General features: G+C 35.8%; 1 protein-coding gene and 2 long non-coding RNA genes across 4 annotated transcripts; 1 reads left to right on the top strand and 2 right to left on the bottom strand.

Annotated features, from left to right (window-relative positions):
* Positions 1 to 2390: 2390 nt before the first annotated feature.
* Positions 2391 to 24303, bottom strand: LOC122223166. Its single transcript, XR_006204104.1, has 3 exons — positions 22946 to 24303; positions 6020 to 6143; positions 2391 to 3596 (listed from the first exon to the last, which is right to left on the bottom strand). It is a non-coding gene; the product is annotated as an uncharacterized LOC122223166 (long non-coding RNA).
* Positions 24304 to 24874: 571 nt separating this feature from the next.
* CHD1 (chromodomain helicase DNA binding protein 1) lies at positions 24875 to 101015 on the top strand. Of its 2 annotated transcripts, XM_042944370.1 has the most exons (37): positions 24875 to 25463; positions 27547 to 27742; positions 50317 to 50518; positions 51477 to 51587; positions 52635 to 52699; positions 55359 to 55508; positions 55638 to 55906; positions 57600 to 57825; positions 58283 to 58383; positions 58609 to 58787; positions 59666 to 59793; positions 60556 to 60772; positions 61462 to 61551; positions 62593 to 62783; positions 63499 to 63687; positions 65440 to 65602; positions 66674 to 66826; positions 69674 to 69745; positions 70222 to 70371; positions 76356 to 76504; positions 76898 to 76994; positions 77178 to 77273; positions 79271 to 79447; positions 80372 to 80532; positions 81830 to 81871; positions 82995 to 83125; positions 83829 to 83967; positions 84189 to 84339; positions 85327 to 85449; positions 86278 to 86406; positions 86859 to 87122; positions 87474 to 87614; positions 92702 to 92880; positions 94564 to 94660; positions 95649 to 95700; positions 96209 to 96419; positions 98188 to 101015. In XM_042944370.1, the coding sequence occupies exons 2-37, from the start codon at positions 27690 to 27692 to the stop codon at positions 98531 to 98533; spliced, it is 5394 nt and encodes a 1797-aa protein (XP_042800304.1). In that variant the 5' UTR covers positions 24875 to 25463; positions 27547 to 27689; the 3' UTR covers positions 98534 to 101015. The 2 variants fall into 2 exon arrangements, with proteins under 2 accessions (XP_042800304.1, XP_042800312.1); XM_042944378.1 differs by lacking the exon at positions 86859 to 87122.
* Positions 40406 to 55507, bottom strand: LOC122223170. The gene is made up of 2 exons (XR_006204105.1): positions 55339 to 55507; positions 40406 to 40669 (listed from the first exon to the last, which is right to left on the bottom strand). It is a non-coding gene; the product is annotated as an uncharacterized LOC122223170 (long non-coding RNA).
* Positions 101016 to 123089: the final 22074 nt, after the last annotated feature.

Raw genomic sequence — 123089 nt, 5'->3', positions numbered from 1 at the left:
TAGAAGGAGATCATAGAATTTAAGGGCTGAGAAGTGCCTTAGAGATCACCTATATCCTATATCTCCACTGAGAAAATCAGGGAACCTAAGACCAGAGAAGGTTAATGACCAGCTCAAAATCACAAACTCAGAGCATAGCTTTCAAATTCTTACCTAGTGCTTATTTCTCTGTAACAGTTTCCCAGCTGCATTTCTTAGGGGCCCAGGATTCTTAAAGGAGCCAACAGGACTTCCAGGACGACAGAGAGGTAGCTGAGTGGAAGAACCTCTGCAGCCCTCCCTTACCTTCAATTCTACCATCTTTACTTTTACTTCCTTGATTGCCTATGATTCTAAACAAGTTTTTGTTTAAAGATAGCTTCCCTGCTAAAAAATAAATACATTTAAAATTTTGGAAATGCTTAACACCCAAAAAATAAATAATCTAATTTAAAAATGGGCACAAGACATTAATAACATTTTTCTTTTTTTAAAAAATGTTTATTTGTTTATTGAGAAAGAGAGAGAGAGAAAGAGAATGAGAGGGGGAGGGGGAGGGGCAGATAAGGAGGGAGAGAGAATCCCAAGCAGGCTCCATGCTGTCAGTGCAGAGCCTGACATGGGGCTCAATCTCATAAACTGTGAGATCATGACCTGAGCCAAAATTAAGAATCGGAGGCTTAACCAACTGAGCCACCCAGGCGCCGCATGAGTAACATTTTTCTAAGGAAGATGCACAGATGACCAACAGACACATGAAAAGAAGCTCAACATCACTCACCATCAGAGAAATGCAAATCAAAACTATAGTGAGATATTACCTCATACCTGTCAGAATCACTAAAATCAACAACATAAGAAACAACAGGCTCTTATGGCAAGGATGTGGAGAAAGGGGAACCTTCTTATACTGTTGGTGGGAATGCAAACTGGTGCAGCCACTGTGGAAAATAGAATGGAGGTTCCTGAAAAAGTTAAAAATAGAACTACCCTACAATCTAGGAATTGCACTAGTAGGTATTTACCCAAATAACACAAAAATACTAATTCAAAGGGATACATGCACCCCAATGTTTACAGCAGTATTATCTACAACAGGCAAACTATGGAAATAGCCCAGGTGTCCATCGACTAATGAATGTATACAGAAGATGGGGTATATATACACAATGGAAAATTACACAACCATGAAAAAGAATAAAATCTTGCTATTTGCAACAACATGGTTGGAGCTAGGGAGTATTATACTAAGTCAAATGAGAAAGTCAAATACCATATGATTTCACTCATATGTGGAGTTGAAGAAACAAAACAAATCAGCAAAGGGAAAGAGAGAGAGAGAGAGAGAGAGAGAGAGAGAGAGAGAGAATGAAGGCAAACCAAGAAACAGATTCTTAACTATAGAGAACCGATGGTTACCAGAGGGGAGATGGATGGGGGGGGATGGGTTAAATAGGTAACAGGGATTAGGAATGCAATTGTGATAAGCACAAAGTGACGTATGGAAGTATTAAATTATTATATTGTATACCTGAAACTGATACAACACTATATGTTACTTAAGTGGAATTAAAATAAAAACTTTAAAAAAATAAAATAAATTTTGGAAATGACTGAAGTACTCCATATTGTCCAGAGGAGGTATGCACCTTATTACTGCACACAGTGTAAATATTCTGCCTAGAAAACTGCTCAACACCACCCAAACACTTAAGAGGTTTCTTACTAAATGATATGTTTTACAAATTGCTCCTTTTTCATGCTAGCAGGATTTTAAAAATATATTGTGCATATTTGAAAGTCTAAAAAGGAAAGCATTTTTTCATTTACTGACCTCATGTTCAGGTACTGAAACTACAGAAAACAAATACACATGGGGAGATGATTGTATTCATTAACTGAATGTAAATATACATGAAAAAAAACCCAGATTCCTGACTATAGTTTCCATAGTATTAATTAATCCGAATTGAAAATAGATTAGCATCTTCCCAAGAACACTTGATTTTTAAAAGAATTTATAAAGGCTTTAAAGTCTAATTATGCCTAAAGGAGCAATATAGACACTTTGCCAAAGAGTTTACTCCAATATATACTCAGTACTAGTATCGTACTTCTATTAATATAGTATTTATTTCCTAGGGGAACCAGTTTTCAAGGAGTACAAAAGGCTGATCTGACACTTAGCGTGACCAGCTGAACTAGGGGGTAAAAAGAGGGGGGTGAACACAATAGATTACCAAAACTCTGAAAATCATGTCAATAAATTGTCTTCTGTACACTTTGATACTTTCTAGGTCACTTAGTATATTAGTTTTCCCCAAGAAAGTACCACAGATTGGGTTTCTCAGAAAACAGAAATTTATTTTGAGTTCTGTGATGCCAGAAGCTCAAGATCAAGGTGTCGGCAGGGTTGATTTCTTCTGGAGCCTCTCTCCTTGGCTTGTTGGCCATTTTCCCCCGAGTCCTCACACGGTCTTCCCTTCGTACCCATTTTCAAATTTCCTTTTTATGAAGACACCAGTCTTTTTGATTAACTTAATTCCCTCTTTTAAAACTTTATCCCCAAATGCAGCCGCATTCTGAGGTACGGGGAGTTGGGACTTCAACGTATGTATTTTGGGAAGGCACAATTTAGTTCACAATGCTTACCATGAAGCAATAAATGCTGCTGGTAAATGTTTAACAAGCAGCTCTCCAAAAAGGAAAGGTCCTGCATGGTAGCATTTGTTAGTTTCTATGATAAAAATTCTCCCACCACAGCCTATTTCAAGCTACCAATGTGATTTCTCTGAATACAGATTTGGGAAGGGATATGCCACAACACAACATTTTTAAAATTATTTCTGCCATAGAAATATATAGACATAACTAACCTTGAGAGAGAAGGAGTCAACAAAAACTTTTCCGTATAGTGCTAGGTAGTAAATATTTTCGATTTGCTCACCTCTTGTGTTGTAGGAAGAAAGCAGCCATAGGCAGTATGTAAACAGAAGGTCATAGCTGTGTTCCAGTAAAACTCCACTTTCCCGTTGGCCTTTGCCTGGTGATACGGACTTGGAGAGATCTAGTGTTGTAATTGCTTCTTCAGTAGCTTTCAATCAGCCCTCCTATTTCAGCCTTCCTTCCCATCCCCTGGATCAAGTTCTTTGGCTACTCGTTGCTGGCACACCTGAGCCTTCTCAGACTAGATCAGTAGGACAGACATGGAAGTGCACTACTTCGATCTCCCTTCAAGATAGAACTTGCAGTTCAGCTGCAATTAATGCCATTAAAGTAATTGCCTCTACCTGCAGCATTTTTGAGTTTTGATACAGCATTCCAGTGGAGACAACCTCTTCTCTGGTAGCCCTCAGCCAATGACTGAGCATGGGAATCACACTAGGGCACAGCCATTTCTCCCAATGTAGGATTTCCCCAACAGGCAATATTTGTTCCAGAGCTCCATGTCGTGTTGCGTGAGCTTTTGTCAGATTTGTACCATAATCTGAGAGCTTTGTTTCCCAATGCTGCTGTCTTTCCCTTTACCTTTCTTCCAATAGACTTCCTGTACAACTAACTTCATGTCATCTTTTTCTTGGAACACTGAAGGCGGCACAGTTGATAAAAGGTGTCGTCTGAGAAAGCAGTAGATGGGGTTTGGGAAACTAAATCAGAACTGTCCCACTGTCAATGAACCTCGCCACACATGGTATCTGGGGCACGGAGAGGCCCTAGGAGAAATGTGGTGGCCCAGTTATGCCAGTTGGCGCTAAGGCAATTATTCTGAAGCAGAGGAATGCTATGGCTGGGGCAAAAATTTCAGGCAATTCAAAAGTGTGTGTACATGTAGGAACAATACATACAAGGTCTTATTAAGTTGCACAAAGGCCTACAAAAGGTTAATGAAAACCAGAGCGCAGTTAACCAAGTGAAAACTCACTACTTCACTAGTAGCTTCCAAAGTCACTCTTATCCCCTACCCTGGGAAAACAGAAAAAGCTTGAACAGCAAACTCAAAACTTAATTAATCAAGAAAGTTTTAAAACAATTGAAGCCAAGGATAGGTAACTTGTTGGACAACTTGGGACCCTGACACGTGGGATATGGACAGCTGTGCGGATGCCCCCAGAGATTCTGGCTGCTGAGACTCATCTGAACACTCAGAGCCTACGTATGCTCCCCACTTTTCTGATTAAAAGTTAGCACTCCCTTCAGGCAGAAAGTTACTATAGTGAGTGGTTCTGAACAAAACAAAAGGAGGCTCTCTCAGAAACTTACCTCACCTTCTCTCATGGCTGCCATACCAATAACTAGGGTTAAGTCATAGCATAATCCACATGGGAATAAGCTACCCCTGATTTATATCCCAAAGAAGAGCAAGAACTAGTCAGCATATACTGATAGCAAACAGAGGAGTATTTGGGACTGGATTTTCAGAGTGCTTCATCAAGAGAGCTAGAACATAAACTAGACAAGGCTGAGCTTATTGACTTGGAAGCATTCTTGGAATATGGGATTTAACACCCTGGCAGGGGCCCAGGGGGTGGTGCAAACCTCCTGTTAGGATGGTTCCTAGAAGTCTGGACAAAGTACTGGTATGCTGAGAGATGTTGAAATACCTGAATTGCCATGGCAAGCAATGGAGGACGAGATTTAAAAAATCAGAAAAGTAGATACATTATTGAGGCCAGGAGCCCACAGGGAAGATTATGTTCCATGAGAGAGGTCAGAGGATACACCATTCACCAAGACATTGGGCATGCCCAGGTAAGAGAGGCATTACCCTTACAAAGAAGTTCAGTGACAGCTTGCCTTTAAAGGCCAGAGTTCATAATAGGTGATATTATCATAGAACTCGGCTTATTAACAGCAACAGGAATGTTGGGACCCAAATGCACAATAGATCCAGAAGACAAAACTTAATGCTAGAAGTCAGGGTATTCACAATTATCCTAATAACTGTCAAAACCAGCATTATAGCCAAAGGAGTTAACCTGGAAAGAGTTGTAGAGATGTTTTCTAGAACTCAGTGTTCCTAGGGGGAGAAATTGATGGGCAGTCAACAAGGATACTGCCTAATATATGTAATCAAAGAAAGCAAGAGTGGATGAAGATACTTGGTCATAATAGAAAAAAAAGTCATGATCCCTTGCCCAGTTCCCAGATCTCAGCTCATTTTCAGGCCCAGAACCTGTTGATTATGGAGGCAGCCAGGTCCTGGAGGAAAGGACTCCACAATACTATGGAAAATAGATATTATACTGATTCTTCTAGTTAGTCCTTCTCCCAAAGGAACCTCGGCCATTTTCTCAGGTGACTGAACATTAAGGAAAAGGAAATATCCAGACATTTCAGGGAAAATTGGACATAGGGTATGAGTTGACATTGATACTTGGAGACCAAGAGTGTTATCCTGGTCTCCCCATTAAAAATAGGAACATATAAAGGCCAGGTAATAAATGTAGTCTGGGACAAACCTGGGCTCGCAGTGAGTACAGCGGGTCTGTGGAAACAGCTAGCGCTCTCATTTCTTCAGTCCCTAAATGTTATGAGTATGATTGACATATTCGGCAGTTGGAGTAATCCCCACATTGGGTTTTAGCTCCTAAAGCAAGAGCTGTTACAGTGGGGAAGGCTAAATAGGAGTCTTGGAAACTAATACCCCGTTCACTTCTGACTAAACTACAACAAAAACAAAGCAATATATCATATTTTGGGTACAGATGGTAAAGATGAGTGCCACTCCTAAGGATCACAAGGATGCCTGGGTGGTCGTCTGTAACGGTTAATTTTACGTGTCAACTTGACTGGGCCACAAGGTGCCCAGATATTTGGTTAAACATTCTGGGTGTGTCTGTAAGAGTGCATCTGGATCCAAATTTCCATTTGAATAGGTGGACTGACTAGATTGTCCTCCCCAATGTGAGTGGCCCTCATCTGGATTTATTAAAGACCGGAATAAAACAAAAAAGGCTGAATAATGGAGAATTTTCTCTGTCTGTCTTAGAGCTGGGAATCAGTCTTCTGCCTTTGGACTCAGACTCAGACTTGAACTTACAATATCAACTCTCCTGGGTCTCAGGGCTTTGGACTAGGACCAGAACAATACCATCAGCTCTCCTGGGTCTCCAGCTTGCCAAATGCAGATCTTGGGAATTAGTCTCTAAAGCATGAGCCAATTCCTTAAAAAAAAAAAAAAAAAATTTAAAGATATATATATTTATCTATCTCCTATTATTCCATTCCTCTGGAGAACCCTAATACATGGTCCCTATCATATCTCCATTTAATTCACTTGTCTGCCCCCTGCAAAAACTGGGTGAATCCTGGAGAATTATCATATACCACCATAAGCCCAAACAAGTAGTAGCCTTGACTGCAGCCCAGGCTTGGCCTGTCCCTTTAATAGAGCATATTAATATGGCTTCAGTTACAAAGTATATGGTAAAGCAAACTGAGCACAAAATCTTCTGGAAGTTTATGCTATTTTACTTTTTTTTTTTTTAATAGTTGCCTCACACACACACCTCATTTATCTGAATATTCTTGGCCAGTTGTCTTTCAGGTTTTCAAAATCATTCCCAAAATTTTTGTAGAAACTAGTTTCCCTTCTTAGTTCACCAGTTTATGTAATTTTTTTCAATGACTTAACTACAATAACAAGTACAACTAGCATTAACAGGCTTCAAAGAACAAACACATAATTTAAAATATGCAATTCAACTTATAGGAGCAGAAATGTATATTGCACTAGAGTAGTTTACCACCTATAAGCCTTTAGAAGTTCAGCGTGCTGATGACAGCAGTCAGTGTGTTTTACAGAGGGAATGGAAAGGGTGGGTTCTTCATTCCAAGGAGGTGTAGTGGATTTAAGATTAAGTGGCCCTCAGTTGTGATTATGTTTATACTCAGAAAGGACATGATTCTCCTCTCCTTCCTAGAGCCATGTATGTGTATATGGTGGGGGCGCAGATGAAATGAAAGGCAGTGGTACAGAAATGTACTTTTGGTCTTTCCAACCCTAAACATATCTGATCTTATCCTTTGCCTGCCCCAGACCATTGCTAGTTCTCATTGCTCTCAAGACAAATAAAAACTCCTTTAAAGTGCTGTGTAAATCCCTTCACCAGCTCGGAGTCCCTGTGTTTTCAATCATATTTGTACCTTTTTCCACTTCCCCCACCGACCCTCCTGCCCTGCCAAAGCAGAGGGGATCATGCTTTTCCACTTGCTTATGACTTTGCCACTCAGTCTAGAATGAAATTTTCTTTCTTCTTCAGGGTGACTATATCATTTACTGTCCAAACTGGCACATACTTGAGAGCAAAAGGGGACACGAACCAGGTGGGACAATGGGAGAAAATACAAAAACTGGGGTAGTCAATATTCATTATGGGCCCACTGATTTCCTCACTTCTGTGATCTCAGTGCCTAACACTCAGAGGATGCTCCAAAAATTTTGGTTAAAAATTGATTATATATTCTATGATCTTCTCCTACTGCTGTTTTTTGTTTTCCTCTAACACATATAGAAACTGTGTGAATTATCGAATGTGCCCTTTCTTCATGGCAGCAAATTCCAGACTACATAGCAAGAGGACACAGGCTGGATTTCAGCCACTACTTTCCTCTCACGCGGGCATTTTTCTGTAGTGAAAAAAAAATTAGATGTGTCTCCAATTATTTATCCTATAGAAAAATTAAGTGGTTGTGGGAGATACTGAAACACTCCACTAAAATATATGTTAGACAACATTTGAAATCTGGATGAGAAAAGATGCAAAGTGAATTTGTAGTAAGAGGAGGAAAGTATCAAATTATCCATCTAGAATTTTATGCAGAGTGAACAAGAGAGCACTGTGAAAATCTATAGGGGAACGATAAATTTGCTTCACATTGAAACAGGAAAATATTTTACAAGAGGAGCATGGGGCCATAATATTACTTAGAGAAAGCATACTGTCAGTATCAAACTAAAAAAAAAGAAAAACTGATACTCTTATTGCTCAGAAACAGGTTATAACAACTGTATACATAAAATGCTCATTTTGTTCTAAGAAATCTTAACAAACAAGAATTCAGTATTGTTTGGGTTGTTCAATACTTCTGCAGCATAGTACATACATTTAGAGATATTATCCACTGGGCACTTTAAAAACAGACAAACCTGCTAACTTTTTATCTTTTAAGAGCCTGCCTTTTTTTCTATGTGCACTCTCTATACCCCACTCTTTTATTACCATTCTCTACATCTAGGATGTCAGATACTTTGGTTAAAAAGTAATTAAAAATCATTTTTTTAATGGACTCAGTTTAAAATTCTACACTTTAGGGTGCCTGGGTGGCTCAGTTGGTTGAATGTCCGACTCTTCAGCTCAGGTCATGATCCCAGGGTTGTGGGATCCAACCCCGAGTCAGGCTCTGTGCTGAGTATGGAGTCTGCTTGGGATTCTCTCACTCTCTTTCTCTCCCCCTACCCTCTACCCCTCTTTCCTACTCATGTTCTCTAAAATAAAATAAAAAATTCTGAACTCCTTTGGTTCTTTTTGAAAAAGTCTAAAAAATTAAAGTACATGGTTAAAAAAATGAAATAGTTTTGATGGACTAACAACTAAAAGAATAACCGATGCCTCCTTTCTCTTCTCTTCATCTCTAGGCCCTGAGGCAAACACTTTTCAGGTATTTAAAGCTGTTTCTTCTGTTAACAAGCCCCATTTCCTAAATAATAGATATTAAAAGCTATTTTATTTCTTTATTTACATATTTTAGACAATGTCTCTTCACTTGTTAAGAGACTTATTAAGACAAACCTGATAGGGCAAAGGACACCTGCGTGGTTCAGTTGGTTAAGTGCCCAACTTTGGGTCAGGTCATGATCTCCAGTCCTGACACGGTTTTGTCAGGTAGGATGCCTCAACTTCTAGTAATAGCAATCCACCTCATTTAAGAAATAAGAACTGCACTGATTTCCACAATTGGAAGCCCAGAGTTTATTGTGAACCCAAGTCCACTTCCAGTGGCACTGGCTCCATTTTTCTGTGGTTCCCTCAGTTCTATTATCCTCGGTATGATGTCCCCATCCTTAGACTGCCTCTCCTGTGGAGGTAAATGGGTTGTAGGAATTCCTGGTTTCACATTAACACAGCTGACATTCAAAAGAAGAAAGAAGTCATTCTCCGATTTTTCACATTAAAACAAAGAAATCTCTTTTTCTGAATACCTAGACAAACCCCCGATAGACCTCTACTACAAATTGGGTCATATGTTCATTCCTGAACCACTCCCTGTAATCTAGGGGATGCCATGAATTTATTGGTTTCAAACTGCCCATCCACAAATTTATTAGAGTAGCAAGGGGAATTGGATTACAATAATTGATTTCATCAGGATGAGCTCTAAAGGGACTACATGGCCACTATGCAATGGGGAAGGGTGGAATGGATGTTGGATCAGCAATGCCAACTTCCACCATAGGCATTTAGCACTCACTTACTACATCCACCCCCTACCACTTCAGGAGGATTACATCGCCGTATGTATTAAAATCCCTAATAGTGTCAACTTCATGATAGCCATGAAAAAGATGGCAAGAGGGTACTACAATTTTATTTCCTTTCTGTAGAATGTTTGTTTTACCTGTAGTTTTTAATTGCTTTTAAAAATCCTACCAAAAAAAGTTACTTTTAACATATCCTCAAACTTTTCCAAATGTTTCATCGTATCAACTGATCAGGAAGATTATCCTGTAGTAGGGGAGAAAACAATAGGCCAGTAACACAAGTAAAATGAGGTAACTGTAAATCCTAATCACTATTTGTATGAGGAAAATAAAGAAGAGAACTAGCAAAAGTAACTGAGGAAAGCCTCTTTAGAGAATGCTGTTTAGAGGGCCTCTCTGAGGAAGTGACATCTGACCGGAGACCTACAGGATGACGGATAGCCTGCAGGAGAAGAGCTGAGAGAAGCATTCCAGGCCTAGAAAGGACAAGAGCAAAAGCCTGCAAGTGGAGAAGAATTTGGCAGGCTTGCGGATAGAAAGGAGGCCAAGTGGCTGGGACATAATGAGTAGGGGGGAGAATGATGGGGTAAGACTCTGCAGAGCTAGACTGAAGTGAGGTCATGCAGGCTCTTGGAAGACCATGGAAAAAGGTTGGATTTTTCTGAAAGGGTGTCAAACAGTGGAGCAATAGGATTTACTTTACGTTTTTAAAGACGCTCTACGGATTCTTTGTTAAGAGTAGATTCAGAGGGTGGGTGGGATAAGAGCTGAAATGGAAGTATGAGAATAGGCACGATACTGGCTGCCACTTCCTTCCTCATAGCAATTCTACAGACTGTACTCTTTATACTATGTTATTTATTTATTTATTTATTTAATTTTTGTTTATTTAATTTTGAGAGAGAGAGACAGACAGAGCATGAGCAGGGGAGGGGCAGAAACAGAGGGAGACATAAAACTCAAAGCAGGCTCCAGACTCTAAGCTGTCAGCACAGAGCCCAACGTGGGGCTTGAACTCACGAACCGCAAAACCATGACCTGAGCCAAAGCTGACTGAGCCACCCAGGTGCCCCCATCCTATGTTTTTTTTTTTAAAAAAAGTTTGAATAGTGTTGAAAATGTTTAATCAGCTTTATTTATTAATGACTAGATGTTAATTTAACTATGAAGACAGAAAGAACATCAAATTTAAAGTACTTGTACTTGTTTGTCTTATTCATTTATTTCAGATGAATCAGGTAGGCTCAGCTACCATCTTCTCTGGAAGTTTTGTTAGTGACATAAATAAAAGGATAGTGTCATGTAATTTTTACTTACATTTCTCTAATGAAAGTGATCTTAACTAGTCAGAGTAAAAAATAGGTGATCCACCATATTAAATAATATTAAGAAAGCATAAAATCAAATTGATTTTTAGTTTTTCTTTTTAAGTAAAGCATTTATGCCTTAATATGCTATACCAAATCTCTAAATATTTCACATTTCAGGGTGAAAAATTAACATCTATGGAGAATTTAAAATGTGAAATGTGTGCCTGGATGGCTCAGTTGGTTGAGTGTCCGACTTTGGCCCAGGTCATGATCTCATGGTTTGTGGGTTCAAGCCCCACGTCGGGCTCTGGGCTGACAGCTCAGAGCCTGAAGCCTGTTTCAGAATCTGTGTCTCCCTCTCTCTTCCCCTCCTCTGCTCATACTCTGTCTCTCTCTCTCTCTCTCTCTCTCAAAAATAAATAAACTTAAAAAAAATTTTTTTAAATAAAATGTGAAAAGATAGAGAAGCTTCTGGCTAAATGAGCACTTTTACTTCCTCAATGTTAATACAAAAATTAGTATAAACAAACAAATAATTTGAATGTGAGTGCTCACTCTATTGAACTCAAATTAGATTCCTTGTTTATTATTATGTACCCTCTGGCCTTATGGCTTTGTCCTCTCTCTTCCTTCTGCATGGAATGCCCCTGCCCCCGCCAAATATCTGCACGACTCTCTGCTTTACTTTATTCAGTTTTTGGCTTACATATCTATGACCTTATCAGAAAAGCTCTCTGTGACCTTGTTTAAAATACCATCTCCATCACCCTCTATCCCTCAAAATACGTATTTTTTTTCTTCGCAGCCCTTACCACTACCAGATATAAGGTATGTGTAATTTCTGGCTCCCCACACAGGAATACAAGTTTCAAAAAAATGCAGAGACTTGGATTTTTTGTTGATTGCTGTATGTCAAACACCTAAAACAAAAAGCACAATATGTATCTGTTTCACATATAGCTGTTGAATAGAATGTGTCCCTATCAAAATAGGACCTACATTCTTAGTATTAAATGAGTCTCTGCTGTATTAAATTAATAATGACTCAACTATATTCTTTTCAATGGAAGACTTTCTTTGCCCCTATATAGTGAATCCCAGGGACAGGCTCTGGGGCATGTCCTCCTTGTCTCCAAGAATATAAGGTCCTCTGAAGCTAATGTCACAGCTCTATCACTGGTCAGCCCTCCACAGCTGTCCACTTCTAGTCATTCTGTTATTTATTGACTGCTTTATTTCCTGGTTTATTATCCTATTTCCCCTTTCCAACACTATACGTAGTCATTCTCAGTGACTTTCAAGTATATTTAGATGATCCATCCAATGGCATAGTCTCTTAGTTCTTTTGTTACGTTTTTGTTTTTTAACCTCTATCATTCCTTTTTGTTTCTTTCTTAGGATTTCCAACTCTCTCCGTACATTGCCCATCTGCTCTTTTATGCTGCCTACTTTGTTCATTATTGTTCTTTGTATGTTAATCATAGTTGTTCTAAATTCCTCATCTGATAATTCCCAACAACTCTGCCATGTCTGGTTCTGATGCTTACACTGTCCAAGTTGTGTTTTTTTTGCCTTTTGGTATACCTGGAAATTTTTTCTTCATAGTTGGACATAATGTACTGAATAAAAGGAATTGCAGTAAATAGACTTAGTGATACAGTGTTGAGGTGTTGGTGGAGGAGAAACATTCTACAATCAGGTGATTAGATCTTAGTCTTTTAGTGTCCCTAGGTCTGTGAACTGTGAACTGGGTTTCTCGGTTTTTTTCTGTCCTCCTGAGGTGGGACAGGATGACTAGAGTGGGTAGGAATTGGGTGTTTCCCTTCCCCTAGGTCAGTTAGGCTTTGATAATAGCCTAGCAAGTTAGGTAGGTGCTGGTTAACTAGTTTCTCCTGAGGGCAAGCCTGTTTTAAAAGAAGAATGATCTGAAGTATGTTCAAATGGTTCTTTCCCCCTCCCCCTGTAGAAAGCACAAGGGAATTCTTGTCAGATATTTACTGTGGGAACCTAGTCAAGCTCTTGGAGGTAAATCTCACAATATTTGGGTAGGCCCCTCTATGACTGGGTCCCCTGATTTTGTAGCTCTCAGAGTTGTCTACACGAAGCCTCCAGCAATTCATCAATTACAGTTCAGACTTTTCTAATCTGTGTATTTGTCTCGCCAATCTTGGTGGCAGAGGTTTGTCCTGTGTTGTCCCTTCTCTTCCTGATCCAAGAAGAGTTGCTGATTGTATAGTTTGCTAGCATAGAGTGGAGACTTCCAAGCTCCTTACACATGGAACCTTCATCACTTCCAAAGACCATTGCCAACCTCAGTTTATATCCTGGACTAATCCTGGACTGTGTAAACACTGATAACTGTACTCTGTGAAATATCAATTTTGAACATCCTTTTTGGTCCACTACTTCCTATATGTCCAGCTCACTTTAGCTTGGCTGTAAGTCTTTAGCTTCTTACAGACCTCCAGTTCATTGACAGCCTCCTTCACTCCCACTGCTTTTTAATTATCTATATTCACTCTTACATTTATCCAGCTTGGATTTCATGTTTTCATCATACAACCATTCCTTTTGAAGTGAAATCAACTGCCTTGGTTCCCATCTCTCTGTTGAGCTCATTTCACAAAATCTGAAATCTGCTTGATTTCAATTATTTGTTTCTTTGTACAGAGACCCAAGCAATTTCATAAATAATACAATCAGCTAACTCATTTCTCTTTAAACTCATAACCACAGACTGCAAACAAACATCCAAGATAATCTGGCAGTCCTACTATGCTTCCCTAGGAAATTCGTCTTTACATCCTATAAGGGGAAAATGCCATATATATATATATATATTTTTCCTATCATGTCAGACTCCTTCACTTTTACTCATTTTCAGCTGATGATCTATTTCCATAAGTCATGGTGAGTACAGAAACCATCAGACAGGATTTACTTCATTTTCATTACAACAAATATTCAAACCTCTCTGCATCTGCACTCACCTTCTCAGCCTTCTTTCCTGTTAAAATGGAAATAGTGTCATTTTCCCAATCATGGGCGACTGTAACTCTTGACACCTATATTTTCTCTTCTTCTCAGTGTTGCTTCTTCAGTTATTCTGTCTACAGCACATCATCAAACTTTCATTCTCTGCTTATTATTCATGCCAGTGTACCAACATATATCAGTATTTTCAACTAAAAAAAATGCTTTGTTGACTTATACCATCCATTACCACACACCTTTTCACAACAAAGGTTTTATGTACACACACATACACACACACTTTTTTAGTAAACAGTGATATTGAATGTTTATGGGAAAAAAATAGCATCTCCCTCTCCCAGTCGTCTCCACTCTGAAATACCTTCAACATTTCTAGCGCTTTGATATTTATCTCCACATTCCCCTCCAAAAATACTTGTTTGCTATTTACTGATATACTTAGATTCTACTGTATAGCAAACAAGGTCCTCAACTCAAATGTTGTTACTCTTCCATCCCAAATTAATCTTGATTCCACCTTTTCTACATTTCAAAGATACTCTTCTAATCCTCACAGCTATTGTATACTAGAATAGCTTTATAAGTGGAGAGTTAGAGCCATTTTCACTTTTGCTACTATTATCCATTTTCTACATAGCAGCTACAATTTTGTAGAAAGTAAATCAGATTATGCTATTCTTTGGTGTAAAGCCTTTCAATAGCATCTTCTTGTGTTTGGAATTAAACCCAAATGCTTTCCAGAGACGACAAGGCTCTGGATCAAAGGAGGTTCCTTGAAAGTCTTTTGAGTCCATTAGCAACTTAACTTCTCACACACTATGCTACAGCTATACTTGCCTCCTTTGGTTCTTCACATAGAAGAAACCCCTTCTTACCTTACGGTCTTTGCACCTGTTCTTCTTCCTGCTTTTCCCATGGTTCTTCATACAATAGGCACTACCTCATCTTACCAGTAACAGCTCAAAGAAGCCTTCCCTGACCACTCTACTTCTCTTTCCATTTAAGTGTTTTTACTTTCTCTGGCGTTACCTCACCTTTCCCCTACAAAGCCCATCCCAATTTGTAAACTTGTTTCCTTAATGATCTCTCTTCTTTCCCTCCCCAAAAGTAGAATATCAACTCCAAGTGAGAAAAAAACCCATGTCCATCTTAACACTGCTTTCCATATACCTACCACAAGGGTAGGCATAGAAAGCGAACTTAAGAGGGATGCCTGGGCGGTTCAGTCTTTTAGGCCTCCGAGTTTGGCTCGGTCATGATCTCACGGTTCCTGAATTTGAGCTCTGCGTCGGGCTCTGTGCTGACAGCTCAAAGCCTGGGGCCTGCTTCGGATTCTGTGTCTCCTTCTCTCTCTGCCCCTCTCTTGCTCACACTCTGTTTCTCTCTCTCTCTAATAAACATTAAAAAATTAAAAAAAAAAAAAAGAGCACCTAAGAAATACTTGAATAGGGGCACCTGGAAGGCTGTCGGTTGGGCGTTCAACTTCGGCTTAGGTCATGATCTCATGGTTTGTGAGTTCCAGCCCTGTGTGGGGCTCTGGACTGACAGAGCCTGGAGCCTGCTTCAGACTCTGTGTCCCCTTCTCTCTCTGCCCCTTCCCCTGCTCACACTCTGTCTCTCTCTGTCTCAAAATAAATAAATGTTAAAAAAAAAAAAAGAAAAAGAAAAAAGAAATACTTGAATTCTGCAATATGGGGACTAAATGTAAATTCAACTAGTTCAACTAAATTATATATTATATCCAGCAGGAATGGGATAGTAAATAGGCCCTTGAAATCTTATCAGGCATGAGCTAATAGACACACTTCCTAGTAAGTTATTAGGAAATCTGGCTGCAACCAATTTGTATTCTCATTTACAGAGTCTTCCAGGGCCACCCCTGACAAGGGACACTAAGGTTCTTCATTTGGGTCAAGGGTGCCCACTTCTGGCTGGTGCAGATTCTTTTGTGCTGGAGAATGAGAGGTGTTTGAGGGGTTGAGGTAGTCTGTGGTCTGAGTCTACTATGGGGTTTATGGCATGCAACCTGCCAATTTTCTTTCAGGGAGATTTGTTTTGTATTTAGCTAATGCTGAAGACCTTAGTGGGTCAGGTTTCTCCTAAAGTTGTCAATTCTTCTGGACTTCTGTTTCTTAGCAACAGCTGTGATTCTGCCCATCCTCATTGTTCTGAGTTAGCCTCAAAGCAAACAAGAGGAAACGTGTGCATGACAGCTTGCAGTTTGCCATTTAGTAACATTCCCAGACACATAGTGCATTCCAATCTTAGCAGCTACTGATAGACAATCTAAAGGATCATCACACTTTTGTGAGGCATGGAAGGGGATGGGCAGTGAAAAATGTTTTGAAGGAAACTGAAAAACTGGAGTTCCTTAACATCATTTGCTTCTTCTTGAGTGTTCCATTGCTATTAATAAAATTTCACTTTCTGGAATTCAATGTAAAAACTTCAGTGTTAGAAACAAGGTGGCAAAAAAAAAAAAAAATGTTGCAATTCAATAAACCCCTTAATTTCTGGAGCTGTTTATACGCTTTCAGACCAAAGGCAAATTGGCTTCCAATAATTGTCCAACGTGCTAAATTTGGCATAAATAGCCAAATTTGGTGCAACTGACTTTCTTCTGAGAACTTTTAGAATTTCTCTTTCCTAATCGACTTTTAAAAACTCAAGTGCATATAGTAACCAATGCACTTGACTTTTTTTTTTTTTAATGTAGCTACAAAATTCTCTAATGCCTTGTTGCCTCAGTGTATATATACTTTGAGTTCTAAGAGACTATTGGAGAAAGCCTAGGTAAAAGATTCAGAATTGTGTAACACAAGCTAACAAGTCCGCATGTTAGGGGAGGAAGTATTGTCTAGGATTCCACCTTGATTCAGTCAGTTTCAGTTTCTCTGAGCTTTGTTATTTTCAATCCCATTCACAAACTGGAGACTCTTATAGTTGCAACTGGCAGAAATTCAGTCAAGCTAGTTTAAGGAACGGCAAGAAATTTTATTGTAAGGATAAATTATGATGAAAAATTCAGAGATAGGAAGCAAACTCAATCTTTTCAAGGCAATGAGATCAAGAAATGGAAACCTATCTGGAGCCAAGGCAACTCTTACAGCTGTGTCTGATCTGTCAGCATGGCTTCATGGAAAGCACAGTCTCTGGAGTCAAACTGCCTGAGTTTTATTTTAGCTTCCTCTCATGTTTACTTTGGTCAAGATTCTGAATTTCCTCACCTGTAAGGTAGGGATAATAGTACCAACCTCACATAGAACACTGAATGACATTATAATCTGAGATCATTCTTAGTCTGCAACACAACTCAGATTGAGTTTGTACTGGAGAAAGAGAGGTGCTTGAGAGGTTGAGGTATCTGTGGTCTGACTTGCTGCTCCCAAGTAAGGTAGCCTTGACCTAACTTCCTTTCTCAGAACAGATCAACTGATAAACTTTCTCAACCCCAATTTTATTGTTTTTAATTTTTTGAGAAAGAGAGAGAGAGAGAGAGAGAGAGAATATGAACAGGTGAGAAGTGCAGAAGGAGAGGGAGAGAGACTCCTAAGCAGGCTCCATGCTCAGCACAGAGTCCAACGCAGGGCTCCATCCCATGACCTGAACCAAAATTAAGAGACAAACACACTTAACTGACTGAGCCACCAGGTGCCCCTCTCAATCCCAATTTCAAATTCTCAAGAGAATCTGACTGGTCCAGATGGGATGCAGTTGTCCATCCCAGCTAAAGATGGAGGCATTAAGTTACTTAATACACATATATTTGCTGAAGCTCACCCCTGGATGTCTGTAAATATTTCTCAGTGGTGGAGGATAATGAAATAAGACTAAAATTAAAACAAAACAAATGGTGGATTTTTCTATACTTTTAACTCACTGATCTTCTGTTCTTCCACAGTCACAAAAAAGTCCCAATATCAGTGACTTGCCCAATGTCACATAGCTAATAATGAAGCTGTGGTTCAAAACTAGATATAACTCCAAATTTGAAATTTATTTTCACTAAAGCAATGCATTAGAGTTGTTTGCATTGTGAACCTATTAGATAATAACACTGTATTTAACCAAGCACTTGAGATACAAGACTTCAAATAGTTCAAAATTAGGTTTCCTAGTTTCCTTCCTCAATTTTTTAAAAAAAAATTTAGTATTTATTTTGGAGGGGGGCAGAGAGAGAGGGAGACAAAGGATCTGAAGCAGGTTTCAGGCTCTGAGCTGTTAGCACAGGGCCCTACAGCAGCAGGGCTCGAACCCGTGTACCATGAAATCATGACCTGAGCCAAAGGTAGATGCTTAACTGACTGAGCCACCTAGGCACCCCTCTTTCCCCAGTTTTTAAGAAATGGGGATATATTATATACACAGTAACAAAACTGAAATGTTCAGCTCAAACTTTTTCATGTTTACACTCATAGAATCAGCCAGATCAAGATATAGAAAGAACATTTCCATCATTTCATTTATGCCTCTTCTAATATCCATGCCCTGAGAGGTTACTATCCTTTTATCATCATAGTTTTTTTTTTATTTTGTATAAATAAAATTATATAGTATGAGTTCTTTTATATCTATTTCACTGAACACAATTCTTGTGAGATCCATCCTTATTGTAGGTCTTCTTTTTGACTGCTGGGTAGTATTTCATTGCATAGATATACTTCACTTTGTTCCAGTTTGATGCCATAATGAATCAAACTGCCACGAACATTTGTATACAAAACTTTTAGCAGACACCTACATTAATTTCTCTCGGAAATACACGGGGTAGAAACTGCTGATATAGGGCAGGCATAAGTTCAGCTATAATGGATACTGCCATCAATTTTCCAAAGTGGCTGTGACCAATTTACACTCCCATCAGCAATAAGAGTTTCAGGTATGCTGTATTTTCTTTTAAACAAGGAAAACAACAGTCTATTAATGCTAGTTACATTTCTTTGTTCCGCAAATGTATTTGCGGGTTGTTTTGTTGTTAGCTACAAGCAAGGCTGAGTTTAGGCTGTCAGAGTAAATCCTCCTTCATTAGCACCCTTACCAAACCACAACTCCACCCGTTTTCACTAAAAATACTACCTTGCTTGTCATCCTTTATAGGAGGGTTTCTCAACAATGGTACTATTGTCTTTTGGGGCGAGATGACTCCTTGTTGTTGGGGCTGTCCAGTGCATTGTAGGATCTGTAGCAGTATTTCTGGCCTCTACCCACTATATGTCAGCAGCACCTGCCATTCATCGTGACAACCAAAAATGTTTCCAGATATTGCTAAATGTCACCTGTGGGCCAAAATTTCTCCTTGCCCCATTAATAACCACTATTGTCAAACTAAGTGTCCTGGCCTCTCCACAGTTTATCTAAACTGTCATGAGTCAATGCAGTGTTAATACAATGATGTCCACAGTTTTCCAGTACTAATAGCACACTGGAATCATCTTTAAAAAAAGGTAAGCTTTTGGGGTGCCTGGGTGACTCAGTCAGTTAAGCGTCTGACTCTTGATTTCAGTTCAGGTCATGGTCTCACGGTTATGAGATGGATCCCTGCACTGGGCTCTATGCTGACAGCACGGATCCTGCTTGGGATTCTCTCTCTCTCCTCCTCTCTCTGCCCCTCCCCTGCTGGTGCTACATCGCACAGATGCACTCTCTCTTAAATAAATGTTAAAAAAAAAAAAAAGAGGTGAGCTTTTAAAGAATGCATAGGCCAAGGCTTCACCTCAAAACAATGGGATATAATCTCTTGAGGTAGGGCTTGAGCATTTTTCTTGCAAAGCCACCCAAAATTTCTTTTTACACAGTTGAGAACTTACTTTATAGCATATTACTCTTCCCAGCAATATATGCTTTAAAATAGATTTGTACCAACAATTTTTCAAACATTAGTAGAGTATGAGGCATAAATATATTTGGGGACTAGAAGGCTGCCAGAAATTCTCAAATCACATTAACCACCTATAGCCCCTAAGTATAAATAGTGGTATCTTGCGTTTAGTTCCTGATTGAAAAAAAATATATTTTTTTCTCAGATCAGACTTTTAATGTATTTCCTTTTTTGAATGATGAATATGTTAATCCTTCCAGCTAATTCTTATCCCTCTTTTCTAATCAGCCTGTCTCAAAAGGGCATTTCTCACTGTCTTTGAAACATGTTAAGTCTCTCACCTAAACTAATAAAAATCCACAGCCCTTCCCCCATCATAAGCAAACAGAGCAGTTCATATTTCCTCCCAAGTCAAAGTCAAACCATCTGAAAGAGAATTTTAGACTCAATGATCCAATTTCTTCATTTGTCACATTCCACTCCAGTCTGGCTTCTAGCCCTATTATTCCAACAAAATAGTTCTAAGGCAACAGATGCTTATCGTGTTACTAAGTTCAATGGATATTTTGACTTTATTTCATGATTCTCAATAGTACTATACACTATTTACCTACCACTCTTTCCTTGAAGTACTTGTCTTTGTTCTCCATTGCACAACACCCTTGACATCTGCAACTGCTTATCCAGCTCATCTTCCTCTACTGGCCAAAAATTAATTTAAGTTCTTGACTGCATACTCCTAGGCTGTCTTCCAAGTTAATTTCATGTATACTTAAGACTTTAACTTCTCCACACACACTTAACAGCTTTTATTCAGTCCAGATCTCTCTTCTAAGTTCTGGACTCCTATCTCAAAGACTTAGATGGCTCAGAGGCATCAGAAAGTCAGTTAAATCCCAAATTTATGATCTCCACACCTACCCATCTCCAAACATTTTACAACTGAAGTGAATGCCATTACCATTTTTTCCATTCCATTATGTGTACAGCTTCCCTCCTCCTCCTAACCCTGATTCTAGTTGCATTGGCAAATCCTGTGGACACTTACAAATCTGCTCTCTTCTACCATTAACACTATCAAGTTATTTTTTAGCCTAATTCACTTGTCTTCCTTGACATGCCACTAATCTTTTTTTTAAGGCTAAACTTTCCAAATTGCAAAATAAACTCCACAATTTAAACTCCTCCAAAAGTTTCCTTTTGTTCCAAGAACCCACTTCTTTACCTAGCTTTGGGCCCTGAATAGCCTGGCTCCTACACAGCTTCATCTCCCTCAGTACTGTCTGTTCTAGCAGTACCAGGTTCCATACCAGTCCAAACCAGAGCATTTCTAAAAGTGAAAAATGCCCACCCTCGGCAAACTGGGAGAGAAGTTGACCTCATTTCTCTGGCCCCAGAATTTTTGCCCATGTTATTTCTTTTACCTGTAAAGCTCTTTACATTTCTTTTGCTTACCTACTTCATATTAATTCTTCAGTTTTCAGAATGTCACTCCTTTGGGGAGACTTTTCTGACCAGGATTCTCCATTATGAATTCTCTTATGATTGATTCTTCATACCATTTTTCTGTTATGATTTCACACTAGGATTGTTTCCTGTACTAGACTTTAACTCTTTAAAGTATCTGTCTTTATTATGATCCCCTCACAACTCTCCCCCTCCCCCCGCAGAATGGCTGGTATGCAATTTATTGAATAAATATCAACATAATGCACTGGGGACAGACAGCCTGTACTCAAGGAGCTCACGATGTAGTATGAAAACAAATGCTTTATTACAAAGACACGGCTGCACTTAGGATACACAATTTGATGACCTAAAAGGGAGGTGTCGCATAAGGCGTCAGTACAACTGCATGAGGACACTCAACAATCCTTCATGACTTACTTAAACTTGTAAGAGGCTAATTCATAAGATAAACTATATCCATTTACAATGAAAGGTACCTTTAGGATGACCTGAAGAAATGTATGGCTAGTGTCATGTGCCTCTTAGGAATGACGGGAGGCAATGCTGGGGTCAGATTGTGAAAAGACTAAATAAAATATGTAGGCAGATTTGTGGTATATTTAAATATGTGTACTTAAATCAGGGGAGCAATTTCATTGGATTTCAAGTCTGAAAGGAAGCCTACAGGGTGAGCTAGAGGAAAAGAAGTAGAGAAATTGAGGCCTAAATAAACATAGTGAGGATTAAGAGAAAGGCTGAAGACAACATACATGAGGTAAAATGGACAATAAAGAATCTGCAGGTGAGGAATGATACAGCATCAATGTACCAATTTGATATTAGTAGCTAAACTTTTTACCATCTGTACACTTCACTTTGAAATTAGAGGAGGTAGAATCTTCATATATACTCCAATGGTTAGACTTTATGTATTGTTGCCCCTTAGTATCACCTCTTAAAACTTTCATTTGAAATTTAACTTGTGATTCAAGAATTTATCAGTAAAAATAACCCAAATGCAATGGCCATAAACATGGCAAATGAGATGTTGGTGGATGTCAGAAAAAATTTCTAAACACTATCCAGAACCTAGAAATTTCTGTGCATCAGAGAAGGGAAGGGAGTGCCCAATATGTATCTTTAGGAAAAAAACTTCCTAGGTACAGACTCCTGCCCCTTGCCCAACGCTGGGAACCACAGCTCCTGTTCTAGAATTTTAATGATTAAGAAAATAGAAAATGTAAATATTCACTATAAGGTGACTTAGAATTTCCTGGGTTCTATTTATAGAGGGCTCTGTAAATTTAAGTATCATATTTGGAAAGCTATTCCTCTGTTTGGCAAGGATCTGGGGGATGATGACATAGGTTTAGATTCTAAGCTATTTTAATACTATTCTGATGGTTTTAGCAGCTTCTCAAACACAAATTCTCTAGGCAACAAGAACATAATTATGGAATTAAAATCCTATCTTGGCATCCAAAACATTTATGAGAAAAACAAGAGTTACCATTGTCTTTATGTTGAACATCTTGCAATTCTGGATGTTTCTCAATCTACCTTCACCTACGGATACCCATCAGTAACTAGTCCCAGTAGAGCATATCAGAATCAAGGACCCACAAAGGGCTACTCTAGATTTTGTAAAAGTAATATGCTTTCCAAAGAATATGGAATTTCTCAAACAGGAAATAATAAAGACTTCCTGGTTGACATTAATTTTCAGGATTTTGCTAGTCATGTGCTGAGATTATCAACTGTCTTTTTAGTACCAATAAAGACAAAGTTTGTTCAAACAAAGTGAACCTAAAAATTTAACTGTGCAGATAATAAATATCAAAAAAATACACTTGCTTTATTTATCAAATAACTTAAAAAACTTAACTGGCAAGAGTGTTCCCATTTTCCACTTACCTTGTTATTTCTTCACATTCTCAACAGTCATTCTAAAATTCTGTGGAGTCATAAAGTATATTATGATTTTACCAGAAATATAAATCTCCAAGGTTCAATATTTTCTTATAAATTTATTAAGTTTTTTTTGCAAAAAAATCCAAAGTGTCTAGTGTTTATATGTAGTATATCACACCCGAATAGCAATCAGTAGTTTAAAAACATTTGCTATATGCTTTCAAAAAAAAAAAGAGTAAGTTCATACAATTGTTTTTGTAAGATAATAACAAATTACAGTACAGTTATAACTCAAGACTTCATTATCTGAATCATACTTCTGATGATTCAGAATGGTTACTGCAATGGTTACTGCAATGGTTACTGTTTTTCTGGGCCTTTTTCTTTTTACTTACCATTCTAGTAATCCAAGAGAGATTAGAGGCACAAGAAGCCCTTATCAATAAGGCATCTTTATATTTTCAAAGCATAATATTAAAAACTAGCAGTTCCTACTTTTAGGGACTTCAGAAATGGATATTTGTTATGATCCTATCATTCTTCACAATCCAGCATTAGAACTATTTAACAACTAGGAAAAAAGAAAAATAAAGAGACTGAGGCATACATCATTTTGCAAATTATGGTAGTGTTACATTTTGTTTTACTAGTCATTAATATTTTTTTGAGTAGACCATGTGCACCTGTTTGTCCTTCCCTACTCCCAAAGGGTGAATGAATATACTCTTCCATATAATGAACAGGTATTTGGAGATACGTTTTGAGATCTTTTTGAAGGCTTTAAACCAAACTATTTCAACAGCTGGTAGACTAAAACATCAATATTTCCCACAGGAGAAAAGCATTATTTTGGGGATGGAGCTACCGCATTCAAACTCATTTGGCTTGGAAGGGAGGCCTTTGCACCAAATCCAATCACTGGAGAATAGGATTAGAGAGTTTTATCATTAACCTCGATTGATTCAAGACTGATCAATGGACTGGAAATAAAGTATAAAACAATTCGGATTTTAAAAATTCTTTCAAACAGAGTGAAACGGGACACCACCAGGCTTGAAAAGTGTTTCCGTCGACATTTCTAAAGGTTTGTAACAGGCCCGCAGTTACAGTTATGAAAGAAACCGTCAACTAAATTGCAGCAGGTTAAACTGACACAGTTACCAACGTCCCTTGAGTTGTTTTTCTGTTGCGAGTTGGCACCGCACCCTCCACCCCGCCCTCCAGGGACTTACAAAGGTAGTAAAAGCTTTTTACTGAACCAGGCAAGGGATACCCACAAATGAAGAAGAGTTATAGGAGGTCAATAACCCGGTCTCCATTTTTCTCCGTCTCCTCAGGTGCCCCGCCCGTTCGGATCAACAGCCACCCCCCACCCCCCCCACCCCGAAGGAGCCTGTGTCGCAGGTCGCCTAAGCGTAGTAGGCGGCGGGAGGTGACCACAGTTGCCCAACAGTTGGGTTCCCAGGCTGCCTGGTGTGACGCACAGCCACTCCACACCCCTCCGGACAGGCGCTCTGTCTGGTCCGGGAACCCGAGGGAGATGCGATTCGAGGCTTGGGCAACCGGACCCCACGCAAGACCCTGCTCCCTCCGCGTATCCACCTCGGCCCTCCCGCTGCACCCCCAGGCCCAATGTGGTTTTTAGCATTTCCCTAGCCCCCCTTCCCCCGGGCCGCTTCCCCGATAGCTTCTCAGTCTCTTCGCCGCGAGGTCCTTGCGCAACGTTCCCAGTGACAGCAGCGTCCATACCCGCACGGAGCGGGCCTGCAGCTCCCACTTCCCGGAATTCAATTCCGGGCCTCTAAGGGAGGGCGCCGGAGCAAGGATCAACAGCCCACGGCCGTGGCCAGAGTCCTGCGGCCTCCGCGCGGCCGGCGTGCGCGCCCCCAACCGTGAGCGTGCGCGCCTCACTCTCCGCCCGCCTCAGCACCAATAGCTTTCCTTCTACACCCCGCGGCTCCAAAACGTAGCCCCTCCCACCGTCCGCGCGCCAGCCGGAGGTGTTCGGCGTGCGCGCGCCCGTTCGCCCGCCGGCCCGCCTCGCGCCGAGTGGGGAAGGGGAGTGAGCAGAGGCGCTTACGTCGCGCGGGAGGCGGAGGCGACGACGACCTCGGTGGTGGTGGCGGCGGAGGCGGCTACGACGGAGACGGTTGCGCTCGCTCTCTCGGCGTCATGGCGGCTGCCGGGAGCCGATAAGCGGCGGGAGCGGGAGCGCGCGCGTGGCCGCGGCGACGACGACGGCTCGTTACTTCTCGCTTTTGCTGCCTTCGCCGTTGGTGCTTCAATAATGAATTGATTGTTGGATCCGCTCCGCAGGGGATCGCGCGTTGGTGCCGCGGCCCGGGGCTTCCCCTTCCCCTCCGCGTCTTTCCCCTTCCCCTCCCCCTCACGGACTCCGGCTTACCCCGAGACGCCCGGAGCCCGAGGACTCACTCGGCGGCGGAGACCGCGGGCCCGGGCGCGGGGGAGGCCGCTGATCCGAGTGGGCTCTCTCCGCCCCGCGAAGCCTGCACGCCCGCCGGTAAGAAAGGGGGTGGCGGGCGGGTCAGGATGTGGCGGGGAGGACGGGAGCCGGCCAGGCGGAGGGCGGGGGCGGCGCGGTGCCCGGGCGGCGGCCCAGCGGCCGGGCGCCGGGCGAAGGCCGGGCCGCTCTGCGAGGGCCGGCAGTGGCTGACGGGCTCGGAGCACAGGGGGCGTGTGAGTGGTGAGCGCAGGCCGGCGCCGAGGAGCGCATCCTCGCGCAGGACGGGCGGGCAGCTGGGCAGTCGAGCCCGGGCCTCCTCGGCTTGGGGCTGGCCGGGCCGCGAGGGGAGAGCTGCAAGGCTCGAGCGGCAAGCACTTGCCCGGTGCGTTGGTCCCGCCGCGACCCGGGCTCCCAGCACGTGGGGAGCGGCGGGGAGGGGGAGGGGGCGGCGGCCCGGGCGAGCCCGGGAGGGCGCGGGGCGGGTCTGCGGGAAGTTTGAGGCGGGAAGAGAGACTCTGGGACCGGGATGAAGGCCCAGAGAAGGACGGGGCTGGAGTGGGGTCGTGTGCGTCTGGTTGGGAGGCTGCTTGAAGCGAAGCTGCGAAGTATAGATGAGGGAGGGGGAAGGTTTCCAACCTCCTTTCGAGTACCGCTTTGAAAACTTAGCAGGAGTGAAGCAACTGTGAAAAGACGGGGCGCAGAGAAGGAAGATTGAAGAGGTTTAGCCACTTAGGGAAGAGTCATTGTTAAGACGCGTGAAAGGCACCAGAGAGCTGCGTGCGCTTGGAGCTTCACAACTTAAGGTTGTGAGAAGGGTCTCAGAAAGAGGACTTACTCCGACACGGAAGATGGGGGGGGGGGGGGGGGACAATGTACGGAGAAAGCCATTTTGAGGGGCGAAAGGAAGGTGAAAAGGAAATAACGAAAAGATGAGTGAACTTTCTCGATGAAGAGAGACTTTAGAGAAAGAGAGGCAGTTTATTAAGTAGCTAGATTTTTAAGACCTAATTGTTTTATGGTGTAAAGCTCTTTGACTAGTTGGAATTAATATTTAGTGTTAAGAATAAATGTTGCGTGGAATGGTTACTTTTTGGATGACCAATTCTTGCAAAGAGTCTACTGGACTGTAGTCTCTGGAGAATTACAGTCCCAGTGAAGATGCAGAGTTTGCTCTGATTGAGTTGGCAACAGCATATTTTCCCCCTCTTTTTTGTGGAGTGGAAATAATCGTAGGAGTAAATTCTCTTTGCTGAGGTCGGCGGACAGCTCTGCTTTCAGTCGCCTGTCTCGGTACTTTCTGGCTGGGGAAGGATCTGACGTCTCCTTCCCCCGCTTCTTCCTCTCCCTCCCCTGCCAGAGATCTCCTTTGTTTATTCGTGGATGGCTTGTAGGTGACTCTCCACTGTTGTGCTGAAATCTTGAAAGGTGGAAATGCTGTGTCTTGGCTCATGATTTCTACCCCAAGCCCCTTTTTTTAAATAATCCTAGTGTATATTACCTTTTTTGTTGTTGTTTTTGAATGGAACCTCTGCAAGCCCAAACTGGATAAATATTATTTAAATTTTATCACTCCACTCTCGGTTTACCTGTGAAAGAACACATTTGTTTTGACCTACACATTTTTCGCTAAGATTATGTGATACACTTTTATTCTGTTCTTAATGTGAGCATTTTCAAAACTTTTTCTCACTCAAGTACAAGAAGTTCTTGATAATAGGAATTAGTGCTTGATTAAGTTTTTCCCCCTTCATTTGTTTGACCACGTATCCATTAAGACTTCATTTTCGGTTCTTGGGAAACATATACATGTATGTATATGTTATGTACTACCACTTTGCTTTAGTTATCTGTTTATAATGTGTATGTATGTGTATTGACACACAGTTTTAGTCTAAAAGTTTTGTCATTCCACAAATATTTTAATTTCGTCTGTCAAAAATAAGCAATAGTGTGCTAAATTCTAGTAAGTAGGCAGGAGTGTAGTTAGTAGAAGCCTAAGCATTTTGAGTGAAAGACTCCTACTCCTTCCTTACCATCTCTAATTTAATTGGCCTAGGTAGATTTGTATAAGTTCTAAATAGATGGATTTATCTTTTTTCTACAGGATATTTTCTTAGCTTTCTTAATATTTTTTTTTTAGGTGAATCAAAAGGGCCCCAGGAAGCCTGTGAATGTTGGAAAGAATTCATCTGTGAATTTTTGATGTTTAAGGAGTTCATATTTGTATTCATCTTTTTAACTGGGAAGATTTGTGTTTTATTTTAAAACTTCTTGATATTTACAATGAATGGACACAGCGATGAAGAAAGTGTTAGAAACAGTAGTGGAGAATCAAGGTAAGCACTTTATTATCAAGTATGTATTATGAAGAGAATGTAAAACTTGTGTGACTCTTTAGTTTTCCTAATAGGTGGCAGAGTTTTCAGATCAAATTCTTCCTCTTAGTTATCCAAACACTTAAAAGTTTCTCATACGCTTTGTCGATAATACAGGTTTTCATTTTTTTTTTTTTCATTGAGATGTACAAAGAAGCATTTAAATACAGAAAGTTTAGGTGACTTAAATCTCTTTGGTGGTTTATATTGTTTGGGTCAATGAACTAGAGCAAGTAAAAAGAAACATTTAAATTGATTTGCCTATTAGTGCACTCTCCAAATAAAGGCAGCAAGAAGTTCTTTACTTACTTTTCTCTAGGATTTTGTTTTCTATACCTGTCCTGTCCAGTATAGGAGCCACTAGCCACATATTGCTATTTAAAGTTAAACTATTTAAAATTACAGAATATTCAAAATTCATTTATACAGTCATGCTCAACACAATTCAAGTGCTCAAAGCCATATGTGGTTAATGGCTACCATGGTGTATTATGCACATAGAAAACCTTTCCCTTACTGCAAAAGTTCTTTTGGGCAACACCGTTCTGGACATCTGTTAAAGTATTGTTGCAACTCTTTTTCTCCTCTATTTTCTTTTTAAATTTGAGTTTTAATTATATACGAATGAGTAACTTGGGCCATGTCTTTGCAAAGAAGATATAGTTAATGGGAATAACCCATACTAAGCTGTTTGAATGTGTTAGAAACCTCTTAAATACAAGGACTCTTTAAATTCTTCTGTAGCCCCCTAATTTTGAGTTATCTGCACATTGATACAGTCCACATAGTTATGTGTACTTATCAGTAGAGATCAGGAATGTGAGCATTAGAGTCAGACTACCTGATTACTTTTCCCAGTTCTCCTTATTAGCAGTGTCAGGGAAAATTATGTTACCTCTGAGGTTTTGATTTTTCACTTACAGATGGGTATTACAATATTGTTTATTTTATTTAAAATTGAGAATAAGTGAGGTGTTCTATGTACAGGTCTTAAGAGAGTTCCTGATATAATGAGCACTCAATATTTGCTTATTATAATTAGCATCATGTTTTATGTACCATAGGATACTACATAACTGGAACGTTAAATTACAGTAGTGGAGAAAGGTGAAGGACAAGAAACAGGAAAGTTTTGGCAGTTGGGAGGGTTTCAGAAAAGATGTTGGATAGAAAATGAGAAAATGAAGCAGTGGTATAAGTATTTGACTTGAAACTTGGTATTTTCTGGTCATGTTAGGTAGGGTTTATCAGCTTTCACAGGCAGACTATTTAGATAACAAGAACATCATAGAGAAAAAGGAGCAGTTATGGAAAGCAGCATTATTTAGTTGAATAGGTATGGTATCAACATTACAAAACCTGAGTTGACAACTCTGTGTTAACTTATTTCTCAACTGTAAAAAAAAGACTTAAACCAAATGATTTTGAAGTTTCGTCTTACCACTTAATTTACAAAGTATAATAACGTATCAGACAACGGAGTTCCAGAATCACCAGAGTTGAGAGGTTAAATTATAAGAGTTGTGAATCTCATCTTTGATTCATATCTCTATAGCTGTATTGACTGTATTAAGTGATTAGAAGAGTCACCTTGTCCACATTCTTTTATTTATCAGTGAGCAATGAAATGGTTAACAGAAATATCTAGAGAATACCCAGGAATTTAATAAACTACTCACAAAATAGGAAATAAGACTCGTGAGAGTAAATGTTATAGTTGAGTATTCAGATAGATCTTGTGCTTTTACACTGTGAGCCCTTATTGCTCCAGTCATGTTTTATGTATTTTGCTGCCAGATCCAAAGCAAAAAAGGAGTAGTGGTAAGTCAGATTTGGTAGTATAAAGTGAAAAAAACCCCTGTGAAATCAAATTCACTTAAAGCAATCTTTTATATGTATACTTATTTAAAATAATTGCAAATCATACTCTCTATTCTGAGTCATTATTTCTAGTGTATAAGTTTTATGTGCTTCTGAGTAGTGTGCTTGTCAAGTTATCTTGTTCTTGCAACTGCCCGGTGTTTATCAGAAGGAGGGAGACCTGCTTCTAATTTGCTTTCATTTTCTTCCTTATTGGTGTTATGCTATCCTTTTCCTTTGCTCTAGTGTCATTGTTACCAACCCTCAGTCACTGTCACCCCTCACCCCAGAAAAAAAGTTTTTATATTAAGGCAGTACAGAGAAGGGAGATTGTGCCTAGTTAAGAGTGAGGATATGAATTTATATTAGGGGGATTTCTTGCAGAAACAAAATGTAACTATGAATATTAATATAGGGTTGAAAGAGGAGAAATACGCTCTGCTTTTAAAGTTGATATACATTGTAAATAGTTTTTAAGGTAAAATTTGATTTTTATTAGCTAGAAGTTTTAAATGTACTTGTGCTTTCGATTTTTTTTTTCTTTGTGGAGGTTCCATTTGTTTCATGAAATAAAATTAAGCAAGTAGCCATTTGACAATTTTGGTTGGTATAATTAGCTTTGTACTGAAAGTTTTTTTTTATTCTTGTCATGTGGAAAGGTATCTGTGACCATTGACTGAAAGGAGGAAGAATACACAGGAAGATGTCTCTTTGGCTATGCTATAACTGACAATTTTGAAACTTATTTACTAAGAAATGTGGGTCAGGATGCACCTGCACATCAGTTTAAACTCAGCATAAAGTTTATTATATAACTGAAGTTAAGCTTTCTAAAGATGATTTTGGAGGATTTCAAAGCATCAATTCCCAGCTGTGTGGATTTGAGCAAAAAAACAAACAAACAAACAATCCCTCCCCCCCCCCCCCCAGGTTTTCCAAATCCTAGTTAGACTTTATTTTAAAGTTCTCTTGAATGATGATTTAATCCAGAAATAGATTTGTGGATGAAGACCAGAAATATATAGTCACATTTTGCTAATTTTTAGATGATTACTACATGCTTAATCCTCAGAAGAATTTCTCTCCTTGGCCTGCAGATTAAATTTTTAATCTAGAATTGTTCATGTAAATTTGATTATGTACTTGAATCACTTTGATTAGCAAACTATGCTCTTGAAAAATTTCTAGAGTGAGGGAAATTGTTGGTGATGTGCTACAGTGGTCTTAAGCATTTACACTTAATGTATGTCTCGCAATTGAGCTTTATCAGCCTTACTCTTAAAATTCTTTGGATTTCAACTTTTAAAGTGTTTTGTATAACTATTAAGTAGGAAATACTATCAATGAAAAGTTTCCAACTGAAAATCTCCTTTTGTAGAAACTCACAGTTTTTAAAAGGCTTTTTAAAGACTTTGAGAAGCCCTGTAGTCTAAAGGACCTGTTAATTTTTTTTTTTTTTGATGTTTATTTATTTTTGAAGAAGAGAGAGACAGAGCATGATGGGGGAGGGGCAGAGAAAGAGGGAGTCACAGAATCCTAAGCAGGCTCCAGGCTCTGAGCTATCAGCATGGAGCCTGCCCCACGTGGGGCCAAACTCCAGAACCTGGAGATCATGACCTGAGCCAAAGTCAGAGGCTTAACCGACTGAGCCACCTAGGCGCCCCTAGGACCTGTTAAATTTAAGGAACACCCAAGTTAAAGTTAACTTAGACACAGGCCATGTTGGTTTTTTTACCATATATTTATTAGTGTCTTGTTGAAGACTACTATGGTATACCATTTTTGGAAACATTGCATTTATGTACACGCATTCCAGAAAGTTTTCTTGCATCAAAACAGTTTTTTTCACTAAGTAAATTTGAATAATTTTTAAAGACAATACTAGTTAAAATGGTATTTTCTAAGTTTCTTTGCATTTATCTCAGTTTTAAAAAAAGACAATTCTTAATTTTTTTTTAATGTTTATTTTGGGACAGAAAGAGGGCAAGTGGAGGAGGGGCGGGCGGGGGGGAGAGAGAGAGAGAGGGAGAGAGAGAGAGAGAAAATCCCAAGCAGGGTCTGCAGTGTCACTGCAGAGCCCCACATGGGGCTGGATCCCACTGACCTTGAGATCTTGACCTGAGCCGACATCAAGAGGTGTGCACTTAACTGACTGAGCCACCTAGGAGCCCCTCAGTTCATTCATAAATTTCAAAAGGTTGTGCTAAGAAACATTTTCCCATGATGTCATTATTTGCAGGAAAGTATAGCTCTTTTATGCCATATTCTGTTAATCCCTGTTTTTCAGCTCTGTATATACTGTCTTCATCTTTTCCTGTTAGTTTTTTCTTTCCTCAAATATTCTGTATGTGCTACTTAATCTAAGATCATTTCTTACATTTTGAAAATTCAATAAACCATTATCCAGGAGCTTTAGCAATAGGTTACTCTCTCTCTAAGTAGAATTTATTGAATTAAAATTTTCATAGTATTTCCTAGGATGGTTGTTAATCTAGATTACTATAAAGTGTTTAAATGTACTTATAACTGGTAAGGATAAGACAACTGTATATGATTTGACTTTCAAATACATTACTTTTATCTGCATAGGCATGAGACAGTGTGGAGACAGACATTAATTTGTAATTGCCCCTTTTTATACTGTTTACATAGTTTGTTTAAGGTCTTGGTGACTGGTGGGTTGTATCTGGTACAGTTCTGTATTTAAAAATAAAGAGTATTTCTTTGTGGTGAAGAGATAAAGAATAGATGGAAAAAATTTTCTTACCTTTTTTACAGAAAATTAAAAAAAATGCATAAATAGAAAAGTTAAAGCTCCAGTTGTGGTCCTTGGACCAGTAGCATCACCTGGGAGCTTGTTTGAAATGTACAACCTTGGCCTTCCCCCATCCCCACCCCCAGCCCTCGTGAATCAGAATCTTCATTTTAACAAGATTCACAAGTGATAACGTGTTCGTATTAAATTCATATGTATGTAGATGAAGCTTTTTGCCTGGAGTCATTCAGTACCTTGCTATTTTTTTCGTTATTGAACTTGTTGTTATTACACATGCTTTCTGCCCCCCCCCCTCCCGGAACCCCCAAAAGATGGTGTCATGGCCCATGCCAGCAAGAGGTTGAATACATTTCATATCTCTTGAAACAATATTAATGGCATGCAATAATTATTGAGCTCTTATTCTTACTAGGCAGGCATGGTGCACATAGTGCACAGTGTATTACATGAATTTATCATAGTTCATTCTCATAAAATTCCTGTGATGTATGCAGTATTATGATTCCTACTCTCCAGAAGGGGAAACCAGATTTTTAGCCATTTTTAAAAATCTTTTTTAAAAAACTACTAACTAAATTCCACACTTTACTTGGATTTCATTGGTTTTTCCATCAATGCCACTTCTGTTCCAGGATTCAATCCAGGGTACCATGTTGCATTTAGTTGTCAACTGTCCCCAGTATCCTCTGGTCTGTGAGAGTTTGTGTTTTTCCTTGATATCCTTAACAGTCTTGATAAGTGCTGGCCAGGTATCCTATAGAATATCCCCCAATTTAAATTTTTCCGATGTTTTATTAGGGTAAACTGGGGTTATCAGTTTTTAGAAAGAATATCAGAGATGAAGTGCTCTTCTAGTCACATAGTATGGGAAGCATTAATAGCCACATGATATTACTGATGATGTTAACCTTCATCACTTAGCCAATGTAATATTTGCCATACTTCTCCAGTTTAAGTTACTGTTTTTTTCCTTCCATACTGTATTCTTTGGAAGCAAGGTACCATATGTCCAGCCGTCTCTGGGGGAAGGTTGGAATTAAGTTCCATCTCCTGCTGGGAGGGACTATCTACATATATTAAATAGAATTCTTCTGTAAAGAACTCTTCTCTTCGATTCATTCAGTCATTCATTTATATGAGCCTGGACTTTCATGTATATGTATTTTATACTTTGGATTATAATCCAGTAAATTATTTATTCTGTTGCTCAGGTTATTCTAGCCTTGCCCATTGGGAACTGACTTTCAAGTTGGCCACTGTGTCCTTGTTACATACTTCTATCCTTTTGCCCTAGAACCAGCCATTTTTCCAAAGAGCTCTGGATCCTTTTGTTGGAGACAAGGGTATTAGAAACCAAGGTTTGGGTGCTAGGTATGCTCGTTACTATGCAGTTATCACTGCTTCCAGGTCCTCTCAGTGGAAAAAGCAGACAGAGCTATGTAGTATATGTATGTATACTAAACTACCTATATCTGCCTATCTGTAGTTTCAGTGTCTATCAGTATGCATGTTAAGGTAAACATGAGTTCGTACTGATGTCTCCAACTCTAATTCTGTACTACAGGATTCATCCTAACCTTCCTTTCTTGCTCCTTTATAACTTCAATCTCCTTCAGAGAGAAAGCTGGCTCCTACCATCCACCATCCCATCATGCACTTCAAGCTCATACAGGTAAAGCAGTTTCAGAATTTTTAGGCCATACTCCCAGAAGAAAAAAATTATCAGCTAGAATACAGTGTTTATGTAGCGTATTTACACAGTTGGTAATATATTTAGCCTTACGGTTTCTAGTCAAAACACTGTTTTCTAAAGTTACTAAAGTTAGCTTCTTCCTACCACCCCCTTTAGTGTGGTTGTCATAAATTTGTAATAAAGTTAGATTCATTTGGCACAGTTTACATTCCATTCTGTGTTCTTCAGTCACATGGGTTGATTTTTTTTTAATTTGCATATATTACATTTACTCTGTGATGTACAGTTTTATGAGTTTTGACAAATGCACAGAATCATTTATCCTCCACCCCATTACTATACAGAATGATTTTTTCACCCTAAAAGTTCTCCTGTGTCCCAGATATACTGAATCAGAAATTTCATTTTAACAAAGATTCCCAGAAGATTTGTATGCATATTAAGTTCATATGCATATAGGAGAAGCTATTTATCTGGAATCATTCAGTATCTTGCCATATTTAAAAATTATAAATTAACTTGAAGAAAGATTATTATGATTTAGAGGCGATAATGGAATAGCTAGGTGTTAACGCGCAGTGAAGTGAATATACTCAAATTCATGGAACATATAGGTATACAAGTGAGGTGAAAGAAAATGGAATTACTAGAGTAAATAATAGGCTATAGGGAAAGTTTTCATGGAGCTCTTCAACTTTTGTAATCTTGATGATAAGAAATGATGTAGTTTGGAAAGAAAGGAAGAACAAATGGTATATATTCAGTAGTGGGATGGAGAGGAAAGTTTTTGCAGAGGTCATAGTCCCCCAATAAAGAAGTGTAAGTTCCTAATAAAGAGAATGTGTTGGACCTGCTACCTTTGCAGTTCTTTACTCTGACGTTTAGTCCCAAATGAAGGAAGGAGAGAAAAGAAGTATAGCTGAATAAATGCAACATGTATTTTTTTAAATGTTTATTTGAAGAGAGAGAGAGCACATGTGTGCATGCAAATAAGTGCCAGCAGGGGAGTGAGGGAGAGAAGGAAGGGGGGGGGGGAGAGAGAGAGAGAGATAGAGAGAGAGAGAGAGAGAGAATGAGAGAATCCCAAACAGGCTCCACACTCAACTGGAAGGCAGACATGGGCTTGGTCTCACAACCTTGAGATCATAACCTGAGCCGAAATCAAGAGTCAGACGCTTAACCAGCTGAGCCACACAGGAGCCCCAAATGCATCATGTACTGAGAGAAAATCACTCATGTGAATAGACTGGTCAGAACCACTGGTTTAAGGAGATAGTCTAGAAATTTATTGTACCAGAATCAAGTTCTTAATGTATGAATGACTGAGAAAATTGCTGTTTATAATTAAGGATATATTATCTGTCACTGTGATAGGAGGTGATTATTTAGTCAACTTTAAGTAAATGGTAAACTGTATTTGAAAGTTCTTTGGTGTGGATGTATTGAGATCTAAGTTATCATTGAGATTAAAGTACAAAGACATGGAAAGTTTTGTCTAAACAGTACTGGTTTCTGGCATCCAATGTCTACAGTAACTCTCGGAGATGAGCCATAAGGCCCAAAAATAGTGGGGAGCTCCTTCCCTCCCTCCCCCCCCCCTTCTTTCCCTCCCTCTATCCCTCCTTCCTTTCTCTCCCTCCCTCCTTCCTTTCTTTCTCTTTTTTCTTTTTTTCTTTCAAGAGGGAGAGAGAGAATTCCAAGCAGGCTCTGTGCTGCCAGTGTAGAGTCCACCACAAGGCTTGAACTCATGAACCGTGAGATCATGACCTAAGATGAAACCAAGAGTCGGATGCCTAACCGACTGAGCCACCCAGATGCCCCTAAGTCAAGTATTGGCAGTGTCAGGTGGTTATAGTCGGTACAAACAGAATGACAGCGTGCATCAATTTGAAGGTAGGAGACAGAGAAGTTTAATTGTAAGACAAATGGTTAGTTTCTACATCAAGCCCAATGTCAGAATGAAATTTTTTATTGTTGTTTTTTAAAGAGATCATGTAAAACCCTGGTGATCTTAGATTTTATGTGTTAAAAGTCTTGATAATGGGGCTTTTATGATGGTGAGGTGTGTTGACAGGCTTAGGCAAAAAGCAAAGAGAAATTTTTATACCCAGGAAAACGATTGGTTAGATGGCAGTAAATACTGTGCTGGAGAGCTATTATGTAAAGAAATGGGTCCATTGGAGAAGAGTGGAGTTGCAGTCTAAATTCCTTCAAAGGAGACCATTATTTTTGTGCTTGAAGTAGATTATAATATGATTATTGCCATTTGATGCAAACTACTACAATATTCCCATTTCTAAATGAGTAAATCCTGAAGTAATAAGAAGTATATGAAAGGAAATTTTATAAGAATTACAATTAGTTGTACATGAGTACAAAAAATGTAAATTTCTTTATTACCGTTTTTGTATGTATTTTATAGCAAAGGATTGACTTAGGGTTTGGTAGTTTGTCTTAGTCATGTTATACTACTTTGGTGATTTTACTTAAAAATTTTTTTTTAATTGAATGGTTCACAGTAAGTGGAGGTTTTTTGTTGTGTGCAGTACACTCCCATGGGTATCTGCAGACTGATGAAATACTATAAATAACTTTGTTAGTAAAGCATATAGTGCTGGGAACTTAGTTTTTGCAGTAGTATTCATTAAAGTAATAAAAAGTATATACAATACATGTTTCAAAAGTCTTTTTTTTTTAATTTTTTTAATGGTTATTTATTTTTGAGAGAGAGAGAGAGAGAGTGAGTGAGTGGGGGAGGGGAAGAGAGAGACGGAGACAGAATCTGAAGTAAGCTCCAGGCTCTGAGGTGTCTGCTCAGAGCCCAGCTTGGGGCTTGAACTCATGACCATGACATGACCTGAGCTGAAATCGGAGGCTCAACCGACTGAGCCACCCAGGAGCCCCTCGAAAATCTTTTTTAAAACAAATTAATCAAATGGATAATCTCTTGAATGTTTATTTCTTTAATATTTGAGAGAGAGAGAGAGAGAGAGCGAGCTCATGCCAGTGAGGGAGACGGGCAGAGGGAGAGAGAGAATCTGAAGCAGGCTTCATACATGTGGAGCCTGATGTGGGGCTGATCTCATGACATGAGCTGAAATCAAGAGTCAGATCCTTAACTGACTGAGCCACCAAGGTGTTCCTGGATAATCTCTTTAAAATTAAACTTTTAAATATAGTCATTTTATTTTATTATTACTGTTAAAAGTTGAGGATAATCTTAAGCATATGCAAAAGTAGTGACCAGTAGTAAAATGAACCCTCATGTACACATCATCTAGCTTCAACACATTTCATCTCTTGGGCAATCTAGTTTAATTTCTAAATTCTCCCACTCATTTATTTTGAAATGTCTTAATTTCTACATAGATTAGACTTATGGTAGGAAATACTTATAGGGAAAACATAAATGTCATCAGTTAAGCTTTATCTACTTGTTATAAATTACAGAATTAGATTTGTGTCATGTCATTAATATTAACAACAGATTTTATGTGTTTTATGAAACTACTGTTTAGTAACTTTCAAATATATATAGTAGCCTTTATTTCTCATCTGTCTCCCTGAATATTTATTAGAGAAACTCTTGAGTTTACTGTCTTTACCTGATATTCAACATGACTAAACCTAGTCATCTTTGAAATTAGTGATGCTAAATGTGACCCTTTCTAGCAGTTTTATTCTTATTTATGCAACTGGAAACTTTAAGGTGGTAGAAGCATACTGTATTGTGAGGTTATAGTAAAATTTTGACTTGGATTTGTAATTTAGAATGCTAAAAGGAACTGTTGGGTTGATGTTCAGTGTCTAACAAACAGTGACATTAGTTGGTTTTCAGAACCATACAGATGGATAGATACATTCCATATTTTCTCAAACCTTTAATATTTATCTGATGGCTTATAGTGAAAGATAAGCTGGGTAACAATTTCTAATACAATGTAATTTTAAAGAATTTAAAGGTAGTCTGATCTTAGTTATCTAGATGAACTCTTATTTTAAAAAAAAAATTGTAATGTTTTTATTTATTTTTGAGACAGAAACAGAACATGAGCAGGGGAGGGGCAGAGAGAGAGGGAGACAGAGAATCCAGAGCAGGCTCCAGGCTCTGAGCTGTCAGCACAGAGCCTGACGCCAAACTCTTCTCGTTTTTTAAATGATTGTTCTAGGGTAATATATTTTAAATAGTAAGTTGCAGCATGTTAGAGGATTATGAACAGTTTTTTTTTTACTGAGAGAGGATAGTGTAAACTAGAATAGAAAATACAGTGTGCCTTTTGTACAGTAGTAGTTCGTCACACTTTTATGCCTATGTGTGCATGCATGTGCATGTGTGCACTGCCTCATGATATAAAATGTATAAGTCATAGTCCAGAAAGTTTGAGAGCCATTGCCTTTGGCCACCAATTCATTGTCTTAGTTTTAAGTATTTCCTCAATACCTACTAGTTTCCATATTGTTTCTCTAGTCCCGTTGAAGTAGATAACAGTCTATAAAAATAACAGAAATGAAGTCCCTGACTTAATGAATTCTAGGATGTAGTTAGAGATACATGCATAAAAATAATTGTAATATTGTGAAAGAATAATAACATGACCAAAATATCGTGAACACGTATGTTGCTACAGTGATGTGCCTGAAGAAATTGGAGAAGGTTACATAAAGAATATATTTTTGAGTAACTTTAGAGTGGATTATCAGTTACTTCAGAGATGACTCATTCTCTAGAGGGAAAATTATGGGGAATACTACCAGTGAGTTCTAAGATGACTATTTCCATAAAGCCTTGCCCTTGATTCCATTTCCCTTACCTCTAGTTCCTTAATCAGAAATCAATGCATCTTTATATCTTTGATTCTTATAAGTTTTACTTTTTACCATGGTATTTTGTCTCTTCTAAAAACTCCTGTTAATTGAAGAGATGAGCCAGTGAATTCACATTGTATACGTATAGAACTTGTTCTTTCAAAAGTGTTTATTGCATAAACGTTATTATAGTATGTTAAGTAGAGAACCTGTTAAAGTGCTGTATGTACTAGATACCTCAAAACACAGGGGCTCACATAGTCACTTCTTTTCCACTCTCAGGTAAGTGAGCTCTATTCCTTGAGGTTATTCAGTTACTGTGACTAGTGGGACAGTTTTGCTATCCTTAATACATAGCTGCTTTTGCTCTACTAGTTGCCGTTTTCAGACCACAGGAACAAAATAGGGTAGGGGAAGATTTAAGGCAAGCCACTTTATTAAGGCTATGACATAATAATCCCACATCACTTCTAGCCATATCCCGTTGGCTGGAACCTGTTCACATGGCCACATGTAGCTGAAAGATAGACTAGGAAATCTAATCTTTAGCTGGGTGGGTGTATACCAATGAAAACTGGACAACAGTTATGCAATACTAAAGGGCAAACAAAATGGATACTGGGTGAGTGTGGAGGAGCAAGTAGACAACGTACATAAGGCATAAATATAAAAAGTTACTTTAAAATAATCACTTATACTAACAAATCATTGGATTTTATTTTTCTGAATTTTCTTTCATTTCTTCACATGTGTTCATAATTTGTACACTTGTTACAATACTGGTATTTGGTTTCTTCACTTAACCTTCTCTGAGCCTCAGTTTATTTATTATAAAAAAATGAAAGGATTAAATGAGAATCCAGGTTCTGGCACATAGCACCAATTAGTAATCACCCTGTTTATCCTTGTTAGTAATTTGTATTGAAAACTTGAGTACATCATAGGTGTTATTCATAGACACTTTATATATTTATAATTATGACAGTCTGAAGAACAGCTTAAAGCAGAACTTGAAGTAATGATTCTGGTCTTGAACTCAGGAAAAAGACCAATTTTTTTTTTTTTTTTTTTAAATTTCTGATATCTACTAGTATTGAATTCCCACAATACATCAGACTATATGCTTTACATCTCTTAATCTTCACAGTAATCCTTAAGTATATTTATTATTTCCATGTGCAGAAACCTGAGGCTTGTCTAATGGGTGTACATATATAAATATAATTAACAATGAGAAGAAAGAGCTAGAAAGCTAGGAAAAAATAGGTTAGGGTTAAACTTCAGAGCATTCAATCAGGTTAGCCCTGAATTTCCCCCATAATTATTTGTCAAAAACTTCTTTCAAAACTTCCCCCAAAGAACTCCTTTTGAATGGTATTGATCTTAAAACAGTAATTAGGAGAGGGAACAAGGCTTGAAATGAGAATTTAGTTCAGTATGTTTGTTCTTTAGCATAGTAAATATAGTTGTTTGTTTATGTATTACTATGTCAGGCATTTAATCTTTTATTAATATTTCTGTGGAAAAGCAGTTTACCTTTTATCAGTGTATCCTATAGCATTCCTTCCCTATCTTTCCAGAGTCTAACCTACAGTTTCTTGACTTTGTCAGTCCATTCCTAGTCCTTTATCAGGGCCAGTTTCTTCTGTTGCCGATCTGATGGTAAGGGAAGCAGCTGCTCCTTGTTGCCATTTTCTTAGATTATTTTATTCATTCTTCCTTTGTGTGCCATTGCAGACTTAGTTTCCAGTTCCTGTGATAAAAAAGCAAAAAATACTTGAAGACTTCTTTTTCTTGTAATACAGAAGAATCTTTGTTTATTCACTTGAGAATATATTCTTTTCATGTACCCATTATAGGTCTTGGTGGTTTTTTTTTTTTAGTTTAAAGGACTGATTTGAGTCTAGAGTTGAGTGCAGATAAAGGAGGTGTTGCTATGCTGTCATATGCTAGGTTAAGCTAAAAGATTCTCCTAAAGTAAAGTATTTCCTACCCACAAACATATGAAAATCTAAATAAAATAGTGCAAGTGGGCAAAAAATAGGCACACTGCTAAACTTCAAAGAAGGCTTCATTGTGCCAGCAATAAAAAAGACCTCAAAGCCAGCATTAGGAGCAGTAAGCTCTGATCAAACATGGCAGCACAGGGGTATTTGCAGGGGATATGGGGTCTCTGGACAGCAGGGTGAGATTGGAATTGAAAATAAGTGTTTGACAATGGAATTAAGTCTCCTTAAAGTTGGGACCCTGTGTTGTATGGATAAATTAGAGTATAGTGATGAAGATATTTTGAAATCTGTGAAGAGCTACTTTAAGTTTTGTCTAAACTAGAGTATAATTGAGAGAAAGGACCATAGGGTCCAAGCCAATAACATAAATGAATGAAGTTGTCTGAATATAAGACACTTGTTTGTGGGAGGTGACCAGTGAAGGTCATGCAGAGATTTGGTGATTATGTGCATCATTGGAAGGAACCAGTGCTACTTGGATATAGACAATTGTGACCATGTGGGAAATAGATTCAGTGTTCTAGATTTTCTGTTTCCTCAAAATTATTTTCCCCCAAACAATTTTTATTTTTTTTACATTTATTTATTTATTTATTTATTTATATTTGAGAAAGAGAGAGAGCACGTGAGAAGGGGAGGGGGCAGAGAGTGAGAGAATCTAAGCAGGCATGGGGAACCTAACGCAGGGCTTGATCCCACGATCCTGGGATCATGACCTGAGCTTAAAATCAAGAGTTGGACGCTCAGCTAACTTCACCACCCAGGCACCCCTCCCCCAAACAATTTTATTTTTTTATTTTTTTTTAACGTTTATTTATTTTTGAGACAGAGAGAGACACAGCATGAACGGGGGAGGGGCAGAGAGAGAGGGAGACACAGAATCAGAAGCAGGCTCCAGGCTCTGAGCCATCAGCCCAGAGCCCGACGCGGGGCTCGAACACGCGGACTGCGAGATCGTGACCTGAGCTGAAGTCGGACGCTTAACCGACTGAGCCCCCAAACAATTTTAAATTAGATGACTTAGAGAAAGAAAAAAATCTGAAAGAAGAAAAGTAGAGGCAGAGAAACCAGGAGGAAGGAACAAGACAACTTTGAAAGACTTATTAGGCTTATGATATTTTGAATAAAAAGCCAAGAGGTGGTAGTACTGTTTACTTACATATTTTTAGAGTCTGTTAGAGTCCTAGAAAGTAGGGGTAGAATTAAGTAAAATATCCAGGCAATACAACTATCTTAATCATGTACCACTGCCAGAAATCTTGCTAGGTGTCTTATGTAATCTGGGGTGGAGATTTAGAATAACTTGATTGGAGAAGTGAGGGATGAGTAGAGTAGGAGCACTAATGAATAGTGCAGAAAAGTTGCAAAAATAGTACCAAGAAATTCTTTATATACCCTTTGCTCAGGTTTGCTACTTTAACTTTTTGCCTTTATATTTATATATGTGATGTATACATAATACGTATTTATTTTTCCTGAATTATTTAAGAGCACATTGGAAAAACCATGCCACTTTACACCTTAGAATATATGTATTCCAAGAATATAGGCATTCCCTTACATAAGGCATGTATAGTTATTAAATTTACATTGATAGAATAATCTTCAGTCAGTAGTCAGTTTGGTCAATCCTAGTCATCTTTCCATATAGAGTCCAGTCTGAGATCACATATTGTATTTGGCTGTCATGTCTCTTTAATCTCCTTTAATCTGGAACACTTCCTTTTGGTTTTTCATGGCATTAGTATTTTGAAGATGATAGGCTAGTTATTTTATAAAATATATTTCTTAATTTGGGCTTGTCTTCTATTCACTTTGGATTAGATCCAAGTAATGCATCCCATACCACATGCATCCCTGGCTGGAGTACTGTGTAAGTGGTGATATATCTTTCTCAGATATATCTGGAGGCTCATGTTGCCTGTTGGTCCCTATTCACTATGTTTGTTTCGATTACCAGGACAGGGTGGTTTCCGGTTTTTCATCTGGTTTCTCATTTATCAGTTACACCAGAAAACAATTTCTAAGAAGACACCTTGAGACTGTGCAGGTATCTTACTCATCAAACTCTATCCCTAGATTTAGTGTCTCTTGATGATTCTCGCCCAAACTAGTATTTCTCTGGTGATTGAAAATGGTAATTTTCTAACACTGCTCTCCTGGCCATATTGACCAATTGGTGGTCAGAGCCCTATCAGAGCTCTCCACTGTCTTTATTTCTGCCTGTCTGCCTACCTACCTACTTATTATCAGCATGGACTTGAGGATTCCTGTTTTATTTACTGGGTAGTAACCTTTGATGGACTGTTCCTATGCTTAGGTCAGATTTGCCAATGAAAGCTTCTTCAAGTTGGCTCCTATGTCCTGTTATGTTTGTTTGTTTTTTCCTGTTCTTTTGAAATGCCTCCATTTCTTTCTTCTTTCTTTCTTCTTTCTTTCTTTCTTTCTTTCTTTCTTTCTTTCTTTCTTTCTTTCTTTCTTTCTTTCTTTCTTTTGCTTTTGGGTATAGCAGGATAGTTTAGGTTCGTCTTGTACTTTCCCTGTCTCTGGAATCTGCCATTTTTCAAAGGACTCCCAGTTTATTTAAGTGTGGAATAGTACTTAGCTATCAGGATCTGGGTGCTAGGCGATTATAAAATTTGAAACTTTAAAGGGATATGTTTACATTGGTTGATAAGTAGCAAATCAAAACATATGCTGTCAAATACAAAAAGATATATGCAGTGGGCCATGTTTTTAGGCTTGGAAGCAAAGCATATTCATCTTTGAGGGACAAAGTGAAACTGTGATACATCTACAAAATGGAGTATGTGTAGTTGCATAAAGGGAGAGGAAACAAATCTGCTGTAGAATGATCTCCAGAATACAATGTATATATATCATTTAAGAGTGTAAATATGTTAATGATTTTTTATGAAAGAGGAGATATATACAAATATATCCTTATTCATAATTTGCTTATATTGAAGAAAAGGGAAAGTACATTTAGAACTTTAAAAAAGAACTATAGGGGGAGACGACATAGTGTAGAGGAGACAAAGATGGAAAGTAGATTTTGACTTTAACTTCTGTAGCCCTCACATTGGATCCAAGTAAATAACAAAGCAAAATTAAGTCAAAATGAGTAAAAAGCAGTATCTAAAATGAAGAAAGGCAAATGATCCTAAGTAACCAAATTGGTGGCTCTACAGCAATAAATTATTTCAGTTGTTTTAAAGCAATAATTTGATTCTAGGATTATTCTTAGGACAAAAGAATTTTAAAGAGATTTTAACATTTAGTAATCATGTTATTAATAAGGTATCATTTTGGAGCTATTATATACATTCTCAGGTAAGGAAATAAATAATTTTAATGTCATTTGGAACAAAGAAACTCAACCCAAGTGATACTATAAATATATAACCGAAAAAATAAAAACCTACAAATTTAAATTGGAAATGTTAGTATAAATTCTTAATGCATTGTCTTTAAAAATGTATGTTACTAGTTCATTCCATTAAAAACAATCTTAAAAACAGTGACCAATCCCATAGTAATAGACTCACCTAGTACTCAGATTGCAATTTAAGTTCTAATCTAAACAAAAGCATTTTGATGAAATGGCTGGATTACATTTTGAAGCAGGAAATACACAAGATGAGCCTGGTTCATCTTGTCAGACAAGAAAGTAAGGAAGCTATCAAAGACTACTTGAGGTCTTGTCAAAAGGACTCTGGAACTAATAAAGTATTTCCTGTGGGCTAAAGATGGGACAATTTGGACATCAAGAATGATATAGTGGATTAAAACTTATCAAAGAATTCAAAACCATGAGTTCATGAGACATAAAAACTATTGGTCAACTTTGAAAGGATGCTAGCAACTTAACTCAATTTCAAAACTAACAAATATAAGGAAAACAAATAAAAATGGCTTTCAGGTATGAACTGTAACTTAAGGTTAACAAACATGAGGGAAAGTTAATTAACGAATAAATGATATAATGGGTAAGTGAAGAATAGTGTATCACCATCTTACTGCCTCTAAATGAATAGATGATAAAGCCATATGATCAGTGGCTGCTAAAAAATTAGGTGTAGAGGTTATAGGGAACTGTGTAATGGATGGATAAGGCTGAAAATGCCAACTAAAATTTATCTTTACTTAAAAAGAGACAACCAAACTTCAGTTTGTTCTAAGTCCACAACAAGTGTTTAAAAATATTTTTGCTAAAAGAAAAGCTGAAGTTGAATCTGAACCTCTTGTTCTAACAGTTTACAAGAAATAGGGCCAGGAAAATATGTTAATACCACAGAGTTACAGTAAGCAAAATCTGAAAAAGCAGAAAAAACGACCTAATATTTTCCACAAAATAAATTGCAAGGGAATGCAAAAAGGAAGAGGGAACTGTCACATTAAGAAGACTTAAAGAGTTAGAGAAAAAAAAAAAAAAAAAAAACATATGATTTTACTCATCTATGGAATTTAAGAAACAAAACAAATGAGCAAAGGGGGGAAAAAAAGGCAAACCAAAAAACAGACTTTTAACATAGAAAACAAACTGATGGTTACCAGAAGAGGTCAGGTGGGAAGATGCGTGAAATAGGTGATGGAGATTAAGGAGTACCCTTGTGATGAGCAGGTGATATATGGAAGTGTTAAAGCACTCTGTTGTACACCTGAAACTAATACTACACTGTATGTTAACTAGAATTTAAGTAAAAACTTAAAAAAAAAGATACAAGTGCAATGTGTGAACCTTTAATGTTCAGGAGTAACTCATGCTTTAAAGGTATAGTACTGTTTTTTTGGATATTTAAAAATAGTGTTCATTTATAATACTTTTAATACTTAAATATTTATGGATAAAATTTTAGAGTGCCTGAGATGTGTGTCTTTGGGAAGCTAGATTGTTGGAAACAAGATTGGTAAGAGTTGGTAATTGTGAAGCTGGTTTTTAGATATATGGTAATTCATTCTATTGCTCTCTTGTTTATATTTGAAGTTGAGTATAAAAACAAGCCCCAAAAAAGACTTTAATTTGAATTGCTCTTTTATTTTTTAAATGCTGTGTTTCTATTTAATTTACTGTAAGAAACAATATAATTTTATCAAAGTGCCTATAAACTTAACGGTGGATTTTCTTGTGTACATTGAGAAAGGTGAGGAAAAGAATTCAGTGTTTCTAGTAACTACTGCTTTATTGTTATTGTGCTAGTGAGATTTAATATAAATAATAAGGATAACTCTTAAGTGGCTTATGTTTAAAAAGTTACTGGTATTGGTTATTACCTAAATAAATAAAATGTTGGGGCGCCTGGGTGGCGCAGTCGGTTAAGCGTCCGACTTCAGCCAGGTCACGATCTCGCGGTCTGTGAGTTCGAGCCCCGCGTCAGGCTCTGGGCTGATGGCTCGGAGCCTGGAGCCTGTTTCCGATTCTGTGTCTCCCTCTCTCTCTGCCCCTCCCCCTTTCATGCTCTGTCTCTCTCTGTCCCAAAAATAAATAAAAAACGTTGAAAAAAAAATTAAAAAATAAATAAATAAAATGTTAGAGCTCAGCAGTATTTCTTGTAGGCAGATATAATTGTGACTTTTATACAGGAATTCTAACCCATGTATCTTGGATTTATGTGGAAATCCATCTACCCATCATTTTAAAAAAACGTTTATTTATTTTGAGAGAAATAGAACACATGTATGTGTGTGTTTGAGTGAGGGAGGGGCAGAGAAAGAGGAGAAAGAGAATCCCAAGCAGATACCACGCTGTCCATGTGTGCAGAGCCCATTGCAGGGCTCCATCCCATGAAGTGTGAAATCAGGACCTGAGCCAAAATAAAGAGTTGGACACCTGACTGACTGAGCCACCCAGGTGTCTCCCCCCTCCCTATTTTTTTTATTTTAGAGCATGAGTAGGGGAGAGGGACAGAAGGAGAGAGAATCTTAAGCACACTCCACACTTAGTTTGGAGCCTGACGCAGGGCTGGATCCCATGACCCTGGGATCATGACCTCAGCTGAAATCAAGAGTTGGTTGCTTAATCAACTGAGCCACCCAGGCGCCCCACCCATCAAACACATTGAGTTCTTTGTTTGGTGTAAAGGGCAACAAGTAAAAATCTCAACACTCTAAGAACATACGATATGATAGAATATTAAAGATGAGATACCAAAAAAAAAAAAAAAAAAGCCATGAAAGAAAGCAGAACTATAGTGATCATTGCATAGTATACTCACAGCCAAGATAGTAGTATGTATACAGTGTTTTGGGAGTGCTGAGGGAGGATACCTAATTTACAGTTGGTTTGGGAATACTCTGGAGTCAGGAGAGATTTGTTGGAGAAGTGCCTCTGAGATGAGGCTCAAGTAGGAATTATGTAGTGAGGGAAAAAAGAGAAGTACTTGTACAAAAGCAGGAAGTAGAAAGAGAAACCGGCTCTCAGAATTACAAATAGTTTACCATTTGTAGAACTAAAGGTGTAAGTGGCTGGAAATAGGTTGGCAAAGACAGATTCCTGAAAGGCCTCATAGGTACTTGCACTTTATTATAGAAACACTGAAAACTTCAAAAAAAAAAAAAAAAAAAAGGAGGGCCATGCCCAGACTTTTATTCTGGAAAGAGCATCTTATAGCAGTGAGCTGAAACAGAATTACTTTATTAGGGAAACATTAGTCACCGATTTTAGCTCATAATTTTATGTCTCAATATAGATATTTTTTCCTAAACCTGTGTCAATTTTTCTTGAAATTTTTAGGATTTTATTTTTAAAAAACTTATGTAAAACATATACATGGTTTGAATCTGATGATTCATTTCAGACCTTGTTCCCTCTACTCTTCCCTCTGTCCCACCCTCTGTAGTTAACCATTTTTAACTTAATTGTTGGTTTATCTTGCCATTATTCTTTTTTTTAAAAATATAGGCAAATATGTATGTTTTTCCATTATACAAAGGAAGCATAGTATAAAACATTGCTTTGTATTTTGGATTTTTTTTTAATTAAAAAAAAAAATTTATTTTTAGTCTTTATTTACTTTTGAGAGACAGAGTGTGAGTAGGGGAGGAGCAGAGAGAGAGGGAGACACAGAATCCGAAGCAGCTCCAGACTCTGAGCTGTCAGCACAGAGCCCGACGTGGGGCTGGAACCCACGAACCGTGAGATCATAACCTGAGCCAAAGTCGGACGCTCAACCGACTGAGCCACACAGGCTCATGTATTTTTTTTTTTTTTTTAATTTAACTATATCCTGGAGATTGTTCTGTGACAGTATGTAAGATATTTCTTACTTAATCTTTGTATATATTCTTAATCCTACAAAAAGCAACTAAATAAAATAAATTCTTTGTGCTTCTAATGCATAAGGTGAAGACATTCTATAATAAATCTGTGTCATTAGAGTAACCTAGATTCAGGCTGTTTGCTTTTATCTCCATCCAGAACTACTTCTACCTGAAGAGTATGAAAGGAAATATTCCCACTTTCACTTAGAGTTTTGTTATATTAACAAGGAATTTTGACCAGCCATTCATCTGGAATGGCTAATCAAGACATAATCAAAAATATAGGCCCATGATAGTCCCCCAAATTCAGTCATTCTCATGTGTCTGCTTTTCAAGTATCTATTGAGCACCCTCATTGTGTAAGGTGCTATTGTTAGGTACTCTGGAAAAAATAAATGGTATCCTCAAGAAGCTTACAAGAAATCACAGAGATACCCCTCTGCTTCATACTCCTTTTCTGTCAACTGCACTTTTTTCTCAGTGTTCCCCAATTACTTTTCTTAGACTTGCTTGTATCTTCAGTGCTCCCCATACGCCTGGATCTGTTATCTTAAAAATAGCACACAGAACAGCATTTATTGGTAGATATGACTGTCATCTCTCCATACCAAGTTAGAGGTTCTTTTAATGGTAAAACTTAGTCTTTCCCAGTCTAATAACATACCTCTTAGTAAAATTTATTGAGTAAATGAGTTATCTCTTAGTGGGTTAATGGAGAAACAAAATTCTGTGTCAGGAAAAATATCTTCTTACTATTCTTGCTGAAATTTCTCAGAAGGGACCTGAGTAAAATATGGGTAAGTGGGGTTTGTTGTTTGCTTATTTATTAATTAAAAGGCATTGTGTTGTTTTTGATCTCTGAGCCATGTGACCATTGGTTAGAAATTGTGGCAAAAGTGATCTTAGTATCACAGCCATTAAAAGGCAAATTTTGCTTACTGTTTTCTGTGAAGAAAAACATTTATTCCTCTAGATTCCCAGATTTTAAAAATATGCATATGTTCACACTTTGAGCATTTTAATTTATATCTAACTTTTGGAATCAAAAGTCTTCTTTCATATTTTTATGTCTCTGTTTCCATGTGAATACTAAACTCCTTGCTCTAGAAAAGGAGATATTACTTTTATAAATGAATTACTTTTAATATTGCTATTTCCCTAGAGTAATACCTCCATCTGGTGGTATTTCTGAAAATTACAGCAGAGGACATGAAGTTGAATTTAGCCGTGTTGTGTATACACAAGCTATATTACCTGTCGTTTGTCATAAAGTCTGGTGAAATTATATCAAAAGCTGAGTCTATTATGTGTGTAAAAAATTTAATGCCCTAGTTTTCAACAATTCATATGTAAATACTTTGTGAATAAACGGCCTTGGAAATAATAGTAATTTACACAATCACCTGTTTAGGCCAGACCATTTCTAGGTTACTTTGGACTGAAAATTAGTATTAGGAAAAAAAGGTAGTTTCTCAGTGAACTGTTAATTGTTTTCATAAGTGCATATACAGAGTTTAAGAAAGATTGTGAGAATTTACTATTATTTCATATTTACTGCTGTGGAACCATGACAGATTCAATGATTTCTTCAGAGAAGCAATTACTGATTCTATCTTTCAGTAAATTGTATTTGATCATAGCTTAATATCAATAAATTATTTTCCCCTGGAATGAAAGAACATAGATATAAATTTGAAAATAAGTAGAAGATACAAATTTTTTTCTAACTGTGACTGTGAGAATTTTCAGGATGTGTATCCTTTTTTTTCACACAATTTCTACATTATATTTACTATGGTTAAATATTAAATAGCCTTTTAAGGATAAGGATTATGCCTTCAATTTCTTGTTTTCCCAAGTTCGTAGCCCAGAATTCTGTAATTTGATAGATTTTGCTCATTATCTTTGAGAAAGATTGTGGTCTGATTGCTTATGTTTTTGCCAAAATTGTACTAAATTTATCAAGTACGTCAGTTACTATAGATTAACATTAATTTTTTTTTTCTATTTGTTTGGCTGTAGAAAGTTGAAATATGACATACAATTTAATGCTTTGGGGCTTTCTGCTGACTTAAGGAAAATTAAATTCCTAATAAATTTTGGTCGAAATCTGTTTATTTTCAAATTGTAGCCAGTCGGATGATGATTCTGGGTCAGCTTCAGGCTCTGGATCTGGTTCAAGTTCTGGAAGCAGTAGTGATGGAAGCAGTAGCCAAACAGGTAGCAGTGACTCTGAATCTGGATCTGAATCGGGCAGTCAGTCAGAGTCTGAGTCAGACACTTCCCGAGAAAACAAAGTCCAAGCAAAACCACCGAAAGTTGATGGAGCTGAGGTAATAAATACAATATCCTGAAAGGTAGATTTCTTGTACTACTTTGGGAAAATTTATAACATTGGTTTATAGCATTCTTAATCTAGCTTTTAGAAAACATTAATTTTAAACACTGAAATTACTTTCAGTGATTCTTAAACTTGTGGTTAAATATCTCAAAAATGGTTAATTGGCTTGGAAGAGAAGCTGTCAAGCAAGTACAAAATAAACACACAAATACAACTTTCTAATGCATAAACTGAATTTCATAAATATTTATTGTTTCATGGATAAAAATTAAAGGCTTTGTGAGGTCTTTCTGTTAATCTTAGTGTGTCTGATCTCTCCTTTCAAGATCTTCAAAGGAGATACTTTGTTGCTAATAGCAGGCGAATCTAATCGATTTGCTTCCTTGAAGATACTTGGTAGATAGGCTAAGGGTCCCTCTGAACAAAGCTTCTGTAAGATTTACTAAAACCTGTCTATACCTCATAATAGAATACAGTAGTGTTACTTAGAGTGTCAGTCATGATAAGATGGTTGGCCAGGATATACATTAACACACTTCTTTTATGGAGGCAGTCTTGTTATCTAATAAATAAAAAGTTCGTTGAACTGAAACTGCTTAGTGACATAGTTTATTTGCATTCTGACACAAGCTCTTCATCTTCACATCAATTAAAAAACTGGGCACTTTTTGAGTAGCACTGGTGTCACATATTGTCACTTTGTTTTTTGAAAATAATATTCCACATCAAAGAATATGTTGATTAATATTGTTTGTCTCAGCACACCATAAGTTTTTTTATATGCAACTAAGCTCAGAAGTTTAATTGCTATAATACCGTATTACATATAATGTAAGGAAAATAGTCTGAATTTATTATTTGGAGGCAGTGAAAATGTTCAGTAATTTAACCTTGTTAAAATTTTTTTCAAAACTTCATCCTTCACTAGTTCATATTTCTTTTTATGATAGTTTTGGAAATCTAGCCCTAGTATTCTGGCTGTTCAGAGATCTGCAATGCTCAAGAAGCAGCAGCAGCAGCAGCAGCAGCATCAAGCTTCATCTAATAGTGGATCAGAAGAGGTGAGTTTTCATTATGAAAGCTCTTATTTTAAAAGTAGATATAATGTGCCATCATTTAATTAGGTGTAGATATTTATGAAATTATTAGAAATAGTAAATGTTTTGAAAGGATAAGGAAATAACTATGTTTATATGTATCAAGAGCCTCGAAGTATCAATATACTGCTATCCAATAATTCCAATTTTAGGAATTAATCCAAAATAACCAGTGAAAGTGTATGTGCATTTGTGCATCACAGCAAAACTGGAAATAAACTAAATGTGAATACTATGTGCACAGATATACACATTTGTCTATTAAACCATATTTGTTACTCATATTGAATAACAGAATTCTCAATATGTTTTTAAGAATACAGGCTACAGCTTTAAACAGTATAGTTCCTATGCACACAAAAGCACACCTGCATATTTGCATGGAAACATTTAGGAAGAACTATATCAAAAGCTGTCTAGGGACACCTAGGTGTCTCAGTCGGTTAAGTATCCGATTTTGGTTCAGGTCATGATCTTGTGCCTGGTGGGTTTGAGCCCTGCATCATGCTCTGTGCAGACAGCTCAGTGCCTGGAGCCTGCTTCAGATTCTGTCTGTCTGTCTGTCTGTCTCTCTCTCTCTCTCTGTCTCTGTCTCTGTCTCTGCCCCTCCCCTGCTCATGCTCTGTGTCTCTCTCTTTCTCTCAAAAATAAATAAACTTAAAAAAAAAATTAAAAGAAAAAAAAGCTAATGGGGAAGAAAAATACTGAATCAAAATTTGACATACCAACAATTAGAATTCCTTTTGAAGGCCATACTAAGCAACAATAATGGTCTCTAAAGATAGTGGATTGTAATGTTTTCTTAATTTTAGTGGCTGTTGTAAATTTGTAATAAAGATGTTATTAATTACTTTATGTGCTAATGATATAAATATAACATGGGAAAAAAGCTTTACAGTTAGTGTTATTAGCAAAGTGAATGTTAAATAGTATGACAAGCAAAAATTTGATATCATGGTCAAATTCTAATCATTAATAGCATTGACCTTGGTTTTTTTTTTTTCTCTGTAGGATTCTTCAAGCAGTGAAGATTCTGATGACTCATCAAATGAAGTCAAAAGGAAAAAACATAAAGAGTATGTTATTTTGTTCAATTGATCATTTTCATATCAGGAAGACCCTATTGATTTTGTGTTTCTTTTATGAAAAATTATTGCCAGAAGTAGACTTTTGTAAATTCTTGGCTCATGACATTTTATTAGGTTAACTTAAACCATTAATCCATAACATTTATCTTTCTGTGAGGACCTGAGATTTTTTTGTGCCACTTGTTTATTGTCTGTGATCCCTCTCTCCAGAGGGGTGTTTTTAAACTCAAGAGATCCGGGGGTGCCTGGGTGGCTCAGTCAGTTAAGCGTCCAACTTCGGCTCAGGTCATGATCTCATGGTCCATGAGTTCAACCGCCGCGTCAGGCTCTGTGCTGACCGCTCAGAGCCTGGAGCCTGCTTCAGATTCTGTGTCTCCCTCTCTCTCTGCCCCTCCCCCGTTCATGCTCCGTCTCTCTCTGTCTCAAAAATAAATAAACATTAAAAAAAAAACCAAAACTCGAGAGATCCGCCTAGTCATAGTATCAGAAAATATTAATAACTTGGGAAACCTACATAGAAATGTAGGACCAGTGGATGATGAATAGTGGGTATTTCTGTTAAATTTTTGTTAATAGCTATCTTACTTTTAATCTGCATGTGAAATTTACTTTCCTGTAGAACTCATTTAGAGACTCACTATAATTTCCTCAAGATCTTGACCTGGAACGTGTTTGAGTACTTCAGATTTTCACTTATTTAGATGGTCTGGGTTTTTTTTTGTTTTTTGTTTTTAAGTTTATTTATTTATTTTGAGAGAGTGTGTATGTACATGCATGAGCAGGTAAGGGGCAGAGAGGGAGAGAGGAGAGAGAGAATCCAAGCAGGCTCCATTCTGTGAATGCAGAGCCTGACATGGGGCTCAATCCCGTGAACCATGAGATCATGACCTGAGCCAAAATCAAGAGTCAGACACTCAACCGACTAAACAACCCATGTGCTCTTGGTCTGAGTTTTTTTCTCCCTTGTTTTGTCAAAAATACTGTTCGATTGTCTATGTCTTATTTTTCTACTTTCCTTGGCTGTCCTGCAGTTTTACTTTGGTATATCTACCTTTGGATTTGTTATTTATTTGTTCCACTTTATTCACTCCTGTTACACATCTTTAACATGAAGATTCCTATCTTTTATTAGTTTCTGAAAATCCAGTCATTGTATCCCTGGACATTTTCTCATTTTGTAAATATCCCTGGTACTACTTTAATATATATCTTTTTTACTGGATTGTGTCTGTGGTAGATATCTATTGGATCATCCATCTTCTGTGTAAATCTTACTGTATCCTGTTTTTTATCCCTTTATTGCTGTGTTACATCCTGGCTAATTTCCTCAGATCTGTCTACTGGTTTACTAGAAGTTTACTAGTTTACATTTTCAACTACTGTGTCTCATCAGCTCTATAACTCTTCCGCTGAGTTAGTAATTTCTAAACTTGGCATAGGTGCAGGCAAGGACTATTTTTAAAACTAGTGATTTGGGATGATGGGTAGGTTTGGTTAGGTATAAAGGTCACAATGTGTATTATAAGAAATATGGAGACATTTTCATATATTTTACCTATTTGTTGCTATTTCTAGTGTGCATACTCTCAAAAGATCTCAAGATAAAAAAGGGATTACTTCCCTGTTACGGTTTTACCATGAACCAGATTTTATCATATGTGCTTGCTTATGGAACCCTTAGCATAGTCATAATTGATGCTTGAGGTACAGAGCAGTGGAGTAGAAGAGTAGCTGTGAGACTAGTTAGGGCATATATATATAAGAATTTAATGTGTATCTTCCACTTGAAGTTGATATTATAGCAGAATATTAATGTGTACATCCAGTAATTTTTCTCTACATGTTTACTAGAATTGAATAGACTGAGTATAAACTCAAATTAGCAATAAAGCTAAGATAATAATTGAATGTTGGTTAAAATGCACTAGTTTTTTTTCTTTATTACATTTTTCTATACTGAGTATATTTTAGGTTTCTTTATGAACATGTATTACTTTAAAAATAAGTTCCAGGGTGTGTTTTTTTTTTAAGTTTACTTATTTATTTTGAGAGAGGGACAGCGAGCGTACGTGAGGAAGGGGCAGAGAGAGGGAGAGAGAGGGAATCTCAAGAAGATTCCTCACTGTCAGCGCAGAGCCCAATGTGGGGCTCAGACCCATGGACAATGAGATCGTGACCTGAGCTGAAGTCCGATGCTTAACCAACTAAGCCACCCAGGCGCCCAGAGTGTATATTTTTAAAAATCACACTCTCCAGAAAATTAAAATGAAAGAGATTAGAATCTTTTTTTTTATGAGAGAGCAAGTATAATTATACAGGATTTTCAAAATTAAACCCTTTGACTCTTTAAATTATCTTTCCATGTTTTCATTCGTAGTGATAATCAGAATAACATTTACTTATTTGCCACTCATTGAGGTATAACTAAATGATTAACAAAACCCTGGAGTTATAGGAGAACTGTATGAAGAATATTTTCCAGCATTTTTTTATTCTACACACATTTTAATATGTTAGTGTAAATGAAAGCAGCAATTTTTTTATATTAACTAAAACATAATTTGATTTTTTTTGTACTTTTATAAGAGGTAAAATGTGCTATACAATATAAGGATAAATAAACATACTTTGTATATTCTGTATACAGTGAAGATTGGCAAATGTCTGGGTCAGGATCTCCATCTCAATCTGGCTCAGATTCAGAATCTGAAGAAGAAAGAGATAAAAGCAGTTGTGATGAAACAGAATCTGATTATGAGCCAAAAAACAAAGTTAAAAGCAGGAAACCTCAAAATAGGTAAGTATAGTTCTCAGTTTCATGCTGGAAATTGTTGGTTACAGAGATACTCTTTTTGTATATAGTGTCGCATGTCTTGTTTTATGCCATTGTTTCTGTAAAACACCTCTATCTCTTGGTCTTCCTTAGATCTAAGGCAAAAAATGGAAAGAAAATTCTTGGACAAAAAAAGAGACAGCTTGATTCATCTGAGGAGGAGGATGATGAAGATTATGATAATGATAAAAGAAGTTCTCGTCGCCAAGCAACTGTCAATGTTAGCTATAAAGAAGATGAAGAAATGAAAACAGATTCCGATGACCTACTGGAAGTCTGTGGAGAGGATGTTCCTCAACCTGAGGAAGAGGAATTTGAAACAATAGAACGTTTTATGGATTGTCGGATTGGGAGAAAAGGAGGTATTTTCTTAAAAAACATATTTATTTGATTATTTCAGTGAGATTTACTAAAGTATTTCTTGAAGTTATTTCAGTTTTGAAAGTCAAGAGGGTGGCTTTTCTTCTGTTTTACTTGTTATAAACTATACTTTTCTTAGCCTGAGTATTTTCTCCCCACAAAAAGATCCATTTAACCTCACTTGACCTTACTTGATTTACTGCAGGTAATTAGAAAAAATTTTAACTTATGTATCAGAGTTTTTCTGTTATACCTCAATAATAGGTGTTATTTAGGTACTTTCAACTTTACAAATGGTTATTTCAAAATGTTTTTATGTAGGTTATTTTCAGTTATCTTGACATGCATTTTTTTTCTTTTCAGTTTTATTGAGATATGACGTAGAACGTTGTATAAGTTTAAGGTGGACATCATAATGACTTACATATATTGCAAAATGATTACCGCAATAAGTTTAGTTTCTATTTATCCATCATTTCATATAGGTAGAATAAGAAAAAAAAATTTTGTTATGATAATTTAGAATCTGTTCTCTGAGCAGCTTTTAAATATACCATACAGCAGTGTTAACTGTGGTCATTATGTTGTACTTTATATCCCCAATACTTACTTATTTGTCTTATAACTGGAAGTTTGTATGCATCTACATCATTATCCCCCCCCCCCCCCCCCGGTTGCCCCCCCAACCTACATCCACTCGCTGCCTCTATTAACTACAGTTCTGATTTCTTTTTCTATGAGGTTTTGTTTGCTTTAAATTACATGTATAAGTGAGATTATACAGTGTTTGTCTTTGACATTTCACTTGGAGTAATGCCCTCAGTGGTGTTCTACATTGTTGCAAATGTCAGGATTTCCTTCTTTTTTGTAGCTGAATAGTATTCTATCGTGTGTGTGTGTGTGTGTGTGTGTGTGTGTGTGTGTGTGTGTGTGTGTATCTCACATTTTCTTTATCTTTTTGCCTGTTGATGGATACTTAGGTTGTTTCCATGTCTTGGCTATTATAAATAAAGCTGCATTGAACATGAGGGCTGCAGATATCTCCAACATAATGATTTTGGACATGGCAGTTTTTAAAGATGATTTTTCATTATTTTATTTGTAGTTATCAGGCTGCCAGTCATAAGTTGTTATAAATTGCTGTATGATCTTAGGTGTGTCACTGACTTTTAACCTTGTTTTTTCTAATTTTAAAACTGAGGAGATTAAATTAGATGTTTCTGTTCTAAAATGCAGAGTTTCTTTTATGTGTGTGTAATACAATTTTACTTAAATTCTTGTACCCTGATATTTTGCCTATTTAAAAGAGAACTGGGGTGCCTGGGTGGTTCAGTTGGTTGGCCTACAGACCTCGGCACCAGATAATGGTGAGGCATGTGGGTGGCTCAGTCAGTTAAGTGTCCGACTTTGGCTCAGGTCATGATCTCACAGTTCATGGGTTTGAGCCCCACGTCGGGCTCTGTGCTGACAGCTTAGAGCCTGGAGCCTGCTTCAGATTCTTTGTGTCCACCTCTCTGCCCCTCCCTTGCTTGTGCTGTGTCTCTCTCAAAAATTAATAAACATTAAAAGAAAAACATCAACAAAATAAAATAAAAAAATAAAAGAATATATTTTTCTATTTATATTGAATTTTTGAGTTGAAGGAAATAAGCTTATAACTGAATTATATGGAATGTATCGTGCTTTCTTTTTCAGCTACTGGTGCTACTACAACCATCTATGCAGTTGAAGCAGATGGTGACCCAAATGCAGGATTTGAAAAAAACAAGGAACCAGGAGAGATCCAGTATTTAATTAAATGGAAAGGATGGTCCCATATCCACAATACTTGGGAGACAGAAGAAACCCTTAAGCAGCAGAATGTTAGAGGAATGAAAAAATTGGATAATTACAAGAAAAAAGATCAGGAGACAAAAAGATGGTAAGTGTTTTATATTACACTTAATTTTTTAGCAGTTCAAAGGTTATTACTAAAGTTTTGTTAATAAGGAATACATAGTCAAGAATCCCGTAATAACCTAAAATAATTATTTATAGACTTACTGTATTGCACCTCAAGGTAAAACTTTTTAGAAACAGCCATATCTAAATTTCTCCTTGGTGACGGTCATGTAGAATGTGTGTCATATATAATGTAAATATATATGCGTGTAATGTAAATATAATATAATATACAATGTAAATATAGCTTACACATTTTTAAAATTAAAAATTAATGATGCTTCACTTTATTTCTATTTCAATTACTCCCTTATTCAACTGAGTCATATTTAGATGAGTGGCAAAATGGGAGATTTTGTGCTATAGAGAGTGTGGGGGGGAATGGGTTATTTAGAGGAGATTTTTAAGTCTAATTCTGGATTAAAATAATTTTTCAGGTTGAAAAATGCTTCTCCAGAAGATGTGGAATATTATAATTGCCAGCAAGAACTTACAGATGATCTACACAAACAGTATCAAATAGTGGAACGAATAATTGGTTAGTAATAAATGATTCTAATTAAACTTTTATCTTTCCATGCTTGAAATCAGAAAAAATAAATAAATTTACTATTTATACAGCAAATACAGTAGCTTAGTCTTACTGTAATAGGGTAGTATAAACCAGATGGCTAATTTTTGCTTGTGGTGTTGTTTTACCAAAAATTAGTCCTTGGATAAAATTCATTGTAAAAATAAATAAATAACCTGATTTTTCTCACAGCTCATTCCAATCAGAAGTCAGCAGCTGGTTATCCCGATTATTATTGCAAATGGCAGGGCCTTCCATACTCAGAGTGCAGCTGGGAGGATGGAGCCCTAATTTCCAAAAAGTTTCAAGCATGCATAGATGAGTATTTTAGCAGGAATCAATCAAAAACCACTCCTTTTAAAGATTGCAAAGTGAGTATTGTTTGAAATTTGTAATTGTTGAGAATAGTATATATGCATCATAAAAATATTACAAGCTCAAATAAAGAATGGATCCTGCCTGATTTCAGATAGGCTGAGAGAGAGAGAACTGCTTGGTTGGTAGGTCTTACAGGAAATGGTGTTCCTGTAATATGTGGTCTTAGATGTGGCACTGTCTTTTCGCCCTGGTGAGTGAAACTACATCAGTAAGATGATAAATTGGTGGTGGTGTTGTGAAGAGTGGCTTGGGGAGACCAAATAGGAAAATTTCCTGGAAAATAGGTATATATATATGTATGTTTGGTTTAAAAGATAGGGAGTATTTTCTTTGAAGGTAGGAAAGAAAAAGAAGGATGTACCCATAGGAAAAAAGTTAGTACCTAAGATTACCTTGCTTTAATATAGGATGTTTATACTTAAAGTGATTATTAGCAATAGTTTTGAGGATCTATATACTAGTAAAACTTGTTTTCTTATTACAAGATTGAATTAAGTTGATAATGGTAATTAAGAAATCAGAAATTTAAGCCAGTTGTATGGTTTATTTCTGGGTCAGGGCTGCAGCAGCAGTTAATTGAATGAATTTAACATAGGTTTTGTTTGTGAACTATGTGAGACCCCAGGTATTTCAGCCAGAACTTATTTCTATCATTTTTTGTCCAAAAAGGGCAAAATATTTCACTATACTTTGTTATAGTAATAGAAAACTGTCTTTCGATGAATCCTGAGATAACATCTTGAGTCATGGAATTTCTGATTTTGATGATTTGAGATGAAATGTCAAAATTTATGGTAAAAGCTGAGATTTTCATGTCTTAAAATAATTTCCCACATTTAATGGTTCTTATTAACATTTATTTCTACTAAAGGTATTAAAACAAAGGCCAAGATTTGTAGCCCTAAAGAAGCAGCCATCCTACATTGGAGGACATGAGAGTTTAGAATTAAGAGATTATCAACTGAATGGTTTAAATTGGCTTGCTCATTCTTGGTGCAAGTAAGTATATTTTGAATTATCTGTTTAATTTGAGAGCATACGAATTTTACAAGTAGAGGATTTGGAAAAGATTTCCACCAACATGAAGGGTAAAGACTGGTTTTTATATGCAGGTTTTCAAATTTCCTTAGTATATAAATAATGCTTATTATATACTAAGAAGAAGATCCAGTGGAGTTTGAGGTTTAACCTGTTTGCTGCAGTACTCCATATTGAACTTAAAATCAGCATACATATATATATTTCTATCCCACAGTCCTGGACTCTTTCTCTTCCAGTTATTTCTAATATTTAGGCCTCTTCCCCTGCCCCCCCCCCCCCCCCACCCCGGCCCTGCCCTGTGTTTCTTGTTCTATTCTTGGCAATATAGGTAACCCTAGGGTGCAGATTTTTTGTATTTAAATTTTACTGTAGCTATAGTTTATCCTGCTGTATATTTTCTTTCTGCTAATTTTTTTACTTATTTAATATGTCTGGACTCTATCACTTGTAGATTGTGTTCTTGGCTGCATAACTGATTAAAAATAATACGTTAATCTTTAAGCTTCTTTTGTACTAAAATGGTAAACTTTGTCCACTTAAACTATTACAAAGGCCTTTATTTACATTTATTATTTATAGGTAATAAAAGTGGTATATTGTTTGTATACCTGTCAGACTTATTTTAACTGTTCATATAAATTTGTACATAGGTTATGAAAAAAAGTTTCTTTACAAATTTGAATCTTTATTGCATACGTAATTTTTGTTTTTACTTTGTAGAGGAAATAGTTGCATACTTGCTGATGAAATGGGCCTTGGAAAAACAATACAGACGATCTCATTTCTCAACTATTTGTTTCATGAGCATCAATTATATGGACCTTTTCTGTTAGTAGTACCACTCTCCACTCTTACTTCCTGGCAAAGGGAAATTCAAACATGGGCTTCTCAGATGAATGCTGTGGTCTATTTAGGTGACATTAACAGCAGAAATATGGTAAGTTGTTTCTCCACAAATATAGAAATCTAGATATACTTGTCTTTCAGGATAGGTATTGTATGTGTCTTTGTAGTCTTAATTTTTAGAGTAAAACTTGCCACAAGTAAGTGCTCAATATGTGTTTAATTGGCTGAATACTAAAAGTCAATTTTCAGTTGAATGTTACTTTATGTAATAATTTTTTCTCCTAATTTGTTATGGAAAATTTCAGATACACATGAAAGCAGACAGAAGAGTATAATAAACCTCCATGTTACTCATCTCCAGCTTCACAGTTTTTTAATGCATTGCCAGTTTTGTTTCCTCCCAGATATTGTGAAGCAAACCTGAATATCATTTCATCCATAAATGCCATGTTATTAAATGAATTAATCACTTATGTTTTGTTAAATGAGAACTTCCTTTAGTGGAAAATGTGTAAGAAAAATATATCTGCTATTTTTTGTAGGTTCTGATATGCTGTGGCATTTACATTTTATTTATAAGTAAGATTAGTGCAGCTTGTTAGGCATTGTTAAGAATAAAATGATTTTTAACGAAAATCTAAATAAAATAATTAAAATGATTTTATTACATAAACATACATTTTTTGTGTGTATTTTGAACAGATTTTATTTTAGATATTCAAGTACAAGTATACTTTTCATAATGATTATCTTAAAATTATCTTTAAAATTTATTGATAGATAAGAACTCATGAATGGATGCATCCCCAGACCAAACGGTTAAAATTTAATATACTTTTAACAACTTATGAAATTTTATTGAAGGATAAGGTATGTATTACCTATGGTTTTCTGTTTGGTGTATATCCATTTTTCCTTTACCATGTGTTGTGGATAGGATGAGAAGATAACTTAAATCATGGGTCAGCAGACTGCATCCTGTGGGTCAGATCTGGTTTATTTTTTATGACCTTTGAATTAAGAATATTGTTTACATTTTTAGTGGGTGTAAAAACCAAAGAATATGCAGCACAGGTCACCACACATTTGTCTGCACAAGCTAAAATACTTCATGTGAGTCTTTACAGGAAAAGTTTGCCAACTGCTGACTTATATATGCGACGAGTTTGGCATAGTGCTTTGATTTGTAAGATCTTTGAAAGAGGAGGAGAATACCTAAAAGGATTAAGCTACCCATGGATGAAGCATTGTACTAAATGCTTAATAGATGTTGTCTTATTTAATTCTTTATAGTTAATATGTCAAGTAATTCTAATCTATTATATAAGATCCTGCTGTCATCTCTACTTTATTGGAAAGAAAAATCATGTCTCAAAGTGGTTATTGAGCTTGTCTCTTGGATCATGCAACCAGTAAATAGTAGAATCTGGCCTGTCTCTGTTTTAAGTCAGAGACCCATATTAATATACACAGATCCACAGTGTTTAAAGGTCATACAGTGAATTATTCCTACACTTGGAGTAAAGACACTTCCAAATTTACATCTTACTTTCTCCAGATTGACACTAATAGAAGCTTCTGCCCTTCGGCTAAAAATCTTTTGTAAAAATGTTTAACTGTTTTAAATGATAGTTATCATTTAATTTTTTAAATTTTTTCTCTCTCTCTTTTTTTTTAGAATGTGTATGCTATTATGCTCTGTTTTCCAGTGGGTGAATTAGTCATGGAGGGAACTGTATTTTGCATGTTGAGTTACTTGATTTGAAGATTCCAATAAATCTTGAAATAATACGTAGTTTTTATCTGAAAACAAGACAAAAGCATGTTCTCAATTTTAATTTGCCTCAGTTTAATAATTTGAATTTCACTTTTCTCTTAAAACATTAACTGTGTTCTTCTGTTCATTTTAAGGCATTCCTTGGAGGTCTGAATTGGGCGTTTATAGGTGTAGATGAAGCACATCGATTAAAGAATGATGACTCTCTTCTGTATAAAACTTTAATAGACTTTAAATCCAATCACCGTCTCCTTATTACTGGAACTCCTCTACAGAACTCCCTTAAAGAGCTGTGGTCTTTGCTACATTTCATTATGCCAGAAAAGTAAGATAAGTTAGGATATGCAATTTTAATGTTAGTTTTGAATGTTAAGCTTAGCAAGAAAATATTAGTATAGGTAATAAGGTCTGTAAGAAGTATTAATTGTCCTTGAACATTAGATTACAGATTTTTAAGAAGGAAGAAAAAAGGGGGGCGATGCAGCATTTCACATTTCTAATAATATTTTAACTTTTCAAATTTGTAAATAAATAAGCTTGAGTCATGTGTAATAAATTACAACAGTTGATTCTGCCCATGTTCAAAATATACTTTGCTTGAAAAACAAACAGTATCATTCTTAGTACTTAATATTAACAATAACAACAGTAATAAGGTACTGGTAATCCCTTTTTCTAAATGGGGAAAACTAGACTAGCTAAGGATAAATAACTTGTCTAAGATCACAAAATTGCTCTCTTTCATAGATTCAGAACTTTAATATATTCTTTGAGAAATATTTTAGTGACAATTCTGTACTTGAAAATATTTTATTTAATATCTTTAACTCCAGGAGAATCCTAATTTTCATAAAATAACCTATTTTTCACCTTTATGTAGATATAAGATGGATTTCTTGGGAAGGATAGTCCTTAGAAGTGACTAATGTTAGCTAGTCTTTTCCTGAAAGTCTATATTTTGCTTATATGTGACTACCCTGAAAATTTTCATATGTAGTATGACTTTTTCAGTGATTTTTCCATTTTCTTAAATTTTTAAGGTTTTCTTCCTGGGAAGATTTTGAAGAAGAACATGGAAAAGGCAGAGAATATGGTTATGCAAGCCTCCACAAGGAGCTTGAACCATTTCTGTTACGCAGAGTTAAAAAAGATGTGGAAAAATCTCTTCCTGCCAAGGTTGAGCAGATTTTAAGAATGGAAATGAGTGCTTTACAGAAACAGTATTACAAGTAAGCTGTAAACAGAGCACATGTTCTGGACCTTTAATTCTAAATAATCGCCCTATCCTTGTCTCATGGAGGTGCTGTCTCTCCTCCCAGTAGGGTCTTAGAGCAATAACAATTCTTGAATATTAAAATAGGTTTATATTATGACATATTGAAGCAAAGAGAGATCAACTTGTCCAAGATAACAGGTAACCTAAGATTAATTAAATCATCATTAATTGCATTTGTCTACTTTATGCTCTTTTAACATACATAGGGTTTGTTAAATATTAGTTAATATTGACTACTTAAGTGTTAGTGATACTAAGGCATTATTATATAATTATGATAGTTACATAATTGACAGAGGTAGAGGCCAGAAAAAGAAAGTTTTAGGACACACCCTCTTTTTTCCCCCATGTGGAAGAATATTGATTGCACTTTAGATAAATTATATATGTCGGAGCACCTGGATGGCTCAGTTAAGCATCCGACTCTGGCTCAGGTCATGAACTCTCAGTTTGTGAGTTTGAGCCCCACGTCAGGCTTTGTGCTGACAGCTGGGAGCCTGGAGCCAGCTTCAGATTCTCTGCCCCTCCCCTTGCTCATGCTCTGTCTCTCGTTCTCAAAAATAAACATTAAAGAAAAATTATGTATGTCAGAACTATACATAATGTTTCAAAGAATCAAAAAGAGAATATTTATCCTAATATCTGTTTAAACATTTAATTGCATAAAATCCATGGCTACCTGCGTTTGGATTTTCAGAAATTTATGATAAAACTGTAAGTGCCATACATAAAAAAAACACATTCATTGCATGAATTTTAGGTTTGTATTATGGAAAATCTCAAGCATATACAAAAAGAGGATGACATAATAAACCCCCAACACTCAGCTTTGTTTTCAATTCAGATAGCCAGTCTTATTTTATCTCTAGACATTCCCATTTCCTATCATTTTGAGGCGAATCAGAGATAAATTATTCCAAGTTCCTTCAAAGACTAACCTTATAAAAATGAAGAAAATAAAAGGTGGTAGAAGACAAAGTACATCATAATGAGAGGAAATGTTACATAGTTATATAAATAGTTTGGAGTAATAAAATCTACCTATAATTTTTCTACAAGTTGTAATTGTAGTGTGTTAACTGTAATTTAGAGAAGGCATTGTGGTTAAACCAGGTATGCTCATGAGGTTTTTTTATAAGTCTACGTATTGGTTGCCTAATATACTAAGATTTGTTGGAAGGTTAATATAGATAATAGTTAACCATTAAAAAAATTTTTTTTTAATGTTTATTTTTGAGAGAGAGAGAGGGGGACAGAGCGTGAGTGGGGGAAGGGCAAAGAGAGAAGGAGACAGTGTCAAACAGGCTCCAGGCTCTGAGCTGTCAGTACAGAGCCCGATGCGGGGCTTGAACTCACGAACCATGAGGTCATGACCTGAGCTGAAGTCAGACGCTTCACTGAGCCACCCAGGTGCCCCGATAGTTAACCATTTTGAAGTAACTATGGGGGGAAAGGGATTAATACACTATACTCACTATGTTACATTAAGCCTTTACTGTATATTGATCGGATTCTCAGTCTTATGAACAAAGTTCACGAGTCTTCTGAACGATGTTTGGACCATAGTATATCCAGTTGTGAACTTCATAATGGTACAGTTTTGCTTTGGTGCTTGTTTTTTTTTTTTTTTTTTATGGTTTTAGAATTCATCCTGGTAATTGTTCTCCTAACCATCATTTTCATGGTATTTTTTTTCTTTAAACAGATGGATATTAACTAGGAATTACAAAGCCCTCAGCAAAGGTTCCAAGGGCAGTACCTCAGGCTTTTTGAACATTATGATGGAGCTAAAGAAATGTTGTAACCATTGCTACCTCATTAAACCACCAGATAATAATGAATTCTATAATAAACAGGAGGCCTTACAAGTAAGGATTTTTACTTTGTAGTAAAGCAAAATTCTAGAAATGTTTATTTCAGTTATAACTGAAAATGGCATGATGCTTTAATATATTGGTTAGAAGTTTTCTTTGGTTATGGTATATTAAATAATGGTGTTATTTTCTCTGTCTTTATTAAAAAAGCCTTCAGAATTATAATTTATACAATTATTTTGATCATTTTTCTAAAAATGGATTTGTATGGACTACCAAGAGTTATCCAGTAGAAATCCTTTAGTATATTCTTAAATGACAAAAATTCACATTATGATGCTGAATTTGTGATATGGCAAATGAAAGTTTTTTAATAAATATATATATATTTTAATGTTTCTTTATTTTTGAGCGAGAAAGACACCGCACGAGTGTGGGAAGGGCAGGGAAAGAGGGAGACACAGAATCTCAAGCAGGCTCCAGGCTCTGAGCTCTCGGCACAGAGCCTGACCTGGGGCTTGAACCCACGGACCACAAGATCATGACCCCAGCTGAAGTCGGATGCTTAACCCGTTGAACCACCCAGGCACCCCAAATGATAGTCTTAAGAAAGGCATCTTGAGCTTAGAGTTTACACTTCCTATTGCTTCTGGTAGACAGATGAGGTGTGAAGAGGGCCACAATTGCCATTCAACCACAGTAGTGCTTTAAAAGAGCTAGGTTCAGTGGCTGATACATATAAGTTAAAATCTGTTTTCTTTTAACCTTCAGCTGTTTAGTTGCTGCTGCTTTCAATGTATTGTTTTTCAGCTGAGATTTTTGGAGAAGTAGTGTAATAACTAGCAAATATAGTGAAACGCCCCCCCTTTCCCCAAAACACAGTGAAAACCTAGGTGCTAAATGGCAAGGAAAATTTTAGCTTAAATCGTAGATAAAAATGATCCTAGAAAAGGTTCTAGAAAATTTTGGAAACTGAAAAATAAACTTTTTCAACATTATAAAAATACAAAATCTCAATTTTCAATAATTAAAGAAGCTAAAGTTTTAAGTGGGGCATTTGTTTCATTTGGTTGATTCTTTGCACATGCTCACATGCTCTAACCATTGTAATTTATTGTTTCCTAGCACTTAATCCGTAGTAGCGGAAAATTGATTCTTCTTGACAAACTGTTAATTCGCCTAAGAGAACGAGGCAATAGAGTTCTTATTTTTTCTCAAATGGTGCGGATGTTAGACATACTTGCAGAATATTTGAAATACCGTCAATTCCCCTTTCAAGTAAGCATTTCATTTTTTCCTTTTTGTTGACAAATTTCATCGGATCTTTACAAAATTACCTGTGAAATTCTTGTGTAAATGAAGTATAGATTTTTTAATAAACTGTATTTTCAAGATAATATATCTCTGTTTTAAACATTTCTATTTGTCATTATTCCCTTTTTTCTTCTTGACCTTATATTTAGCAGCAAAGTAATTTTTCTATTCTCTAGTCTTTATTTTAATTTTGTATTTCTCTTCTATGCTCAAATGTAAATGGGCAGCCTTATGAATTAGGCTTTATTTTGAGGAAGGGAGAGAGAGCAGCCTTTGTGAATGTTACCAGGACTGCTGCAGATTCTTTTGCAGTGAAGGGGAGGGTGTGCTTTTTCCTGTGCTCACCCCCCCGACCCCCGTCTCCCTCCTTTCTCTGCAAGCAAAAACAGCTCCCTGCCCTCTGCAGCTTCTCCCCCCCCCCCCCCCCCCCCCCCAGTTCACCTCTCCGTGCCGTGTACCTGCTGAGTTCTGTAGTTTAGGTTGTGCAGATTGTTGTGTTAATCCTTAAATCAGTTTTCTAGGTGTGCAGGATGGTTTAGTGTTGATCTGGGTGTATTTCATGGATGTGAGACGCAAAAAAAAAGCTATGCTGTTCCCTCAACAACTTTTTATTCAGTGCCTGCTATGTGTCAGCCAATATCAGGACTGTTACAGATTCTGAAGAATAATATTCTCATAATTATTCTAATGCATAATTTACTGAATAAAACTTTCAGATGACTTTAGGGAAGGTATTAAAGACCAAAATGAGCTTATATTCCATCTATTCAGTGTTTATGTTGAAATCTATTCAGTGTAATTAAAGCTAGTATGAATGAGTGTTTAATGTTAGAGTCAGGTGCTAGTTTCAGTACTTTTCTAATAATTTATTTAATCCTTATTTAATCCTTTCTTGAACAGTGCCTAGAACATAGTGAACATTCACATAGCTAGTAAATGATGAATGTTAGTGCAGGCAATAAAATAGAAGTAGAATTATAATGATGAATCTCAACAGACATCATTTGAGGGACAGGTCTTTGGTGATATGAACGTGATTGAGAAATATATGGTCATTTAGGCTAGGGAAAAATATAGAAAAAAGTACTATTGTTTGATTTTCTTAACATCTTTATTGAGATGTGATTTCCATTCCATGCAATTAATTCATCCATTTAAAGTGTACAATTCAGTGATTTTTAATATATTCACAGAGTTGGGCAGCCATCAACACAATACATTTTAGAATGTTTTTATGACCTCAAAAAGAAACAGTACCCTATTAACTATCACCCTGTTTCCATTCCACCCCTCTATCCTTACCCCATTCCTGTGTTGGTTTGTTTTTAGACAAATTATTGTGTTTACATGGTCACACAAAACAAATAGTAAACAAGTGCTGGTAATTAGTTCTCTGCCCCTAATCCCTTCTCATTCCAGTATTATTTCCCAGAGAAAATTATTTTTAACATTCTTTTAGTTTAGATCATGCCTTAATAAATGATATACACTGGGTTTTCTTTTTTTGTTCTGTTTTGTTTTTTTAAATTTATTTATTGTGAAAGAGAGAGAGTGAGCAGCAGAGGGGCAGAGAGAGGGAGAGAATCCTAGGTAGGCTCCGTGCTGTCAGCACAGAGCCTGATGTGGGACTCAAAGTCATTCATCATGAGATCATGACTTGAGCCTAAATGAAGGGTCAGATGCTTAACCGACCGAGCCACCCTCCCTGGTGCCCTGATATGCCACTGTTTTTAAGAAGTTTTTACTAATAGTAATTTTTAGTGAAAATGAAACCAGTAGCACATTTAAATTTTTAAAAAATGTTTATTTATTTATTTTGAGAGAGACAGAGTGAGAACTGGGGAGGGACAAAGAGAAGGAGAGAGAATCCTAAGCAGACTCCACTCTACGTGGAGCCCATTCAGGGGATAGGGGTGGCTGGATCTCAGAACTGCAGGATTACTACCTGAGCCCAACTGAGCCCCCAGGCACCCTAAAATTTTTTTTTTAATTTTGGACATCAGCTAATGTTTAGTAAGCACTCAATATATATGCCAGACACTGTGGTAAGTGTTTTACTTTGTTCTCTCACTGAATCCTCTGAATTTTATGAAGAAAGTACTATTATGTTCATTACCTAAGAAAGAAACTGACAAGATGAAGTCAGATCACTTGCCCAAGGCACCCATGGATATTGAAGATACTCAGATGCAGGCTTTTTGACTCAAATCAGTTACTTTGAAACTTTAATCAGGGGCTTTGCTGTACCTCTTTTCTCAGAGTTTCTGATTTCAGTACACTCAGTAGATCTGGGATGGGGCTCAAAAATTTGCATTTCTAAGTTCTCAGGTGACAATGATGTTGTTGGTCCACTAACCACACTGGATTTCACCACTGTTTTTAAAACTGTGGACTGTAACCTGTTAATGGATCTGGGAATCAATTTAATGGGTTGTACCAACATTTTGAAAAAATGAAATAGATTTTAATATATGAGGCCATATCATGATACATGTGTCATGTAACTTGCTGTGGATGTACAGTTGTGTACTCATTCACATGTAAAATTTATTTCTTACAGTGAGACTCAGACACAATGATAGCCAATGCTATTTACTATTATTATCTGGGAAAATAGTCCTAATGGTTAAGAGCACAGACTCTATAGACAGAATGCTTGGGCATTGTTTTCTTGCCTAACAAGTACCTTCTACTCTTATAGTCTTAATGAAAGTAATGCCGCATTTTCATACTTAACTTCATAATTGATTTTAATACCTTTTTAAATATTTGATTCTGTTATGTGAAGTATTTTAATGTGTTTTATTTTAGAGATTAGATGGATCAATAAAAGGGGAGCTGAGAAAACAAGCACTAGATCATTTTAATGCTGAAGGATCAGAGGTATGAATGCTTTTAAAACTAAATAATTTTAGTCATAATTTTAGTAAATTATTTTTGTCATTACTGTTTTTTTAAAAAAACACTGACTTTTTTAAAAAAAGTCTTGTTAGCTAGTTTTACTTTCTAAATGAGGTTTTAAAATCAGTATTTTATGTTAATCTGAAGAATTTTGCCCTTATCAATACTGTTTCAGCATAGAACAGTTAATTTGCTTCTAAATAAATTATCCCATTTTCATTTAAAATTCATTGTAGATTTGGTGTTCATTATTTCCATGTATATTTGTATTTTGGAATCCTGTTGATTGATTTTGCTAGAGGTTTTTGTATTTTATTAGTATTTTTTAAAACTATCTTTCAGTTTTATTGGTAAAATACTTTTAAATTCAAAAAACCAGTTGTAAAATTCTCTTGCTGATTATTCATATTCACGGTTCAGAAGAATTTAAAGTTGAGCCTATTTATAATTTCTTACAGGATTTCTGCTTTTTGCTTTCCACAAGAGCTGGAGGTCTAGGAATTAATTTAGCCTCTGCTGATACTGTTGTTATATTTGATTCTGATTGGAATCCACAAAATGATCTTCAGGCACAGGCTAGAGCTCATCGAATTGGGCAGAAGAAACAGGTATTTTTTATTTTGTTTATTTTGCTTTTAGAATCTTTTTTTATGATTAGTGTTTGGAAGTGATTTTGGTTTATTCTCCTGGAAACCTCATCGGAACACAGTCATGTTGCTCTTTAACATGTAAAATACTAAGGAACTCAGATTTACCAAAATCACCTGTAAGGTTTGACAGAATTGAGGTAACTATGCCAAAATAGGATCATGCCCTCTCTTTTAGTCAAGAGTGTTTACAACTGTAGAGTACAGTGTTTTTCATTCAATACATAAACCTTAAAATGTATTTACTTAATTTTAACTATTGAAAGAGATTTTGCTTAGTATATTACTACCTTTTAGTTAGCCTATATTTTATCCATTTGCCTATAAAATTCTTTATGCAAACAAGCCATTCTAAATTTGTAGTTTTTGTATTGCTCTCAGTAATAGGCCTTGAGAAAAACCATCTGTCATCATTCTGATGTGTTTGTTGTATTTTAATTGATTTACCGCCATCTAGGGCAGTGCTTCTCAAACTTCTTTAATGCAGAAGATATGAACGAGTAGCACAGAAGGACTTCACGCATTTATATTAACCTTTAAAAATTTCATATTTTCTATTTAAAAATGTATCCATCATTTTAAACCAAAAAAGTATTTTACCCAAATAATTCTCATAAAGCTATTTCATTGGGAATATAGTACACTTCTTTCTGTAATTTTTTAATAACCCTGGAACAATGTTGTGCACCCTTAAGTGAAATCTTGTATTTAGAGTAGTAGTTCTTAACATCATCGGATCCAGTGACCCCTCTTTACAACAACTCTTTTTAGCAGCCCCTCTTCCTTGAACTGGATACATGAATTTGGAAGGTAATTTTAATGCCCTAACACCAATTTAGGTTTAAAAAAAAAACAGAGTTCTTTTTAAATATATATGTCTATATATTTTTTACACTTTTATTAATTTATTATTTATTTATTTATTTTTAAAATTTACATCCAAGTTAGTTAGCTTATAGTGCAACAATGATTTCAGGAGCAGATTCCTTAATACCTTAATACCTTATTACCCTTTTAGCCTACGCCCGCCTCACACCCCTGCAGTAACCCTCTGTTCTCCGTATTTAAGAGTCTCTTATGTTTTGTACCCCTCCCTATTGTTATGTATTTTTGCTTCCCTTCCCTTATGTTCATCTGTTTTGTATCTTAAAGTCCTCAGATGAAGTCACATATTTGTCTTTGACTAATTTCGCTTAGCATAATACCCTCTGGTTCCATCCATGTAGTTACAAATGGCAAGATTTCATTCTTTTTGATTGCCGAGTAACACTCCATTGTGTATATATACCACATCTTCTTTATCCATTCATCCATCAATGGACATTTGGGCTCTTGCCCTACTTTGGCTGTTGTTGATAGTGCTGCTATAAACATTGGGGTGCATGTGCCTCTTCAAAACAGCATACCTGTATCCCTTGGATAAATACCTAGTAGTACAATTGGTGGGTCATGGTAGTTCTATTTTTAATTTTTTGAGGAACCTCCATATTGTTGTCCAGAGTGGCTGCACCAGTTTACATTCCCACCAGCAGTGCAAAAGAGATCCTCTCTCTCTCTGCATCCTCGCCAGCATCTATTGTTGCCTGAGTTGTTAATGTTAGCCATTCTGACAGGTGTGAGATGGTATCTCATTGTGGTTTTGTTTTGTGTTTCCCTGATGATGAGTGATGTGGAGCATTTTTTCATGTGTCGTTTGGCCATCTGGATGTCTTCTTTGAAGAAGTGTCTGTTCGTGTCTTCTGCCCATTTATTCATTGGATTGTTTGTTTTTTGGGTGTTGAGTTTGATAAGTTCTTTATATAGATTTTGGATATCAACCCTTTATCTGGTATGTCGTTTGCAAATATCTTTTCCCTATTCCATTGGTTGCCTTTTAGTTTTGCTGATTGTTTCCTTTGCTGTGCAGAGGTTCTTACTTTGATGAGGTTCCAGTAGTTCATTTTTACTTTTGTTTCCCTTGCCTCTGGAGACGCGTTGAGTAAGAAGTTGCTGCGGCCAAGGTCAAAGAGGTTTTTGCCTGCTTTCTCCTCGAGGATATTCATGACTCCCTGTCTTACATTTAGGTCTTTCATCCATTTTGAGTTTATTTTTGTGTGTGGTGTAGGAAAGTGGTCCAGGTTCATTTTTCTGCATTTCGCCTTCCAGTTTTCCCAGTGCCACTTGTGAAGAGACTATCTTTATTCCATTGGGTATTCTTTCCTGCTTTGTCAAAGGTTAGTTGGCCATGTTTGTAGATCCATTTCTGGGTTCTCTATTCTGTCCTTTGATTGGAGTGTCTGTTTTTGTTACAGTACTGTACTGTCTTGATGATAACAGCTTTGTAATACAGCTTGAAGTTCAGGATTGTGATGCCTCCTGCTTTGGTTTTCTTTTTCAAGATTGCTTTGGCTATTCAGGGTCTTTTCTGGTTGCATACAGATTTTAGGATTGTTTTCTACCTCTGTGAAGAATGCTGGTGTTATTTTGATAGGGGTTGCATTGAATATGTAGATTGCCTTGGGTAGTATTGACATTTTAACAATATTTGTTCTTCCTACCCAGGAGCATGGAATATTTTTCCAATTTTTTGTGTCTTCTTCAATTTCTTTCATAAGCTTTCTATAGTTTTCAGTATATAGATTTTTCACCTCTTTGGTTCGGTTTATTCCTAGGTATTTTATGGGTTTTGTTGGAATTGTAAATGGGTTTAATTCCTTGATTTCTCTTTCTGGTGTTTCATTATTGGTGTATGGGAATGCAGCTGATTTCTGTGCATTGATTTTTACATCCTTCAACTCTCCTGAATTCATGGATCAGTTCTAGCAGTTTTTTTGGTGGAATCCTTTGAGGTTTCCATATAGTGTGTCATGTCATCTGCCAAGAGTGAAAGTTTGACCTCCTCCTGGCCGATTTGGATGCCTTTTATTTCTTTGTGTTGTCTGATTGCTGAGGCTAAGACTTCCAATACTATGCTGAATAACAGTGGTGAGAGTGGACATCCCTGTCTTGTTCTTGACCTTAGGGGGAAAGCTCTCAGTTTTTCCCTCTTGAGGATATTAGTGTTGGGTCTTTCATATATGCCTTTTATGATTTTGAGAAAGGATCCTTCTATCGCTACTCTCTTGAGGGTTTTTATCAAGAAAAATGTTGTATTTTGTCAAATGCTTTCTCTCCATCTGTTGAGAGGATCATGTGGTTCTTGTTCTTTCTTCTATTGATGTGATGAATCACATTGATTGTTTTGTGGATATTGAACCAGCCCTGCATCCCAGGTATAAATCCCACTTGATTGTGGTGAATAATTTTTTAAATGTACTGTTAGATCTAGTTGGCCAATTTCTTGTTGAGGATTTTTGCATCCATGTTCATCAGGGAAATTGGTCTATATTTCTCCTTCTTAGTGGGGTCTTTGTGTGGTTTTAGAATCAAGGTAATGCTGGCTTCATAGAAAGATCTTGGAAGTTTTCCTTCCATTTCTATTTTTTGGAACAGCTTCAAGAGAGTAGGTGTTAACTCTTCCTTAAATGTTTGGTAGAATTCCCCTGGGAAGCCGTCTGGCCCTGTACTCTTGTTTTTTGGGGGGAGTTTTTTGATTACTAATTGGATTTCTTTACTGGTTATGGGTCTGTTCAAATTTTCTATTTCTTCCTGTTTCAGTTTTGGTAGTTTTTATGTTTCTAGGAATTTGTCCATTTCATCCAGATTGTCCATTTTATTGGCGTATAATTGCTCATAATACTCTTATTATTGTTTGTATTTCTGGTGTGTTGGTTGTGATCTCTCTTTCCATTCTTGATTTTATTTATTTGGGTCCTTTCCTTTTTCTTTGCGATCAAACTGGCTAACCAGCTTCTGGTTTCATTGGATCTGTTCTAATGTGTTTTTTTTGTTTGTTTGTTTGTTTTTTGGTTTCGGTAGCATTGATTTCTGCTCTAATCTTCATTATTTCCCGTCTTCTGCTGGTTTTGGGTTTTATTGGCTGTTCTTTTTCCAGCTCTTTAAGGTGTAAGATTAGGTTGTGTATCTGAGACCTTTCTTCCTTCTTTAGGAAGGCCTGGATTCTACATACTAATAATTTATCTGCACATTATAAGAGAGGGAAACTTGAAGTAGGAATAACATGCCAATGTAAATTACAAATTGTCATAGAGGAGATGGTGAGAAAATAAGGTAATCTCACAAGTGAGCTGGGCCTAATGTAGATGTGAATACTCAAAATAGACCTCTTTTATGAATGAGATGGGGAATAGTGATTAATTGCACTAAATAGCAGATACCTCCTATATCGAAATCCTCGACCATGGCTGAACTCACATTCTGTTTATACTTCTCAAACAACTACTTAAAGACTATTTAAAGGCCACCATATTTTCTAATAGGTGATAGAAAATAGAGGGTATTAGAAGAACCAGTTAGGCAAGATACTGTAGAAAGTTGTGTGGTAGACCTCTGGGAAGAATATCTGAATAAGATGGCAAAATAATGGTAACATGTATTTCTAACCATTATGTTACAAAACTGTGTAAAAACAAATGTGATATAAATATGGATATGTTTTAAAATATGATTTAATACATTAATGTACATTTGTTTAATACATTATTTAATAACATTTAAAATATAAATGAATATATAAATACATTTTTATGATTTTGAGATGTTTTTAATTATTTCATTATTGATGCACTATGGTAAGATTCCTGTGCTTTTGTACCTGCTTTTTTGTTTTTTTGTAAATTCCACTTAACATACATTGTATTATTAGTTCCAAGTGTATAATATAGTGTGATTCACCACTTCCATACAGCACCCAGTGCTGATCACAAGTGCACTGCTTAGTTCCCATCACCTATTTAACCCATCTTCCCACCCCTTTCCCCTCTGGTAACCATCACTTTATTCTCTGTAGTTAAGAGTCTGTTTGTTTCTCTCTTTTTTTCCTCAATGATCATTTGTTTTATTTTTTAAATTCCACATATGAGTGAAATCATATGCATGTACCTGCCCTTTTTTTTTACTAGTATTTGGTTCTAAATCTGACACAGGTGTTTCATATTTCTTGTTAAATATTTCCATGCAAGAACTACAAAATGACTATAGATGAGCAATACAGGTGAGCTTTATTTGTGACACCAATACTATACACATTTGGAGATGATAACTTTGGTAGAGATCCAAATAAAACAGTATCTAGTTATCTGCTGATTCATGCAATAGTTGCACTGCTGAAAAAAACTATAATGTTCATTTAAACTCTTATTTACATTGAAATAGAGGGTGAATTGAGACTCAAGATAATTTTAAAAGTTTTGAAAAATCATTTGAAGGAAAAGACTCAGGATAGTTTTTCTTTGTGTCTGAATGTACAATTTAGTGCAGAGGGTCTAGTGTCCCAGGTCACTGTGTTCTTAAGTACTCGTAAGCCCACCTAATCATTGCAAAAGCTACAGTGTTCCTATAAATTTTCAAAATATCCCTTTGGGTGCTATTTGATATAGAACTGCTAACCTTGAGAAATAGGGCAAATTACTGCACATCAATTTTTGTGTATTTTGGAAGTCTTCGTTTTATGGCAGGATTTCATCATTAACCTGGGGTATGGTTCATAGAATTTTGAACTATGTGGAATATGAAACATTAATTAGAATTAAGGAAACAGATAGAAATTGTTATAAATTTACCCCTTTTTTTCCTTCTCAGCTAAAAGATAAAAATTACTGTTATCCCTTTAAAAAAATAAAAAGCAAATAAAATCTGTTCAAAATGCAAGAAGTATACAACCATAAAATACTCTTTAAATTGAAGAAATTTAGCTTTTATATATATTGTTATATATTTTTTAATTTTTGACTAGTGAAAATTTCACATAGTATGAGCTTCACTTTATGTACAGTATTTGGGTATTTCGCATTAGCAAAACAAATCCTTTTTGCTACATTGTATTTTCATTGTGTGTATCTTTACAGGTGAATATTTATCGTCTAGTTACGAAGGGATCAGTTGAAGAGGATATTCTTGAAAGGGCCAAAAAGAAGATGGTTTTAGATCATCTTGTGATTCAGAGAATGGACACAACTGGGAAGACAGTACTACATACAGGTTCTGCCCCGTCAAGGTAGTTACCTTAATATATTTTTAAAAAGTCATTTTATAATCGTACTGTACTCATTTTCCTGAAATGTTACATGCTATAAGCAGATCTTTGAAGCACTATGTTTAGTATTGTGATTTTTTAATTTTTTAAAGCATTGGAGTAATTTCTAGTCAAAGGCACACGTTCATTACTGGTTTTTATCACTCAAATTTTGTTAAGTCTTGGAAGAAATTCCTTTAATTTCCAGGTTTCAAGTACTTTACTTTTAAAATAAGTAAACTAAAAATATTTCGCCTAACTCTGTCATATAACTTCCATAGAGTTGACTGTGTCAATAATTAATAAAAGTGCAACATAAATGTTAAATTGTTAACTGTTAGTAGTATTAAGCATTTTTGTTTTCCTTGGTTTTAGTTCTACTCCTTTCAATAAAGAAGAATTATCAGCCATCTTAAAGTTTGGTGCTGAGGAACTTTTTAAGGAACCTGAAGGAGAAGAACAAGAGCCCCAGGTTAAAAAAAAAAAAAAAAAAAAAAAAAAAAAAATATATATATATATATATATATATATATTATATATATATATATATATATATATATTATATATATGACATTACTTTAAACTATAAGCATAAGGTGTATTTACTTTAAAATATATTAAAGTATACTTAATAAAGATTTCTTTCTAATTACAGGAAATGGATATAGATGAAATCTTGAAGAGGGCTGAAACTCATGAAAATGAACCAGGCCCTTTAACTGTAGGAGATGAATTGCTTTCCCAGTTCAAGGTAGATTTTCTTTCTTTTTTATTTTTCTTTGTAATTATTTCAGTTGATAGTGATTATTTTTTTGTCATTACGTGTTTTCTTAAAACCTCTTTAAGCACAATCAGCAAGTGCTTAACATTTTTGTTTTAAAATTTGGTATGGTGTATGAAAACTTTTCTCCCTTATACTGACAAAGCAGTAGCAGCTTGATGTGGAAAGGACCAAATTGTATATGAATAGGTACATTTAGTGGAATGAGGAGGGCAGTTATTTCCTAATTAGCATGTAAAAAAATGCTTGGCAAATAGCAGGTCTTCAAATATTTGGGCAAATGAGGGAACGTGGTATCTCTAAATTTAGATTTCTGTGACCAAAGGCTTTTAGCTACTGTTTGTTGGAGTAGTTCTACAGTTTTTGACATTAGATTAAATTAAGCATTATCACAACTAAGAAGATCCAAGTTAATCAGTCCAAGTAAGCAATGAGCTCCTGTTAGTACTTATAAATACTCCTGGTTTCATGAGAGCTAAAAAGGTTGCAAGCAGTCCTAAAGCGGCAGAAGTCAACCAACCTCACAGAGTAAGTTGTATGCCACTTTAGTATGAAGAAGCAGTTCCTCTATAGCCATTTTCAACAAATTGAAGTTTTTCAAATGGCGAGGGTTTTTTTTTGTTTTTTTGTTTGTTTTAATTTCTTTTGTGTGTGTGTGTTTATTTTTGAGAGAGAGAGCAGCAAGCAGGGCAGGGTCAGAGAGAGAGAGACAGAATCCGAAGCAGGCTCCAGGCTCTGAGCTGTCAGCACAGACCCTGATGTGGGGCTTGAACCCATGGACCATGAGATCATGACCTGAGCCAAAGTCAGACGCTTAACCAATTGAGCCACACAGGCGCCCCCACAAACTGGAGGTTTTAAGGAGCAGTCCAGTTTGTGTCATTTGTTCATTCACCAGTTATTTATTGAGCACCTGTAGTGTGGCATGCACCAGGGACATAGCAATGAATAAAAACTTTTTTAATTTTAGTGAATCACTCTGGCTGCAGTGTGGAGGATATACTATAATGGAACAAGAATTAAAAGCAAGGTGATAAGTTAGAAGACTATTCTTTAATCTTGAGAAATAAACGTTTCTGGAACCAGTACTCATTCTGGTGTGATGAACTCTACATTAAGTTATACTGTTTGGTTTTAATTTGACTAACTGGCAGTCTGAAAAAAATGTCACTGATAAGCTAACCAAAATACAGATTATTTTTACACCAGTGAGTTGATACTCATACTGCTGACTTTAGGATTTTCATCACACTTAAATAATAGACATGAGAAATGAACACTATTTGTGCAGTGTTATTCCTTACACAGGGTGAGCATAGGTTCTTTCATCTAGCTTCTGTAAGTTTTAATGTTCCACTATTGGCAGTTAGCTTTAATGAGTGCTTTCTGTGTACCAGTCTTCATAGTTCTTTAAATGTATTCTCTCATTTAATCTTCACAGAGTTAGTGAGCTCTTTTTATCCTTTTTTTTAAGAGATGAAGAAACTAGGAACCTAAGTAAGTTTATGGACTCAGAGCTCTTTGTGTTTTGTTAGCTCTTTGTACTATTTATTATGATCCTAAAAATAAGAATATTGTATTGTCTACAGCACTTTGTAATACATGCATTGGTGTGGTATTTTCTGCAGAAGATGATTAGCATGTTACTATACATTATTTTGTTATTCTTTTAACTAATTTTGTTGAGCAGCAGGACAAAAGAGAATCATTCATGGAAGAGATTTCTTACAAGTCTTTTGGTTTGATCTACTTTGACCTAATAAAGAAATCATAATAAAGAACTAATAAAGAACTTAGTTTAGCAGGTAATTTTGGTTCAATCCATAGTCATATTCATTATCCTGAGGATATTTAAGTTTTATTGTCTTGTTCTGGCATGTCACTTCCTCTTCTCTGAAATGTAAAATGTAATTTAAGGATGAGTTCTTCTTTAATGCTTACTGTTTCTTAAAATTCTGGAATTTAAGGTTGCCAACTTTTCAAACATGGATGAGGATGACATTGAGTTGGAACCAGAAAGAAATTCAAAGAATTGGGAGGAAATAATTCCTGAAGATCAACGAAGACGATTAGAAGAGGAAGAAAGACAAAAGGAACTTGAAGAAATTTATATGCTCCCAAGAATGAGAAACTGTGCAAAACAGGTGACATTTTAATCTAAAATATATGTCTGTTGATGTAAGAGTAGTCATATCTGGGCTGATCTGGTTTTGTTAATAAGGCATACTGGTCCATCCTTTTCTTCTTTTGTAAGTGTTTTCTTCTGATTTGATAATTTTTGCCTTATAAAATGAGTTGGAAGGTATTCTCTCCTCTTCTGGTTTTGAGAAGAGTTTGTATAGAATTGGTATTCTTCACTAAATGTTTGGCGCTATTTGTCAGGGAAACCTGCCTACATCCCAGGCAGAAATGGAGCCAAATAACATGTGTTTGGTTTGAAAGTGCCCATATACAGTTTCTTATTAGTGATTATTTCTGCCAACCCCAAAACGATCTCCTTTTATGGTACATGGGAAGCATAGCATTATATTACATCTTGTCAAAGTATGAAAGGAGAGTAGAATGAGTGAGAACTGTATACCAAGCTTGACTTTGAATTAGCTTCAGCATATTAGGGGTTCAGAATATGCACTGTGACTGTGGAAAGACTCCAAAGACTTATTAGAAAGTATGTTTTGATGTTTCTGTTAAATAATGGATGTTATAAATAAATAGTTACTTTAATTTTCATTTGAAAAAATTAGCAGTGAGGTTCTGTAATTCTGTGTTTATGTTATTTGATTAATTGCTTGTTGATAATTTTTCTCATATTTTTACCGAAGGACAATCTTGTATTTTCCTGCTGATTTATGATAATGTTTTAAAAAAATATTAGGGCTGTTACTAACTCTTTGCCATTAACCTGCCATGTTTTTCTCTGTTTTATTTGCTTTTTAATATTATTTATAGGAAATTTTTGATATACAGACCACATTTGAATTTGTTCTGTTGATCTTTTGTAGTGTTTTCTTTGCTCTTACCATAGAAGCTGCCTTTAAGCTTCGGTAAATTTTTGTTTTCAATTCCAGATTAGTTTTAATGGAAGTGAAGGGAGGCGCAGTAGAAGTAGGAGATATTCTGGATCTGATAGTGACTCGATCTCAGAAAGGAAAAGGCCAAAGAAACGTGGAAGACCACGGACTATCCCTCGGGAGACTATCAAAGGATTTAGTGATGCAGAAATTCGGCGGTAAGATGACATAAGACTATTTTACTTCAACTTGATTTTTTTAGAAGGTGAAATAAAATATACAAATCCCATATTTTCAAAGATTAAAATGAAAGTTTTAGAGGAGGCAAATATATGATTGTGCAGGGATTAGATGATTCTGGTTTTGGGTGTTCATTATAGCTATGAAAAATAAAGTTTGATTATCTAGTCTCTGCATGTTATTTATTGTTAGTCTATTTAGACTGCTACATTTTTTTGCTTTTACTAATCTGGTTCAGAATAGTGGCCCTATTGAATAATGTATATTTTAGTACATTCGATTTGTTTATTAAAATTTCTCACTGCATTTATGATTCCCAGCGTTACTATTTTTATGTGAGAATACTTTAGTTCCATATTTTTCTAGTTTTCTTTAACACTGAGATTTGTCTTTTGAAAGTAACAATGTTAAAAGTATTTCTGATATGTCCAGGTAGGAATTGAGGTAAGATAGTCATGTAGGATAAATTGTAGTTCTCTTTCAAAATACGCGTTTCTTTATACACGTTTATTTAAGGGGAACGGGATAACAGCCAACTTTTGTTTATGTCAATTTTTGCTTATGAAATTTGTGAAAAGGTTGCTCATTGCTGTATTTTGGGAGTTTGTTGTTTCTTTCAAGTCATTGTAACTCTTTTCTTTTAAACCATAGACCTGACTGATAAAGTTCTTCCTCCTTCTTTCTACCAGAAAACTAAATATATTGTTAGATTTTATTAAGAGTACTTTTATGACCACCTGATTTGCTGGACTTTCTGTCTTTAGTTGAAGAACATTTCAGCTTCTACTTTTCCTGGATATTTTCCCTCATCCATCAACCACTTGGGTAGCTTTGTTCTTAAGTAAAATTTTTATTTTCCATTGTTGGTATAATACCATACATCTGAGTTAAAGGTATTATTCAGAAAACAGTACTTGGAATTTGAGGAGGAGTAGTATGATTGATAATTTGGGAGACACTTCCTGTGGTAGCCTTGAACTTGTCTTGTGAAAACAATAAAGTAATTTCTAAAATAAAATTTAGCTTCTATTGTTTTATTTATATTGGTTTCTGAACATCATCCTGGGTGTAAAAATATGTCTTGTCTTACTTGGTATATCTTAATGTTTTAACATTTTTGTCTTTAGCATAGTTTATTCATTTGTGTTGGTAGTAAACAGTACCTTGAATTAATTTTTGAACTAACAAGTATTTTCTTATTTCTGTATATTTACAAATCTATTTTTTAATGGATAGTGAAGCCCACATTTAAACCAAACAATTATTTTCTGTTAGGTTTATCAAGAGTTACAAGAAGTTTGGTGGCCCTCTGGAAAGGTAAACATGTTTGTCATTCTCATAGAATTACATGTGGGTTACATGCCGTCAGCTTTATTTACTTATGCTAATACTCACTTTAGCTATTTTGTTAAATTTGCTTTAAAAGTCATTTACAAAGTCTGTAGAAAGCAAATTTCAAGTAGACTTTTAAAAAGATTTCTATATTCTCAATTCCTTCTAGTCTCTAAAATTTTATCCACAAATGAAGTTTTCTTTAAAATACATAGATCTATAAAATACTCAACATTTTTTTTAATACTCATTGTTTTCATAATTGTACTTTGCATATGCTTTTATCCCTTTTTTTTTCCATCACAAACATGAAAAGCAGATTTATCCTTCCAGAAGGTGAGCTGCTAATTTCAGTCTTTTGACTTAAAGACCAGTTCTGTTGCCCTACTAGGGAAATTTTCTTAAGTTTCCCTAATTAGAGTTCCTTCTTATACCAGCTATTAAAATTCAGATTATCAGGACAGGTTTTTTTTTTGTTTTTTTTTTGTTTTTTTTTTTTTAAGTTAATGGTTAATCTCAGTAATTGTTGGTGATTTGAATATTCTTTGACCTTTGGTTGTGGCTAACCCACTGTCTGAATATACAGTAGCAAAGACTCAAATTGGCTTAGTTCTATTTTTTCTCTCTTAACCTCCATTTTAAAAGTATTTGTTTTGTTTTGAATATTTAGAGTACTATACTGTATTTATCGAAAAAAATCCAGAGAACTGGACCTGCCCAGTTCAAGCTTGTGTTGTTTAAAGTTCATCTGTATTACAGTGCTTAACTGCTTTTGAATTTAATATTTGATTGGTTATTAAAAGCTTTTACAGAATTATTACATAATCTTCAATTTGAAGCATACCATTCTGTAATGAATTGGTTAACTGTATTATTCTTGAATATATAAATGAATTGTTTCCCTGCCAAATATTTTAACATTTAAAAAAAAATTTTTTTTTTATTGTATTTTTTTTTTTAATGTATCTTGTGCCAGTTATCTGAACCAGAATTTGTAGGGTATGGAAAGTGACTTGTAGAGCTTGAGATAAAGTGAAACTTAGTCTCCCTTAAATGGTGCCACTTTATTCTGCATGTTTACCTGAGAATTATATTATTTCATTAACAGATTAGATGCAATTGCTCGGGATGCTGAATTAGTTGATAAGTCAGAGACCGACCTCAGACGACTAGGAGAATTGGTACATAACGGTTGCATTAAAGCTCTAAAGGATAATTCTTCAGGAACAGAACGAACAGGTAATATTAAAGTGAGAATGATTTAAAGGGAGGTAAATAGAAGTTTCAAATTATGCTTTTATTGAGTTTGGTATGTATTATATCTTAGCTACCTATTCATCACTCTTGAAAGATGCTTTAAAAAACAAAGCAGGACCATTCCTGGGTAATAGGAAATGGGTAATAGAATTGTATTACTGAAACCAATAGAGTTTGTCTTTCTGTCTGGTATATTCTAGCTGGTAGGTAGCATTAGGTGTTACTGTATTTTTTGTATATAAATGGCTAGGAAAAGATAGTGTACATGTATAATATTGTTTTGGGGCATAATTACTTCATTATGCTTATTTTGTAATTTACCTAAATGAAAATATTTAGATAAGATTTAGTAATAAAATGTACTGGAAAAAATCATGCTAGAACTCTATTTAGAAGGTGACAGCATTAATAGATTGAAGTATCTTGTGCAATTGATAAAACAATTAAGAAATGCTTTCTGTGAAATGCTTTCTGTGAATTCACATCTGCTATAATGTAAGTACTAGTATGTACTGAAAAATCTTGTAGTGAATTTAGAGTTTGCCAACAAGTGCCCCCTCCCAATAATATAAACAGGTAAAATGAATTGATTAGCTAAATAAGTAATGCTTATTAATATACATCATAGTGTATCTTGCTTAGAATTGTATATTTCATACTTTTTTATGTCTTAAAAAAAATTAAGGTGGTAGACTTGGAAAAGTGAAGGGTCCAACATTCCGAATATCAGGAGTACAGGTGAATGCCAAGCTCGTCATCTCCCATGAAGAAGAATTGATACCATTGCATAAATCCATTCCTTCAGATCCAGAAGAAAGAAAACAGTGAGTTACTTACTATACCCATTATAAAATATTTATTGTTAATAATTCAGCTGTGTATGGATGTTCAAAATGTTTTTTTATGTCACTGGCTAGCTTGAATGAAATGTTTTTAAAGATAAAGTAAAGCATAGTATTTTGAAGTTCTAATAATTTAAATATGTTTTTCAAAATTTTAATATGGCAGTTATAAACTTGACAGTGGTTATTAACTTTGTTATTAGGTATACTATCCCATGCCATACAAAGGCAGCTCATTTTGATATAGACTGGGGCAAAGAAGATGATTCCAATTTGTTAATTGGTATCTACGAATATGGATATGGAAGCTGGGAAATGATTAAAATGGATCCTGACCTCAGTCTAACACACAAGGTACTTAAATATTTGTTTCTGTTGACCATTGATGTTAGATTTTTGCTTTTAAATTATGTTAGAAATTAATTAGACTGATGGGAAACCAAGGCCCTAACGAGCTGTATGACCTTGGCTTCTTGGTTTTCATGAAGGGGTTGAATTTAAATGATGTGAGATTTTGCTTTACCTCTAAAATTATATACTTGTTACTAAGGCATAGGTATATTTTTCTTCATAGCATTAAGTTTAAACCTCTAATTCCATCATTATCTTATTTTTAGCAAAAAAATGATTCTGAAATATTTTATAATTTTTTGCTAAAATCAAACAATATTTAGGGATTTTGGTGATTTGATACTACCCTAGTAGCTAAAATCATTTCTTTGCCTAAACTGGAAAACAGGGGAAGCATTGCCTTATCTTTTTATCTTATTTAAATTATATTTTTATATTTTACTTTTTCACAGACAGAGGGGAACCTTTTGATATTGGTGCTGTGTCATTTGTTGCCTGTGAGGCCAAACTTAAAATAGTTTAAAATCCCACTGTGGATATTTTCTCAAGGTGCATGCTTTGGGTCACCTTAAATAGATGATAACATTGTTCTAGGACTCTTTGTATACTGTACAGTTAAATGTACTGTTATTGAGAAAGGAAGGATATCTAAGAATACTGTAATGTTTAATATTAAACACTGAATGCTAAATACACTTGTATATTGGAAAAGAAATTTTTAACCTCACACTTTGTATTATTATTTTGAATGTAGGCATTTTTTTTTCATGTATTTATTTAGAACTTATTCCCAGGCAAATTAAATCTTTGCTGTGGCGCAGGTATATAAAAATGTATTTTGCACTCTTAGTTGTTTAATGCCCATAAATTTTAACAGTTGTAACCTGTCAGTAAATTATATGTATTTCTTTCAATGAGTGAGAATTTTTTAGGCAGTAACAGTTTCATGTAATTTATTAAGAACAACCTGAGAAAGTTAATTTCTTTCAGATTCTTCCAGATGATCCTGATAAAAAACCACAAGCAAAGCAGTTGCAGACACGTGCAGACTACCTCATCAAATTACTTAGTAAAGATCTTGCAAGAAAAGAAGCTCAGAGACTTTCTGGTGCAGTAAGTTAAAACTTAGTGCTTGAGAGCAATTTACTTTTCAGTAAGTGTAGTTTAGTGATAGCCCTAGACATCTGAGTCTAATATGACCTTACAAGTGTATTTTTCTATATTTTAGTAGCTTTAATTGTATATGGTGATATTTGCCTTCAGTTGTCTCTGTATTTCTTTTAAAACTGGTAAGTCTTTCAGAAGTAGGATCCTGGGTTGTGTGTGTGTGTGTGTGTATGTGTGTGTTTCCTGGTGTTTGGATAGGTGGTGGGGGCAACTTGTTTAGAGAGGAGTAATTTTTGAGAGGTCGGGCCTCTATGACTATTTTATTTGGTGTTATTGGAGAGCTAAAGGTACAGCATTAAAGGTCACAGAGCTTATTTATGAGAGGGGTTCAGAAGAGTAGGAAAAATACACTGAAAGAGAGGTCATTGGAAACAGTCTTTACAATTTACATTATAATCACAATGTGATTATATAATTACATTGTGTAAAATAATTTTTATGTAAAATAATTTTAATGCTATCTCTGTTAGGATCAAATTTAGTTGAAGATAATTGTAAATTAGGAAGGTGAAAAACCTTCCATTTTTTTCAACTTCCACTTTGCTTTAATTCTTTTTTAAAGGAATAATTATAGTTAGTATCAGTTACTCATGATAATATGTACTTGACTCATTAAATTATGTCAGTTTTGTTGACTTTCTAAGATTGGTGTAACTTATTACCAATAGACCAAGGATTGGGTAGGAATATGTATTAACTTTTAAGATTTACTACTTAAGGAATTTTTTAAAATTGAATCTCTGGAGTTGGTTAGAATAAAATAATTATTTTTAGGGAGGTTCAAAGAGGAGAAAAGCAAGAGCTAAGAAGAATAAAGCATTGAAGTCTATAAAAGTGAAAGAAGAAATAAAGAGTGATTCTTCACCCTTGCCCTCAGAGAAGTCTGATGAAGATGATGATAAGGTAAGAATGTGTTTTGGAAGAACAGCCTTTTTGTATTAGAAAGGGAACATAACGTGTTTTAGTATACTTGCCATTTAAAAATTGAACTAAGACCTAAAATTTTACATTTAGGTACTGAAGTTCATTTTGTGTAGTTTATTACATAGTCTCACATGCAGAACAGAATTCTACTTGTCCCATAGAATGTCACTAAGAGGGATAGAGCAAAGGTTCTTCCTTTTCAGAGGTTTGCCATTTAAATGAGGTTCTGTCTCCTTTAATTTTATTTTGAATGGGACTGGCTTACTTTAGTTTTTATAGGAAGGTTGAACATTGCATGTATCATTATTAATGGGATTCTGGGTTATTTCTTTCCGAATCCACATACATGCAATCCATAGTCATACAAAGAAAGAAATTAGTCTTTGTCAAGATTTGGTTAGTAATACATTGGCCATACTTGCACTTTTCAGGATGAGATCACTTCTGTGAAACATCCAAATAAAAAAATTAAAACAGAAAGAGACAGTGAAGAAAGACCTGAGCCAGATGTTTTTATAAAGAAGGAATCAGAAGAAAAGAGGGAAGCAAAAGAAAAAGAGAATAAAAGAGAACTTAAAAGGGAGATAAAAGAAAAAGAGGATAAGAAAGATTTAAAGGAAAAAGATTTTAAAGAGAAAAGAGAAAACAAAGTAAAAGAAGCTATACAGAAAGAAAAAGACATAAAGGAAGAAAAGGTATGCAAATCGTAATGTAAAACTTAGAAAGTGACAAAATCAACATATTTACATTTTAGGAAAATAAACTGCCTATCAGCCCAAATTAGCCTGAATAAGTTCTTTAAAAATACATGTGGGTATCTAGAAGAGGAGAAAAATAGGTTTGGATCTGTTTTTTTAAATGCCTTACCTGTAGGGTAATGTTACACAGTAATTTATTTTTGGTTTCCCCAAATAAAATTGGGGAAAGATAAAGAGTATGGAATGTGAACAAGCAATTATAGAATAAAAAGATACATTAATTGTTTTCTGAAAGTGTTAATCATTTCACCTTTGTTGTTGCTGGATTTTTTTCCCCTTTTTCTTTAGTTGAGTGAATCCAAGTCTGATAGCAAGGAAAGATCCAAGAAATCTTCAGTGTCAGATGCTCCAGTTCATATCACAGCAAGTGGTGAACCAGTTCCCATATCTGAAGAATCTGAAGAGCTAGATCAGAAGACATTCAGCATTGTAAGTAGTAGACTTACTGGTTATTAGTAAGAATTCATATAATATTTTATTTTAATTGGCAGTTTTATCTTTTGGAGCTTTTAATTTAGAAATGTATTTGAATTGGGTAGTATTGCAATTCAGATTGATAAAGGCAATAGATTTAAATTTTGAAAGTTATAAATGTACAATTAACTTGGAAAAACTTCTTATTAAAGACTTTAGGGAAAGTCATTTAAGGAATACTTAGAGTGAATTTTTTTCCCTTCAACTTCAGAATTTTAAAGTTTTCAGTTCCTGAACCTTTTATCTATATAAAACAGTGCTTCTTATCTACAGTAAATGACTAGCTATTTTCCCCCCAGTATTTTATAGGCCAGTATTCTTAGAAAGTATAGTTAAAAAAATAATAATTTCATTAGAGAAGTGAAAGTAAGGGAAAAATACACAAAATGTAATAAGCCCACTGGGGCTTATGACAGACATAAAATTGCACTGTCAAATTGATATGAAGGTTTCTAAAATTTCTGTACCTGTCCCCCATTGTGGACTAGTACAAGTTCATAGACCTTGAGTAACACTGGTCTAAAAAATACTGGTTTTACATGGTACCATGCTTTTATGTTCATCAAAGTCAGAGAGGAACTATCTTGGCCTTTTTCCAGATGATTTATTTACTGAATATAATCAGGAAACCAAAATAGTCTCAACTGTGAAATTAACTGTGATACAAATTTTGAGGAAAACTTTATAGTGAGGTTGCAGTGTGGAAAAACAGTTTGGTATAGTAATTGAATATACTGGCTCTGGAGCCAGTTCAAAAAGTAAGTATAATGATTAAATGAGTTAATACATGGAAAGTTTTTCAGCTAGTGCCTTTATTTTAAGAAATTGTTGTAGTGGATGTTGTTATTGAATATAGACATGCCATCAGATTGATAAAGGACTAAAAGAATCCAGATACAGAGCAAAATGAAGAAGGAGTAATACTGTTAGAAAAAAAAGACTGCATGATATGAGACCGTTACAAATTATCCTTGAATAAGAGACATGCTGTTATTGGTAGCACCCAAAGTGAAAATTTATAGTCTGATATATAAATGTATATCTCATTGGGGCACCTGGGTGACTTGGTAAAGCATCTGACTCTTGATCTCGAGGTCTTGATCTCGAGGTTGTGAGTTCAAGCCCTACACTGGGCACATCCCCTGGGCATGGAGCCTCCTCAGAAAGAAAGTATCATATTTATATATAGTTACGGTATGCACAAATACGTGTAAATATATATTCTTATAAGAAAGTATTTCCTCTTTAGGATCCCTAGAATCTGAATCTTTGGCACTGCTAAGGTGTAATCTTAAGTCAAGTTTATCGCTGGTATAAATTAAATGCTAGACTTGAAAGGTGGAAATTTTCACTTCTAAAATCACGTTTTTGTTTTACCTACTGTACCATTCTAGATTCCCCGGGTTAACTTCTTGTCCTGTTTTCTTCTACTTTGTATCCTAACTAGAGAAGGTTGATCAGTGAACCCATTTATTCATTCCTGCTAATTCCATGGCATGCCCTAATAGGGCTTCAAATATTATTCATGCACTTTAAGTATAATAGTTCCTACCATAGGTTTTTCTCCTCCTTATTTTTGGCTGTTCACATCCCTCCAATCCCTAATAATATTGGAGACATTCAGATAAGCTACTCTTGTTCCTGTCTTCCATCTTACTTATTTGTACATATCTCTAGACTTTTCATTTCTGTGTCTTCAGGTTTACAGGCTGGCATTACTTAGCATCTTTTTAAGATTAATCTTTCTGTTTGTGACTTGGTTCTTCTTAACCTAGCGTATCCATTTTCTATTAATTTTTTATTTTAAACCCCTCTCTGTTGGGTAGAAATGGGAAGATAGATGGTGATGTGCTTTTGCTTTTCTGAGGTGAAAATGAACTCTTTGAACTGCTTCCTTTACCTGCTCGTTACTGAGTTTGGTGTAATTGCACCTCTCGCCTCTTTTCTTTGCCCACATTTCCTCCTTGGCTTTCTGACTTGTTCATGTAACTGCCTTAAAGGAAAATTTCCTGTTGTGCCCAATACATGAATTTCTTCTTCACTAACCTTCATAATTGATCTTAAAATCTCTTGTATTATGGAGATGAAGAATGGAATTATTTTAAACATGGACTCTGGAGCCAGAGCTTACGTGATTACGATTTTACTACTGTATAAATTTTATTTGGGAATAGCTATAATTATAAATTTAATGGCCTTTTCTCAGTCTTCATTTTCCTTCACATCCTTGCCTAATTTAACATCTTATTTTGTGCCTTATTGATCTGTCTCCTAAATGTGAGTATAATTTAATAGTCAAGAATGAATACAGAGTTCCAGGTCAGACCTGGGTTTGCCAGATGTTATTTCAGTCTGAACTTCAGTTTCTTCAATAAAATAAATAGTATTGCAAAGGCCTACTACTGGAATCAAAAGAGGTGCCTTTTACACAACACACAGCTTCTGATACATAGTAAGTACTTTATAAATATTTATTACCATTGCTCCATTTCCCATCTTCAGGCCCTGGCCTTAGCGCATGGATTTCAGTCATGAATTCCTCCTTTTTTCTTATCCCCTCCCCCCGCCCCCCAATCAGTCAATGAACAAATGATACTGGACTAAGCAAATGATATTGGCTCTGCCATACTGCTTCAAGCTACAGCCATCTCTTCCCTGGATTCTTTCAACAGCTTCATAGCTGTTTTCACCATTCCCACTCTATCCCCTGCTATATACCCTTTTCGTTCCTCAATGCATACTCCCCACAGCAACCAGAGTGATAGTGACTATCAGGGAGAATAAAGTCACCCCTCTTATTTTTTACTTAAAATCCTTGAGTGGCTTTCCCTCTCACTCAGTATTAAAAGATTCATAATTATAGGCCAAAAGATGCTGCATCTGATTTATTACTCCCATCATCTCTGCTACTTCCCTCACTTAGTAGGTCCCAGCCACACTGTCATTTATACTGTTCCTTTGAACATAAAAATTTTAGAACTTCCTCTGCTCAAAATGGCTTACTCCTTCATGTTCTTTAGATGTCTGCTCAAACATCACTCTTCTCTGATACTGTATATGAAGTAGAAACCTCTCTACTTTTTCTTGCTTTCTTTTTCTTTATCACAGTTGTCACCATCCAACACATAGTCTATTTATTTATTGGCTGTTTTCTCCTACTAGAGTACAGGTTCCACAAAGGCAAGGTGTCTTTTTATTTACTGCTCTGTCTCCTGAGTCTAGGACAATGCTGAGAACAGGGTATGCAGTCGAATGACATACACTGAATGAATCATTTTCTAGCAGAATATAAACTACCAAAATTGAACAAGAAGCAGGAAATGTAGAGAACAGATACAGGAGTAATGCTAAAAATTAGAAAAAGATTTCTTAAAAAAAAAATCAGGCCTGGCTGAGTTCTAATTTTAAGTAAAAAATATTTGATTCTAATGTTATTTAAGTTATTCCTGACAAAAGTTGGATAAGTTCCAAATGATCTGGACAAATAGGTCAGTAAAACAGAATAAAATCCACAGAAACAATTCCACACATAATATAGACAGTTAATTTATAATAAGAGTGGCCCTTCCACAGCAACAATACAAGGATTTTTTTTTTTTTTTTTTTTTTTTTTAGTGTTTATTTATTTCTGAGAAACAGCACGAGTGGGACAGGGGCAGAGAGAGGGGGAGACAGAGAATCTGATGCAGGCTTTAGGCTCTGAGCTGTCAGCACCAAGCCCGACATGGGCTTGAACTCACTAAATATATTGTCTGTAATTGATCCATCCTTAACATTCCTGAACTAACCCAACTTTACTACTTGTAAATTATTAATTATTATTAATCATTGTTCATTTTAAATTTGCTTTACATGTTAATATATATTAATATATGTTAATATATGTAAATTAGTTTGCTTTTTTAGTGATATTTTCATTCTACTTTTGGTGTAAGGTTATAGTTTGTTTTGTTTTTTAAATCTTTTATTTATTTTTGAGAGAGAGTGAGATCGAGCAGGGGAGGAACAGAGAGAGAGAGAGAATATGAAACACATTCCAGGCTCTGAGCTGTCGGCACAGAGCCCAAAGTGGGGCTTGAACTCACAAACCTTGAGATTGTGACCTGAGCCAAAGTTGGATGCCCAACCAAATGAGTCACCCAGGCACCCCTGAGGTTATAGTTTTTATTGCACAAATTGTATTTTAACTGAATCATCAATTTTTGTTATATCCTCTTTTTATTAGCATGCTAGTGATATGTAGGGTAAGGAAAAAGGTTTCTATCAAGTATCCCCAACTCTTTGAGTAGCCAAAATATGGTAAGAGCAAAATTCATTAGTTACTTTGTTTTGTCCCAAAGGTTTAGAAGAATAGACAATTTATACTTATAGGTCAATTGATTTTAATAGTTTGACAGCATATTTTATTTTATAAAAGGTCCTCATGTTTTTACATTTTGTTCTACATTAGAGTGAGTCTAGGGTATTAAGTTATAGTCTGAAATATTTTATTTTTTAACATTCTGTGTTTTAAGACTGCTTGATGATGATTGGGGCGCCTGGGTGGCTCAGTCAGATAAACACCCAAGTCTTGGATTCAGCTCAGGTCATGATCTCAACCTTGTACTGTCAGCATGGAACCTGCTTGGGATTCTCGGTCGGTCGGTTGGTCTGTCTGTCTCTCTCTCTCTTTCTCTCGGCCCCTCCCCCACACAAGTGCACATTTTCTGTCTCTTTCTCTCTCGAAATAAACTTTAAAAAAAAAAAAAAAAAGACTGCTTCATGATGTGTTGCAGTGCAGAAAGTAACCATTTTTACAGAAGGTAAATTAATCCAAAGCTTTTACATGCACAAAGGTTGAATTTAAATGATAATGAAAAACTTTACTTTCTGAAGATAATCTGAGGGAAAAAAACCCTGATATTTAAGAGCTGTGAGGCGAGCTTTAATGCTTATTTTAACATCAAACAGTGCTATATTTACTCATATAGATATCATTGAAAGAAGTAGATCTTTGTTGAATTCTTGTTTTTAATACATGTTCTTATTTTCCCATTTTAAAGTGTAAAGAAAGAATGAGGCCTGTCAAAGCAGCTTTGAAACAACTTGATAGGCCTGAAAAAGGCCTTTCAGAAAGAGAACAACTGGAGCATACTAGACAGTGTTTAATAAAAATTGGAGACCATATCACAGAATGTCTGAAAGAGTATACAAATCCTGAACAAATCAAGCAGTGGAGAAAGTAAGTGATGTACTTTTCAGGAAGTGTTAATTTCCTAAATTGTAATTATGTAACCATCTAATTGTCTCATATTTCAATTTATTTTTCCTATTCTGAAGTTTAGATAACAAAATACTATTTAAAGAAGTAATCTGAAGGCGATTGTTTTCATTTTTTCCCTTTAAAGCTTTTTATTTATGAATGATTGCTTAATTCACATCATGATAAGGCACAGGTGGCACCTCTGTCATTAAGAAATAGTCAACATTGTTTCATTAAAATTCAGATTGCATTTTATTTTTAAAAATCTCTGCACTTCACCAAATTCTTCTTAGTAATATCTTTAGTTTGCAGTTCCAAATAAACAAATTTGTTACATAAATTTAGCAATTCATCTTCCAGGTGTGAGTATATAGCCTTGTAAGAATTAATATTCTCAAACAGTGTAAAATGCACACTTTTATTTTCCCTTTCATTTTAGAAGCAGCAGCACAGTTGATCTTAAAATTTTAAGTCTGAGCTGCTGTATTATACAAATCACTTAATGATTACCAGATCAGATCAGTGTTAAGCCAAACTGCAAGACAAGTTAGGAATACTATAAAATGACCATAAACCAGTCCTGTCAGTTTATTAGTCTGCTGATTTCTTGCTTTATGCAGTGCAGCTACATACCAAAGCAAAAAACTGTAATGACATATTTCTGAAGGAGTGATGATTAAAGTTAAAAAAGAAATTCTATCCTTGTCCCCTTTCTCCTTAATGCACATTATCTGATGGTATCTTTACTCAGACTACTAACATAGCTTGTTTCTTTTATACCTAATATAAATCATAATACGAGTCCCTTTTTGACTTGTAAATTTACATATTTTTGGTTTCAATAGGATGGATTACTGCTTTTTTGCTCTAAAAGGCTATAAAATTAAGGGATTTGGAAGAGAACTAAAACAATGTTTGGTTTTATTTGGAGTCTTACCCAAATGGGGACACCACTTTGGCTCAGTGGGTGGAGCATGTGATTCTTGATCTCAGGGTCATGAGTTCAAGCCCCACGTTGGGTGTAGAGATTATTTAAAAAAAAAAAAAAAAGGTTGGAGTCTTAGCCATATAAAGTTTTTATTTTATTTTTTATTTATTTATTTTTGAGAGAGAAAGCACAAACAGGAAGGGGCAGAGAGAGGGAGACACAGAATCTGAAATAGGCTCCAGGTTTTGAGCTGTCAGCACAGAGCCCGATGAGGGGCCCGAATGCCCGCACTGGAGATCATGACCTGAGCCGAAGTCAAAGGTGTAAACAGCTGAGCCACCCAGGCACCTCCATATAAAGTTATTTCTTTATTTTTTTCTTTTTTTAAATTATTGTCAAGTTAGCTAAACATACAGTGTATACACTGTGCTCTTGGTTTTGGGGATATATTCCCATGATTCATCACTTCACATACAAAACGCATTGCTCATCCCAATAAGTGCCCTCCTCAATGCCCATCACCCGTTTTCCCCTCTCCTCCATACACCACCCCCCCATCAACCCTCAGTTTGTTTTCTGTATTTAAGAGTCTCTTACAGTTTGTAGAAATAATCTCTTTAGACTTTGTTCTACGGAAGGCTAAGTACATGTGTATGTGTTTCTACCTAGGGGATAAGGATTCCATGAAAAAGCTAAATATTTTCTACCAGACTGATTACCTGTTCTTTTTCTAGAAACCTGTGGATTTTTGTATCTAAGTTTACGGAGTTTGATGCAAGAAAATTACATAAGTTATATAAGCATGCTATTAAAAAACGGCAGGAATCTCAGGTAAATTGATGCATCATATTTTTCCTTTAATTTATGTTATTAAAACTGAGACATTCTTTCTTGTAGAAGAATTCAATTAATAAATGTAGGAGGAATAAAGGAAATACAGAATCACTGTCAGACCACAATAAAAGTTGCTGCAGGTAGATGTTCTGAAGGAAGCTAAAATTAGTGGCTGAGAAAATAAGATATTGGCATAGTCTAAAAGTATCTCATCTAAGATGTTTATTAATTACAAAGAGAAAAATAATGACTTTATAGAAGAGAAATCTGGTTACACCACCTTAAATGGTGAAGGGTAACATCAGCTAAAATAAGACCTATCAACTTCATGAACCATCAGTATAGTGTGCTAATAAGAAAGGTAGATCACTTCTGTGGAATTCTTGGCAAAAATGTATTACCTTAATTTGATCATGTGAAAATACCAGACAAACTCCAATTGAGAGAGGTATTCTACAAAATAACTGTCTTACATTTCAAAAGTGTCAAGGTCATTGAAGACAAAAAAACGTAAAAAGCTATTCATTAGATTAGAGGAAACTAAGAAGATAAGAAAACCCAATGTAATATGGAGTTCCAGATTGGATCCTGGAACAGAAAAGGGATCTTAGTGGAAAAATGTTAAAAATTTGAACACAGTTTCTAGTTCATTTCATAGTATTGTGCCAGTGTTAACACTTAGTTTTGATTATCATACTGTGGTGTTATGTGAGATGTTAACATTAGGAAAAGCTGGGTAAACAGCATATGGGAACTTTACTGTTTTTGCAGCTTTTCTGTAACTCTAAAATTATTTCAAGGTCGAATTTTTTAAGAAAGACAGTGTATGTTTAAAAAAAAAATCTGCAAGTGATGCATTTATACATGTGTATGAGAACTTCTTTCAGCATCAGGATTTCCATTTTGGGGTGTTTTTTCTTTTTCCTATTTTGTAAGGGTATTTGAAGCCACTTAAAAGATTCTTACATATGTGCATTTATTTTAGCAAAATAATGACCAGAACAGCAGCCTGAATGCTCAAGTAATTAGAAATCCAGGTAAGTGTTACTAATTGTTTTAGAAAGTAAATTTAAAAACTGTTTTCCTCTTTCAGGTTTGTTTTAGATGACACATACTCAGGTTTTAGTATTGAATCTTTTATCTTAAACAATAACTTTAGCTTATTAATTAACCTTTCCATAAATCAACCTTTTTTGCCAGTTTCAAGAAATGATAGAATAATTGTTAAAATGAATGTATTTTTAAACAATATTTAGAATATAATGTATTCTGTCTGTGCAAGAGTCACAAAAGTATAGTCTGAGAAGGAAATGGTCTCCAAATTGTTTCAGTTGTGGTTTTTCACACTTCAGAATACAGTAACCCTTTATAAGACTTAGCTCTGCCTTTATAGACCGGTTCTAAAGTCTTTAACAGTATTTGGCAACTGATTTTGTTTATCTGGATTTGAAATAAGAGTTCTTGTAATCTAGCAGCAAAGTTACTTTTGTTTACCATGTGTTTTTTTTAAGTCATTAACAAAAGCTGTACTCTTTTATCTAACAGATGTGGAAAGATTAAAAGAGAATACAAATCACGATGATAGCAGCAGGGACAGTTATTCATCTGATAGACACTTATCTCAGTATCATGATCATCATAAAGACCGACATCAGGGAGATTCTTACAAAAAGAGTGACTCTAGGAAAAGACCCTATTCTTCCTTTAGTAATGGTAAAGATCATCGTGACTGGGATCATTACAAGCAAGAAAGCAGGTAAACTGGATGGTTTTGCAGTTTTGCTTATTTGTGTCCTTCTCTTTTTGACCTTTATGTACTCTATTTGACCTTGCCAGCCAATTCATTATTCAGGTAATCAGAACAGATCTTATGTGAAATTAAGGTGTTTGTTTACAAATTAAAAAAAAAAAAAAAACTGATATAGAGTACTTTTTGTTAGTATTAAGAACTGAATTTCTCCAAAAATTTTTTTAGTTATAAAGTGTGCAGTAAGAGATGAAAGTATAGGGAGTTCTGTATAAGTCATAGGATTCATTTTTGTTGGTTTTAGAGGATATTGGCTCAAATACTCTTCAAAATACAATAACAGAGTAAAATTAAAGCTTGATGGAATATGACTGAAATTTGATGGGCAGAATTCTGTGTTCCATTCCACTAAAAAACTCCTAGGGGAAAAATTAATTTATGTGAAAACACCGTACTGAGGATAAACTTAATCATGGCAGTCTGGGGTAGTCCTGAAATCAGGAAGTTTTCTCTGTTTAGTATTGTTTTGTTGTTTTTTGAAGCCTTTAAGTAGTTAAACAATCTGAATATAACAACAGAATACATTTTATTTCATAAAGGAGTATTTTCATCAGTTAGTTATAATTAAAAGCAAAAGAAAAAACTGAGAAGAAAAAAAGATCAGAAATAGAGGAATTAGATTTTCTTCACATTTTAGTTGTGCTTACTGCAATCATTTCTTCTCTATGATAGAAGTGCTGTCACATAATAAGTATCAATTGTAGAATGGCTCTTATAATTAGAAAAGGGCACAAAATGCAAAGCCCTGTTTGTAGCAGTAAATATTTATAATTTCACAGACTTACAGAACATAATTCATATTTTTTTTGTAACAAGGACTTTTCCCCAACCAGTGAAAGTTCTCTTCTACAAATTAGTTCATAGACTGAATTTTAGAGGTTTTTATTTTTTCTGCTTAGAGTTTCATAAAAGGCTCTGATTTCAAGGGTATTCTATATCATTATCCTAACCCCCACTTCCAGATAATTAAGATGCATTAAGACAAATGTCCCATAGAATAAAAATTAACAATCAGTTGAAAAATGGGCATGTGAGCTAATTGAAATAAGTTAGAGAAAGACAAATAGCATAAAATTTCACTTGTATCTGGAATAAAAAACAAACAAAAACAGTGGACAAACAGAAAAGCAAAAAAGACTCATAAAGACAAGAGAACAAACTGGTGGTTGCCAGGAGGGAGGGGAATGGAGTCAGGGAGATGGGTGAAATAGGTACAGGAGATTAAGAGGTACAGATTTTCAGTTATAAAATAAGTCATGGGGATATAAAGTACAGCTTAGTAATATTGTAATAACTTTGTATGGTGACAGATGGTAACTATACACTTACCCTGGTGAGCATTTCATGATGTATATAATTTCATATCACTGTGTTGTACCCCTGAAACTAATATACTGCATGTCCATTATAGTTTAATTAAAAATAAAATTATATTAAGTAAATAATTAAAAATGGGCATGTAAAATTAGATGGTATCTGAGGTTCTCTGTATGGTTCACTTTAGTTTTGTGAGTTGAATGATTTTTCCACAGAGGCATGCAGAGACAGGTCCAGTGACTTAAGCTCACTGAGGAGGTCTTGTTGTGAAACACAGAGCTTCTATACAATTTAAAAGGATGCCTTAAAGTATTTTTCTGTTTTATTTTTTTAATATTTTTTCTATTTGGAAACATTTAATTTCCATCATTAATTTAATCCCTAATTTCTCTTTCATTAGGTATTATAGTGATAGAGAGAAACACAGAAAACTGGATGATCACAGGAGTAGAGATCACAGGTCAAATTTGGAAGGAAGTTTAAAGGACAGATCTCATTCTGATCATCGTTCTCATTCAGACCATCGGTTGCATTCAGACCATCGGGCAAGTTCTGAATATACACACCATAAATCTTCCAGGGATTATAGGTATCACTCAGATTGGCAGATGGACCACAGAGCTTCCAGTAGTGGCCCCAGATCACCACTAGATCAGAGGTCTCCTTATGGCTCCAGATCTCCATTTGAACACTCAGTTGAACACAAAAGTACACCTGAGCATACCTGGAGTAGTCGGAAAACATAACAAAAACTGATACTTTTTGTCTTTCTGGACTTTTCTTTTAGCCATATATCATAAACCAACACAGTAATTGCCTTACATGACTTGAAAGATATAAACAGATCTTCTATCAGTAGCAGTATTGTTACTTCTTTCCAGGATGCAAGGTCTATTATCCCAACAGAAGAGAAAATATTTTTATATTTAAGGATTATGCTGCACTGTACTACAAATACTGTAGTACTTTTTTTTTTTTCTTTTTTAAAGAAATGGAAAATGTTTACTATTACAGGGACCTCAACACTGCCCTTCCATATAGGCTGGATAAAACTGTTTTTAAGTCAGTGATTTTAGACTGACCTCCATTTAAATTATGTTTGTATATGAACTTTACTCTGACCTGTGATCATGTTTCAGGAAGGAATGAAAGAGAGTTCTTTTCTTAATAAAGAAAAAACACTCAAGGACTTTGTTCACTTTCCAAAGCTACTTGTTTACATTGTACACTGCGACCACCTTGCCGCTTTTCATCACAAGCTTGAATATTTAAATTCTGTACTTATATCTGTAAAATAGCCAGGAATTTCCTGTTTGTGATCTGTTATTATGCCTTTTTACACATACACACACACATGGCTGTAAATTATTGTAAATGGATTAAATGAGCTTTCCTTACTTCCTTTCCCTGCTCAGGCTTTTTTTGACTGTTCCTTTCCCTACCAACTCAGGCCTTCTTATCATTTGAAAAAAATTATCAGTGTAATAACACTTTTTAATGATTTGTCTTGATGGAATCATTGTTTAGAATGTAAAAAATGGGGAAAGGGGCCACTTAATTCCATTAGTCTCTTTTTATATTGACTATTTTATTAGATAAATGTTATTTCTTTCATTTTTTCTTTTTTAGTAAATATTGTGTTTGTAGTAACAAAATGGTGAGATAATATGTAAAATCTAAACTGCATGCTCTGGAAACATTTTTTTCAGATGCATTTGGTTTAAAAGGGTAGGTGTATGAACACTTTTCAGAATCCAAAATGGCCAAAAGTTATTGTAAAATCCATTTGTTTTCCCTTTTCATGTGGGCAATAATGTCAAATGTGCTATGCAGCCAGGTAACATTTTAGATAAACTTGATTGACTTTTAATATAAACTGTTACAATGCACACTGATTGTATATAAAAACCTTATATATGACAAATTAAATTTAAGAAAAAGGATATGTGGGCTCCTGTAATTTTCTGCTGCATTCTTACTCGCTCAAGCACTTAATTTTTTTTTTTTTTTTTTTTTTAAAGTAGTAACGTTTAGCTACCAGGCAAAAGGTATTTTGGTAAGCAGTTGAATATTAAGTGTGTGGCACTACAAAACTAAGTCTATTTTGAAGACTATATGAATCTATGAAGTAAAATTAGATCATAGAAATCTTTGTTGGTTTCCTGCAGATTTTATTTCAGAATGCCTTATATTTATTCACAGATTTTTATTTTGTTATATTCAGTGGGGATTTTTGAACATGTGACACATTCTTGGATGTGCGCTGTGATGTAACAAATTTGAATCTTAACTTTGACAAATATAAGTATATTGGTATATGCCTATAATAGTCTTTAAAGTGTCCCATGTTGATAAACTGTGGGAATAATCTACAGAAATTTGTCCATAGATGGATGTATTTTTTTTTAAACATTTTAATTTTCTCCATTAAAGTCTAAAATTTTATGTGAACAAAGCTTTCCTTTTTTTTTTTTTTTTTTTTTTTTGGTGATCCCTCTTTTAGTTACCTGAAGAATGATGATAATCTGTTTTTTCCTGGTATATCAAATAACATAGGAACACTAACTCAATTTTTAAATGTCAATTTATAATTAAATTTAAAAGTGATAAAACATAGTGCCGGTACACATTTTTAAGCTTTTCAACTTTTTCCACATTTAATGTAAATGATTATTCCACAAGATAGCATTTAACACAACAAGATAATGCTTAACGAAGTTATAATATTGACATAGTAAAAAGATCAGGGTTGCATTTTTAATTCATCACTTTGTAGCTGGGATATTTGCATTATATTCTATTATACAAAATATCATAGAAGAACAATATTACATTTTTTGAGGCAATGGAATGGGCTCTTTCTTAACAATGCCATATTTAGTTGAATATATCAATCACCTAATTAGCTGAGTTGAATGGAAAACCTAAAACTGTATGTAACATTAATTGATGGAAAATATGTTCATTATTTGTAAAAAGTCAGCAATCATGTAGAAGAGGAACAAGCCATAAACTTACTAAGACACAATGGAGAAGAACATTGGTACATAGATATAACAGGGAACATTCTCTATAAAATATGCTTAAATTTTGTCTATTACATGCTCATTCTGCTTTGCTATTTATATCCATTTGTGTTTAAATTTTTAAGGGTGAGAGATTATGCATAGTACTGTACCAATTAACCCTCCACTTTAATAATATACAATAAATGATTTCTTATTAAAAGCAATGGCCTGTTTGCTTATAAAGAAAGTATTCTTCAGGGTATGTTAGAAAATAATTTTAGACTGGAAAGCTGTGGAAAACTGGAGTGTGAATGATTTGTTCACTAATTTCAGAGTGAGTGGCTTAATAAAACTGAAATTTTTATAGAAGTTGCATAAGACATGGTAGATTACAAATACAATAATTTCTGTAATTCATTTTTGTAGTTAAATTATGAAAGGGTTGTATAGATACACTGATTTCATTTTCTTGAGATTTATCAAGACTATACAGTGGTATAAATGGCATAATTCCTATCTTCGTTACTCTGTTTCTGACTAGACAATGATCTTTAAGCCATAAATAATAATGTAGGTTTATAGTTGTGATATTTCTTGTCAAGGGCTGTGGTGATTTGAAAGGGGAGGGGGTTGGAAAAGCAACTAGTTTTTAAATACGGGCTTCATTTAGACTTACCTTGCTTCGTCTGAAATTTTAATGTGAACTCGTAAATGTGGCTTAATTATTAAAATTTTGAGTAGTTCATTACTTAGCAAATAATGGAATAATATTTTTAAATGTTTCTAAATTGATATCTAACATTAATATAAACAACTATCAAACCCATTGCTTAAGTTTAAGACTCGATTTAAAAGTATAGATAAAACTATTACATATGTTGCACCTTATGCAAGATTTATGAGCATGTTTAAGGGGAGGCAACTAGGTGCAAGTACAACAAAAATATCTTGACAATGTCAGAATTTCTGTGTTAAAATTCTCATCTTCTCATTTTAGACATTTAAAACAATTCAATTGAAATTATATTTTCTCCTGACAATGACTGTAGTGAGTAATTTTATAGATTCTTTATGCTAATATTTTTTCTTTTTTTTTTTTTTTTTTTTCCTCCAAGAACCTAATAGACTGATTTTATTAGGAAATCTTTGGATTCTTTTATAAAGAAAGACCTAAGGATAGGGATATTAGCTAAGTTAAAGAATGAAAGATGAGATTACTTGGTAAAGTAGGATTAAAAAATACTTTCCAAACTGTTTCCAAGTATCTATACAAATTTTTCAATGGATCTTTATGTGCCACATTTTCTATCCTAAAAGGCTATTGCCATCTTGGCCTTCAGTTAAAAAACAAAAACAAAACTGGGGTGCCTGAGTGGCTCAGTCAGTCAAGCATCAGACTTTGGCTCAGGTCATGGTCTCATAGTTCTTGTGTTTGAGCCCCACATCAGCTTCTATGCTGTCAGCATGGAGCCTGCTTAGGATCCTCTGTCTGCCCTGTCTCTGCCCCTCCCCTGTTCCTGCATGTACTCTCGCTCCCCAAAACAAATAAACATTACAAAAACATAACCAACCTTTATTTGAAACAAGATTGGTAGTTCAAACTGAAAAATGAGTAAGATGCTTTTAATTCTATGTCCCAGTCTACATTTGAGTCTGGATCTAAATATTAAGTTGAAAAGGTATAAATAGCCTCAAAACAAAACCTGAGCTCATAATGCTTCTGTTAAATGAGCTAGGATGATTGCATTGATGTGTTGATTTACATTATCTGGCAGAAATGGGAATTGCATTTTAATTTCATTACTGTAGGCTACTATTAGGTTTCCAGTCTGTAGATGAGCTGTGGAATTAACCTGGCACTCATTGTTTTTTCCTGTTACTACCTTTCAAAACTTTGCTTTGTCTCTGTTCTTCAATTTCACTCTGCTGAGTCTAGGTGTGGTTTTATTTATTTATTTTTGTTCAAGTCTTGTCCCTTGACCAATTCTTTCTATTTTCTGGAAACCTGGTATCACTATCACAATATTTTTGATTTCTGTCCTCTGTCTTAACAACTTTACTATTTTTCCTTCTCTTTCCATTTCTCTGCTTGGTCTCTTCAGCTTCAGCCATTCCCCTGAACTCGTCTCCACTTAGATATCTAATAGGTATCTACTCTTTTTCTTTATTTTTACTCATTTTAGAGAGCAGGAGCAAGGGAGTGGGTCAGAGGGAAATAGAATCTTAAGCAGACTCCAGGCTAAGCGCTACTGGGGCTTGATCCCACACACCTGGGATCATGACCTGAGCCTAAATCAAGAGTCGGATGCTCAACCAACTGAGCCACGCAGATGCCCCTAATAGATATCTACCATTAAAATACAGAAAACCAGACTCTTCCCCACCAATGACATTAAAAAAAAAAAAAACTGGCAGGGTGCCTGGGTGGCTCAGTTGGTTGGGCGTCTTACTTTGATTAGGTCACGATCTCATGTCTTGTGAGTTTGAGCGCTGTGTCAGGCTTGGTGCTGACAGCTCAGAGCCTGGAGCCTGCTTCCAATTCTGTGTCTCCCTCTCTCTGCTCCTCTTATGCTTGCGCTCTCTTTCTCTAAAATAAACATTAAAAAAAATTTTTTTAAGAACTGCCAGTGTTCCATAATTTTTGATAAGGGAGTAAACTCAGCATTCACAACTTTTATAATCTATGGCGCTTTATCCCTGTTTTTTTTCTATTTTTTCTGCCTCACTCACACTACCCTCTTATAATGCACCAAAGAATACATATGGATCTTTGTTTCGCTGTTTCCTCTGTCAAGAAACCCTTTATCCCTGATTTGTACAAAGCTTGTTCCCTCACTTGAATGAGTCCCATCAAGTCTCTAAACTGGTAAACATGCCCCTACCATTTTTGTATCCCTTATCTTGCTTTTTCTTCTAGCACTCACTATTACTTGACTTCATTTTTTTTTTTGATTTGTCATTCCCTCCTTACTAACATGTAAGTTTCATTAGGGGAGGGACCTTATCTTGTTCACCACTGTATCCCCTAGCACTTTAAACAGTGTCTCAACATATCAATTGTATTTTTTTCCATTATTTTGGTTCTTTCCCAGAAATGCTATGTCCCATAAGTGGCCAGCATTATTAAACTTTTTGTCTTTCCATTGTTACCTGATCTGTTAATGTTTTTGGAGACATTTGTATCACTTATTATCTATTTAACTAGAGTCTTTTGCTATGTTTTGTTTTTTAACTCAACTAATAAAAATCACCTGAAACATAGAGAAACACCCAAGTCTCATGTCTAGAAATTAAAATAGGCAGAGAAAGGCCTCAAGTAATATGATTGTAAGAATTTTAATATTTATTCTGTTGACTTGAATAATACAGAGGTTAATTCTCCTGTTATAATTAAAACACTTATGTAATGAAAAACTAGTTTTTGTAACTTAAGGCTATTTAAGAAATATGATACTTTGTGGAGAGATATTCAGAGATGTATGTTAGGAAAATATAAAATATTTTGATTTGTCTTTATCTTTTGATAGGACATATGTTTCTAGGTGGCATGATAGATTGTCTTTTTCTACTCGTAAGGAAAGAACACAACTTGTAAAGGCACCATAATACAAGAGAACTATGTTGCATTTCCAATGTTTTTAAAGTGAAATAGAAAAAACATCTCTCTGGTTTTTGATGTTTTTTTTCCCATTAAAAAAACTTTAGATCATGTTTATATAAGGTAAATTCATCCTTTTTAGGTGTGCATTGTAATAAGCTTTGACATATTATACAGTTGTTCAACCACCAACATATTTAAGATCTAAAATCTTTCCATCACCCCCAAAAAGTAATCACACGCTGATTTCCCCACATCTAGTCCCTGGCAACCACTGATTTGTCCCTATAGTGTTTACTTTTTCATGTTACTTAAAGGAATCATACAAAATATTGGCTTTGAGCCAGCCTTTCATTTAGTATAATGTTTTTGAGATTCATCTGTGTTTTTGCATTTATCAGTGGCTCGTTACTTTTCATTATGGAGTGATATTCTTTGTATTGAGTGTTTACAATTTGTTTATCCATTCACCAACTGGGTTTCCAGTTATTTGGCCATTTTGTTTAAAGATGTTGCAAACTTTCACATACAAGTCTCTGGGTACATATTCTAAATTTGGGGGGAAGTACTTTGGAGTGGGATTTCTAGATTGTATGCTAAAATATATGCTTTACTTTGTAAAAAACTGCCAAACTATTTTCCAAAGTGGATATACCATTTTATGTTCCCACCAGCTATAGATGAGAATTCTTGTTACTCTTCATGTAAGAGCATTTTGTATTGTAGGGTTTAATTTTTCATGTAACCATTCTGATAGGTGGGTAGTGATAACAATTTGTATTTCCCTAGTGACTACTGGTATTCAACATCTTTTTTTTTGTTGTTTTTTGTTTTTTTGTTTTTTTTAACGTTTATTTATTTTTGAGACAGAGAGAGACAGAGCATGAACGGGGGAGGGTCAGAGAGAGGGAGACACAGAATCTGAAACAGGCTCCAGGCTCCGAGCTGTCAGCACAGAGCCCGACACGGGGCTCGAACTCATGGACTGTGAGATCATGACCTGAGCCGAAGTCGGCCGCTTAACCGACTGAGCCACCCAGGCGCCCCTCAACATCTTTTAATGTGTTTACTTGCCATTCTTATTTCTAGTATTCAAATTTTTTTTTAATTTTACAAAGTAGATTTGTTGATAAAATTCATGTATCAGATAGATAAACTATGAGTTTAGATAAACTAGTCTATGGCTTATCTTTTTCTTAACAGTATCTTTTGAAATGGAGAATTTAAAAAAATTTTGATAAAATCCAGTGTTTCCATTTTATTTCTACTATGGATGTTTCCTTCTTTGTGTGTAGAAATCTTTGCCTAACTCAAGATCACAAAGATTTTTCTCCTATGTTTTATTTATTAAAAAAAAATTTTTTTAATATTTTGGAGAGAGGGAGAGACAGAGCATGAGCAGGGGAAGGGCAGAGAGAGAGGAAGACAGAATCCGAAGCAGGCTCCAGGCTCTGAGCTGTCAGCACAGAGCCTAATGCGGGGCTCGAGTTCACAACAAGAGATCATGAGCTGAGCTGAAGTCGGATGCTTAACTGACTGAACCACCCAGGCGTCCCTCCTATGTTTTCTTTTAAAAGGATTATTATACCTTTAGGAATTGCATTAAGTCTATGAACCATTTCAAGTTGATTTTTGTATGTAGTGTGGGGTATGAACCAAGCGTTGGGGGGGGGGGGGGGGGGTTGGTTTTTAGTTTTTGACTTTGTTTTTTGGATATGCATATCTAATTTTTCCAACACCATTTGTTGAAAAGACTATCATTTTCCACTGAATTTCTATTTTACCTTATTGAAAATCAATTGTTCGTATATGGCTGGGCCTCTTTCTGGGCTCCCTATTCTTTCTTAATTTATATTTGTCTATGCCAATAACACATCTTGATTACTGCACTTGAATTCGTAAATTATGAAATCAGGTAGTCTAAGTTCTAAATTTTATTATTTTTCACAATTGTATGGCCTTCCAAATTCCTTGGCTTTTCCACATACATTTTAGAATCAAATTGTAAATTTCTACCAAAAGCCTGCTGGATTTTGATTGAAATTATATTGAACCTATAATCAATTTGGGGAATATTGTCACTTTAACAAGATTGAGACAGCTGACTTCGGAACACAGTGTTTATCTCCATTATTTAGGTCTTTAATTTTGCTCATCATTGTGATTTTTCAGTGTATAAATCTTGCACATATGTTGTTATATTTACCCCCTTAAAATGCTTTTTTATTTCCATTTTTTTAGTCAGTATTGATTTTTGGACTCAACCTTTTTCCTGTGGACCTTGCTACACTCAACAATTAGTTAAAATAGCTACTTCCAAGTGCTTTAAGATTTTCTACATCAATCTTCTCTGAAAAGAAGTTTTATTTGTATCTTCACAATCTTTTATGCCTTTTGTTCTTGCCTTAATGTACTTCCTAGGACCTCTGTTATACTGTCTGTAAGAATAGGTATCTTATTATAAGAATTGCCTTATTCCCATCTGGGGTGAATTCATTCTTTTCTCCAATGAGTATGGTATTAGCCATAGTTTTTTTGTATGTGACCTTTATCTTGTCAAGGAGATTCCCTTCTAATCTTAATTTTCTGAGTATTAAAAGAAAAAATGATATTTTTTGCATTGTTAATATAACCACAAGTACTTATTCTCGAAATATGTGCACCTGTTGTACAACTTCTTAAATCATGGAATTAGATTGGAGTCTGCCACCCTCATTACCTATTCTACATTGATTTTCTCATAATACTTGATTCTTATGAAAGAAACCATCAAAAAACAACTTTGTAATGTAGTGGGATCTAATGATGAAACTGAACTATCTCAAGTGGATAGATAATGTTGTTTTGGACAAATGGACATTATCAATATGTTTCCTTCAAAAACTTAAAATTTCCTGTAGTACCTCTGTTTTTTCTGCTTTTGCAAACCACAGCACTAGCCCACAATCGGCCTTTAAGAGTCCATCAAAAATTAATGGATTGGGGGTGCTTGGGTGGCTCAGTCATTTAAGTATCTGACTCTTGATTTTGGCTCAGATCATGATCTCACAGTCATGAGACTGAGCCCCGTGTCGGGCTCTGCACTGTATTCTCTCCCTCTCTCTCTCTCTCTCTGTCCCTCCCTCATGTGTGTGCTCTCACACATACACTTTCTCTCTGTCAAAAATAAACATTTAAAAAATGAAGAAAAAAATAACTGATTTATTCTTTTAAGTTTATTTTTGAGTAGTCTCTACACCCAACATGGGACTCGAGCTCATGACCCCAAATCAAGAGTCACATGCTCTTCTGACTGAGCCAGTGAGATGCCTCTAACTTATCCTTAATTGCTTTATGCACTCTTTCTTGTCAATATACAGTTCATTTATATCAGCTCCCCTTGGAGAATCTGGTCACTTTTTAGAATTCAGCTCACTCTGTTGCCTGGTGACCTCTACTCTCTAATGGGTTCAAGTAAAAACTATGATTTTTAGATTAACTGTATTGTTTTCTTGTTAGGATAGGAGGAATGTTCTCTTATGACTATATCCTAAGAAGATGCACTCCAAAATGTGTGTGTGTGTGTATGTGTGTGTGTTTCTTTTTTTAGTCACCTTTATTGAGGCATAATATACCTACAACAAATTGCATGTACTGTACTTGTGCAGTTTGATGAGGTTTGAGAAATGTATATATTAACATAATAATGATACAGAATATTTCCATCACCCTAGAAGTGCTCATTGTCCCCTTCACTGTCAATCCCTACACTTAAAAGATAGCCCAGGAAAGCACTTACTGATTGGCCTTATATTACTTTATATTACTACAGATTACATTTGTCCAACTAGTTTAGTAAGTAAATTAATGAAATCACACACTCTTTTTTTGTCCGGATTCTTTTGCTCAATATAGTGTTTTAAAAATTTTTTTTTTAACGCTTATTTATTTTTGAGACAGAGAGAAACAGAGCATGAACAGGGGAGGGGCAGAGAGAGGGAGACACAGAATCCGAAGCAGGCTCCAGGCTCTGAGCCATCAGCCCAGAGCCCCATGCGGGTCTCGAACTCACGGACTGCGAGATCGTGACCTGAGTTGAAGTCGGACGCTTAACCGACTGAGTCACCCAGACGCCCCTCAATATAGTGTTTTTAAGATTAGTTAATGTTGCATGTATCTGTAGTTCCTTTTTATTGCTTTATAATACTCCACCGTGTGGCTATACTGTTCACCTAACGAATGGGTTTACAGCTTTTAACTAATATAAATAAAACTTCTATGAACATTCCTTTACACATTGTTTTGTGCATATGTTTTCATTTCTTGGGTAAATATCTTCGAAAATAATTGGCAAATCATATGGTAAACACTTAATGAACTTTTAATGAGGCTGGCAAACTTGCACAATGTAGCTGTAGCATTTTATATGAAAGTTCCAGTTGTTTTGCATCCTTGCCAGCACTAGCTATAGCCTTCTTTTTTAAGCTATTATAATAGTTATGTAATGCAATGACATGGTTTTATTTTGCATGTTACTGGTGACTGATATTAATCTCTTTGTGTGCCTTTGGCTATTTATATGTCTTATGTGAAGTACCTATCAAAACTTCTGCCCATTTTGTAGTTGGATTGTTTGCTTTCTTGTTACAAGTTGTAAGCATTTTTTTCTGTCCCAATTTTTTAATAGATTTTTTTTTAATTTTATTAGAGAGAATGCACATGTGAGCGAGGGAGAAGGGCTTAGTGAGACAGAGAGAATCTTAAGCAGACTCCATGCTGAGTGTGGATCCCAACGCAGGGCTGAATCCCACGATCCTGGGATCATGACCTGAGTGGAAATCAAGAGTTGGACGCTCAGCTGACTGAACCACCCAGGCATCACTAGATTTTATTTTTTAAAGCAGTTTTACGTTCATAACAAAATGGAGCAGAAGGTAGAGATTTTGCATCGATCCCCTTCCCTCACACATGCACAGCCTCCTGCATTATCAACATCCTCTCTAAGCATTTTAAATATAAATATTTTATGTAAATATAAATAACATATTTTTAATACTAATCTTTTATCAAATATATGTATTGTAAATATTTTCTCCAAACCTAAAAGGTTTTTTTTCTTAACAGTAATTTTTAAAGAGCAAAAGTTTTAAATTTTTATGATGTCCATTTTCTAATTTTTTCCTTAATATTTCATACATTTTGTATCACACCCATATAAGGAGATTTTGTCTACCCTAAAATCAAAAAAGTTCTTGTGTTTTTCTTAGAAGAGTTATTTAGGTCATTGTTCCATTTCGACTTAATTTTTCTGTATGATGAGAGGAATAGTTGGGGTTCATTTTTCCTCCATGTGGATATCCAGTTTCTCCAGTATCATTTACTGAAAAGAGTAATTTTCCTCATTGAGTTATATGACTAGTTTATAAAGAAAAAAAATCAGTTGACCACAAATGTGTGTCTATTTCTGAACATTCTATTCTATTGACTATATAGCCATGCCTATGCTAAAATAAAATAGTCTTGATTATGATAGCTTTATATTAAATTCTTGAAGTCAGACAGTAAGGGTGTTTCAACTTTGTACATTTTTCATATTGTTTTGGCTACTAGAAGTCGTTTATGTTTGTTGGCCGTCAAAAAGCCAGCTATTGAGTTTGTTGGGGAATAGCAGAGGAATTGGATTTCAGGACAAGTAAACTATGGTGAACCAGAAGCAAGTCTGGAGAACAGAGATGGGCTTACTTTTACAGAAGAAAGGAGGAAGCTGAGAGGAGTGTTTCACTGAGTTCTCATTAGCTGGGCTGTTGCAGGACAAGGAGAAACTCTTCCTTCCCACTGCTGGAGTATGTAAAGTAAGTTTCCTCTTGGGAAATATCAGGTAGACTTCTTGCAGTGACTGACAGTACATGAAAGATCACCCTTTGGGGCTTCCTGATTCTATTTTAAATGAGGTTTTCTTTTATTTATTTTCACATTTCCCCCTTTTGATTAATATCTTTCCTCAAAACATTACTGCTCAAGATCAGGGGGTTTGTTTTTTTAATGTTTATTTATTTTTTGAAGAGAGAGCAAGAGAGAGGCAGAGAGAGAGGGAGAGAGGGGATTCAAAGTGGGTTCTGCACTGACAGCAGAGAGCTCAGTGTGGGGTCAAACTCACGAACCATGACCTGAGCTGAAGTCAGATGCTTAACTGACTGAGCCACCCAGGTGCCCCAAGATCAGGTTTCTGATATTCAGTGGTTTTGTCCCTTGGTGCCAGAAAGGACATTTACAGGTTGTCCTGTTTCACGTCAGAGGGAAAGTGCACAGATTGCAAACCATTGAGGCCATAGTTGACTAAAAGGAAGGGAATGAGGGCAAAAAAAATCTCAGGTATTTTCCAGCCGAGGTCTATATCTTATCAAGGTTGTAAGCATTGGATATCATCTCTAAGCGCTGAGCTAACACCACCCACCTGGGTGCATCACTTCTGTAGAGATTTGACCACACGCACAATGTTTAAAAATGATTATATAACAGGACAATGACTCCAGTTTGTATGTAGTTCTAAACCAGGAGCAACCAGGTTACTTCAACCTGGTTGAAGGCAACCAGCTAAAGAAGTATGGCTATGGTTAGAGAAAGGTTAAAACAGGCATGAGAACATCTGGCTCTAACAGCATAACTGAATAGGTCTTGCAGATATAATTTTGGGATACTTGCTTACTGATAAGACCAAGGGATCCCTGACATCATGAATAGACTGGAGTTTCTGATAATAGATCCAATAGTCAGAGAGTTTTCCTCTTTTTTGCAACAAATTGGGTCAAGAAAATAAAGAAGGAAACAAGGTAAGCAGCAACAGCAAGAAAAAGGCATACAAGCCTGGTTCTGTCATCCCGGGAAAGCTATCTCCTTGAGCTGCTTCAGTTCCTGGAAATCTTTATTTTCAGGCCACCAGTTGGTGTCAGGGTTTGGTGCCTTCTTTAGATGCAACACATGGATCCAAGAGTCTACTCCTTGGAGTTTGGCTACATAAGCGTTGGTCAGCAGTAACTGAGAGGGGCCTTTCCAACAGAGGTGCGGTCTTTCTGGAGATATCGCTTCCAATAGACAAAATCTCCAGGCTGCAAGGTGCGATGTTTAAGGTCTTCACCCCCTGGGGTGTGCTGTGTAAAGATTGTTCTACTAAAGCGTGGTTAAACAGGACTTTACAATAACGTCAAAAGGGGTAGACCAGAGATTTAGAAGGATTAATGGCAGTGCCTTTGGCCAAGGTATCTGAAGGGTCTCTGCAAATTTTGCTAATTGGGTCTTAATTATGCAGTTTTTGTGCTTGAGGACTGAGGGTGGTAAGCACAGTGGAAGTATAAAACTGGCCAACCAAACAGCACAGACCTTTACAAGCATTTGCCCAGTGAAGTGAGTTCCCCCATCACTATGAAGTTCCAGGGCGGTTCCTCAGGTGGGGATAATCTTCTAGTAGATCAAGATCTTTTCTTGTTCTGAAATGAGGGGCCCCGAATATCAAACCCCCTTTAGGGAATGTAAAGTACCTGGGAGCAGTGTGGACAGGTTTTCTTGAATTGCATTTTGGCAGGTGGGGTAGGCAAGCAAAGTAGGCACTTTTTGCAGCCATATTAATATTTCACCACCAGTGTTGATCCATGAAGATTATCATTTTTTTCCCAGTATGCCAATGATTCAATGCATGGATAGCAGTCAGTAATGGAAATTCAGAGTCTCTGGCAAGACTGGATTATTATTTGGCCTAAGCCAGAGCTTTCTTTTTTTAACCAAAAAACAATTAGTAGATTTCCAATATTGGTTTTCCTTTTCTAGATCCAATTGTTGGGCATCTCTGGTCAACATTTCTAGATTATCATTTGGAGGAACATCTCTTGGGCCACGACAGGAGTTTGGTTATTGGCTCCTTTGAGAGCAGTGCTCTTTGTGGCGTTCTAAAGTCATGAGCTACTGCAAAGCATACCTATTGTCCTATAGGAATATGCAGTTTTGTTTTTGGCTAAAATACAGGCCGAAGTAAGACAGTTCAGACTGTTGGGCCGAGGTAACCAAGGGCAGATGACTTCAAAAGGAGTTGATTTAGTATATCCAGGAGTTTCTGGTAAGACATCAGGCAGGGTCAGGGGGGTGATCTATCAAATAGTCCTGAGAGCACCATCCACAGAAGAGGGAGGGAGGGTAGCAGGGTGAAGATTAGTTATGTGGGGAGTGGGTAAGTGTGATGAGAGTTTAGGAGGGAGAGGAAAATAGGAAGTTGGTCATTGGGATGATCAAGAGCAGGGGATTTCTTTAAGCTTTCCTTTAGGGTTTTAAAGGATAAATCATCCTGATCTTCCCAAATGATAGGGTCATATGTGTTGTTTTTTTCATACAGTAGCCTGCTTGTCTGAGAAAACCTTGTAAATGGCACTTAATTTTCGGTTTGGACAAGTTGAAGATGCCATGGAAACTATTTGGATCTAAATGTAGCCCTTGTTCTGAAATTGGGTGCCCCAAATAGCAAAGTTTAGTGTAAGCAAATTGCAATTTCTCCATGAAGACTTTGCGTCCCCTTAAGGCTAAAAGTTGTAACAGGTGGATGCTATCTTCCTCTGAAGAGCCCTGAGAAGGAGAGCACAGAAAGCAAGTCGTCTGCAAATGGTCAGAAAACAGAGCCTTCAGGTTAGTAACTCTGTATTATCTAAAACTGCTTTTAAATTTGGGGAGAAGTAGGAAGGACTTTTGGTAAATCCTTGGGCATTACTGTGAAGTTGTAATGTTTTCTGTCCTAAATAAAGGCAAAGAGATATTGGCAGGTCTTATCCCCAGGGCAGAAGTAACGAGGCCCTGAACCTTCTTATAATATTTTATTATAATCTTTTATTATTGGGGTGTGATGCTCTACAGAAGATACAGTAGGGAACAATTGTTAATATCTTTAAAATTAGGTCTAGTGTTTTCAGAAATGGAACAAAGATGATGAAGGCTTATTAGATTCATCTGGTTGCCGATTTTGGTTGCTGCTATCATATTCTAGAATTATCTCCCCCTTTCAGGAGAAAGAAATTCTAGCATGATATTTCTCTTAAGAAATGTCAGCCCAAAAAGAATAGAGGTGAAAGAAGTAAGGAGAAAAAGATGAGTATCTCTTAGAGGGCTTAAATAAAAGGGCACTGGTTGAGAGACAGGAATACATTGAGTTTTATTAGAAATGCCTGGTATTTGAACCATTTGAATACTCTGAGGCAGGGGTTATTTAATAACAGTGGGACTGAGCTCCAGTGGTGTAGCCTTGCTGTCAATAAACACGGAAAGAGCATCATTTCCAAACTTAAGCATGTACAATGAACTATAAATATAAATAAGTTAGAGATTCTCTGATACTCATGTATATAACACAGCTGGGGCCACTCTGTTCGTATCCTGTCTCCTACACCTGCTCTCCAGTAACAGGAGAGACTGCTGTGGTCAGGTTTGCTCTTTGTGACTGTATTAGTCAGGGTTTTCCAGAGAAACAATATCTATCTCTATATCTACCTATCTACCTATCTGTATTTATAGACAGAGAAGGGAAGGGGTCAGAAGGGGAAGGGAGAGAGGGAAAGATTTAACTTTAAGGCCCTGGGCCACATGATTTTGGGGGCTACTGAGTCCCAAATCCTTATAACAAGTCCGAAGGCTGGAAGCTGAGAATTTCTATTCTGCAGACTTGAAACAAAAGTTCTTCTTTGAGAAAACTGTCTTTGCTCTCAAGGCTTATAACTGATTGGATGAGGCTCCCTCAAATTTAGGGGAGGGAGGAGGGAGTTAATCTGCATTACTCAAAGTCTACTGATTTAAATGTTCATCACATCTAAAAAAGCCTTTACAAAGCAGCATATCTACTGGTGTTTGACCAAACAACTGGGCAACATAGCATAGGCAAATTGATGTAAAAATTAACCATCACAGTGACCCTGCCATTCCTTGGCCATAGCTAATTGAGAAAAGATGCACAATTTAAGCTTAGACTAATCCGGTCTCTCTTATGGACATTTATTGAGGGAGCCTAAGAGACTCTTGTGGGTCTTTATTGATCCCTTGACCTAAAAAGTTATATACTGGAAGTATTCAAAGGAGCAGAAGAATGAAGCAGACATGCAGAGACAAGGAGGAGCAAGAGACTAAGTGTACTCAGAGAGGCCCAGTGAATTCTCTTCTAGGGCTTGGCTGTATTTCCTGCCCTTAGATTTTGTGAGACAGTAGAGATTTTTGTTTTTCAGATGAATCTTTGTCTACTTAAGTTACTTTGGGTGAGTTTATATTCTTTACCATCAAATCATCCCTAAGATACCATTTGCATCCGCCATATTTTTTTGCTCATTTGAGCGGTCAACTGTCAGAAGTTGCCAAGGAATCTATTAAGAACAGAGAAGGGTTTATTGGATTTGGTGTCAGAATTAAATTTCTCACCTTGACAAGCCTCAGTCAAGGGGAAGGACATTATTCCATATGGAGTAGATTGAAGAAAGCATATGATAGAAACTGTGAATATAGACAACACTTTCAAGATGTTTAATGATGAAGGGGAGCAGAGAAATCAATCATTACCTTCAGGGTTATGTGGAATACAAAGCTTTTTTTTTTTTTTTTTTTTTTTTTTTTTAGTGGGTACAAGTTGTTTGTTTGAAAGAGAAGCAGATATATGAGGATATTTTTCGTTAGAAAGGAAACAAGATGATGCAGAGGAGAATGGGTAATTGCAGTGGTCAAGCCTTCATGAAGGTGAGAGTGGTGGAGTGTCGGAACATGCAAGGAGAGCAGGTCCTCCCCATAGTGAAAGAAGTGAGCATGGCATAGCTGTCGGCGTTTGACTAAGGGCAGGCTGGTAATTGTGGAGGCTGCATCTAGTTTCCTGTTACAAACCAAGTTCAATCACCTGAGGAAGGGAGGAGAGTGAGCAAGTTTAATACAGATAGAAAAAAGGTGAAATATTTCTCTCAGAGGGTAGGAAGAAAAACACTAAGGAAGATATATGTGATGGCACTGCTATGACTGAATAACTCAAAATGACCAAGATACCTGGAGTGATTCCTTGTGACTATATTCTGTGTCCTCCAAATGGAAAGACCTGCTTATCTGTCATGAGTGTAAAATAGCAATAATTACATTTGGTTGCTATTTTTGAGCACCTTATCTGTGTGTTTTTACAGTTGTACATGGCATCCGTGAGGTCGGTTATTTACTGCTGTAGAAACTGTCCAAGAGAATTCTATTAATTCTACCAAGATCACAGTTAGTGATGGGTTGGGTAAAAATTCAGATACTATTCTTTCCGATTTCATTATCCCCTGGTCCGTCTACTATGCCACACTCTCTCCATAATGGATATTGTAGTTGTTGACAGCACCAGGGCATGGGGGGGCCCCCGGGGGTAGAGACAGGAGGGAAAGGGCAAGGAAGGAGGAAGTTGTTGCAGAAACTGGAAAGGAGGTAAACTCCACATTTGCACAGGGAACAACCCGAGAGTATGGGCTGATTTTGCATTCAGCTGATGGAGTGTCCACATCATGGGTCTAGACTCTTATGTACAGTCTAGATATCTCTGGAAAGCAAAAATCTTGTTACTTTGTCAATACCAAATCACAATTATTGAATGCAGACAAGCTGGGTTTTTTTGACCCATTTGGTTGTTATATACTAACTTTCAAATCCTTTTACTATATCTTCATTTCATAAAACTAGTATGAGTATGTGAGATGTAGTCATCTCTATGACCAGTTGCTATTTATTCAATGCAACAAGAAGGAAGTGCAATTCCTGTGTTTCCAAAATGCCACATGTCCAGGTTTGTACTTCATGTGTTCCACCAGTGAAACCACAAGAGGGCAGTGGAAATCCACCCATTAAAGTGGGCAGGGGTTCTGCAAAATTTTTGCTCTCAGACTTTTAAAAATAATTTCAAAAATTGTGAATCCCCTCAGAGAATTGATAACTAAATTTAAGATATTTAAAATCCATCTTTATTTATATTGGTATCTAAAAATTTTCAAGATGAAGGCATAATTTTTATGTTACAACATGTCATTTCTCATACATTTTTAAATACTGACATTTTGAAATAAAATGTATATAATCTTTTCTATACATCCAAAGGAATATAAACACATGACAATTTGATAGATATCACCATCCATATAAAAGTTAAGATGGTGGGGTACAGAGGAGGGAGGTCCCAAGGGACTGTGCTTTCTATGGGTGGTGGTCCTCTACTCCTGCCCTGCCTGGACTCACCCTTGTATTTAACTAATTTAAAAACAAAAATAAACAAACTTTGTAATCCCTAAAAAATCATAAATTGAAAACAAACAACCTCTGCAATTCCTTAAAAAAGTTATAAGGAAAATCTTCCTTTAAAAATTGGAAAATTTGTACTTTTCTACTTCTTATATATAAATTCCACTTCCATCACAACATATATACTTGTAGGGTTTTCTAGATTGCCCTTTCAACTTTTTCCTGCAACAAATAGAAAACTGAAAGAGTTTATATTAAAAAAAATCAAGTGACCATAATTATTAGTTATTACTAATATAAAATTAATCATGATAGCATAAATATATTATGAAGGTTGATAATTATTGAACTTAAAAAGTAAAACTGTATTTGAAATGTAGATGTTGATGAGATGGATGAGGAGATATTTATTTTAGAATGATACAGGATTCAGCATCAATTTTATTTCTTCTACTCTGACAAACTTGATCACATAAATATGTAGATAAAAATGGAAAGTGTTTTGCTGAGGCAATAACATGATTCCTTAAACTCTTCCCATGTCATAGGCTGATAATCACAGTGACTGAGCGTCAGAAATATTTTAATGGTCTAGTAGTTTAATGACTGGATTACATACTCCTACTTGGTGGTAAGAAAGAATTGAAAACGACTTGATTTGGAAAATGCTTGTTCCCCATTCATGAGAGTCATTCACTTGTGTAAGTAGTATTTTGACTTGTCCCAGGGCTTGATGCTCCAGAGGTTTTTCAAACCATGGCACTGTCCCTTGGTAAAACGAGGGATGAGTGAAGGATATGCATTTCATTTTGTATATTGGGAGAAAGGCAGTTACGTAGATGGAATGGGCAAGAAAAACCAGCATTGTCTTCAACCCCAAGGATGTCTTCAGGCAGAACAATTTTAGGACATACTACAAAGGAAACAAGCAAATCTGGAAATCATGGGCACAGTGAAAAGTATTAATGTAAGCTAGTTGGAAGTTTGTTGCCTAACTAAAAACAAAATACAAGGCTTTTATCACATCTAGAACTTTGAGGTCAATTGAGTTGAGAACATGTGATGAACACTGAGAACGATGCAAGCCCCATATTTCATTTGTATCTAAATAAACATCCTGTTTATTTCTTCAAGGAAGAAATTTCTTTCTCCAAATCAATATATTTATTAATTAGTACCTTCTTTTTTTTAAGTTTATTTATTTATTTTGAGAGAGAGAGAGAGAGAGAGAGAGAGAGAGAGAGAGCGCGCATGCACTCTGGACAGAGAGAGGGAAAGCATCTCAAGAAGGTTCTGCCCAACGTGGGATTCAAACTATGAGATCATGACCTGAGCCAAAATGAAGAGTCAGAGGCTTAACCAACTGAGCCACCCAGGTGTCCCTATTAGTTCATACCTTCTTTTAATTCTTGTTCATATTACAATAGATATGATTTTGTATTCTGCATTTTAACTGTTTGAAATGTACTTTTTAATTTTTATTGAAATTAAAAATACATATATTATAAAGACATAGATACCTCCAGAAGCCTATTATGAAAAAGAGTAGTCCTCTGTCTGCCCCACTTACCCCTCACATTATTTGCCTGCCTTTTTAGACTCTCCTGCCTGATCCAATGGCTGTAACTAACATATACCTAAATACAATGTGTGTGAGGCTACTTCTCAGTCTTACCATTTTAGGCATTCACTATTAACTTTTCATTTAGAAAGAAGAGGATTTAGTTCAATTTTACTCCATCTTAGCCCCACACAGAGTTGCCATGGTGATCTTTCCTGTATAGATAGAACCTTAATATAAATAATATTCAGTTTTCATATTATGATGACCTAGTGAACACTGTCTGCTGCTGAGTCAAACAAACAGTACATTGTGATTACTCTGTCTCATCTACACAATATTTTGTTTTTCTTGGAATTACATCTTATTTATCATTTACATAGCTTTATGTACTCAATTCACTTCCAAATTCTCCATCAATTGTACAAATCTTCAATTAATGTGTTCCAACACATTAAGTACTCTTCCAATTCCATCTTTAGAAGCCTTTTCCAAGTCTACTGATGTTTCTCATTTGGGATGGGTGGGCCTCTAGCTTCTTGCACAGAGATAGTCTTAGGATCTTCCTTTACCTCATTTTGGGATCCTGTTTGATTCCCTCCTGTGTTGGATGGTTCATGGATCACATATGTCCTTTCTTGGTTTATCCCCTTATTTTGGTGGAGCATATCCTCCAACAGCATTCTGAAAAAGGGTAAATAGGAATTAAGTTTCTGATAGCGTATTTCTAAAAATGTGTTTTTTGAAACCTCCAACTTAATGGATAATAGGGAAGACATCAGAATTCTAGATTGAAAATCCTTTTTGCTTTTTTTGTAATCAATGGGTTTAGTAGAACATGATACATTCCAATCTTTGCCCTTATTTATGGCACATTTCTCCTACTTCTTTTATCCATTATGCCAGAAACACAGTCTTCCATATATTAATTTTTTCACTCCAGGGAACTGGTCTACTCACCACTCACAAATGTACGTAACATTTCATACTTCTCTGTCTTTTGATTGTATAATTTTCTGGGCCTTGAAACATATCTATTAGCAAAGACTTTGAATTCCTACTTGAGTTCCTATTTGCTTCATGCTATTATTACCATATACTTCTTAAAAAAACTTTATTTTTGAACATTTAATGCAAACTTCCAGTAGCTTTGGGCCACTTTATATGTAAAGCATAGCAACCAATATTTAGGGAGATAACAAAAAACAAGACTTCATCACAACTTTAAAAGGGGAACACTACTTAAACCATGTATGATCTTTGTTTGAAATCGTAGAGACGAATGACAGTATATGGTCTTCATGAAATTAGCATAGTGAAATTCCATATCTGGGGGATTTGTTATCTTCAGCTCAATTTTATTTTAATTAAAAAATCACATTTATGTATAACTGAGAATGGGAGCGACTGATAACAATTGGGTTTTCATGTTTGAATTGAACAGGAATCTCAAAGTTAAAAGAGATTGCTTACTTTCAATCGCTTCGTTGCACACTATAAGTGGGCCGTCAAACTAAAAACAGCAATAGCAACAATTAACTTTTAACGTTGGTTGCTTTGACATATGCAGTTGAACTTGTAAGTTTCATTTAGATCTGGAGACATTTGGCCCCAAAATAAATTATTTATTACATTTTCCAAAGAATGAAAAAAAAAAAAACCAAAAACCAAAACCAAGTGTTTGCAGAGTCAAACTCCACAATGCAATAATTTGAATTACAGTTTTGTCTTCCTGTAAACAGTTTTATGCTATTCTCAATACAAAATTTGTGGGGATATGGGTTTTGAGCTGTTAGAAACTGGCTATTCGCTGGAGTGATACAACATTAAACTAAAAATGTTTTGCCTGCTGGCATTTCCAATGGTAGCATCAAGTGTGTTCATGTCATCCCTCCTTTCAAAAACTCACGCAAGCAACTCTCCCTTCAAAGCCAGTTTACTGTAGAATGTAAAAGCAGAGAAACTTACTAGCTCATATTTCTTCACATAGCTTATGGGAAGGAGTTACAGTCATAACCACAGTTTATAGTAATATTTTTCACAATTTCAATTAGTGCTGAATCATGATTGTCATATTCTCTACGTAACTAACTCTTCTCTGTGAATTAAGCAGTGTATAAATTGGTATCAATCTATAGATGATTTCCAATTATGTCTCTTCCTTCTGCATATCAGCTGGAGTGTTTTGAGACACACGTTTAGAGTCTACGCAGGAGGGTTAGTAAACTTTTTCTCTAAAATGCTGCAGAGTTAATATTTCAGGTTTTACAGGCCCTACATTCTCTGTTGCAACTACTGTTTGTAGCATCAAAGTAGCAAGAAACACTGTATAAAGGAAAGTGCCTGTGTTAAAAACCGTTACGAATGTTGAAATTTTAATTTCACATAATTTTCACATATCAGGAAATTTAGTGTTAATTATTATGAGTATTGTTATTTTTTTACCATTTGAAAGTATAAAAGCTTTTGTTAGCTAGGGGGCTCACAGGTGTTTGGTCAGATTTGACCTGTGGGCCATAGTTTAATACCACCCCACCCCCACCTATATTATGGCTCAAAAACAAAAACAGAAAAACAAACAAAAAACCAGTTACTGGGGGCACCTGGGTGGCTCAGTCGGTTGAGCATCCAACTTCAGCTCACGTCATGTTCTAGTGGTTCGTGAGTTCAAGCCCACATCTGGCTCTCTGCTGTCAGCTGGAGCCTGCTTGGGATCCTCTGTCCCCCTCTCTCCCTGCCTCTCTCTCTCTCTCTCTCTCCCAGAAATAAACAAACATTTATAAACAAACAAACAAAAAACCAGTTACCAAATGAAAAGTCTATTCTCATATAGTCTGGGCTTTCAGTGATAAACAAAACAAGAATCTATCATCAAATATTTCTACCTTATATGTGTTACATACATAATCTAAATCACCACCTTGATCACCAATGATAAACAATGAAGTAAATTACCTGCTAGCACACAGAAAAAAATGATTGCTCCTCCACACTGTATGTCCTTTCTATTGTATAACATCTAACCATGTCATCTAAAAAGGGAATTTTACCAATGGTTTAATTTCTATTTGTTCATTGGCAGGCAGATAAGAATACTTAATGTTTGGTATTCCAGTTTGATAATAAATTTGTTCCATCCCAGCCCAGATGCTTTGATTCTTCTGGTACAAATTATAGCCAAACACATCTTAGTTCAAGCTTAATATTTCCTTAAGAAAGGTGTGTGTTCACGAGAATTCACAAAGGGTGTGTTTAAATCTTGATTCATATCTTTCATCCATTTTAAAAAGTATTTCGCCATTATCTCTTTGAGAATACCACTCTCCCACTCACTCTCACATTTCCTTCTGCAGCTCATACTTCACAAATGATGGAAATCACGTTCTACTTGCCACATTTCTGAAACATTCTTTAGTGTTTTTTCTATGAACTATTTTCATAAAGTAGAGAAATTTTAGAAAATATTATAGCCCACACCAGTAAGTTAACTTTATCACACAATAGCATTTTGCTATACATGCGTAAGCACACATATTTGGGAGAAAGTCTATAGACATAATGGAATCTCCTGGGTATCTTCTCTGAATCTGTTTCCCTTTTGACCTCTCCCAAGTCAATGATTCATTTTAAAAATATTTTCTGTATGTAAATGTGTTCTAAAATTTCATATCAAAGTTAAAGATTTCAAATTTATCAACCTTTTTCTTTACGTAGGTTGCTTTTTAAAAAAATTTGTTTACTAATTTTTATTGGAGTATAGTTGACATACAACATTATGAGTTTCAGATGCACAGCATAGTGATACAACATTTATATACATTACATAGTGATCACCAGGAAAACTAGCTACCCTCTGTGCTATACAAAGTTATTACATATTATTAACTATATTCCCTATGCTGTACATGTACCCTTGTGTCTTATTTATTTTATAATTGGAGGTTTGTACCTTTCATTTTTATTTTTAAATTTTTTAACATTTATTTATTTTTATTTTATTATTATTATTATTATTATTATTATTATTATTATTATATGAAATTTATTGTCAAATTGGTTTCCATACAACACCCAGTGCTCATCCCAACAGACAGAGAGACAGAGCGTGAGCGGGGTAGGGGCAGAGAGAGAGGGAGACACAGATTCTGAAGCAGACTCCAGGCTCTAAGCTGTCAGCACAGTTTGTACCTTTTAATCTGCTTCACCTATTTTGCCTGTCTCCTCACCCTCTTCTCTGGCAATCACCAGATTGTTGTCTAAATCTAAGAATTTGTTTCTATTTTGTTTTAGTTTTTTTCTGCTCGTTTGTTTTATGTTTTTAGATTCCACATATAAATGAAATCATACATACTTGTCTTTGTCTAATTTATTTCACTTAGCATGCTACCAACTCCTTCACGTCCTCACAAATAACAAGATTTGATTCTTTCTTTTATGGCTAAGTAATATTCCATTGTGTATCTATACCACAGCATCTTGGGTCACTTCCATATCTTGGCTATTGTAAATAATGCTGCATTAAGCATTGAGATGCATATATTTTAAAAAAATGTTTATTTAACTTTAAGAGAGAGAGAGAGAGCACCAGCGGGGGAGAGGCACAGAAAGAAAGGGAGACCCAGGATCCAAAGCAGGCTCTAGGCTCTGAGTTGTCAGCACAGAGCCCAAAGTGGGCTCTAACTCATGAACTGGGAGATCATAATCTGAGCCCAAGTCAGACGCCCAGCTGACTGAGCTACCCAAGTGCCCTGGGATGCATATATATATTTTTAATTGGTGTGTTCATTGTCTTTGGATAAATACCCACATGTGAAATTGCTAGATCATGTGGTGGTTCTATTTTTAATTTTTTGAACACATTCCATACTGTTTTCCATAGTGGCTCTACCATTTTG

This window comes from Panthera leo, chromosome A1 (genome assembly GCF_018350215.1).
Source record: "Panthera leo isolate Ple1 chromosome A1, P.leo_Ple1_pat1.1, whole genome shotgun sequence".
NCBI classification, from domain to species: Eukaryota; Metazoa; Chordata; class Mammalia; order Carnivora; family Felidae; genus Panthera; species Panthera leo.
This window is presented reverse-complemented; position numbering and strand designations above follow the sequence as displayed.

What these genes read in the sequence shown, in the direction of transcription:
- CHD1 (XM_042944370.1), top strand. Translation starts at nt 27,690, where the DNA reads ATGAATGGACACAGCGATGAAGAAAGTGTTAGAAACAGTAGTGGAGAA. An exon ending in AATTGCTTTCCCAGTTCAAG is followed by an intron (nt 77,274 to 79,270) that starts GTAGATTTTCTT and finishes CTGGAATTTAAG; the next exon opens with GTTGCCAACTTTTCAAACAT. An exon ending in AAAAACGGCAGGAATCTCAG is followed by an intron (nt 94,661 to 95,648) that starts GTAAATTGATGC and finishes CATTTATTTTAG; the next exon opens with CAAAATAATGACCAGAACAG.